The sequence below is a fragment of the Bos indicus x Bos taurus genome, chromosome 16 (genome assembly GCF_003369695.1).
Source record: "Bos indicus x Bos taurus breed Angus x Brahman F1 hybrid chromosome 16, Bos_hybrid_MaternalHap_v2.0, whole genome shotgun sequence".
NCBI lineage: Eukaryota > Metazoa > Chordata > Mammalia > Artiodactyla > Bovidae > Bos > Bos indicus x Bos taurus.
Genome location: NC_040091.1, coordinates 12,042,168 through 12,181,786, shown reverse-complemented (window position 1 = coordinate 12,181,786; position 139,619 = coordinate 12,042,168). Strand labels below are relative to the sequence as shown.

Genomic DNA, 139,619 nt, shown 5'->3' with positions numbered 1-139,619 from the left:
TTCTCTGGCCCATTTTTTTATTGGGTCATTTATTTCTCTGGTATTGAGTTACATGAGCTGCCTGCATATTGTGGAGATTAATTCTTTGCCAGTTGCTTCATTTGCTATTATTTTCTCCCATTCTGAAGGCTGTCTTTTCATCTTACTTATAGTTTCCTTCACTGTGCTAAAGCTTTTAAGTTTAATTAGGTCCCATTTGTTTATTTTTTCCTTTTATTTCAATTACTCTGGGAGGTGAATCATAGAGGATTTTACTGTGATTTACATGTGTTTTGCCTATGTTTTCCTCTAGGAGTTTTATAGTTTCTGGTCTTACATTTAGATCTTTAATCCATTTTGAGTTTATTTTTGTGTATGGTGTTAGAAAAGAGAAAATGGATTAAAGATTTACTGAGCATGGCCCCGCCCATCAGAACAAGACCCAGTTTCCCCCTCAGTCAGTCTCTCCCATCAGGAGAAGGGGATCCTGAAGGGGATAAGCCTCTTATCCTTCTCCAAGAGAGGGCAGACCGACTGAAAACCATAATCACAGAAAACTAATCAAATTAATCACATGGACTACAGCCTTGTCTAACTCAATGAAACTATGAGCCATGCCATGTAGGGCGACCCAAGACGGATGGGTATTGCTGGAGAGTTCTGACAAAATGTGGTGCACTGGAGAAGGGAATGGCAAAAAACTTCAGCATTCTTGCCTTGAGAACCCCATGAACAGTATGAAAAGGCAAAAAGATAGGACACTGAAAGATGAACTCCCCGGGTCAGTAGGTGCCCAATATGCTACTGGAGATCACTGGGGAAATAACTCAAGAAAGAATGAAGAGACGGAGCCAAAGAAAAACAACACACAGCTGTGAATGTGACTGGTGATGGAAGTAAAGTCTGATGCTGTAAGGAGCAATCTTGCATAGGAACTTGGAATATTAGGTCCATTAATCAAGATAAATTTGAAGTGGTCAAACAGATGGCAAGTGTGAACACTGACATTTTAGGAATCAGCAAGCTAAAATGGAGTGGAATGGGTGAATTTAACTCAGATGACCATTATATCTACTACTGTGGGCAAGAATCCCTTAGAAGAAATGCTTTAGCCATCATAGTCAATAAAAGAGTCCAAAATGCAGTACTTGGGTGCAATCTAGAAAATGGCAGAATGATCTCTGTTCGTTTCCAAGGAAAACCATTCAAATCACAGTAATCCAAGTCTATGCCCCAATGAGTAACTCTGAAGAAGCTGAAGTTGAATGGTTCTAAGACCTTTCAGAACTAACACCCAAAAAAGATGTCCTTTTCATTATAGGGGACTGGAATGGAAAAGTCGGAAGTCAAGAGACACCTGGAATAACAGGCAAATTTGGCCTTGGAATACGGAATGAAGCAGGGCAAAGACTAATAGAGTTTTGCCAAGAGAACACACTGGTCATAGCAAACACCTTCTTCCAACAACACAAGAGAAGGCTTTACACATGGACATCACCAGATAGTCAATACCCAAATCAGGTTGATTATATTCTTGCAGCCAAAGATGGAGAAGCTCTATACATTCAGCAAAATCAAGACTGGGAGCTGACTGTGGCTCAGATCATGAACTCCTTATTGCCAAATTCAGACTTAAATTGAAGAAAGTAGGGAAAACCACTAGACCATTCAGGTATGACCTAAATCAAATCCCTTACAATTATGCAGTGGAAGTGACAAATAGATTCAAGGGATTAGATCTCATAGACAGAGTGCCTGAAGAACTATGGATGGAGGTTCATGAAATTTTGCAGGAGGCAGTAATCAAGAACATCCCCAAGAAAAAGAAATGCAAAATGGCAAAATGGTTGTCTGAGGAGGCCTTACAAATAGCTGTGAAAAGAAGAGAAGTAAAAGGCAAAAGAAAAAGGAAAGGTATACCTATTTGAATGCAGAGTTCCAAAAAATAGCAAGGAGAGTTAAGAAAGCCTTCTTCAGTGATCAATGCAAAAAAATAGAGGAAGACAATAGAATGGGAAAGATCAGAGATCTCTTCAAGAAAATTAGAGATACCAAGAGAACATTTCATGCAAAGATGGGTACAATAAAGGACAGAAACAGTATGGACCTAACAGAAACAGAAGATATTAAGAAGAGGTAGCAAGAATACACAGAAGATCTATTCAAAAAAGATCTTCACAACCCAGATGATCATGATAGTATGATCACCTAGAGCCAGACATCTTGGAATGCGAGGTCAAGTGGGCCTTAGGAAACATCAGTATGAACAAAGCTAGTGGAAGTGATGGAATTGCAGGTGAGTTATTTCAAATCCTATAAGATGCTGTGAAAGTGCTACACTCAATATGCCAGCAAGTTTGGAAAACTCAGCAATGGCCACAGGACTGGAAAAGGTCACTTTTCATTCCAATCCCAAAGAAAGGCAATGCCAAAGAATGCTCAAACTACCAAACAACTGCACTCATCTCACATGCTAGCAAAGTAATGCTCAAAATTCTCCAAGCCAGGCTTTAACAGTACGTGAACTGTGAACTTCCAGATGTTCAAATGGATTTAGAAAAGGCAGATGAACCAGAGATCAAATTGTCAACATTGGTTGGATGATCGAAAAAGCAAGAGAGTTCCAGAAAAACATCAACTTCTGCTTTGTTGACTATGCCAAAGCTTTGATTGTGTGGATCACCACAAACTGTAAAAAATTCTGAAAGAGGTGGGAATACCAGACCACCTGACCTGCTTCCTGAGAAATCTGTATGCAGGTCAAGAAGCAATAATTAGAACTGAACATGGAACAACAGACTGGCTCCAAATTGGGAAAGGAGTACATCAAGGCTGTATATTGTCACCCTGTTTATTTAACTTATATGCAGAGTACATCATGAGAAATGCTGGGCTGGAGGAAGCACAAGCTGGAATCAAGATTGCCGGGAGAAATATCAATAGCCTCAGATATGCAGATGACACCACAGTTATGGCAGAAAGTGAAGAAGGACCAAAGAGCATCTTAATGAATGTGAAGAGGAGAGTGAAAAAGTTGGCTTAAAACTCAACATTCAGAAAACTAAGATCATGGCATCCAGTCCCATCATTTCATGGCAAATAAATGGGGAAACAATGGAAACAATATGATACCTTATTTTTTGGAGCTCCAAAATCACAGCAGATGGTGACTGCAGCTATAAAATTAAAAGATGCTTGCTTCTGGGAAGAAAAGCTATGACCAAACTAGATGTCATATTAAAAAGCAGAGACATTACTTTGCCAACAAAGGTGCATGTACTCAAAGCTATGGTTTTACCAGTAGTCATATATGGATGTGAGAGTTGGACTATAAAGCAAGCTGAGTGCCAAAGAACTGATGCTTTTGAACTGTGGAGTTGGAGAAGACTCTTGAGAGTCCCTTGGATTTCAAGGAGATAAAACCAGTCCATCCTAAAGGAAATCAGTCCTGAATATTCATTGGAAGGACTGATGCTGAAACTGAAGGTCCAATACGTTGGCCACCTGATGCGAAGAATTGACTCATTTGAAAAGACCCTGATGCTGGGAAAGGTTGACGGCAGGAGATGGGGATGACAGAGGATAAGATGGTTAAATGGCATCACTGATGCAATGGATATGAGTTTGAGTAAGCTCCGGGAGTTGGTGATGGACAGGGAGGCCTGTCATGCTCCAATCCAAGGCGTCACAAGAGTTGGACACGACTGAGTGACTGTCACCCTGTTTATTTAACTTATATGCAGAGAATATCATGAGAAACACTGGACTGAAAGAAACACAAGCTGGAATCAAGATTGCCAGGAGAAATCTCAATAACCTCAGATATGCAGATGACACCACCCTTATGGCAGAAAGTGAAGAGGAACTAAAAAGCCTTTTGATGAAAGTGAAAGAGGAGAGTGAAAAAGTTGGCTTAAAGCTCAACATTCAGAAAACGAAGATCATGGCATCCGGTCCCATCACTTCATGGCAAATAGATGGGGAAACAGTGGAAACAGTGTCAGACTTTATTTTTCTGGGCTCCAAAATCACTGCAGATGGTGACTGCAGCCATGAAATTAAAAGACGCTTACTCCTTGGAAGGAAAGTTATGACCAACCTAGATAGCATATTCAAAAGCAGAGACATTACTTTGCCAACAAAGGTTCATCTAGTCAAGGCTATGGTTTTTTCTGTGGTCATGTATGGATGTGAGAGTTGGACTGTGAAGAAGGCTGAGCGCTGAAGAATTGATGCTTTTGAACTGGTGTTGGAGAAGACTCTTGAGAGTCCCTTGGACTGCAAGGAGATCAGCCCTGGGATTTCTGTGGAAGGAATGATGCTGAAGCTGAAACTCCAGTACTTTGGCCACCTCATGCGAAGAGTTGACTCATTGGAAAAGACTCTGATGCTGGGAGGGATTGGGGGCAAGAGGAGAAGGGGACGACAGAGGATGAGATGGCTGGATGGTATCACCGGCTCGATGGACGTGAGTCTCAGTGAACTCCAGGAGTTGGTGATGGACAGGGAGGCCTGGTGTGCTGCGATTCATGGGGTCGCAAAGAGTCGGACACGACTGAGTGACTGATCTGATCTGATCTGAGTGACTGAACTGAGTTGAACTCTGAGTAGCTGCAGAAGTGGTGTTTTAGAGGCAAAATTGTGGTGTCTACAATGGCACAAGAAGAAACATGCAAGCTGTTTATTTACTTGAAAGCTGTGGCTATAAGAGGGGATGGCCAGTATAGGTAGAGCAAGGATACATTGTTAAATACAACCTGTGAGTATGCCTGCTAAGTAGCTTCAGTCGTGTCTGACTCTTTGCAGCCATGTGGATCATAGCTCTGTCAGATTCCTCTGCCCATGAGATTGTCCAGGCAAGAATCCTGGAGTGAGTTCCCATGCCTTCCTTCAGAGGATCTTCCCAACCCAGGGATTGAACCCACATCTCTTACGTTTCCTGCATTGGCAGGTGGGATCTTTACCACTTGAGCCAACTGGGAAGCTCCAAACACAGTTTTAGGCATTCTATAATTTTTTTCATGATTCAACGTGTTATTCATTAAAAGAATTAACATAACTTTCAATGTTTTTTCAAACTTGTTTTTTATATTTTAATTGTCAATTAAAGCTCACACATTGTGTTTACATTAAAAGCAGCGTTTTCCCTTTCCAGCATTGAAAATCACTAAGATCAGTAAATGAGATCTCGTTGAAAGAACCTTAAGGGAGTTTCTCTAGAGTGGGTCCAGCTTGTGGACCTTAGCCATCTAGGAACCTTTGAAAATTCTTCCTCCAAAACTCTTCCTTTAAATAGAATGTGATCATGAGTCCTTAAGGATTAGCTATTGTATTGTTGTTGTTTCTTTAGGGCTGTTGTAAAAAAAATGACCACAAACTTAAAACAACAGAAATCTATTCTTTCACAGTTCTGGAATCCAAAGTCCAAAATGTGGCAGGGCTGTGTTCCTTCTAGAGGCAACTATAGAGGAGAATCCATTTCCTTCCTTTTCCACGTCTGGTGGCTCCAAGTGTTCCTTGACTTGTAGCCACATCCCTTCAATCTCTGCTCTGTTTTCATATCCCCTTTTCATCTGTTAGCCTCTTACAGATGGGGTCCAGCGGGATAATCCTGGATGATTTCACCTCTAGGCCCTTCACTAATTACCTCTGCAGACTCAGTTTTCTACATAAGGTAGCATTCCCAGGTTTCAGGGGTTTGACCTCCACATAGTGAGTGAAGGACCATTTTGCAGTCTACTGCACATAACACAGCCTACAGAAATCCTGATATTTTGTGAAAGTCCTGTGTGTTTTGTTAAAATCCTGTGGATTTCACATTATATTCATTTTCTAGGTTTGTTTTACTGTATTACTTCATCTTTTATTATGTCAGCCTCTGTTCTAGACATAGGATACAAAAAGGTATCCCTCATAATTAGGAACTAATAAGAAATAACACTATCTTTTCCACAATTTTTATATAATTTTTATTAGAGTACAGTTGATTTACAATGTTGTGTTATTTTCAGGTGTAGCAAAGTGAATCACTTTTATGTATGTATGTAGTATGTATGTCTGTGTATATATGAAAAGGCAAAATGATAGGATACTGAAAAAGGAACTCTCCAGGTCAGTAGGTGCCCAGTATGCTACTGGAGATCAGTGGAGAAATAACTCCAGAAAGAATGAAGGGATGGAGCCAAAGCAAAAACAATACCCAGTTGTGGATGTGACTGGTAATAGAAGCAAGGTCTGATGCTGTAAAGAGCAATATTGCATAGGAACCTGGAATGTCAGGTCCATGAATCAAGGCAAATTGGAAGTGGTCAAACAAGAGATGGCAAGAGTGAACATCAACATTCTAGGAATCAGCAAACTAAAATGGACGGGAATGGGTGAATTTAACTCAGATGACCATTATATCTACTACTGCGGGCAGAAATCCTTCAGAAGAAATGGAGTAGCCATCATGGTCAACAAAAGAGTCCGAAATGCAGTACTTGGATGCACTCTCAAAAACGACAGAATGATCTCTGTTTGTTTCCAAGGAAAACCATTCAATATCACAGTAATCCAAGTCTACGCCCCAACCAGTAATGCTGAAGAAGCTGAAGTTGAACGGTTCTATGAAGACCTACAAGACCTTTTAGAACTAACACCCAAAAAAGATGTCCTTTTCATTATAGGGGAATGGAATGGAAAAGTAGGAAGTCAAGAAACTTGCCTGGAGTAACAGGCAAATTTGGCCTTGGAATACGGAATGAAGCAGGGCAAAGACTAATAGAGTTTTGCCAAGAAAATGCACTGGTCATAACAAACACCCTCTTCCAACAACACAAGAGAAGGCTTTACACATGGACATCACCAGATAGTCAATACCCAAATCAGGTTGATTATATTCTTGCAGCCAAAGATGGAGAAGCTCTATACACTCAACAAAACCAAGACCAGGAGCTGACTGTGGCTCAGATCATGAACTCGTTATTGCCAATTCAGATTTAAATTGAAGAAAGTAGGGAAAACCACTAGACCATTCAGGTATGACCTAAATCAAATCCCTTATGATTATACAGTGGAAGTGAGAAATAGATTTAAGGGCCTGGATCTGACAGTGCCTGATGAACTATGGACTGAGGTTCATGACCTTGTACAGGAGACAGGGATCAAGACCATCCCCATGGGAAAGAAATGCAAACAAGCAAAATAGCTGTCTGGGGAGGCCTTACAAATTAGCTGTGAAAAGAAGAGAAGCAAAAAGCAAAGGAGAAAAGGAAAGACATAAGCATCTGAATGCAGAGTTCCAAAGAATAGCAAGAAGAGATAAGAAAGCCTTCCTTAGCAATCAATGCAAAGAAATAGAGGAAAACAACAGAATGGGAAAGACTAGAGATCTCTTCAAGAAAATTAGAGATACCAAGGGAACATTTCATGCAAAGATGGGCTCGATAAAGGGCAGAAATGGTATGGACCTAACAGAAGCAGAAGATATCAAGAAGAGGTGGCAAGAATACACAGAAGAACTGTATGAAAAAGATCTTCATGACCCAGATAATCACGATGATGTGATCACTCACCTAGAGCCAGACATCCTGGAATGTGAAGTCAAGTGGGCCTTAGAAAGCATCACTATGAACAAAGCTAGTGGAGGTGATGGAATTACAGTTGAGCTATTTCAAGTCCTGAAAGATGATGCTGTGAGGGTGCTGCACTCAATATGCCAGCAAATTTGGAAAACTCAGCAGTGGCCACGGGACTGGAAAAGGTCAGTTTTCATTCCAATCCCAAAGAAAGGCAATGCCAAAGAATGCTCAAACTACCACACGATTGCACTCATCTCACACGCTAGTAAAGTAATGCTCAAAATTCTCCAAGCCAGGCTTCAGCAATACGTGAACCGTGAACTTCCTGATGTTCAAGCTGATTTTAGAAAAGGCAGAGGAACCAGAGATCAAATTGCCAACATCTGCTGGATCATGGAAAAAGCAAGAGAGTTCCAAAAAAACATCTATTTCTGCTTTATTGACTATGCCAAAGCCTTTGACTGTGTGGATCACAATAAACTGTGGAAAATTCTTCAAGAGATGGGAATACCAGACCACCTGACCTGCCTCTTGAGAAATTTGTATGCAGGTCAGGAAGCAACAGTTAGAACTGGACATGGAACAACAGACTGGTTCCAAATAGGAAAAGGAGTACCTCAAGGCTGTATATTGTCACCCTGCTTATTTAACTTATATGCAGAGTACATCATGAGAAATGCTGGACTGGAAGAAGCACAAGCTGGAATCAAGATTGCTGGGAGAAATATCAATAACCTCAGATATGCAGATGACACCACCCTTATGGCAGAAAGTGAATAGGAACTCAAAAGCCTCTTGATGAAAGTGAAAGAGGAGAGTGAAAAAGTTGGCTTAAAGCTCAACATTCAGAAAACGAAGATCATGGCATCCGGTCCCACCACTTCATGGGAAATAGATGGGGAAACAGTAAAAACAGTGTCAGACTTTATTTTTCTGGGCTCCAAAATCACTGCAGATGGTGACTGCAGCCATGAAATTAAAAGACGCTTACTCCTTGGAAGGAAAGTTATGACCAACCTAGACAGCATATTCAAAAGCAGAGACATTACTTTGCCAACAAAGGTTCGTCTAGTCAAGGCTATAGTTTTTCCCGTGGTCATGTATGGATGTGAGAATTGGACTGTGAAGAAGGCTGAGCGCTGAAGAATTGATGCTTTTGAACTGTGGTGTTGGAGAAGACTCTTGAGAGTCCCTTGGACTGCAAGGAGATCAGCCCTGGGATTTCTGTGGAAGGAATGATGCTGAAGCTGAAACTCCAGTACTTTGGCCACCTCATGCGAAGAGTTGACTCATTGGAAAAGACTCTGATGCTGGGAGGGATTGGGGGCAAGAGGAGAAGGGGACGACAGAGGATGAGATGGCTGGATGGCATCACGGGCTCGATGGACGTGAGTCTGAGTGAACTCCAGGAGTTGGTGATGGACAGGGAGGCCTGGCGTGCTGCGATTCATGGGGTCGAAAAGAGTCGGACACGACTGAGCGACTGAACTGAACTGAATTGTGTGTGTATTTATATATATGGGCTTCCCCATGACTCAGCGGGTAAAGAATCTGCTAGCAATGCAGGAGACACAGGGTTCAATCCCTGGGTTGGGAAGATCCCATGGAGGAGGAAATGACAACCCATTTCAGTATTCTTAGCCAAAAAATTCCATGGACGGAGGAAAGGCTACAGTTCAAAGGGTTGCAAAGAGTTGCACATAAGTGAGCAACTAAGTGTGCACACACACATACACATGCATATATATATTCTTTTTTTTTTTTTTAGATTCTTTTCTGATATAGGCCATTACAGATTACTGTGAAAGTGTTAGCTGCTCAGTCATGTCCGACTACTCTTTGCCACCCCATGGAGTGTAGCCCGCCAGGCTCTTCTGTCCATGGGATTCTCCAGGCAAGTCAACTGGAGTGGGTTGCCATGCCCTTCTCTAGGGGATCTTCCCAACCCAGGGATTGAACCCAGGTCCCCTGCATTGCAGGCTGATTCTTCACTATCAGAGCCACCAGGGAATTGACATATATACACTATTATATTTCATGTATAGTAGTGTGTATATGTTAACCCCAATCTCCCAGTTTATCCTTCCCCTCCTTTATCTCCTGGTAACCATAATTTTGTTTTCTACATCTGTAACTCTACTTCTGTTGGTAAATAAGCTCATTTGTACCTTTTATTTTTAGATTCCACATATAATTGATATGATATTTGTCTTTCTGTATCTGACTTATTTCACTCAATATGACAATCTCTATGTTCATCCATGTTGCTATGGATGGCATTATTTTGTTCTTTTTTATGGTTGAGTAACATTCCATTGTATACATGTACTATATCTTCTTTATCCATTCCTCTGCTGATGGACATTTAGGTTGGTTCCGTGTCCTGGCAATTGTAAAGTGCTGCAGAGAACACTGGGGTGCATGTATCTTTTTGAATTCTGGTTTTCTTCACGTATATGCCCAGGAGTGGGGTTGCTAAGTCACATAGTAGCTCTATTTTTAGTTTTTTTTATAGAACCAGCATACTGTTCTCCATAGTGGTTGTACCAATTTAAATTCCCACTAATAGTGTAGTATCGTTCCCTTTTCTTCATACTCTCCCAAGCATATATTGTTTGTAGGTTTTTAATGCTGGTTGTACTGACCAGTGTGAGACAATACCTCATTGTAGTTTTGATTAGCATTTCTCCAATAATTAGTGCTGTTGATGTTTTCATGTACTCTTTGGTCACTTGTACATCTTCTTTGGAGTAATGTCTATGTAGGCCGTCTGCCTAGTTTTGATGGGTTGTTTGTTTCTTTTTTTATATTGAGCTGCACGAGCTACTTGTATACTTTGGAAATTAATGCCTTGTTGGTTGCTTCATCTGCAAATGTTTCCTCCCATTCTGAGGGTTGTCTGCTTGTTTTATTCATGGTTTCTTTTCCTTTGCTGTACAAAAACTTTTAAGTTTAATTAGATCCCATTTGTTTTTTGTTGTTTTTATTTTCATTCAATAAATTTTTGAACATTGTAAAGTTCAGTGTAAACTTCATCGTTTACAAAGATGTGTCGTATTTTTACTTTGACATCGCTGTTAAAAACACCCCCATCTGAAAAGGCAAAAACAAACTTATATGTGCCCATCCACTGTCTCATTCTGAACAATGTCTCCCCCTTGTGTTTTCCTCCCAAATAGACTCCAACTCTAAATTAAAAGCACATTAGTTTAAAACTTGGAGAAGACAATGGCAACCCACTCCAGTACTCTTGCCTGGAAAATCCCATGGACGGAGGAGCCTGGTGGGCTGCAGTCCATGGGGTCGCTAAGAGTCAGACATGACTGAGTGACTTCACTTTCACTTTTCACTTTCATGCATTGGAGAAGGAAATGGCAACCCACTCCAGTGTTCTTGCCTGGAGAATCCCAGGGACAGGGGAACCTGGTGGGCTTCTGTCTATGGGGTCGCACAGAGTCGGACACCACTGAAGCGACTTAGCAGCAGCAGCAGTTTAAAACTATGCCTGAAATTCATTACAAGCTTTTTGGCATTACAGAGTTTCTCATTCAACAAGTACAAAAATCACAACACATTATTTCACAGGAAAGCTTGATAAGGACTCCGGTTTTTCAAACAGCAGCCAGTTTTCCAATGCTCTGACATCAACTGGGTGTTCTGCAATTCTATTTAATTCTGACACTAACTACCCAGAATTGACACAGACCCCAAAGATCAAGGGCTCAGTCCTACAACACTGCCTCCACTTCAAACACGAGCCACTAATGGGGTGTCCAGGCTGCCCACACTTTTGCCTAGCCAGTAACTTACAAGTTACTATGACCTCACCTCAGGTTCAATAATTGACAAAACAAACAAAACTCAGGAGAGCACTGTATTTACAATTACAGTTTTATTATGTAGGATAAAATCCAAGAACAGGGAAATGGAAGCAATGCTTGGGGTGCAACTGGGAGGAGGTTGGGTTCCAAAGTCCAGCAACTTCTCCAGGAGCAGCACCCTCCCAGCAAATCACCCTGTTCACCAACCTGGAAGGTCCCTGAAACCTTGTTACTCCAGAGTTGTATTAAAATCCCATTGGGTGGGTGACGATGATTGGACCACTGACTTGGTGGTACTTGAAACAGTCCCTTCCTTTGAAATGTGTGTTTGGGGAAAGGCAGGAGGCATTGAAAGTCCATCTTTTAGGCAGAGCTAGTGCTTCCCTTCGGAGAAAGCAATGGCACCCCACTCCAGTACTCTTGCCTGAAAAATCCCATGAATGGAGGAGCCTGGTGGGCTGCAGTCCATGGGGTCGCTAAGAGTCGGACACGACTGAGCGACTTCACTTTCACTTTTCACTTTCATACATTGGAGAAAAAAATGCAACCCACTCCAGTGTTCTTGCCTGGAGAATCCCAGGGACGGGGGAGCCTGGTGGGCTTCTGTCTATGGGGTCACACAGAGTCGGACACGACTGAAGCGACTTAGCAGCAGCAGCAGCAGCAGTGCTTCCCTTGAAACTAAATATGGAGCCATCAAGAATAACTTCACAGGGTCTTCCCTGGTGGTTCAGGGTTTAAGAATTCTCCTATCACTGCAAGGGACACGGGTTCAATCTGGGAAGATCTCAGGGCTGGGAAGATCCCACTTGCTGCAAGGCAACTAAGTCCGTGTGCCACAACTACTGAGCCCATGAGCTGCAACTCCTGAAGCCCATGTGTCTTAGAGCCCGTGCTCGGCAACAGGAAAAGCCACGGCCTGCGCATCGCAACGAAGAGTAGCCCCTGCTCACTGCAACGAGGGAAAGCCCGAGTAGCATTGAAGACCCAGCACGGCCAAAAATAAATGAATAAAAAAAAAAAAAACAACTTCATTAACATAAACTCAGTTATGAGAGAAAGAGACTTGTTATGGATAACAAGACACTTCAATCACTCAGGAAATTGAAGAGTTTTAGGAGCTCTGTGCTGGGAACCAAACCAGAAGCAAAACTCAAATATATATTTTTTTATTACACCACAAGGACCTATCTGATCTTTTTGTAGAAACCCAGGGTAAGCCATAATGAATGGGCATGTCAAATGTTATTTCAGTTCTTATACTCAAAAGGCATATAGCTAAGGTTCCTAATTCAAGAATGAAATGAATAAGAAAATATCTTTTGATAGGTAGATTAGAATATCAGCCAGCATAGCAAGAAGGGAAAGGATTATGTCAAAAGTTACTCAGAATCTGTAAGTGTCAAACTGAGAGATATCTAAATGCTTTAGCCTGGAGAACAGGGGACAGAAAAAAAGATAGGGAGTATTTTATACCCATATGGAAGACTTGGAATTCCCCAACCAAGTATGACCTGGACATACTTAAGAAGGAAATGAAAGATAAATCGTGAATTAAGGGAACTTTTTAAAAAGTAGCTCTACTACTTTAATTCACTGAAGATTTAGCATCCAGTAGGCTCTAATGAAGAATTTCCTAGGTGGTGCTAGTGGTAAAGAACCCATCTATCAATGTAGGAGGCATGAGACACAGGTTTGATTCCTGGTTCAGGAAGATCGCCTGGAAGAGGCCATGGGAACCCATTCCAGGATTCTTGCCTGGAGAATTCCATGGACAAAGGAGCCTGGCAGGCTACAGTCCATGGGGTCATAAAGAGTCGGACACAACTGAGCAACACACACACACACACACACACACACGCTCTAATGAAAATATTTATTTAGCTTTTATTTTTTGTCAAGCACTTCTTAACTTCTGTGTCATTTCTACATTCCTAATATGTGTGTTCTTAAGTCTCTGGTCAACAGACTTGGAAGGACAAGACCAGAAAATATTATGTTTTGAAGTGTGAGCAAATTGTTTTTTTAAATCTTGGGTGAACACACAGATACAGAGAACAAACTATTGCTTACCAGGGGGGAGAGGGAAGAGAGGAGGAGCAAGATAGGTGTTAGGGATTAAGAGGTACAAACCAATATGCATAGATAAGCTACAGAGAGAAGGAAATGGCAACCAACTCCAGTATTCTTGCCTGGAAAGTCTCATGGTAGGACCATGGTAGGCTACAGTCCATGGGGTTGCAGAGTCAGACATGACTGAGCAACTTCACTTTCACTTTAAGGATATGTTGTACAGCACAGAGAATAGGACCAATATTTTATAATAACTATACATGGAGTACAACCTTTAAAAGTTGTGAATCACTATATTGCATACCTGAAACTTCTATAATATTATAAATCAGCCATACCTCACATTAAAAAAAGATCTTGAGTAGTCTTTAAGCCTTGCACTAGACAAATTAATAACTCAGAGTGCCATCTGGTGTTGAACAAACAGCATTTGTGATAAATGTTTCCTAACCTTTGCATTGGAGAAGGAAATGTAAACCCACTCCAGTATTCTTGCCTAGAGAATCCTGTGGACATAGGAGCCTGATGGGCTGCCGTCAGTAGGATCACACAGAGTCAGACATGACTGAAGTGACTTAGCATGGATGCGTGCATTGGAGAAGGAGATGGCAACCCACTCCAGTATTCTTGCCTGGAGAATCCCAGGGACAGAGGAGCCTGGTGGGCTGCCATCTATGGGGTCGCACAGAGTTGGACACGACTGAAGCGACTTAGCAGCAGCAGCAGCAACCTTTGCGTGCCAAAGTTTTATCTCTTCTCTCTGTCTCCATGGAGGTCAATATTGCTTTGTGCTGTCCTATCTGTTTTTTTAAGAGGAGGCTGGACTTGTTACAGAACTCAGGTTCAGCTGTTTGCTGCTCAAAAGCCAATAATCCGAGGGCAAGTGCCAATAGAAAAGAAAGGTGATTTAACCAGAAAAGTTGACAATCTGGACTCAAATCCAGAGACCAATCCCAAAGATCCTGCTCAACCATGATGATTTTTAAAGGGAAAATTGGGGTGAAGGGAAGAATCTCGGTGAATCATGGAGGCAGGTGGTTGGGTTCTGCATCATTGTCCCTTGTAAGCAGACAGCAGACTGGCTGATTCTTTCTTCAGATGTTATCTTACCTGAAGGATCTGCCTGCAGGTCCTTAGGAGGTCTTTGGGGAGAAAGAGTTCATTCTCCAATTATTTAATTCTTACTTCTTACTTCTTTTTATCTAGGAAAAAAACTGACAGATTAGACAAGGCATGGTGTGCATTTAGGAGAGCATAAGTCTGGAGTTAGGCTATATTGGTTCTTTCAAGGTCAGAGGGGACAGAAATGGGTAAACAGGAAAGGGGCAGAAGTTCAGTTCAGTTCAGTCACTCAGTCGTGTCTGACTCTTTGCGACCCCGTGAACCACAGCACGCCAGGCCTCCCTATCCATCACCATCTCCCAGAGTCCACCCAAATCCATGTCCATTAACTCGGTGATGCCATCCAACCATCTCATCCTCTGTCGTCCCCTTCTCCTCCTGCCCTCAATATTTCCCAGCATCAGGATCTTTTCAAATGAGTCAGCTCTTTGCATCAGGTGGCCAATGTACTGGAGTTTCATCTTCAACATCAGTCCTACCAATGAACACCCAGGACTGATCTCCTTTAGGATGGACTGGTTGGATCTCCTTGCAGTCCAAGAGACTCTCAAGAGTCTTCTCCAACACCATGGTTCAAAAGCATCAATTCTTCAGCACTAAGCTTTCTTTATAATCCAACTCTCACAGCTATACATGACCACTGGAAAAACCATAGCCTTGACTAGACAGACCTTTGTTGACAAAGTAATGTCTCTACTTTTCAATATGCTGTCTTTGGTTGGTCAGAAGAGCTGCTTTCAATGCCCCATTGTCAGACATCATTTCGTTTCTGTGGGACTGGGGGCCAAGGTTTATCTTTTGTAACTTTCTCATGCTGACATAGGGCGCCATCTCCTTTGAGGGGAAGATGTCAACACAGGTCTGTAGCATCTCTTTGCTGACAATTTTATCTGCCCCCTTACGTATATGGGCAGAGCAGGTTACAATTATTTTGATGCCCACAAAGATATAGATTACTATGAGCAATCATGTTAATCCCATGCTCTTGAGGCCAGTTCTTAGAGTCTCAACAACCATAGATTCAGTACTGTTCAGGTTGGAATAGCTATGTCATGTCCTCTGGTGGCAGTTACAGTATCTGTAAAACAACTCAGCGATGTGCATCAGACACTGAGTCTCTGACTGTATTGTCCTAATCGTCTACTGCTCGAGAATGCTACTCTGTGATTTTGGGAAGCCTGGGAAGCTTCAGCTTTTCTACAAGCAAGAGATGGCACAGTTCTGGGTGGAGAGGTGCGGAGAGGAATTCCCCGTGATCCACTGGTTAAGACTCCATTTCCATTGCAAGGGGTGTGAGATCTGTCTCTGGTTGGAGAACTAAGATCTAATATCCTGCATGGCACAGCCAAGGAAATATTAAAATGATAGTAATAATAAAAAAAAAAGTGGCAAGGGACATAGAGGGACTTCAGTAACCCATTTCATTTTCCTTGAATTTTATCTTTTATCCTTTCCGAAAATCCACACAAGACAATGTAGGCAGAATTATGAAGGGAAAAAGTTTTCTGAAAAGAGAGGTGAGGCTATAGTAGCAAAAAAAAAAAAAAAAAAAAGGACATTAATGGGAGTGAGGGACTGAGAACTTATACAGATTCTTAGATTTGTAAGAGGAAGATATTGTTATCTTTCAAGGGACCAAATTCTCATTGAATGGTCATGGAGGTAGCAGAAGTCAGATTAGAAGTGACTGGCAAAGGGATTGATTGTGAAGCTGTGTATGAAGCAGGCCCAGGTGGTCTGGACAGCTGAAGTGAAGGAAGGAGAAAAAAAGGTAAAGGGGCAGGTCCAAGGCACACAGAGAACCTCTCAGCAATGCTCCAGGTCTGAGCTAGAAGGAAAGGACCTGGAGCCTAGAGAAGACCACTGCTGTCTTCACTCCATCCTCCTACTAGGTAACAAAGATCAAAATGCCGGACCCTCTCCCAGGTGAAAAGGAGGTTTTCAGCGCGATGAAGAGGGAAAATAACTCACACTTAATGATAATGTCAGATGCTGCATTTGAGTGATTCCAATATAGAAACTCACTTGGCAAACAACAGCTTACTTGGAAAATCCAGTTGACCCTTGAACAATGCTGGGGTTAAGGGCACTGGACAGTCAGAAATCCCCACGTGTAATTCCTAGTTGGTCTTCTGTATCCTCGATTTCTCTATATTTAAGGTTCTGGATCTGGGAGTCCAACCTACCTCAGATTGTGCAGGACTATAGTATCTACTGTAGAAAAAAAAATCCATGTACGAGTGGACACATTAATTCCAAATCTGTTGTTCAAGGATCAAGTGTACTTGACATGTTTTTTCATTGACTATTCTTAGCCACTCTATGAAACAGGTTTGTTCTTACCTCCATTTTACATATAAAAAACCCAAAGCACCACAAGGTTAAGTAACTTGTCTAGAGTTACGCAGCTGATAGATTGGGTTTTTAATCCAAGTAGTCCGAAACCAAACCCCAGGATGAAATATTTCTATCTCTAATCAGTAATGAAAACAGGAAGGGCAAGTAACAGGACCAAGGCTATACTTACTGCTGACAGAATTGAAATTTGATCTCAGGTTTCTCTAATTCAAATCTCACCAATGTTCCAGTATGCTATGAGGATCAAGCACAGAAAAAAAGGCCCACTAAACTGTTTGCTGTAAAGTGTAAATCTTACTGGGCACCTGAGGCGGGCCCAGCTAGGCCAACAGTAGTGAGAGAAGTCAGTCCGGCCCTCTGTCTGTTCACAAAGAGAAAAGTTGTCCTTGCCGTCTAGGGTCTGGGTCCACACCAACAGCGAGGCCTTGATGCTCTCCTGCTAAATACAGAGAATTTTACAGAGCACTAACTTCAAATGAGATCACTCTGTGACCACGATGGATCAAGACAAAACAAGATCACTCAGGAATCAGATCTGAGCACACATCAAAAATGAGCACTATTGGGGCTCCTTTGCCAGTTACAGCTTAGGTCTCACTTCATTCCTCTCGCCTTCGAGATAAGACCAGATCTGGACCTTGACTGTTCCCATATAGCCTTTGAGTGAAGAATGGTTTTTAACATTTTTTAAAGGTAAAAAAATAAAAATAAAAACAGAGAATAATATGTGAAAGAGACCATAGGTAACCTACAAAGCCTAAAATGTTTTTTCCATCTGGCCATTTACAGAAAAAGTTTATCAACCATAGCGTTGGAGAAAATTAAGATATCCAGTCATAAGCTGAGAAAAGCTCCACATCCATAAATACTTCCCCAAATTACCTAAGTCAGGCCCCAAAGCCTACAGTAATCCTAACATCCTGTTACGGAGATACTGTACAGATACACATAATGTGTAGTCTTTCTTAGAGCAGTCAGTATGCCCAACTTCCTTTGACTAATAAATGTGTCAAGAACAACAGCCAGCAAACTCAAGCCAAATCCTCTCTGTGGCCTTTTTTTTCCTATGACTTGAAAGCTATGAGTGATTTTTTGTAAATCAAAGGATTGTTTCAAATCAAACAAAATGAGGAGAATATGTAACAGAGACTATATATGTCTCACAAATGCTAAAATATCTCTTATTCGACCCTTCAAGAAAAATTTGCCAACTCCTGGTCAAGAACTGTGAAGGGTCTGAGATTTTACTGTACTTACAAGCTGCCAAGCTAATTTGCATCAGTTTCATAGATGATGACAAAAGACACAAGATTCCTGGATCAGTGAAGAAGGACTTTATTACTGGAAGCAGTAGCTAGATTGTCAGCATGTTTACACTGGTTTCCTGAGCCCCAGTTCTAACAGGGAGATGTGGAGGGCCAGATGACACCAGTATATTCAGGGTGTTGCTTTACAGAAAAAGAATCCAGGGCTAAGCAGCGTCCAGCACTTTTCAAGCAACAGCAAAGGTTATAACAGTTAAACCAGTCTCTCGCTTGCCACCTGAACAGAAGTGAGGTTGCAGTTACCATGACATTTAGTTGCCTCTATTACTTTACACAGAAACTATTTACAATCAGAAGATGGGTGAGCCTTGCAGTCTGGCAGTCTCAGAAAGAACACACAGGGGCACCCAGGTCCCTTGATGGACTGCCTCTCCCCTACAGTGGGCTCCTGGTGGTCACTCTTTGAAGGTCATTGACAGAAGTGAAATTTCCACCAAGACTGAGTTCAGATCTTCATGGCTACAAACAGGACCCACAACTTGCTAGGCTGGACAGCTGAAATCTTTTCCATAGTCTCCTGATTAAAGCCCTCATTCCTGGAATGGGGTGGAGAAGGCAATGGCACCCCACTCCAGTACTCTTGCTGGAGAATACTAGGGACAGAGGAGCCTAGTGGGCTGCCGTCTATGGGGTCGCATAGAGTTGGACACGACTGAAGCGACTTAGCAGCAGCAGCAGCAGCAGCAATATTTTGTTGAGGGCCTTCGTGTTGGGTTTTACTTTCTTTTCCTTGGAATAAAGTGTCAGGGATCCTTCTGTTATTTGATCAGAAGAGTATCTGTTATCAGATATCTGTTATCTGAACTGCTCCTTAGTGAAATTGTTTTCTAGCTTTCTAACATTTTTTTCCCTGAGGCCTGTCTGCTTCTTTTGTTGTCTATTAGAAGGAAAGTCTATGGGAAGAGGATAGGCAGAGATCTCATAAGTCTATGCTTGAGCTGGTCCTGGGCTGATGAGCGCAGTCTCCTCGGACCAGTGTCTCTGAACCAACTTTGCCTCAAGTCTCTGTTTTAAAATTATATGAAGACTTTCTCCTGAGTATTGTCTTTGTGTCCCTGATTCCTTTAATTCCACCTACTTCAAAGCAAGAGGTTTGTCCAACTTGTGTTTGGTGATGCTGAGCCTTTGGCCAACTTCCAGAGATGCAGCATTACACAAGCATATCTTTGGGGAACACTGCAGTTCTCGTGGGTTCCTTGCAATCAAAAACTGCCACTTCCATGTCCCAAACCTTCTTCCTTCATGTTTCACACCACAACATTAACTTGTACGCTTAGCTTTCTAACTGGCATAGTTAGGAATATCTAGTCCAGATAAACAGTCAAAATATTAAAAAAAAAGTTGTCACACTCTTAGCGTTTATTTTGTGAACCCTGAGAAGTGTTTATACTGAATAGCCCTAGTTATATACTGAATAGCCCTAGTTATATACTTATAAGAATACAAAGCTTAACTTAATTCCAAAAGAAAAGAAGACGTTATGGTATGTATTTTACATTTTAATTTACTATATAAAAATAATGTCAACACAGTGTTTTGTTTTATACAGGACTAGGGTTAAACTTCTCATAATTTAAATTTCTTAAATTTGCAAAGTTGGTTTTATGAGTTAAATGAATTATCATTGTTTCTACAACATGGTTAAAATTATATTCATACATGTGTGCATATATAAATACATATATAAAAATAAAATATATGTTATTATATTTAACTAAAAGAAATGGTAATAACAGATATCTTTTTCAATAGTTAAATTCTTAGAATGCTACAAATAATGAGGAATTAATGTGTTAGCTAAAAATCATAAATTCCAGATCCTTAACTAACTTTAACATGTGAGACACAGAATTAAATTAACTAATAACTAATGTTTTGATGCCTGGACAATTTCTAAGTAAAAAGCAGGATGAAAAACCACTGGTTCCGTTCAGTTTAGTTCAGTTCAGTCACTCAGTCATGTCCGACTCTTTGCGACCCCATGAACTGCAGCCCACCAGGCCTCTCTGTCCATCACCATCTCTTGGAGTTCACTCAAACTCATGTCCATCCAGTCGGTAATGCCATCTAGCCATCTCATCCTCTGTCGTCCCCTTCTCCTCCTGCCCCCAATCCCTCCCAGCATCAGAGTCTTTTCCAATGAGTCAACTCTTCACATGAGGTGGCCAAAGTACTGGAGTTTCAGCTTTAGCATCATTCCTTTCAAAGAACACCCAGGGCTAATCTCCTTTAGAATGGACTGGTTGGATCTCCTTGCAGTCCAAGGGACTCTCAAGAGTCTTCTCCAACACCACAGTTCAAAAGCATCCATTCTTCGGTGCTCAGCTTTCTTCACAGTCCAACTCTCACATCCATACATGACCACAGGAAAAACCATAGCCTTGACTAGACAGACCTTTGTTGGCAAAGTAATGTCTCTGCTTTTGAATATGCTATCTAGGTTGGACATAACTTTCCTTCCAAGGAGTAAGTGTCTTTTAATTTCATGGCTGCAGTCACCATCTGTAGTGATTTTGGAGCCCCCCAAAATAAAGTCTGACACTGTTTCCACTGTTTCCCCATCTATTTGCCATGAAGTGATGGGACCAGATGCCATGATCTTCGTTTTCTGAATGTTGAGCTTTAAGCCAACTTTTTCACTCTCCTCTTTCATCAAGAGGCTCTTTAATTCTTCATCACTTTCTGCCATAAGGGTGGTGTCATCTGCATATCTGAGGTTATTGATATTTCTCCCAGCAATCTTGATTCCAGCTTGTGCTTCTTCTAGCCCAGCGTTTCTCATGATGTACTCTGCATAGAAGTTAAATAAGCAGGGTGACAATATACAGCCTTGATGTACTCCTTTTCCTATTTGGAACCAGTCTGTTGTTCCATGTTCAGTTCTAACTGCTGCTTCCTAACTTGCATACAGGTTTTTCAAGAGGCAGGTCAGGTGGTATGGTATTCCCATCTCTTTCAGAATTTTCCACAGTTTATTGTGATCCACACAGTCAAAGGCTTTGGCATAGTCAATAAAGCAGAAATAAATGTTTTTCTGGAACTCTCTTGCTTTTTAGATGATCCAGTGGATGTTGGCAATTTGATCTCTGGTTCCTCTGCCTTTTCTAAAACCAGCTTGAACATCTGGAAGTTCATGGTTCACGTATTGCTGAAGCCTGGCTTGGAGAATTTTGAGCATTACTTTACTAGCGTGTGAGATGAGTGCGGTAGTTTGAGCATTCTTTGGCATTGCCTTTCTTTGGGATTGGAATGAAAACTGACCTTTTCCAGTCCTGTGGCCACTGCTGAGTTTTCCAAATTTGCTGGAATACTAAACATAATTTTTGTTTACTCCTATATTTAGGAAAGGAAATGGATTAACAAAATACACATATGTCTCTGGGTGGTATGTATGCTTATTTTTACTACCTCCAAATTATTAAAATGATATAAAAATGCACATTCACGGAGAAAAAAATTAGTGAGAGAATTACTGGTTTCCTGTCCTCCAATATACTCTTTTTAAAAATTATTGTTTAAATTTTGGCTGTGCTAAGTCTTTGTTTCGGTGCATGGGCTTATTTCTCTAGTTGCAGCTTACAGGGACTTTAGTTGCTGTGCATTGGCTTAGTTGCCCCATGGCATGTCAGATCTTAGTTCTCTCACTAGGGATCAAACCCAAGTCCTCCGTATTGCAAGGCAGATTCTTAACCACTGGGAAACCAGGGAAGTCCTGCTGGGCTTTATTCTACTGCTGCTGCTAAGTCGCTTCAGTCGTGTCTGACTCTGTGCAACCCCATAGACGGCAGCCCACCTGGCTCCACCGTCCCTGGGATTCTCCAGGCAAGAACACTGGAGTGGGTTGCCATTTCCTTCTCCAATGCATGAAAGTGAAAAGTGAAAGTGAAGTCGCTCAGTCCGGTCCGACTCTTAGCGACCCCATGGACTACAGCCTACCAGGCTCCTCCATCCATGGGATTTTCCAGGCAAGAGTACTGGAGTGGGTTGCCATTGCCTTCTCCGTTAGTAGACTTCAAATTGAGGATTGTTAGGAATTCTTTAGAAGATGATAATGACTGGAGAAAATGAGCAGCTTTCATTCTAAGACCAAGAAACAAGGCTAATTTCTCAATATTTTTCTATTTGTTGTTGTTCAGTTGCTAACTCAGGTCTGACTTTGTCACCCCATGGACTGCAGCATGTCACGCTTCCCCCTCCTTTACTATCTCCCGGAGTTTTCTCAAATTCATGTCTATTGAGTCAGAGATGCTATCTAACCATCTCATCCTCTGCCATTCCTTTCTCCTTTTGCCTTCAATCTTTCCCAGCATCAGGATCTTTTCTGATATGTCAGCTCTTCGAATCAGGTGGCCAAAGTACTGGAGGTTCAGTTCAACATCAGTCCTTCCAACGAATATTCAGAGTTGACTTCCTTTAGGATTGTCTTCTTTGATCTCCTTGCAGTCCAAAAGGACTCTCAGAAAAGGCTTCTCCAGCACCACAATTTGAAAGCATTAGTTCTTTGGTGCTCAGCCTTCTTTATGGTCCAACTCTCACATCTGTACATGACTACTGGAAAAATTAATTTTCTAATTTTTCAGCTCTACAACTGATCTTGCCTTTTATTGTATTTTGACAGCAACATTACTGAACCAACATTAGTGGGGCAGTTTTAAGGGATTTAAAAACTAAATGATCTACAATTTTCAGCCCCTTGACTGTTAAAGGCAATAGATTATTAATGCTATATCTTACTACATTAAATATCATTACTCTCAAGGTGTAGAGAAATGGTACCCCCTCCTATACTGTTGGTGGTAATATAAATTGGTGCAGCCACTATGGAGAACAGTTTGGAGGTTCCTTAAAAAAGGTAAAACTAGAACTACCACATGATCCAGCAATCCTACCCCTGGACATATGTATGGATAAAACTCCAATTGGAAAAGATACATGCACCTCAATATTCATAGCGGCACTATTTACAATAGTAAAGACATGGAAGCAACCTGAATGAATGAATGGATAAAGAAGACGTAGTATGCAATGGAATACTACTCAGCCAAAGAAATAATGAAATAATGTCATTTGCAGCAATATAGATGGAGCTAGACATGATCACACTAAGTGAAGTCAAAGACAAATAGTATGACATCACTTATATGTGGAATCTAAATTATGATACGAATGGACTTATTTACAAAACAGAAACAGGCTCACAGACAGAGAACAAACATGGTTATCAAAGGGGAAAGAAGGAGGGATAAATTAAGAGTTTGGGATCAGCAGATACAAACTACTGTACATGAAACAGATAAATAACAAGGGCTTACTGTATAGCCTAGGAAACTACATTCAATATCTTGTAAGAAACTTTAATGGAATAGGAAAAAAAAGAATCATTACCCTTCAAAAAAAAAAAAAAAAAACCACATAATTTACCCCCAAAGAGAAACTGCTTTTGCTTATTGCTATAAAACTGAATGTTTGTGTCCTCCTCAAATTCATAAGTTGAAATTCTTTTTTTTTTTCTTCTATAAGTTGAAATTCTAATTCCAGAGTGATAGTACTAAGAGTGAGACCTTTGTGGGGGTGACTAAGACCTTACTCAAAAAAGACCTCAGAGACCACTCTTCTTCCCACCAGATGAGGATGCAATGTGAAGACTCAGGTGTTTCTCTGAGAGTGGAGAGAGTGTGGGCTCTCACCAGACACTGAGTCTACGGGTGCCTTCATCCTGGACTTCCTAGCCTTCAGAATTATCAGGAATAAATCTGTCTATAGGACACCTGCTGCTGCTGCTGCTGCGTTGCTTCAGTCGTGTCTGACTCTGTGCGACTCCATAGATGGCAGCCCACCAGGCTCCCCTGTCCCTGGGATTCACCTAGTATAGGTCATTCTCTTGTAGCAGCCTTAATGGACCAAGTCACTGTTTGTGTGGGAAGTAAATTTCAGTATCTTCTGAGGAGACTCTAATTGACTCTCCTAATGTATCATAGGACTTCCCTGGTGGCTCAGACGGTAAAGTGTCTGTTTACAATGCGGGAGACCCGGGTTCTATCCCTGGGTTGGGAAAATCCCCTGGAGAAGGAAATGGCAATCCACTCCAGGACTATTGCCTTGAAAATCCAATGCACAGAAGAGCCTGGTAGGCTACAGTCCATGGGGTCGCAAAGAGTCGTATCATAAAACCCTGACTTCCTCGAATTCCTCTGTGGTGAGATAGTCAAGTAGTACTGGATGTTCTGATACAAGTATAAATAGAGTAGATAGTACTGGGGATAAATAAAAAGGTTCTTTTTAACGTGTTTGTGGTGAAGTTTAGGAAAATACTATTGTAACAGGAAAATCTACAGAATAGTCAAAATTTCTCAAATTCAGCTGCAAAATGGCTGAAGAGTGAATACAGAAAAGTGAACCACATTCTTCTACAGATCTCTCTGCAGTGCACATAAGGAAAATTGCTTTCTTTCAAATCAGGTAAAATAATTTGGTTATGTCAATCACAAAGTTGACTTTTCCCCTTTTCTTCTATAGTAAGATACTTTTTTTAAATGGCCCATGGGGTATGTTTAAGGTAGACATGCCACAGTAAACTGAGTTTATACCAATAAATTGAGCTTGTGTTCTCAACTCTCCTATTAGCATCTCGTTAGACAGCTATTAAACTGTAGCCCCTTGAGGCTGGCCAGGAGAAGGGGGCAAGATGGAAAAAGCCACCATCTAAGGAACGGAGAGGGGGAAGATCCAATATTTATGATTTTTTGATTTGCGTGATGCTTTTACCTTCCATGTTCTCCATTAACCAATTGATTCTGTGAGAAGGTGTGTAACTTGACTGAGGTCAAAAGGCAGCTAACAAACACCAGTGCCCCGGCATTGATCTAGGCGAGTCCACTAAAAACACAAAATAAAAAATAACCCCCAAAGCAACACCTTCCCCCAAACAGCTTTCCCTTCTATAGGGGTTTATCAAGAGGCCATTTGATAGGTGGGTACGACCTCGTCGGGACGGCAACCTTGGCTCGGCAAACCTCTCACCAGGCTGCAGCCTGGTTAAAGCAGAGACCACACTGCACTGGCCAGGGGCCAACACTGCGGGGCCGTCCGGGAGCACTCAGTGCGCTCTCTGAGGACTGACTCCCAGACCCCGGGCGCAGGTGCGCGCGCACCTGTCGCCTGCCGCGTGCGCGCTGCGCGTGGGGGCGGGGTCGGGGGCGGGGAGGAGGATGAGGTACGTGCTCCCGCGCGTGCGTCGGTCAGAGCTACCCCGTACGTGCGCCGTACGTGGGCGCTGCGTCCCCGCGTCCTGTGAGTTGCGGGCCGGGAGTCGGCCCCGCGCACCAAGTGGGAGTCTGGGCGGGGCGTTTCCCGGGCGGGCGCGGCGCCCCCTGGCGGCGGGCGGCGGCGGCGCGCGCGGTCAGGCGTTCTCCGCGGGCAGCCCGCGGCGGGGCCTTGCCTCCTAGCGCGGGGTCCTCGGCGGCCTGGGTGGCTCCTTCCCCCGCTGCTGTCGTAGGCGCGGACGGCTGCCAGTGCGGCTGCAGTTGGCTCGCGGCGGCGGCGGCGGCGGCGGCGGCGGCCGAGGCAGAGGGGCGGGGGGTGGGGGGGTTGAGGCGACAGGCGAAGGGGGCGGCGGGCGCGGCGGCGGCGGCGGGGCCCGGGGCCGGCGGCGGCGAGGGGGGCGAAGATGGCGGACGTGCTCAGCGTCCTGCGACAGTACAACATCCAGAAGAAGGAGATTGTGGTGAAAGGGGACGAAGTGATCTTCGGCGAGTTCTCCTGGCCCAAGAACGTGAAGACCAACTATGTGGTTTGGGGGTGAGTCTGCTGCGGCGGGGGGCAGGGCTGGGTGCCGCCGGGTTCCCCCCTCTCTCTCTCCGAACCCCTCCCCCCCGCTCCCCTTGGGGGTGGAGGAAAACGGGTGCTCCGGGGAAAAGTTTTCCCGGGAGCAGAAGTTGCAGCTCGTCTGTGAGGAGGAGCGGCGTCCGGAGGGGTCCCTCCTCCGCGGCTCCGTATGGAGGTTTCTGCCTCTGTGTGGAGGTCTCTGTCCCTGTGTGTTGGAGAGCCGGCCGGGTGCATAGGTGCATATAAAGGAGCGCCCCGCCGGGTCCTAGGGCTGCTCTTTTTGTCCTTTAGTTGTTGTTGTTTTTTAAATTTCTCTCTGAGGCTGTTCTGCGTTGGTCTCTGCTGGCCCTTGGCAGCTCCTGGTCGGTTCCGTCTCCTTTCGCGATTCCGTCAAGCAGAAAGAGAAGGGAACCCACTCCATCAGGTTAGGACGGGAAAGAGATTTCGGCGACCTGGGACAAGTCGTCGGAATCTGTTGGAGTTGAAGGCAGGGGTCTTCCTCAGGGAGAAAGTTCCTGCATTGAAATGAAGTCAACTTTGCCGTTCTAAATGGGAAACGGGTAGAGTGTGCGACTGGGGGAAATGTGTGTGAAGAGAGTGTTTCTGGGAATGTTGATTCCGGTGGGGGTTGCCCGAGTTTAAGTCCTTAAGGAAGACACCTGAAGGGAGGTCTGTGGGTAACCTACATGGGAAAAGTATCTGAAAAAAATAGATATATGCATATGTACTTCAAAAGAAAAAAAGGTCTGATCATCGTGAGGGGCTTTTTGAGTGAACCGTCTCTCAGTGGCGTTTCATTTGGATAGCTAGAACCCTAGACGGAAACTTCCATACTTGCTTTGCTTGATTGAATGGGAGCAGTGGACTTTAGGAAGAGTTGATGAAAAGCTAGGGGAAGTTTAGTTCCTTGGTTTTTATTTACTTTTTTGGCATCTTGGGCTGCTTATGGTTTAATTAGCTTTGTGCAGATGGCTAAAATCATTCTGAGTTTTCTGTTTTTTTTTCCTTTCAAAAGGAACTTGCACAGGCAGATTTACATTTTAAAAACAAATTAACAGCTTATGTGAAGAAAAGTTTATTTGATTTGAGGAGGAACAAGCTGGAAAAGGTTAGGAGTTCTCTGCCCCACACATTGTGTAGGAGCTCAGCGCTGATTGGATTTTTGACTGATTGGTTTTTCTTGAAAAAATGGTTGAGTATTCACAGTGTGAGGGTGTTCAGTCCGAGAACTGGAAAATATTTTGAAAACCTGGGTCGGTGCCTCAAAGGAGGTTACCTCAGTCAGAGTGGAAGAGATGACACATAAGTTGATACGAATCGAATTCCAGTTCCTAAAGAGAGCAATCACTTCTAACTGGGAAAGTTTTCATAGAAGTGTGTTTGACCTATGGACATGCTAGGTTTTTCTTGAATAAATGAATGAACAAATGTTAAGGAATGGATAGGAATTCTGAGGACGAAGTAGTGGGCTGGGTCTTCGCAGCTGAGGGAACTGCGTGCTTAAAGACCTGAGAGCTGGAAAGGAAATGTTTTGATAGCTGAGTGAAGCCAGTAGTAAGAAAAGTGTGCTTAGAACAGTAGATTGCAAACCTTTGCAGCAGTGAATCACACCAATACATGTATTTTCATTGAGTGTTATTCTCTGTGTATAGGGAAATGCACACATATGCATGACCTTAATATTTACCCTTACTGAATGCAGTGCATTGTTTTTTTTTAATGTATCATGAAGAGATACAACTTGTTAATCATGTATTATCTACTTCATAGTACAGTGATAAGTGATATGTGGTTTGAAGTATATTGATTTGGAGAAAAAGTGGAAATAGAGGCTAGAAAAATAAGTTTGAGACTGATTATATTGAGCCATATTCAGATGGATTTAAACAATACGTTGATATTTCTAGATGGGGAGAATGTAATAGGACAGTGGGATTGGACAGTAACATTTGTTGAGCAAGTAGTATTATGTATTTGCATGAAAGGGCTTGCACTCCTGGACGACTGTTTTATCACAGGTAGAATTAGTTTTGGTTTTACATCACTGATTTAATTTGAGAGAAGTCATAAGAATCATAAGAATCTCTGAATTTAATTGTAGTGTTAAAGAATGTTGGTAAGGGTGTTTTCTCAGCAGAATCTTACTTAGAAAACATGGTAAGTTTCTTGCAAGTTTAGCCTAAGTGACTAGTGTGCTTCTTTTAATCAGTTTGTTTCTCTTAAGGATCCTTCCTAACTGATTAGGTTTCTCTATTAACAAAGCCCAGAAGCTAATTTGGACCAAATTCTAAAAAGTCTGTAGTAATAAAGTTTGAATAGTACTTTCCTTACCTCTTGCTTTTTGTCATTGTTTGCATTTGTATTTCTTTTGCCCAAATGCCATTTTCACTTATTAGATTTCATACTCTTAAGAATATTTTTCTTTGGATAGCACCGTGTGTGTAGATAATATTGTATGATTAAGCCCAAGGAGTTGTATTAGAATTGTGAGTAACAATCTTGTCTTAATCATTTCAGGACTGGGAAGGAAGGCCAACCTAGAGAGTACTACACATTGGATTCGATCTTATTTCTACTTAATAATGTGCACCTATCGCATCCTGTCTATGTCCGACGTGCAGCTGTAAGTAGAATTCATTTAGAGACTTGTTTTGAATTTGATAGTTGATCCTATTTGGCGATAACTTCCCTCATGAGTTTCAGATCAAAAGAATGAAAGGTTTATCTGTAATAAAGTCTCCTGGAGGGTCAAAGTTAGATCAATTTATGTGGATTTTTTTTAATTTGTGATTTTTTTTTTTTAATTTGTGAGTTGTGAGTAATGTTTATATTAGTAGGAGTTTCAGAGCTGTTTTTTAGGGATGTTTTAAAAATTGTGTAAGCCTGTGGGAAGACTCAGATATTCAGAACTCTAGTTTCAGTTCAGTTCAGTTGCTCAGTCTTGTCTGACTTTGCGATCCCATGGATTGCAGCACGCCAGGCTTCCCTGTCCATCACCAACTCCTGGAGCCTACTCAAACTCATGTCCATTGTATCAGTGATGCTATCCAACCATCATCCCCTTCTCCTCCCACCTTCAATCTTGCCCAGCATCAGGGTCTTTTCCAATGAGTCGGTTCTTCACATCAGGTGACCAAAGTACTGAAGTTTTAGCTTCAGCATCAGTCCTTCCAATGAATATTCAGGACTGATCTCCTTTAGGGTGGACTGGTTGGATTTCCTTATAGTCCAAGGGACTCTCAAGAGTCTTCTCCAGCACCACAGTGCAAAAGCATCAATTCTTCGGCGCTCAGCTTTCTTTATAGTCCAACTCTCACATCTGTACATGACTACTGGAAAAACCATAGCTTTGAGTAGATGGACCTTTGTTGGCAAAGTAATGTCTCTGCTTTTTAATATGCTGTCTAGGTTCTTCCAGGGAGCAAGCGTCTTTTTATTTCATGGCTGCAGTCACCATCTGCAGTGATTTTGGAGCTCTAGTTTAATCTCAAAGAAAAAAGGATTTTTTGGCATCAAAAAGAGTCAGGTTTAGTAGACAGCTTTTTTCCCTTCCTTTTTTTTTTTCCCCCCTTTTTTCAGGGATTGTAGTTCCCTGACCTGGGATCAGACCCATACCCCCTGTAGTGGAAGTGTAGAGTCTCTACCACTGGACTGCTGGGAAGTTCCAGTAGACAGCTTTTTAAAATGAATTTTTTAATCAACAATCTTTTTTCATTGTTGATAAATTTATTTGTTTTCAGATGATTGAAAGGTGCCTGCTTTCTGCCTCAGAGTGCTTGAACACAGCTTCTTTGAACAAGAAATATATGTTTAGTGTCAAGTGTGTATTGAAAAATGCACTATGTGGGGTGAAAGTATTTGTGACTTGGGAAATTGTGGTATAAAATAGCAGCGTCTTGCTCTATAAAGCTCTGTTAACTCAGGTCTTTAAAAATGAAATCAGGCACTGATTAGAAAGTTTTGTTGAATAGGTCCATTCATTTTGAGGTAATAAAGATAGTCCAGACTCTTTGTTTAGGTTTACATTATGTCTCTGGGGAATGACTGTAGCACATAACTGATGCCATAACTGTTACTGTGGTCCTTAGGATCTTTGGTCCCATAAGGTTTAACTATCATTTCTCTTGAATATTTGCTAGATTGAAAGGGTAGAATTTGGAAAGTCTAGGGTTCTACAAAATTTTTAACTCCTTTGTTGCTCTTTCCTTTGAGCAGACCTTCTGAAACAACTTTTTCTGACTCATAGCCCCTGTTTTCTGTTGGTGATAACATACATAATCCATTAGTGACTAAATGGTCAAGTGTATTATCAAACTTAGATACAGTAATTTAAAGAAAATTAATTCAAATCTTTTAACTTAATGGTAGTCCATGTAGACTAGTTTTTAAAAACAAGCCCCAAAAAACCTGTGCGCTCTTACTTGTTTATACTCATAAGCAGAAATTTAAATTTAACCTAACTTTTAAAAAACAAATTAATTTCAAGTGATTAAATATTGTTTATCTCGTGTCATTAGGGTGTATGTGCAGAATATTTGGTGCAGTAAAATATGGTCAGTATTTAGTATAAGGTAATTAGCCAAAATATTAAGGGTGCTTACTCATTGTTGCCTAAATAAAGTAACAGAGTTTCTAACTGTATAATTCTGTAACCAGCTTTTCCCTGTACTCTGCTATTGCTTGCTTACATTATGAAAACTGTGGAGAAAACTGTGGTAATGACAGAATTCATTGGATTTATCACCAAGGATGACTTGGTGCCTAAAGTATACAGTTTTATTTGTTTTGCTCACCTCTTTACAAATTGCTAATATAAGAGAACAAAGGAAAACTACTCATTTATCACAATAGACACATTTTCCAAATTTAATTTTTTACTCTTTGTCTCCTGCTTACAAATTTATGCACACTCAACAGTAGAGAAAAGAGATATGTAATGTAGAAAGTAAACAGCTGTCATTAACATTTTACTGTATAGTCTCCTAAATTTTTTCCCATTCCTAAACAACACATACCTGTTTTTTAGTCATTTTCTTTTTTTCTTTATTGAAGTATAGTCAGCATTCAATAGTAGTTTCAGGTGTACAGCATAGTGACTCTGCATTTATATACATTGTGACTTGATCACCACATTAAGTCTAAGTAGTAACCGACTGTCATCATACAACATCTTTACAGTATTATTGATGATAGTCCTCATGCTATACATTACATTCCCATGACTGACTTCATAATTGGATTGATTGTTTTTTTGATGTTGAGTTGTGTGAGTTATTCTATTTTGGAGGCTAATCCCTTACTGAATATATTGTTTGCAAATATCTTCTCCCATTCAGTAGGTTGCCTTTTCATTTTGTTGATGGTTTCCTTCATGATGCAAAAGCTTTTTTGTTTGATGTAGTCCATTTGTTTATTTTTTTATTTTGTTGCCCTTGCCTGAGGAGGCAGATCCAGAAAAATACTGCTTAGATTCATATCAAAGAACACACTGCCTGTTTTTTCTCCTGGAGTTTTATTGTTGTATTTAATCCATTTTGAGTTTATTTTTGTATATGTTATAAGAAAGTGGCCCAGTTTGATTCTTGTTCCTGTAATAGTCCAGTTTTCCAAACACCATTTCTTGAAAAGCCTGTCTTTTCCCTAGTGTATATTGTTGGGACATGTACTTATTGTTAATTATGAAAATTTAGTTGAAGTGCTAATTTAGTTTATTTGAAAGAGTTCAGGTACCATATTTTGAGGAGGTATGGTTAGGGTGTGAGAAACAAAAGCACTCTGGAAACCCTAAATAAAATGAGCAGTCTATGGGACTAAATCCAAAACATCATGAGTAGAATTAATAAATACTTAGAATAATCCAAGGGAAAAAATAATAATATAATTGGTATTTTGAAGAGGGTTAGGATTATTGTTTCATTTCTAATGGTTATCTTTTGTATATGTTACTGGAACTGAGAATAAAGTTACCAAAAATCAATATGCTTAAAAATTTTCAAGATTTTATTAGATTTGTTCAGTCTGGTTATTTTCTGGAAATATGATTCTAATATATGTTGCCAAGATAAGTTGGAATAAAATTCAGATGTTAAAAGTTGTTTAACTTTACTAAAGCTTCTTATAATTGTTATTGATTTGATAATCTATTTTAAAATTTTGGCTCTAGACCGAAAATATTCCAGTGGTTAGAAGACCTGACCGAAAAGATCTACTTGGATATCTCAATGGTGAAGCATGTGAGTAATTTTTAAGTTGGTCTCATTCTTAAACAGGAGTTGGTTTCCACTCCCTGTAAAATAAGAATCAGTGGGAAGAGATTATGAATTCTCATTATAAACTTCCCCTACCTGCAACTCTGTCCACGTGCTGCTTTCTCTTTCCTGTTACCGTGTATGCACTTTACTCCTAGGACCAGCTAGCCCTTCCCTGCATGTGAAGTCCATTGCCTTTTGCACTCTCAGAGACTTTTCCTTTGTAAATGGTTGCTTCTCTCTTGCATCATCAGTTCTCTTCTGAATCATTCCATTTAGGATGTACACAGTAATATCTCTCATTAACAACTTTTTTTAAACTCCCTCCTTCCTATTTGCTGGGCTTCCCAGGTGGCGCTAGTGGTAAATAACCTGCCTGCCAATTCAGGAGACATAAGATGCAGGTTCTATCTCTGGGTAGGAAAGATCCCTTGAGGAGGAAATGGAAACCCACTCCAGTATTCTTGCCTGGAGAATCCCATGGACAGAGGAGCCTGGCAATACAGTCCATGGGGTCGCAAAAAGTGGGACACAACTTAACAGACTTAGAATGCACACGCTTCCTGTTCTCTACTGCTCCATTTTTCTTCTCCTTTTTATTACAAAATTCTTAGTGAGAGTTGTGTGGTATCACTGCTTCCTCTTTACCTCTGATTCTCTCTTGAGTCTGCTCTAGTCTAACTTTCTTCCTCACTGTCTCACTCACATCACTCTTATAAGGTCAATGCTGACGCATGATTGGCAGATCCTTTGGTCTCTGCTTTTCACAGCTAACCTGACCTCAGTAGCATTTGATACTGTTGACTGCTTACTCCCCTTTGGAAAGCTTTTCTTGACTTGGCATCTGGGGCCACAGACTCTTGAGGTTCTCTTTCTACTCATTGTCCACCTCACTTTTTTTCTTGATTCCTTATCTCCAACATTGACGTTTTACTGAGCTTCACATTTATAAATTCACTGTCAGCATCTTCTCTTGGGTATTGAACAGGTGTCTGAAATGTAACATATCCTAAATAGAGTGCCGACTCCCTCTTTCCCTTCTCGCCACAGACAATGAAAGAGCAGGTCTGGTCTCCCAGTGTTTCCATCTCAGCAAATGGTCCCCCATTCATGTAGTGGCTTAGGCTGCAAACCCTGGAGAAATCTTTGATTCCTCTTCTCTCATAGCTCACATCCTTTCCACCAGCAAATCCTTTCTTTATCTTTGAAAGTATGACGGCTTCTTAGCATTGTATAACCACCCTGATCCACCTTCTTCCTTAGACCATTGCACAGCCCTCTTGAAGGTCCTTGCTGTTCGTTTCCTACCGTGTAGTCTCTACTCACCACTTAGAGGGACCTGTTTTTGAAGAGCATCTGAACTTGATTGTGTCACTCACCTGCTCAAGGCCATCCTGTACCTTCCCATCACACTTGGAATACAGCTCATCCTCCTTCCCTGACCTGCACAGTCATGCTCTGCTCATCTCTGTGACCTCATCAGCTCTCAGTCTCCCTGGTTCTTGTAGCTTTTCTGACTTTAGATCCTATGCACTTGCTATTCCCTCTGTGTTAATTTTGTTTCACATTGTCACATGGCTCACTACTCGCCACCCGATTCAGAGCTGTGCTCTAATGTTGATCCCTCGTGAATTAATACGTACGTTTATATTTTTATTTATGTTGTCATACACTTCTACATACCTACCTTGTAATATGTTGGGAATATGTTCTTTATAGTTGATTTCAGTCACATTGTAAGTTAAATGGTCAAAAATAGTTTGTCCTCTTACATACTTTTTATTACAGATCAATCTTTTATAATAAAATGCTTTTACAAACTTGCTTTAAAACTTAGTTTTTTAAGAGACGTAATCCTATATTAAGTAAGAAATGTAACAGATATTGAGTATTTCCCTTGCATAAATTTCTGATCTTACATATTCAAATATTTGTCTTTTCACATATCTTTTTAAATCTTCAGCAACATCAGCCAGTATAGACAGAAGTGCCCCTCTAGAAATAGGTCTGCAGAGATCTACTCAAGGTATGTCTTGTTTCATGTTTATACTGAACTCTCAAACACCTGTCCCCAAACTGTACATTTATTTCTTTTTTTCTTACAGTCAAACGAGCTGCAGATGAAGTTTTGGCAGAAGCAAAAAAACCACGAATTGAGGTAATGGAACTTTATTTTTAAAGTGATTCTTTTTTTTTAAATGGAGATTGAAATTGTGTAGTAGTAAGAATTCTTTGCTCATTGTAGTCCTAAGAGCTTTTTTTCTTGAAAAGTGGTTATATTTGCAATTGATTAATAAGTAGCTTGAGCTCTTATATTCTATAAGATCTCTCACATACTGGCTGCATGATGGACAAATTACTTTATTTTCTTTGCCTTTATATCCTTGTTGATGGAAGTGTTGGACTAGATGAGTAGTCAGAGCCTTTTCTATAAAGGGCCAGACAAGCCCTCCTTCAGGCTTTTGGGGCCTTGTCTTCATCCAGTTCCTCCCCTCTGCACTGTAGGCAGAGCGGTGCATGAATGACGAGGCGAGGCTGTACTCCAAAAAAACTTCATAAAACGGGCAATGGGGCAGATTTGGCCTTTGTGTTGTGGTTCACTTTCCCTTGGAATAAGGTGGTGTGGGAGTTTGCTCCCCTCTGAAGAGCTGTGAACAGTTACTTTTTCCTATGTTAACTTGTCAGGTTAGATGATTTGGTAGTATTTTATAGTCAGCAAGTGGAATATTACTGTTGGTAAACAAGGACAGTTTATGTTGAGTAGAACCCTTTAGGAAATGCAGCTAATGTTGAAAAGATGATTTATTAACTAGGTCAGTTGTCTTAAAACTTTACAAAGTTTTAAAATGTTAGGAATTTAAATTGTATAATTACAGTACTGTTTATTTAAGTTTATAACAAGCCTCAGATCAGTTACATATAAACATTCTGAAAATGGAAGATAATGCATTAGAGGCTTGCTTAAAATCTGAGAAATGACTAAATCGGCTATAAATAAATGACCAGTATAGGAATAACACTTGTAATCACTGGTAGGGTTAACATTACTAGAAACTGTAAGTCTTTTCATTTGATACTTGTGTAACAATCCAATAGTTGTACCTTTTGCCTGCTTCATGAATAGCAAAGCATCCACAGTTAGAAAAGGATAAGGAAAGTAACTCTTAGGGGCAAGGTTGGTTGGTAAATACATACAGTAGAATCACTGACAAAATTTCATGCCAAGATTATGTAATTTTGCTTCAGTGTACTCTGAGACTTGTTTTTTCAGATAATGATAGAGATAATTAGCTCATTGTTGTTATTCTGCGCCAGGTGATACTCTATGTACTTGATGTACTTTGTTAACTCCTGTAATCCTCACCATCACCTCCTGAAGTCGGCAGTACCACATATGTCATCTGTGAGCTCACAGGCTCAGAGAGCAGTGACTTGCTGGGGAGCACATAACCAGGATTAGAGCCCAGGCAGTCTGGCTCCTGGCTGCTCCCCTCTGCAGGGTACAGATTTTGTGGCAGCAAAACTGAAATTTTCCACAACTCTTTGTGTGTAAAAGGAGGTTGTAACACATTGTGTACAAAATAAGTGAATTTAAATTCTTCATTTATTGGGGAAAAACTGAAATTCATGGTTTAATTATTTGAAAGAGTTGAATATCTCAGAATTGCAGATTTGCTAGGATTCTGATAACTTTAAAAATCAACAAGAAATAGCATAATAAAATTCTTTCCAGAGTATTTGTAGAGTTAAATTGAATTACATAAATAGCCATATTACACACCGAGAGTTTTCAGTTCAAATATCTGTTGAGGGCCTGCTAGGCACTTTGCCAGCAGAGAGAAACCTTGGGATCTGGTTGAAACCTAGGCTGCAGTTGTCTTTAAAATCAGTCTCTTAAGGAACTTGAGTAATATGTGTTAAACTTTTATTTTAGATGTAATTTAACACATTTGTTGAGATATTAGTCTTTGCATTCACCCCGGCAACATGGCAGTTTTAAGTTTAACATGGTTAGAACGCAGTTAGAGCACGACGTTTCTCTGGGTTTGTAGAATCTACTGATGGATTTTATACAATTTCATATTTGTTAGCCATAGACACTGACTCTGGTTCTCAGTTTTCTCATTTGTTGAATGTAGGCATTGAACTAGATCAGAGTTACTAAGTTTTGTTTTTTAAGTAACCACTTTTCAGACTTAACTTTTACCTGAGATTCTAATACCTAAATAAGGTAGAAGCTGAGTTGCAAAGGTTGAAGTCAGGTATGAAATGGCTCATGGGCACTTTGTAGGAAGCGCATGGCGTTCTGAAGAAGATCCTTTGAAAAACATTCAGCTTTCACTTCTGGTGTTGTTCTGTGCTAAAAGGTTCAGGACCTGGGGCAATATACGAAAACCATCTGGATCCAAGATGAAAGTTTTGACTGTGGTTAAGGCTCCTCATCAGTTCAGTTCAGTCGCTCAGTCGTGTCTGACTCTTGGCGACCCCATGGACTGCAGCACACTAGGCCTCCCTGTCCTTCACCATCTCCCAGAGCTTGCTCAAACTCATATCCGTTGAGTGGGTGATGCCATCCAACCATCTCATCCACTATCATCCCCACTATCATCCCCTCCTTCTACCTTCAGTCTTTCCAAGCATCAGGGTCTTTTCCAAGGAGTCAGTTCTTCGCATCAGGTGGCCAAAGTATTGGGGTTTCAGCTTCAGCATCAGTCCTTCCAGTGAACATTTAGGACTAATAAAATGTTACTTTTCTGAGGAGAAGGAATTTTTTGTTGTATATTGTCTTTCTGAGTAAGAGTAGCTATGCTATATTATAAAAAAGCCTTAATCATAGGAAAAACTTACTAAAGTTTATTTGTAAGCTTTCAGTTCTAATCTTAGGTGCTCCAGCATACATTTGTTACTGTTTTTATGTAAAGTTCAGTTCAGTTGCTTAAGTCGTGTCTGACTGCGACCCCCTGGATTGCAACACGCCAGGCCTCCCTGTCCATCACCAACTCCCGGAGTTTACTGAGACTCGTGTCCATCGAGTTGGTGATGCCATCCAACCATCTCATCTTCTGTCGTCCCCTTCTCCTCCTGCCTTCAATCTTTCCGCATATCAAGGTCTTATCCAATGAGTCAGTTCTTTATGTAACTAAAAGTATTATAAAATTGACCCAAGGCCAGTGATGCCTGGGACTTTATAGGTGGGACCTTTGGCAAAAGTTACGTGCAGTGTTTATGGTTTTTTTGTTGTTTTAAAAGTTAAGTAAAATTTTAAAATATTTACTGACTTATTTTCAGGATGAAGAGTGTGTACGCCTTGATAAAGAGAGATTGGCTGCTCGTTTGGAGGGTCACAAAGAAGGGATTGTACAGACTGAACAGATCAGGTAAGAATTTCTTTGATAGAAAATAGGCAATTTAGGCAGTATATATAAGTGTATGTGGAAACAGGGGTATTAACATGCTGTCTACATATATGACATTCTTCAGTGTGTGTCTCCCTGCCCTCAGTTCGAAAGAAGATGCTCGAGCATTTTTTATGATGGAGGATTGGAAGCCATTGTGCTGCTTAGGCTTTCTGGAAGTTTCTTGATTCTGATACCATATTGATCTTTTAAAAAATTATTCCATATCCAAGCCACTCATTTGTCATGAAATCTCTTATTGGTTTATAGCAGTGATCAGCAGACTTTTCTGGTAAAGTACCATATGTTAAATATTTACATTTATTGAGATTATTAACATGCTTAATTCTAGGTCAATAATTCGCTGCTGTTTTCTGTTTGTCTCTTTGTTCTTTTCAAAATTTTGTTCCCTAAAGCGCAAGTTAACTTGATTTTGGATTAAATGAATATATGCTATGATTCTGTTCTGTCCTCTGTTGGCTGAGTAGTGTGTGCTGCTGTTCTCTCCGAGTGGCTGCTGGGGGTCGTTGTGTGTGGCGTGTGGCATCACAGTCTGCCTGCAGGGTCTGCCACCTTGTGTGCAGGGCAGGAACCTCAGCACGAGGCGCTTCCTGTTCTCTCTTGGCGTTTGTGCTGCTGTTGTCATACGTTTTACTCATAAACGTGTTCCAAACACCACAGTGCATTGTTCTTACTCTTGTTTAAGCATCTAGGGAAAATTGTGTGTACTATTTCCATGCCTCCTCTTCCCTGTTGTAGACTTATGTACCCGTTTTTTTCCTCTTTGGCCTGGCTGACTTACTTTTTTTTTTTAACTTAACGTTCTTTTAACATTTCTTTCTGTTTAGGACGCTGGTGTTTCTTTCAACGTTTTTATTTTGGAAAAAATCCCCCTCCCCCCCGCTTTTTAAAAAATTTTCATTGGATGTGGAATTCCAGACTACCTCTTTTTAAAGTGTGATATACCACTGTCTCCTTGATTGCATTGTTTCTGGTTAAAAATCTGCTGTTACCCCTTTTTCTTTTTTTGGTGGCAGCTTGTGGCTTGTGGGATCTTTGTTCCCTGATCAGAGATTGAACCTGGGGTCCTTGGCAGTGAAAGCATGGAGTCCTGACCACTGAACCACCAGGGAATTCTCTTTTGTGTCTTTTAATGTGGCTTTTTTCCTTTGACTACTTAAAAAGTTTTCTGTATTGCAGGTTTGGAACTATTTAATTATCACATAACTTTGGAGAGTGTTGTTCATGTTTCTTGTGCTTGAGTTTTTGAGGGGATTTTTGGGTTCATAATTTTCAGTGAATTTAGAAAAGCTTTTATACCGCTTCCTCAATTTTTTTTTCCCCCTTTCTCCCCTCTTTCTGACCTAATTACTCGTACTCATAATTGTTCAACAGCTCGCTTATGTTCTTTTCTTTTTTTGGATTGATTCTTTTTTCTGTTCATTTTGGATAGTTTCTGTAGTTTTGTATGTAGTTCTCTCATTTTTTCTTATATAATTATATTCGTATTATATTGGTAGTCTCGAACATTGTATTTTTTACCTTTACAAGTTAAATATACAGCCCATGTCTCTCTGTTGAATGTGTGGAATAGTTATATTATTTTGGTGCCTTTGCCAGTCCTGCAGTTTTTTCCAGTTTAGATTTCTCCTCGTTCTGGCTCACATGTTCCTGCTCCTTTATATGCCTGTACTGTTTGGATACCAGACATTGTGCATCTTACATTGTTGAGTGCTGGATGTTTTTGTGTTTTTCTAAATTTTCTTTTTTGTTTTGTTTTGGGACATAGTTACTCCTTTGAAACAGTTTGTTCCTTTTGAGTCTTGATTTTTTAATTTAAAGAATTGTTGTTTGAACAGTGTTTAGTTAGGGTGTAAGAATTGTTGTTTGAACAGTGTGTAGTTACTGCCCACCATTGTTGAGACAGGACCATTTTGACCATTACGCCATCTAACGCCCCATAAATATGAGGTTTTCAGTCTGGCTGGTCGGACTAGGTTCTGCTCTTCCTCCTGTGTGGGTGCTGGACTCCGTTCCCTCTAGGTGGTTCTGTTCCTCGCTTTAGTTTCCAACTACTTATGGACTAATCAGTAATCTGCCAGAGTACTCGAGGGGTCCTGTGCAACTCTCTCTTCTCAGGCACTCTGGCCTGTGAGTTCGTGTACTCTTTGATCTTGCTGGAATCCCAGCTCTATTTTCCCAAATCAGGATATACGGTAAGTTTTGCCTGAGTTCTCCCCCCTGTGCTGTGTTGGGAACTTACAAGGGTGTAAATTGCAACCTCCATAGGGCTTACTTACTCAGTTTTCATGTGTGAGAGATCACTGTCTTTCATTACTTGATAGAAGATATTGAGTAAACTGTTGTTTCATATATTTTGACTGTTTCAAGGTAGGATGATTAACCAATCCCTGTTACTTCATCCTGGCTAGAAGTAAAACTCCAGAGCTTGTCCAGTGCACGTTTTGATTATAGTTTAGAAAAGTGTTTGAATTTGGCTCAAGGTATGCTGGTATGCTTTCGATTTTAAGGGAAAGTTGCATAGTATTATATAAAATGAATCAAATGCTGATACATATTGAGCATCTGCTATAAAGTACTTTCATACCTAATGGAAATAAAATAGCATACTACATAATACTACCATGTTTAAACCTGCAGGAATTCCTGTCTTTTCCCCACATGTTGTTTAAACGTATTTCAAGATTGTCATCTTGTGATTAGAGTAATAATTTTATCAACTGCTGTTAAGGTATCCAAACTCTTTTTCTTGTTTTTATGTTGTAAGAAATGACACTAAGCTTATCATTTTAATGAAATCTATACTTTCATTGTTAAGTCTGTTTTTTTATTACTTCTGAAAGCATAGTTTCTGTTTGCTATTTCAGTGCTTTTTGAAAATGAAGTAAAAGAAAGAAAATGAGAACTTCAAAGTATCGTTTTATGTTCCAGACTTTAAAAGGGGTGTATGTTTATGTGGCACATAAATGTCTCTGTCAGCTGTAAAATTGATATGTTGTGTATTATAACATAGATTTGAAACCTTGAAATAAATTTCAAGGAAAACTTTGGATTCTTTACAGAATGAAATTCCTCCCCCCCACCACCCCGCCTTTCAAGGTGTTGTGTGCACATGCTTATGGGGGGGGGGGGTGTGTGTGTGTTTGTGTGTATGTATGTATGTGTGTGTATTTGCATACAGGATGGGGAGGGTTAGCAAACAAAAGTCTCATATAAAAGGCTTTTTTGTGGAGGGAGAGCAGAGAAAGTTTTATTACAGGGCCACATAAGAAGGACAGGTGGCTTGTGCTCAGAAAACCCAAACTGATGGGTTTCAGCAAAGTATTTTTAAAGACAGTGAGGGAGCGGTGTCCCAGGGTATGTGATTGGCTTGTGCAGAATTCTCTGATTGGTTGATGGTGATCAATCTAAAAGGCTATATTAATGAATTATTTGGGTAGGGGAAGATATTTTTAAAAATGTGAAAAATAATTGTGCATCGTTCCTCCTAAAAATTACTAATTTGCTTATAGGGTAGTATTTTTATGTGGACTCTTAGATGGTTATAAGTTATCAAGTGTGTCAGTTTTATGTATATGAAGGAAATGTTAATGTATATGTATATGGAGGAAATTGCCACTTAAAGTATTATTACCAGGAAGTTATAAATGTAACAAAATATTTTATAGTGTGCTCAAGAGATCCTTGCTGTGAATATTAAAAAAGACGTTGCTTTCAGGTCTTTGTCTGAAGCTATGTCAGTGGAAAAAATTGCCGCAATCAAAGCCAAAATTATGGCTAAGAAAAGATCTACCATTAAGACTGACTTAGATGATGATATAACTGCCTTAAAACAGAGGAGTTTTGTGGACGCTGAAGTAGATGTGACCCGAGATATTGTCAGCAGAGAAAGAGTGTGGCGGACGCGAACAACTATTTTACAGAGCACAGGAAAGGTAATTAAAATATTCCACTTCTTGTTTGTTAGTGTCTGTGTGTATTTCAACTACGGTTGATTTTAAAGTTGGTTAAAATTTCCTGTGAGGAGGAATTTTTTGTATCTAAGAGAGCAGTAATCATTTAGCTTTCTAACTGACCTGTTTACCATTCCATGCTAGTGTATGATTGGTGGTTGGTCATCAGATAAGCTGATGAAAAAGTCTGAGTCAAAGTGCGAGTCCCTTTCTTTCCACCTTATTTATAAATCCAAAGAGATTTACAATTTTGGTGAGATTTTTTGCTTAAACCCAGTGAACAGGGAATATTGATGGTGAGCTCTCTGGTCATTAATACCAATATTAATTTTTTTCTTCACAAAGTAGAGGACTTAATGAAAATGGCCCAACAAACATTTATTTGTTTATTTGATACATTCTCTTCTGTTGGGTGGTTGTGGCAGTGTTTGCTGGTTCCTCATTAATGGAGTTGTTTTGTTTTTGGCTGCAGAATGGTGGGTTTTCTTCATTTCCTTTCCCCCTTTTTCCTGCCTCCTCTCTCCTGTCTTCTTCTCTCGTTTCCTATTCATGATTATAAATAACTGCATTAAAAAACATCCTTGTACATACACCTTCATGCATTTATTACTACATAGCAGAGGGATTAATGCCTAGAAGCCAAATGCTGGTTAAAGGAGACATGTACTTTAAATTTTGAAAGATAAGTTCAAAGATACTGGATATTTAGTGTCTTAATATATCTCCAAAAAGGTTGAGTCAGTTCTGTTTCACTTACCTATTTTCACCTCTCTTTTCCTCCCACACATCTGAATTTTCTCTTAAATGTTAATTGTTCACTGAGACACAGTTCACAGTGATGATTTGGTGAGAAGATTTTTTAGAAATGGTGAGATTACTGTTGAAAGTGAACTTCATCATTGGTCTAGGCAGACTCATTTTGTTTGCACATTGTTTTTGGATTCTGGCCCTAAGTTCACTGTGCCATTTTAGTAGAATAGCTACTACAAGGAATAATATATGAAGGGAAGAGTTTTTTCTCTTGTACTTTGACTTGTTTTGTAGAGTAGTTGATGTCAAGATTAAGAATCATTCTCCAGAGCTTAGAATTATGAAGAAATCTGAAAACATGAGTAAACCTTAAGTTTGTATTTAATTTATCTGTTGATGAAAGATAGTGAAAGTCGCTCAGTCGTGTCCAACTCTTTTCGACCCCGTGGACTGAATAGTCCGTGGAGTTCTCCAGGCCAGAATACTAGAGTGGGTAGCTTTTTCCCTTCTCCAGCGGATCTTCCTGACCCAGGAATCAAACCCATGGTCTCCTGCACTGCAGGCGGATTCTTTAGCAACTGAGCTATGAGGGAGCTGTCGTAGATCTGTTGATACTCATTTTTAATGCCTAGGGTGGCTAATAGTTAAGTATTACTACTTATATTGTTCTTCCAGTGTTCATTGTAATTTTTGAAATGAATAACTTCTTTGAGCTCTAGGTGGCAGGATTGTACCACCATTTCACAACTAGAATTTAGCATTGTTGGCACCAATGTGTAATTTAAAAATAAGTTAGCATTAGAAGAACTGTTTTGTAGCTAGGTTTGCTTCTGTGAGTATTAACATTTTAAAAATCAAAATGACGATTTTGACTGGTAGTCCCTCTGTATACTGTTTTCATCTGACAAACTCTTAAAAAAAACAAACAAAAAACTTTTAGGTGCTTATTGCCCTGAATGGCCCTATGATTTTAAACAGATCTTCATTATTACCACATAGCAGGGTTTTCTTATTGGCTGAGTTTCTTGAGCAAAAGCTATTTTTTCAAAATTCCATTGCAAGCACCTTACAAAAAAGCAGTCTAATTTTATGATACTGTTTAAGATATACTTTTAAATTTACACACACTAATATATAGTCATTGTTGAAAAATTGATAAAAGAGATCACTAAAAGGAAGGTATAATAATCACTTGTAATTTTATCACATAAAAATAGCAACATTTTAATTAAGTTTTTTCTGGAGTTTGAGTCTCTCATGAAATGCTTTATTTTTAAAATAGTGAAATTTGCTTTTCATGTTTTTAGCTATTTTCTTAATAGGATTAAGACTTTGATTTGCATTTGTCACTGTGTTGACATTTGCACTTCTGGTGCAAAAGCAGTGGTTAGTTAACTGCTAGTATCTTGGTGTGAATTAAAGCATTGGCACCAATCTTTGCTAGTGGCAATTTTGTCCACTAATAATGGCCTTGATGAAATTAAAAAATTCACTAATTTTATTAAATCTTAACCTTTAAGTATATTCTTACCAGTATTTTCTGTGATGAAATCAGAACACCAAAATATGATGATTGTCTCCATGAAAAGCACATGTGCATTTGGCATTTTTTGGAAAATGAGGGAGGAAAGGCTGTGGGTTCAAGAAATAAAATTGACAGTATTTTTTGGTCAATTAAAAGAAAGTTAGAATTTGGGAGGTTCCTTTTTGCTACTGAGACCATAGAGTTTCCTAAATTTAACATAGTGTCACACTTGCTTGTCATTAACATTTTGGAAAATAGTTTTTCATAAAAACAAGTTATTTTTACTTGGAATACCTTTTCCCCTCATTTTTGAAGGAATTAATATTTTAAAAATAGCGCAAATCTCTAATTTGATAAATATTATAACCTGTATAAACCAAGTCTCTTTGGGGTGTGCCATGATTTTTAAGAGTAAGTGGTTGTGAGATGTGTGTTTGTTGTCCTAAAGAATTATAGGAACTAGTAAGTGCTGTTACTGTGGCAGTGGTTAACATTATGTTTCAGGCTGTCTCTCCTCTCCTATCCATGTTTATTTGTGTGACATTTATGTGACATCCTCCAGCAGGCACGTGGGGGCACTGACTTGGGGTGCCTTGGTCCTGGCCTTCACAAAGGTTATATTCTTCAACAGGAGACAGAATGTTGCTTAAAATGATGAGTGATGAACAGGCAGAATTAGAAGAGCCCCAAGGGAACTGAGGGAGAGTCTCAGGTGAAAGAAGAGTATTTCATGAAGGAGTGGTCAGATTTGCCAGCTTTGTTCAATGTTGCTAAGGTTGTTCATGTAAAAGTTGTTATGTTTTTAAAAATCTTTCCAACTTACACAGCTTTGAAAAGTGCATGTTGACTCCTAACAGTATCTCAAACTTTCAACATCTATAAAGTATAGTAGTCTGAAATTAGCATTGGAGTTTATCAAGAAGAAGCTTTAATAGTTGATTTCTTTCAGAAGAAATAATTTCTTCTACAACTAAGAAGCTCCCTTGACAGTAGATCTGCTATAGTTTTGTTTTTAAATGTTACCTTGTTTTCTGCTTACATTTTTTGAATAAATGGAGAATATCAATGAATTTATAGCTAGTTATGTACTTTAAGTAAAATGAAAATAAGTGAATAACATTGGGTTTATAATAAGTGGTCTTTGGATGAATTTCCTAGTAGTAGTTGATTTTTACTTTTGTGCGTATAGTAATCATGCCTCATTATGATGTAGTAAGGGAAGAATTAATAGAGAAAACTGAATCTGAAATTGTTTATTGAGTATTTAATTTTAAGTGGACTCAATAATCGAAATCCATTTCTGTTTCAGAATTTTTCCAAGAATATTTTTGCAATTCTTCAGTCAGTAAAGGCCAGAGAAGAAGGGCGTGCACCCGAACAGCGACCGGCCCCAAATGCAGCGCCTGTTGTAAGAACATTTTGTTGCTTCTATAGTAGTTTTATTAAAAGTGATTATTCAGTGTTGTCATATTGAAAACATCTTTAAGTATTTATTTGCTTATTTATTTTAGAATTGAGACATACAAAATTATATTTTTTCAAGTATACAGCGCAGTGATTTGACATTTATATGTATTGCAAATTGATCAGAACCAGAAGTCTAGTATCCATCTGTTACCATACAGAGTTATTGCAATATTATTATTTATTGACTGTATTCCCCATGCTGTATTTTGTATCCTTGTGACTTAATTATTTTATAATTGGAAGTTTGTACCTCTTAATCCCTTTTATTTGTTTTGTTCCAACTCCTCCCAACCCCTGTAATGACCACACGTTTGTTCTACATCTTTCTGTGAGTGTGTTTCTGTTCTGTTTGGTTTGTTGATTTGTTTTCTTTTTTTAGATTCCACATATAAATGAAATCTATGAAGCCAGTTTCATAAGATTCAGCAAAGGAAAAATAACATGCAAATAAAACCTTTTTCATTTTATAATTTCTAAAAGTATGTCAAAATTTGGTAGAGTACTAATACAGTCTTTGCAAGAGTAAGTAGGTTTATTTGTTCATGAAATTCTTGGTGTTTAACCTTTTCAAGGTAGTGAATTTTTGCTGGTATTTAGATAAACACTTCAGGTGACTTGCTGGCCAGGTTTTTTTTTTTTTTTAATTGGAGGATAATTGCTTTGCAATGTTGTGGTTTTTGCCATATATCGGCATGAGTCAACCACAGGTGCGCATTTTTAAGTGCCTCTTACTTGTCAGGCAGTGTGCCGACAGAGATACAAGACGTATAAGAGTGAAAAGCTTCCTTTGCACTTACGGTCTAGTGGGACATACAGATAAATAAAAAAGGCAGGGATAGGTGCTGTTATTGCAAAACAGAGTGTTTATAATTATGAATTGGTGGACTTGTTGAATAGCAACTGGTAGGAAACTTACATCAACTCCTAAAACAGTTCAACTGTTAACTTTGTGACTAAATATTCTCTGTATTCTCATAATCATTAAACTACTTGAAAATTTTAATGTTTGGCATTTGACTGTGGAAGTATATACCTAGTGACAGTCTTGAATGAATATGTTTTATTTGGAGTAATAATTGTGGTAGCATCCTATTGTAACAAAATGAAAAATATTTCAGTCTTTATAAATACCATGAATTTCCCAAGCAATTTTGGGAATATTCTTTAAATACACTTTTTTAGTTTATCACAGACTTTTATAGAAAGTATTTGTGAGTTAATTAGATGTTAGATTGGCACGTTTTTCTGAGTGTTTTAAAAAAACAGCTTTGTTAACTTCAGCTTTGCACTGTACATTGATAAATGGGTTTATTGTCATTATTTTATTTATTTAATATAAGGATTAATAATTTGGGGAATAATTCAGTTAATAGACTCCAACATGCCAGTTGAATATAAGGTTTGAATTAAAAGTTTATTTTTTGGGTTAAAGAAAAATAGTTTATGATTGGAGTGAGTTTATTTTTAAAGAAATTGAATCGTAATGAAATTATTAAGTGCACCCATTTTATTTCTGCAGTTTCTGAGAATTTTGTTTTTCGCCTCGGTGCACATTTACTTGGTGTTCTTTACCTCCTCCCTAGTTGAGATGGTTTTCTAGCAGTAAACAGTATCTTGAAAATCAGCTTCAGACGATTCCCCAGTTTTGTCTACTCCTTGTTTTGGTTTTATTGGCCAAGGTATTAAGAGGAAAGCTTAGAAAACAATAGCTTTATTGTGGTTTTTATTATAAGTATTAAGTAACAGTTTAGACAATATTGACATATAACTTATGATGTTCTTCTGCAGGATCCCACATTGCGTACCAAACAGCCTATCCCGGCTGCTTACAACAGATATGACCAGGAACGATTCAAAGGAAAAGAAGGTGAGTTACTTGATCTTTCTCTTCCCCTTGCTGTGGTTGTGCTGAACCTGAGAGGCAGTGCGACCTCATGTGTGGGAGCAGGAGTTGGCTAACTTCTGCAGGCCAAGTCTGTGCCACCACATGTTTTTCTGAATTATGTTTTGTTGGAAAACAGCCGCGCTCATTCATTTTTGTATTACCCCTGTCTCCTCTAGCACTGTGACAGCAGTGTTGAATTTTGACAGAGATCATGTGGCCTACAAAGTCTAAAAATACTGTCTGGCATTTTACAGAAAAGTTTTGATGTTCCTTTAACAGTAGTCTGTCTCAGTTTCCTTCTGTGTGTCATTACGATACTAATAGTATTAATAGTAATCCCTTTGGGTTATTGTGGGGATTAAACTAGTTAATAAAGTCCCCAGAATAGTGACTGGTGTATATAATAAGCTACCTATAAATAATTGCTATTGTTAGCCTTAATTCTATTTCTCAGAAGTTTATTTTAAGGTAGAAACTCTACATATCAAATCATATTTCCCCAGTTATAAATGTGTGCGTTGAGGACTTGGGCACACAGACTGGAGTAGCCACGTGAGGACTGGCTTTGTGATGGCTCCAAGGCTCATTCAGCAGTGAGCCGTTTCCACATCAGCAAGGTGCTTAGTGAGGGTGGGACTAATGTCAGTGTAACTTTTCTTGGGCTCTTCATTTATCTCATTCATGAAAAAATGAGACAGAAGCAACTGTAAAAGGGTAGCATTTATGATTTCTTTCTTGCATAATCTGAAATCCCCATAAGTTTATTAAAGAACTTGTTGCCTTGATGCAGTGAATTTTGTGTGCTTGTTCCATTGGCTGGATAAAGGTAGGTACTGAATGGCATAGAAAGACGGTTGCTGCTGCTGCGTCACTTCAGTTGTGTCCGACTCTGTGCAGCCCAATAGAGGGCAGCCCACCAGGCTTCCCCGTCCTTGGGATTCTCCAGGCAAGAACACTGGAGTGGGTTGCCATTTCCTTCTCCAATGCATGAAAGTGAAAAGTGAAGTGAAGTCGCTCAGTCGTATCCGACTCTAGCGACCCCATGGACTGCAGCCTACCAGGCTCCTCCGTCCATGGGATTCTCCAGGCAAAAGTACTGGAGTGGGGTGCCATTGCCTTCTCCGAGAAAGATGGTAGTTTGTCCTTTTATCCAGTTTTTCTCTTGGAATGATTTTTGTCAAGTAGGGGTTGGCAGCTTACAGCCCATAGACCAAATCTGAACCTCCTGGGGTAGAATCAGGCTATACTCATTTGAATACTTATGTTGTTCATCCTGCCTTTGCACTCCAAATGCAGAATTCAGGAGTTGTGACAGAGACTGTATGGTTTGCAGTGTGTAAAATATTTACCTCTCTGACCTGTTACAGAAAGGTATACTGAGACTCTGTCCTGGAGTGCCTGTCGATATTTAGTGTTGCTTTTCTACGAATTACATAGCAGGTACTGGTGATTGTTACTTTGGAACACAGATTTTTATGTTAAAGAGTTCATATTAGGACTAAATAACTTGGGGATTATAAAATATTTTATTCAGTTTCACTTTTTGTATTTCCAACCAGCTATATGACTTGAACACAGTTGTAGAGACAGTCCTAACCAGCTTCTGTACTTTGGGCCCATTGGTGTGTGTTGTTTGCATCTTTGAGCCTGGTATTCCTTTGAAAGTTTTCATCTTCACAAGTATGTAAGTTAACTGTATGTCTAGTAGATTCAAGGCTTTGTTATTCTAGTGAGCTATCAGATATAATGTAGATTATTACTTTAGATTTGCTATTTATCATAAAATATATAAAATCTAATGGTAACCTCACTTTCTTTATAGAAACGGAAGGTTTCAAAATTGACACGATGGGCACCTACCATGGGATGACTCTCAAGTCTGTGACGGTAAGTCACTCTGACTCCAGAGGTTGTTATGTTCCAGTCATTTTATGTGAGTAGCAGATGTTGAAGGAAATCTGTGTTCTCTAGTAGTTTCTATTTCAGGCATTTATCTTTAATGGCCAGTTGTGCTGACAGAGCTGAGGGGTATTATTTGATTCATGGGTGTCTTTTTTTTTTTTTTTTTTAAGCTGAGTATGTTTAAATGAAAGTTGTTTTGATTAACTTGCAAGTAGATTGGATGCTACCTGGTTGGAGATTTTAAAGTTAGTGATGAGATAAGAGGTTACATTTGGGAGAGTTCTTTGCCATAGTATCTCATGTCCTTAAAATGTAATGTTTTACGTTCTGAAAAGACAGATTGTAGTAGTTCATGTCATGCTACGAATTGCATACTTGACACAACCGAATACTTAATGTCTGTGATTGTAAGCCTTTGGCTCACTTTTAGCAAATTTGTCTTTTTTATTTTTTAACCTCCTAAAGATGATTATTTCTAGATGATCTGACCAAGCCCTATTTTTTTTTTAGAAAAAATAAGTTTCAGTTGTACAGTGTTGTAATTTAACATCTGTGTACGCTACTGAGCGATCACCACAAGTCTGCCATACAGCTGACCCCCTCACCCATGTCTCTTAGCTCCCAACTACCTATATTTCTGGTCACTACTTATGGTTAATGCAGTAATCTTTGTATCAGTGAGTTTTTCTTGAGTGTTTCCATTTGTTGTGGGGTTTATTTTTTTTTTCGGTTTCTGCATATGAATGAAATCACATGGTATTTGTCTTTATCTCTGTTTTGGTAATACACTGATTTTTAAATTGTCATCAGATTTGATTTTATATTATTAAAACTGTATGAGGACTCCTTATTCATTCAACAAGTGCTTATTGAGTACTTGTGTCAGACATTGTTCTGGTTGCTAGGGTTGTTGCTGTGACTAAACCAGATAGGACTCTTTAGACAGAGGAGTCAGAGAGGCCTCTCTGAGAAGGTGACAGCTGAGGAGAGGCTTGGTGAAGAGCGTTGTGTAAAAGACATGCAGGCGTCAGGACTAAGGCCCCACACGCCACGGTGTCCGGGCCAGGTCACTGGAGTAGAGTGGGTGAGGGGAATGTGATAAAAGACTAGGTAAACCGTTTTATGAGATCTGCTTAGTTCTTCCTGACTTTAAAAGGTAACTCACAGCTGTAAGATTTAACTTAAATTCTTAAAGATTTATTTATTGATGTTTATTTGGGGGCAGAACTTGCCTATTGGCCAGTTCTATAGTGAACTATAGAACTGATGCTATTATGTAGCCATCAAAGTAAGGTTTTTGTGGTTATTTTTGTCACTGTTGGTTTTACTTTTGTCTCATCTGAAATGCTGTGAAATAGATTTCATAATTGAACTTCTATGCGAGTAGTAAAATGTGTGATAGTTTTTAATAGATGCTTTTTACAGAACCGTTTTTCTAAAATCCAGGGACAGCTTCTTAATTAAACAGGGTGAGAATGATGAGGCTGTGCTTCCTTATCAGAGTCTTTGTTCCTAAATATACTTGTAAGAGGCAAATTTAAACAGTTCTGTGGTGTGTGATTTTACAGGACCAATCACAGAAACACATTGTGTAGGAATACAGCAGAAAGACTAAACATGGTTAAATTGTTAGTACTTTTAATGTTTTAATGCCCGGTTTGAATCTCTGTCCTGCTCGTGACCTGAGTCATTTTAGCGTTGTTAGAGAATAATACACTGAGAACTTTGAATCTAAAAGCTTTGAAATTTTAAATGAACCTCTGACTCATCCTTTCAATGTAATTTTTTTCTCCCTTTTTTTTTTTCAATTATTACCTGTTTGTGAGCTTGTGAGTTTCACCAGCTTCTCTGCCTTATTCTCCAATTAAGAAAGTTTCTCTTGTGAGATCCACACAAACATACAAAGCTATTAAGAGTATGTTAAAGGCTTTGTTGTACAGATATGACTTCCTTACTAATTTATGTGCAGTTTATTTTTGCTACCCTTGTTCTTCAGGGTTTTGAAATGCCTCGTTGATATACATAGTTATTAAGGTTAGTTTCAGTCTACATTAGGATTGATCTGCATATCTTTTAAGTTGAAGACGCTCGAGTTCTCTTAGATTTTAGACTAAACTAGTAAGTTGACTTATGCAGACTAGAAAATTTTTGTACAAATGAGTTCTCTACATGTATTATACAGAAGGAATATGTGGGTTTTTTTTTCTGCATCTTTTTTGGCTGCCCTGTGGTGCTTGAAGGATCTTAATTCCCTGACTAGGGATTGAATTCATGCCCCCGGAAGTAGAAGCACGGAGCCCTAATCACTGGACCACTGGGGAATTTCCAAGGATATGTGTTTTGATAATACTTCGTAAGAATCATAATTGAAATCTATAGAAATAAAGGCCTAGGCAGTGTATTTTGTAATGTTTCATGAAGATGATGATTTATTGAAGTTTATTATAGAAACAGAAGCCCAGGCATCTCTAAAGTCACAAGTTTGTGTAGCTGGGCCTCTGGTTAGATTTTGAATCGTGCCAAGAAATGCAGGGTCACAGGACCTTTATGTTGAAGAATAGCTGGGGGCTTTCCTGGTTGGGAGACTTCCTTCCACATGTGTCACTTGGGTTCTCTAATGTTTAAGAAATACTGGATTAAACATATTTTGTGGTACAGGAATGTTGTCATTTTAAAATTATAAATATCTTAACTGAAAGACAGAGTGTGAACTCTTTCCTGGGCTGTTTACCCCCCAGGTTGGCCCCTTTCTCCCTCCTGTTGAGAATGCTGCAGAGAACCAGAGTTGCATGGCATCAATTTAATTGACGTGATCTTAGGAGTCATGGTTTGGGAGTAGGAACAGTTCACTATGGAGGACATCAGAGTATATTTTCATGTATTTCTTTAATGAAAGGGGCGTTTTTAGACTGAAAAAATGCCATTAGAACATGCTTTTCTTTGTATAGTAAATAAGAGCTGGTGATGAAGACCTTTTTTTGTTGGGTAGTAGCAAACCTGTGGTTCCACTGGAGAGGGAATAAGAAGATGTGGAAATCCTTCATCACGAACCACTTTATTTTAACCTCCCAATCTAGCTTGTTTATGTGAAAGGGCTACATGTTCTAGCCCCTGTTCTTACTGAATATCATTGACTCCTTTTGCTGTTTTTATTTTTGAGGAAACCTTTTGCAGTCTGAAATCATACAGATCAAAAGCTTTCATTTCAGGTTGTTATTTGAAGCCACTCCAACACTCATCATAGTTCTTATGATCTCTTTTTTTGGGAAACCATTTTCCCGATAGTAAACTGGGGTGGGTTTCCCATATCTGTGCGAGAGGTTTAATACTAGCACCATCAATTTTCACTTTTCAGAAGGATCCAGAATCTCAGTTTTCACAAAGTTACACTGTCAGTTAGCTTGCTCATCTGGGATTGAATTGTCACGGGAGTGCTAGTACCAGGACTGCTGTGGAAGTGGGTTCAGAGCCCAGGCCAGTGGGAGATGGGGATAGCTGATCAAGACTTGTCATGTGGGACCCGCCTCCCTCTACTCTCCCTTCAGCAGATGTTTGCTGGGTGCCTGTTGTGTGCTAGGCTAGGTGCTGGCACATCACTGGTGAGCACAACCAGACATGCATGTGGACTATTTTTAAATGGACTGTTGGAGAGGCACATGGCTCTTGTGCAGTTATGACTGTGCCAGGTGTGTGCAAACCCATTGTGCCATAAAACCTAAAATTGGAGGATTTCTATGGGAGTTAGAACACTTCACTGAGTGGGTAGCTCTTGAAGTAAGGTCCAGAGTTTGAGTAGGAGCTGACATAAAGATTGCAGAAGAACACATTTTTACAGCGAGGGATCAGAAGGCAGGAAGGAGCAATGCCCGGGGGGAAGGATGTGTCACTTTGAAAGACTGGAAAGAAGAAGGGTTACTGTGTGGGTTTGAAGGGTGCCTCTGGGAAAGGAACTTTCCAGAGCTAGGTGCAGCTTGCCTGTCTGTGCTTGCCAGGGCCTCTTAGTGCATTTCTGGGGTCCTTCACTGTGGCCCCACATGAATTTTATTTTTATTCATCAACACTTAAAAGATCAGAGTCTGTCACATAAACAGTTTGCATTTCCAGCCCCTTGAGAAGCCTCTGGGCCCACAGTCCACCGTGACAGCCCCATGTCCACCTGAGCAGTTTACTTTCTCTACCTGCTGTGTGTTCTCCGGGTTGCTCCAAGCTTCACTACTCTGGTCTTTTATGCCACCTTCTTCACTTCTGTACACCACTTAGGTTCTATTGGCCTTTGAGTTTGAAATCCCTGCTCTAAATAAAGGCAGTACTGGCTTGCTAAAGAGAAGTCAGTCAGTTGGAAACACAAATTTAAAGCTTTGAAGTCAGTCCTGGCTTTGATTCTCAGCTCGTCTATTCATTCCGCCACTAAGTTGAGAAGGTTATGTAACCTTTTTGCCAGAGGTTTTGTTTTTATAATAAGGATAGTAGAATTTACATCATAGTATTATTAATGAGTGAGTAAAGTGCCTAGCACAGAAAGGACTCAATAGATAAATGATGGCTACTTTTATTATGAACTTATAATTTTATGTATAATCTCAGTTTGTTGTATGTGTAAATGTAGGCAACTCTACTTTCAGTGATGAACTTAATATTACATGTTTAATGATACAATTTTCATTCAAAGCTATGAAGACTAGTTTATTTAAATATTATGAGAACCCTTTTCTTCTCCAGTAACTGGAATGTTTTTTACTGTAGCCGTGTGTTTTTATGAGCTCTTTATTCTTTGAGATAAAATCACTACAAAGATGTTATCATATTGAGTGTGTGACAGCTTAGCTCGTTAGGCTTTTCCATTTACCTGCTAGGGCTCATATATAGAAAGAGGCTTAATTTACTTAGATTTAAACTATTTATTTTGATCCAAAAAGTATATAAAGTGTTGAGATTTTAATATATGGTCACATAATTGTAAGTAAGAATATTACTTTTATAATTTTCTGTATTCTGTATTTAGATTGGCATGTTTTTGCTTGAGAACATTACCCTTGAAATAATTTTCAGAACTTGTTGACTCTGTTGATGTTTTGGGAGATGGGAGGGGCACTCTCTCCTTTGTCAGCCTGAGCAACATAAAGGTGTACCCCTAAACAAAACAGAGCATTGTATGTTTTCTGTCAGTCACTCGTTATATGTCTTAAGCTTTTGAAAGTCAATTGTATATCTTTGATTTACCTGTTACATGAAGTAAATACTTAACTTTTAACATATTAATATTTTGTACATAGTTTATTTTTTATTATACCTGCATTTTCATAGACTTTTCTAAGATTTCACCACTAAGTTGAATGTTTTCTTTGTACTCTTAGCTTCACTTGTATCCCTCTTATAGTAGTTTTCCCCAAGTGATTTTTCCATACTGGTTTTTAAAAATTCTTTTATAATGTGCTTATTGTAGATTTGGGACATACTGTTAATATAAGGGAGACTGAGGAGAGCACCTTGTTTTGATTTCTTTGCCTCTTTGTTGCAACAGATTAGGTATTGATTTTTTCATCTGAAAAATGGGATTATGATAACCTCCTTTGAGGTCTTGAGGGTTTTAAATGTGCACAGATGTACCTAGTTTAGCATTGTTCTTTCAGTGCTGTTTGTAGCACTGAATTAATTGTAGTTATTGCAGGAATATTTATATTATAGGTATTTTATAAACTTTCTACACTGAATAATGCAGTGCCCCCAACTCCCTTTTTTTTAAGTTTTATTTTATTTTATTTTTTAACTTTACAATATTGTATTGGTTTTACTATACATCAACATGAATCCACCACGGGCGTACACGTGTTCCCCATCCTGAACCCTCCTCCCTTCTTCCTCCCCGTACCATCCCTCTGGGTCGTCCCAGTGCACCAGCCCTAAGCATCCAGTATCGTGCATCGAACCTGGTATACCAACTCCCTTTTTTAAATTAGTTGGGCACTATGTAGAGTGAACACTTCTTTGGGTGGGTATTCATGTCCTAACACTGATACCTTCTTATAGGTATTAAAATCTCATTTTACCTTAATACTTTGTTAACAGAATCAGCATTTTGATGCTGATATACTTAGAAAAAACAAATAATAGTACAGATCATGTTAATAAGTGTCAGGGAATTTTAATGCTTATAAAGTAAAAGGTATTTTCATGATATTGCTCTTCTATACTGTTGCTTTCAGTTTATGTATCTTGTTAAGATTACTGAAAATCCATTACACAGAGGATAGTACTTTTGGTGTAAGCTGAGATGGTTAAATGCCATTAATGTAGCTTTTCATTTCATTCGAACCCGGGTCTCCTGCATTGTAGGGAGATACTTTTCCGTCTGAGCCACCAGGGAAGTGGCTTCCCTGGTGGCTCAGAGGTTAAAGCGTCTGCCTCCAATACAGGAGACTTCGGTTCAATCCCTGGGTTGGGAATATCCCCTGGAGAAGGAAATGGTAACCCACTCCAGTATTCTTGCCTGCAGAATCCCATGGACGGAGAATCCTGGTAGGCTACAGTCGATGGGGTTGCAAAGAGTCAGACACGACTGAGTGACTTCACTTTCACTTTCACTAATAACTAGTAATCGGGCATTTAGATATTCTCTTGATGGGTACTTTTCTGTTAGGTTGTTGTTGGCTGAGTTTTTGTTTGCTGTATCAATTTCTAGGTCTTCATAAATTGATTTAAATCTTCAGTGAATTTCCAATCTTTTATATAAATCTTACATTCAAGTTTTATTTTCCAAGCGTCTTAGTATGTTTTCTCTTAAAACTCATTGGATTGTTAATTCATCCCTCACTGTCCCCTCTGTCCCACACTCTGACAAACTCATTGGGTCTTTAATTCTAAGTTTTGGTTTCGTTTCCAGGTCATTTTCTTGATGGATTTTTCTTTTAGTGTTGTTCTTCTGGTCTTTCCTGCTTCTCATCTTCCTCTGTGAGTGACTGTTCCCATGTTTATTTTAAATCAGATCAGATCAGTCACTCAGTCGTGTCCGACTCTTTGCGACCCCATGAATCGCAGCACGCCAGGCCTCCCTGTCCATCACCAACTCCCGCAGTTCACTGAGACTCACGTCCATCGAGTCAGGGATGCCATCCAGCCATCTCATCCTCTGTCATCCCCTTCTCCTCTTGCCCCAATCCCTCCCAGCATCAGAGTCTTTTCCAATGAGTCAACTCTTCGCATGAGGTGGCCAAAGTACTGGAGTTTGAGCTTTAGCATCATTCCTTCAGCTTTAGCATCAGTCCTTCCAAAGAAATCCCAGGGCTGATCTCCTTCAGAATGGACTGGTTTGATTTCCTTGCAATCCAAGGGACTCTCAAGAGTCTTCTCCAACACCACAGTTCAAAAGCATCAATTCTTCGGCGCTCAGCCTTCTTCACAGTCCAACTCTCACATCCATACATGACCACAGGAAAAACCATAGCCTTGACTAGATGAACCTTTGTTAGCAAAGTAATGTCTCTGCTTTTGAATATACTATCTAGGTTGGTCATAACTTTCCTTCCAAGGAGTAAGCGTCTTCTAATTTCATGGCTGCAGTCACCATCTGTGGTGATTTTGGAGCCCAGAAAAATAAAGTCTGACACTGTTTCCACTGTTTCCCCATGAAGTGATGGGACCGGATGCCATGATCTTTGTTTTCTGGATGTTGAGCTTTAAGCCAACTTTTTCACTCTCCACTTTCACTTTCATCAAGAGGCTTTTGAGTTCCTCTTCACTTTCTGCCATAAGGGTGGTGTCATCTGCATATCTGAGGCTATTGATATTTCTCCCGGCAATCTTGATTCCAGCTTCTGTTTCTTCCAGTCCAGCGTTTCTCATGATGTACTCTGCATAGAAGTTAAATAAGCAGGGTGATAATATACAGCCTTGACGTACTCCTTTTCCTATTTGGAACCAGTCTGTTGTCCCATGTTCAGTTCTAACTGCTGCTTCCTGACCTGCATACAAATTTCTCAAGAGGCAGGTCAGGTGGTCTGGTATTCCCAGAGTATCAATAGCCTCAGATATGCAGATGACACCACCCTTATGGCAGAAAGTGAAGAGGAACTCAAAAGCCTCTTGATGAAAGTGAAAGTGGAGAGTGAAAAAGTTGGCTTAAAGCTCAGCATTTAGAAAACTAAGATCATGGCATCTGGTCCTATCACTTCATGGGAAATAGATGGGGAAACAGTGGAAACGGTGTCAGACTTTATTTTTCTGGGCTCTAAAATCACTGCAGATGGTGACTGCAGCCATGAAATTAAAAGACGCTTACTCCTTGGAAGGAAAGTTATGACCAACCTAGATAGTATATTCAAAAGCAGAGACATTACTTTGCCAACAAAGATTGGTCTAGTCAAGGCTATGGTTTTTCCTGTGATCATGTACGGATGTGAGAGTTGGACTGTGAAGAAGGCTGAGCACTGAAGAATTGATGCTTTTGAACTGTGGTGTTGGAGAAGACTCTTGAGAGTCCCTTAGACTGCAAGGAGATCCAACCAGTCCATTCTGAAGGAGATCAGCCCTGGGATTTCTTTGAAGGGAATGATGCTGAAGCTGAAACTCTAGTACTTTGGCCACCTCATGTGAAGAATTGACTCATTGGAAAAGACTCTGATGCTGGGAGGGATTGGGGGCAGGAGGAGAAGGAGATGACAGAGGATGAGATGGCTGGTTGGCATCACTGACTCGATGGATATGAGTCTGAGTGAACTCCGGGAGTTTGTGATGGACAAGGAGGCCTGGCATGCTGTGATTCATGGGGTTGCAAAGAGTTGGACATGACTGAACGCCTGAACTGAACTGAGAATTTAAATTATGCAAGTCTTTGACTTTTCAGAAGAATTTTAACTTTAATTATGCAAAAAAATTTTAGTTTTCCTTATAAATCCCCACAGCCGCAAATTCAGTTTCTAATATGATTAGACTATTATAATTTACCCTAAAAGGCAATACAGAATGGTTCGTTGTATCCTTAGGAATTGTTGGCTTTTAACAGAGAGAGCTACATTTTAATAACAGTCATTCTGATGGTAAATTTGTGGATACATTATAATTCATCAATAACTTTAGTTTATGTTATCACATCTGCCCCTTTCTCCAAGTTCCTTTAACAGGAAAAGTAAATGTTAAAAGTTTAACTATTTAAATACATTGATTTAGGGAACATTTTTTCTTTATCTGGATTAAATGTAATAGATATAATTGATTTAATACCTTGTAATAAATTGATAGATACCAGTTTTGGGGAGATCTATGACATGCATTTGGGGGCTTCCCTGGTGGCTCAGATGGTAAAGAGTCTGCCTGCAGTGTGGGAGACCCAGGTTTGATCCCTGGGTTGGGAAGATCCTTTGGAGAAGGAAATGGCTACCCTCTCCAGTATTCTTGTCTAGAGAATTCCATGTACAGTGTAGCCTGATGGGCCACATTCCATAGGGTCGTAATTACTTGGACACGATTGAGTGACTTTGTGGCACACATTTGACTTATTTCTAAACTTCCTGAGTCCTCAGTAGTTTTGAAAAGTTCATATAATTTTTTTTAGAAGCACTCATCATCAGCACAAAGGTCATAGGATAGTAGATTTTACAAAAATGTGCTTCCCCATGTAACTTCCCCATGTAACACATGGTAGTGTTACACTTAAAATTTACATTGGAACCCTCTTTGTAGATTACTGAAGACCAGTCCCTGGTCATACAATCTGGTTGTGAGTACCTGAAGAATTTCCACCACTGTCTTTGTAGTAACAGATCAAAGCATAAATAACTGCTGGGGATGAGCCGCAGTGCAGAAGGTTATTCTCCCTGGCAGAGTTCACGCGTGTGGATCCCAGGTTGCCTTAAAAGGTGGCCTTTCCTTAGCAGTTTGCCGTGGCCCAGAGCAAGGCTGAGAAACTGGGTAATGTTAATGTTTCATTGTCAAGCTTGTGAAACTAACATTTCAAATGCTGAGTTATCAGTTTCCAGTGAGAAATGTAATGGCCAAGGACAGCAGGCACTCAGTTCTTCTCTCCCTCAGAGAAACTTCTTGGAAATCAGAAATAGTATTTGTGTTTCCCAGTAAAGTCAGACCAAGTGCAAAGGCCAGGAGACCTTTAGTAGTGACTGAATCCCTCCCCACTGACCCCCCCCCCCAAACCTCCTTTTTTCTTCATTATGAAAAATTTCAGATGTACATATAATTAAGGAAAGTAATATATGATTTTTTAATCTGTCCATCACACAGATTCTATGATTGTTTTTTAATCACTTTTACTTCAACTGTTCACCTCTCCCCCTTCTCATGAACTTCTGCTGCTAAGTCGCTTCAGTTGTGTCCGACTCTGTGCGACCCCATAGATGGCAGCCCACCAGGCTTCCCTGTCCCTGGGATTCTCCAGGCAAGAGTACTGGAGTGGGGTGCCATTTCCTTCTCCAGTGCATGAAAGTGAAAAGTGAAAGTGAAGTTGCTCAGTCGTGTCCGACTCTGAGCAACCCCGTGGACTGCAGCCCACCAGGCGCCTCCGTCCATGGGATTTTCCAAGCAAGAGTACTGGAGTGGGGTGCCGTCGCCTTCCCCAAAACCCAGACAGACATTTTGTTCCTATGTACTTTGCACTTCTTAGAAAAATGCTCTTTTTTAACCTCGCATTATTACATACAACAAAATAAATAGTAATGGTTGATATTCTCTAATATCCAGTTCATTTTCCAGCTTATTTGATTTTCCTGAAAAATCTTTTTGTAGTTTGTTTATTGGAAGTAGGATCCAAAGAACCACTGGTAGTTACAGGAGTTGCATTTAGTTGATAGGAATCCTACATTTCTTTCATTCAGGGTTAGAAATTCATGATTTTTTTTTTTTGGTGCTGTGGACCCATTTAGTAGACTAATGAATCTTTTGAGTCCTCTCTCTATCATGTTTTTAATGCATAAAATACATAAGATAACACAGAAAGCCAATTGTATTAAAATAAGTTATCAAAATTAAAAAAAATACAAATTTATGCACATGGTACTTTGTGCTGCTTTTACTAATGCATTATATAACAAGATGTAGGGACAAAACTAATAAATGCCAGAATTTTAAAGTACTACTATATACAGTGTTTGAATATATCTGTAACAGTTGTGATATGAAAATATTCAGTTCTGTTGGTGACAAAGCCACAACCATTGTTAATAGTACTGTGGTTTGTTGGCTACATCATGAGAGAAGGCAGTGTCAATTTCTGTCAGATATTGGTGAAAATTAAATTATGGATTTTTTTCCCATCTAAATTAGGGACTCTGAATTCTATCCACAACGCCCTATTCTAAACATATTAAGAAAGAGCCTGGCTGTAGGTCTGCCTCACTGGCTCGTTTCTGGTTTTTCTACAGGCTTATCTCAACCTTCATGGCCTTTGTCTTTTTAGTTCTGTTTGCCTGGCTCATTTTTCCTGTTGCTCTTCATAAGACTGCCTCCTCAGAATTCAGATCTCAGTTTAATGGTCACTTTACCAGGAAACCCTCCCAGTTTTTTTCTGCTAGTAATTTTACGTATTTGTGTACATGGATGATTTTCTTTGCCTATGAGGGTCTGAAGTCAGGAAACACATCTTTTTTGCTCTCTACCACATCCCCAGTGCTGAGCACAGAGTAGTGGTCACATGGGTGTTGCTTGAAAAGTATTTATTGAATGAATGAATCTTAAGCTCTTATTATCCATATATTTCTAGTTACTTCCCATCCTTTCATATGCCTGTAGACTGGTAGTTAAATTTATTATCATTATTGTCAGTATTTTGTGCTGTATAGGCCATCAGGCCGCTTGACGGTCCTCTGTACAATTTCCAGTGGCTTTTCACTGTGTTATCCTTGATGAATCAGGTTGTCATACAGCGTCTTCCCTCCTTGCCCTCAGTGCCCTGGCCAGCATCTTAGGCCTTGCCACTCATTTCCGTTCCCTCACCTCCAATAGCCGCATGTCTTGAAGGTCTGTGGACTTTGCTTGCTAACATCTCTGCAGTTCTTACTTGCACACCACCACCGTCCTTCCTGGTCCAGCTACTTTTGTTTCTTCCCTGGATTGTGCAGTGGTCTCTGAATTGGTCTTCTCGTGTCACTCAAACATCTCTTCAGGATGCCTCACACTAAGAGAGGAGCTGTTAGGCATGTGCTAGACTCAATTTTTTCTGTTTTCCAAATACTGCTGTATCTCCAGTTGCTTTGCATTTCTCTTACGGATAAAAGCCATAATAATACTCTGTGCTACAAGTCTTCATGTGATTTTACCTGTTTTTACCTTTTTGTCAACGGCTCATACCAATCTTCCTCTTTATTTTTGTGCCTTGGTTTACTCCAGCCTGCGGATTCCTCTTATTGGAATTGTTCGCTCTTTGCCTGATTAGTTATCTCTTATATGTTAACATAAACATTTCCTCAGAGAAGGCTGTTCTGACTCTAGGCAACACAGATTGGGTCCTTCTGTTATGCTTGCAAAGCACTGTGTTTCTGACCTTTGTGACAGATAACATAGTTATCTTTTCCAGTTGTTTCTGTGAAGATCTGATTCATGACTTTCTCTATCAAAGGAGTATTACTGCAACAACTTAATGATTGTTTTTGCTTATCATTGTATCTACAGCTCATGTATTAATGCCTAGGCTCTCAGTAAATATTTATCGAGTGGACCTTTGGAAGTTTCTTCAACACTAAGGAGGAGTTGACTCAGGAAATTTCTATTGAGCTAGTGTTAGAGTTCTGGAATTTAGCATGGTAAACTGGTCTGTTTGGGAAATGATGTTTCATCGGCATTGAGTTTCTGTTGAGGAAAGTTAACACTTCTTGATCTTCAGCATCATGGTTGCTGCTTAGAAATGCACTGTGATATGAGGGACCTTCATTTTTGTAGAAATGATTATAGTAATTATTTTAAGAATACTTGTGCTTTCTTTTTGTCAACATATATTTATCTTTATGTTGCTTTACTTGCAATGTGGATGAGCCCGTATCCAAACCAGTGGTTGACTCATCACTGTAGAGAAAAATTGATTTTGACATCTTAAAAATAAGTTTCCTTTCAAGTCAGATGAGAATGCTGCAAACCAAAAAGGTGAGGATGTTTTATGGAGTCAGGTTGCAGTTCAGTGTTTATAATCTAGGATTTTTAGGTTTGTTTATTGCAGCAGTGGGCTTCCCTGGTGGCTCAGTTGGTAAAGAATCTGCGAGCAGTGCGGGAACCCTGGGTTCGATCCCTGGGTTGGGAAGATCCCGTGGAGAAGGGAACGGCTACCTACTCTAGTATTCTGGCCTAGAGAATTCCATGGACTGTGTAGTCCATGGGCTTGGAAAGAGTCAGACACAACTCAGTGACTTTCACTTTCACTTTTTCATTGTGGCAATAAACAGCATCCCCATTGCTTTAATGAATAGCTTTGTGGTTTTGAAAGTACTGTTTTGACTGCAGTACGAGAAGCAGTTTGGGTGACTGTGAAGAAACCAGTTGTTAAGGTATTGCTCACTTGAACTACTGGAGGTGTGAGGTGAAGAGAAGTGGGTGGATTTCACCAGGAATCCAGGTCTTGGGGATAGATTGATACGGGTGATAATAAGAGGAGGCAGTGGCAAAGATGACTATGGAGGCGAGGGTGACTCTTCATATTTTTATGTGACCACTGACTGGATATAACCATTCATTGTGATAGGATCTTTGATTTTAAAAGTTCTTAAATTTGGAGATGAGAGAAGATAACTGGATTTAAATATTACTGTTAAATGTTTGTACTTAAAGATGCCCAAAACATACAAATACTTTAATTTGGAGTTATACTTATGAACTTTGGTTAAGAAATTGCATTTTATTTTTGTAAGAATTAACTTTAGTTGTCTTTTTTGGCCCAGTTATTAGCTTTTTCTTTTCTAAATCTGCCAGGAAGAACATTGTAACTTTTTTCTTTTAAACCTTACCCAGAGATGAGAAGATCTCTGATAAAGGAATAGTTTTAAACAGGAAGTGCAAAATGCATTGCAGGCTTCTCCCTGCATTCATTTCTAAGCTCACAGCATTTTACAGTGCTGGGGGGCTCAGGCAGCTATGCTGGTGGTCACTCCCCTGCTGGTGGTTACGTGGGAGACAGTGGGCTCGCCCCCCACTGGTATGACTAGAAACACAGCTCCCAAGCTAGTTTCCCTCATTGCTCTTCAGTAATAAGATATCGACAGCACCCTGCTCTTGGGAGTTTCATGTCATATGCACAAAAACTACTTTGTTGCTCTTGTGGGGCTTGGCCATGAATGTGGACTCTGAAGAACTCTTAAAATTTTCACCCTATTTTCTTTAACAGAGAAGTTGTTCTTGGACCCCTTTGCGCTCCTGACTTGTTCAGATGGTGAAGCGCACAGAGGGTATGGTCTTATGGAGCATTCTAGGGTCATCACAGAACCGAGGAACAATTTGATTACTGCAGCATTTGCTACCTGTGGGTTTTCTCTCACATAGGATTCTTTGGTTATGAGCAAAAATCGACTTTAGCTAACTGAAGCCAGAAAAACAAAAAGTATCAGAATACTATGAGTGAGTTCATAAAATGATAGAACCAAGTGGTAGAAGGGACGGAAACCATAGCAGCTCTGGGGATGTAGAGAGCAAGAATCAGTGGGTAATCTCTGCAGGTACTGAGCCCAAATGAACCAGCCCCAGCCGTTTTGTGTATGTGGCTGCACCTCAGTATGCGTGTATGTGTGTATTTCCTTCAGAATTCACATGGCCGTGAGAGAGGGTCTCTGGTTGTCTTAGCCAGTGCCAGGCAGGGTGTCTGGATTGAAAGTTTTCCTGGAACTTTCTTATTGGAGGACGGAGTAGCTTCCCAAAGGACATCTGCAGGTATGTTTGAAAAGTTCTCGTTGCCGGTAGAGACTAATACTGATTCTGGTTCTTGTTATATTCAAAGATATGTTTTGAGTAGCCTTTTAGATATGATAGTGATACAGACAACCCTTATTAATTTTATTATATTGTGTAAATTAGTGTCTTTTAAACATTTAATTAAGACTTACACAGATATGAATTTAAGATTTGGCATATAATGTTATAGCTTTCTGTTGTTTAACATTTATTTTTTATGATGCTTCTGGTTTGTTTTCTCCTTTGCTTTTTTTGTTTTTCGCTTCTCTTATTTTCACAGCTATTTGTAAGGCCTCCGCAGACAGCCATTTTGCTTTTTTGCATTTCTTTTTCTTGAGGGTGGTCTTGCTCCCTGTCTCCTGTACAATGTCATGAACCTCCGTCCATCATTCATCAGGCACTCTATCAGATCTAGTCCCTTAAATCTATTTCTCACTTCCACTGTGTAGTCATAAGGGATTTGGTTTAGGTCATACCTGAATGGTCTAGTGGTTTTCCCCACTTTCTTCAATTTAAGTCTGAATTTGGCAATAAGGAGCTCATGATCTGAGCCACAGTCTGCTCCTGGTCTTGTTTTTGCTGACTATATAGAGCTTCTCCATCTTTGGCTGCAAAGAATATAATCAGTCTGATTTCGGTGTTGGCCATCTGGTGATGTCCATGTATAGAGTCTTCTCTTGTGTTGTTGGAGAAGGGTATTTGCTATGACCAGTGCATTCTCTTGGCAGAACTCTGTGAGCCTTTGCCCTTCTTCATTCTGTACTCCAAGGTCAAATTTGCCTGTTACCCTAGGTGTTTCTTGACTTCCTACTTTTGCATTCCAGTCCCCTATAATGAAAAGGACATCTTTTTTGGGTGTTAGTTCTAGAAGGTTTTGTAGATCTTCAAAGAACTGTTCAACTTCAGCTTCTTCAGAGTTACTGGTCAGGGCACAGACTTGGATTACTGTGATATTGAATGGTTTTCCTTGGAAACGAACAGAGATCATTCTGTTGTTTTTGAGATTGCATCCAAGTACTGCATTTTGGACTCTCTTGTTGACCATGATGGCCACTCCATTTCTTCTAAGGGATTGCTGCCCACAATAGTAGATATAGTAGTCATCTGACTTAAATTCTCCCATTCCACTCCATCTTAGTTGGCTGATTCCTAGAATTTTGATGTTCAGTCTTGCCATCTCCTGTTTGACCACTTCCAATTTGCCTTGATTCATTGACCTAACATTCCAGGTTCCTGTGCAATATTGCTCTTTACAGCGTCAAACCTTGCTTCTATCACCAGTCACATCCACAACTGTGTGTTGTTTTTGCTTTGGCTCTATCCCTTCATTTTTTCTGGAGTTACTTCTCCACTGATCTCCAGTAGCATGTTGGGCACCTACCGACCTGGGAAGTTCCTCTTTCAGTATCCTATCTTTCTGCCTTTTCATACTGTTCATGGGGTTCTCAAGGCAAGAATCTGAAGTGGTTTGCCATTCCCTTCTCCAGTGGACCACATTCTGTCAGACCTCTCTACAATGACCCGTTCGTCTTGGGTGGCCCCACAAGGCATGGCTTAGCTTCATTGAGTTAGACAAGGTTGTGGTCCATGTGATCAGATTGGCTAGTTGTCTGCAAAAAACAAAGGAGAAAAGGAAAGATACACTGATTTGAATGGAGAGTTCCAAAGAATAGCAAGGAGAGAGAAGAAAGCCTTCCTCAGTGATCAATGCAAAGAAATAGAGGAAAACAATAGAATGGGAAAGACTAGAGATCTCTTCAAGAAAATGAGGGATACCAAGGGAACATTTCATGCAAAGATGAGCTCAATAAAGGACAGAAATGGTATGGACCTAACAGAAGCAGAAGATATTAAGAAGAGGTGGCAAGAATACACAGAACTATACAAAAAGATCTTCACAACCCAGATAATCATGAAGGTGTGATCACTCACACTCGCCTAGAGCTGGACATCCTGGAATGTGAAGTCAGGTGGGCCTTAGGAAGCATCACTATGAACAAAGCTAGTGGAGGTGATGGAATTCCAGTTGAGCTATTTCAAATCCTAAAAGATGATGCTGTGAAAGTGCTGCACTCAATATGTCAGCAAATCTGGAAAACAGCAGTGGCCACAGGACTGGAAAAGGTCAGTATTCATTCTTATCCCAAAGAAAGACAACTCCAAAGAATACTCATACTACTGCACACTTGCACTCATCTCACATGCTAGTAAAATAATGCTCAAAATTCTCCAAGCCAGGCTTCAGCAATATGTGAACCGTGAACTTTGAGATGTTCAAGCTGGTTTTAGAAAAGGCAGAGGAACCAGAGATCAAGTTGCCAACATCCGCTGGATCATCGAAAAAGCAAGAGAGTTCCAGAAAAACATCTTCTCTGCTTTATTAACTATGCCAAAGCCTTTGACTGTGTGGATCACAATAAACTGTGGAAAATTCTGAAAGAGATGGGACTACCAGACCACCTGACCTGCCTCTTGAGAAACCTGTATACAGATCAGGAAGCAACAGTCAGAACTGGACATGGAATAACAGACTGGTTCCAAATAGGAAAAAGAGTACGCCAAGGCTGTATATTGTCACCCTGCTTATTTAACTTATATGCAGAGTACATAATGAGAAACGCTGGGCTAGAAGAAGCACAAGCTGGAATCAAGATTGCCAGGAGAAATATCAATAACCTCAGATATGCAGATGACACCACCCTTATGGCAGAAAGTGATGAAGAATTAAAGAGCCTCTTGATGAAAGTGAAAGAGGAGAGTGAAAAAGTTGGCTTAAAGCTCAGCATTTAGAAAACGAAGATCATGGCATCTGGTCCCATCACTTCATGGCAAATAGATGGGGAAACAGTGGAAACAGTGGCTGACTTTATTTTTCTGGGCTCCAAAATCACTGTAGATGGTGATTACAGCCATGAAATTAAAAGACACTTACTCCTTGGAAGGAAAGTTATAACCAACATAGACAGCATATTGAAAAGCAGAGACATTACTTTGCCAATAAAGATCCATCTAGTCAAGACTATGGTTTTTCCAGTGGTCATGTATGGATGTGAGAGTTGGACTATAATGAAAGCTGAGCACTGAAGAATTGATGCTTTTGAACTGTGGTGTTGGAGAAGACTCTTGAGAGTCTCTTGGACTACAAGGAGATCCAACCAGTCCATCCTAAAGGAGATCATTCCTGGATGTTCATTGGAAGGACTGATGCTAAATCTGAGACTCCAGTACTTTGCTACCTCCTAAAGGAGATCATTCCTGGGTGTTCATTGGAAGGACTGATGCTAAAGCTGAGACTCTAGTACTTTGCCACCTGATGTGAAGAGCTGACTCATTTGAAAAGACCCTAATGTTGGGAAGGATTGAGGGCAAAAGGAGAAGAGGACAATAGAGGATGAGATGGTTGGATGGCATCACCAACTCAATGGACATGGGTTTGGGTGAACTCTGGGAGTTGGTGATGGACAGGGAGGTCTGGTGTGCTGTGGTCCGTGGGGTCGCAAAGAGTCGGACACGACTGAGCGACTGAACTGAAGTGTACTGGTTTGTTTTCCTTTTTCAGTGTTCAGGACACTGTCTCAGGTGAAATTCATGTTGAGAGTCTGGAGGGTTCATTTGGAAGTTGAATTAAATTAGATTAGTGACAGGATGGAGGCAGTTGCTTTCTCTCTGGTCATTCTTCAGTTTGGATATTTGCTAGTTAGAGGGAGGAGAAACACTTCCTGCAAATACAGAAATGGTTTTCTTCCTTCTCTGGCAAATCAGATCTTGAAAGTAGTAAGGCTTATAGTTACCTTGCACTTGGGGGAGGGTGTGTGTGTGTGCGCTGACGGAGTAGGCAGCAGCAGGTTTCTTGCCAAAACTTGTGACGTCCCTTGTTAGTATTTGGTGTATTAATACATTATCCGTCTTATGAGAGTCATGTTAAGTGATACACTGATACTTTGTGAGGTATGTTAGGATGTATGTAAGGTAGAGACTTTTTGGCTCCTTAAATCTGTGTTAATAGTCAAATGTTGTCAAACCATTAAAAACTGAATCTAACCTGAATCAGTTGGATAAAATGAGTGTTACCAGCTCATGACAAAACTGTAGGTGACTAACCAGTAGAGTGAGAAAATACGGTGCTGCTTTTGTCTACCAACAGTAATCAAATTATACTTCAAAAGAAGCACCTTTTGTATAATTTCTGTGTCACCTGCCTGTTTGTTTACAGATGGGTCTCAGTGCCCAAAGGAATAAGAGATAAGCAGTAATTTGTAGCTTGTCTAAGTTTCTGACCCCCAGACATCAATAACTGAAAAGAAGAAAAAATGACTGAGGGACCAGCTTTCTCTCCTTCCCCGTCTCTGTATTTGTGCTTTACTCCCCTTTCTGTATTTGCGCTTTACTTGACATCAGGTGTCCCGCCAGTGTGGGAAAATGGTTGTGCAGCCTGAGCGCCTCACAGAAGGTGACGGAGGAGCGCAGACTACGAGAGAGGACAGGTCGTTTTGCTTAGCTCTTAGACTCTAGCAGGAATCATACATGCAGAGTGTAGCAGAAGAGCATAATGGTGAAGAATCTGAGCTGGAACCCTGCTGCTTTACTGTGTGTGTGATCTCAGATATTTAACCTCTTGCAGTCTTTCCTGTCCTTTAGTGTTACTTTGAAGGATTATATACGATCGTGTGTGTACAGTCCTTTAACACACTACCAGGCACACAGTGTGTGCTCAGTCAGGAAATAGTTCCTGCTGCTTTGCTGGCACTATTTTTATAGGGGTTTGGGAATAGATTTTAATAAGATTCCAATTGACTTTATGTGATAATACTGTATATTCAGAGGTGAGAACTTTAAATTATTTAGTTGAATTAGAATTTCACCACCTATAATTTTAATCAAACTAGTGTGGATAGTGAAACTTTTGGTATTTTTATCTTACATAATATCTCTTGACACTTTGAGCATAAAGATTACATAGTTTTTCCTATAATTTTTTCTTTGACCAGACATAAGTGCAGTCATTAAAATTATATTTTCATGTATAATAAAAATTACATGGTACTTGGCCTAATGAATATTTGGTGAGATGTTTAAATAAGTATTGTATTTTTAAAATCATAATATGAACATGAAAGTCATCTTGCTGAAGAAATCTGCTTGTATATTCAGAATGGAAGATCAAAAATAAATTAATGATAGAATATTTATTTTAAAATAAGGATTTTCAGCAGTACTAAAGCACCTTATTATTGGATTCAGTGCTCTTTGAGAACTTGGAGTGTCATCAGATTCCCATAAGTTTTCAAGATAGTGTTATCAGGGATATAGAAATGATTTTAAGTTAACACCTGAGATAGGAATTTATCATCTGTTAAGAATTCTGTTTTTCATTAGTTATCTTTTTAAACTTGAATTTTTCTGGAAGGAAAACACTAGCTTTTAAAGATACTGCACTGTAGTAATAATTTGTATGAATAGTGTTTGGATTCTGTTTGAGTGTGTATACCTGTGCATGCACACATGTGCACATACACTTTTAAAAAAGAATTAATAGAATTCTCTATACTGAGGGAAGGGTTCCTTTTACTTTTCATCACACTAATTTGGTATTATCCTCCTATGTGTGAACTTTGTCTAGTAATTTTGGTACTTAGTAATTTTAGTCTTTTTATGACCAAACAGAATAAAGTAAGTGAAAAACAGACCTTACCAAGAGGTGGGGTAATACAGCTCAGCATTCAGAATTATTCTGTGTAGAACAGAACATTTAGATGACTGAATTAAAAATGGGAGATAAGCTGAGTGTCAGTAGAATTCAGCACATTAAATTTTAAGTACTGAAACATTCTCTGTGATTCTGAACTTTAATAGATGTTTCAGTGGATAACTCTTCAGAATAGAATCAAGGATAAAAATGATTGATGTTAGAATTAGCATAAGTAACATCCTTACTGAATCAAGATGGATAGATTTATATACTGGTATGCAATAAAAGCATTGTTTTAAAATTAATGGGTTAGTATTTCTTGATTTTAAAATTTGTAATGGAACCAACAAAATTTCTGTGAAATATTCGGACCATAACACTCAGTGAAGGTTTTTTGTTTACCCTTTTTATTAAAAACTTGGTAAAAGTGCATTGTATACATTGTTCATCCTAGAATCAAGTGTTCATCAAACATTTGTAGTTTTTCCCCCATCCCTCCCCGAAAGTGTTTAATCGGTGGAACAGGATATTTGTCACCCACCAAATTAAAAACTGCAGGCAGTTTGTAAACTTGGCACTCAGAGAACGAAGTAGGTGCCATAAAGTGATGAAGTATCGGCACGTGTACACTTGCTGTCAGGAAATAAACTTCCTATATGTTGTGGTTTGGCAGACATGCATCTTAAAATGTATTAAATGAAACTGCTGCTGCACTCTTTATCCTTTATCTGTTTTCAGCAGTGCATCCTGTTTGTGCCTGTAAGTAACCAGCAGTTGCTTCAGTTAGAGGAGAATGATAGATTTTTTTCAGATATGCTTGAAGTTAAGTGGTGATGCTCCTTGAGAGTGGAGTAACTAGCTGATTGAGGAAATCAGTGAAATACTAGCTTGGCCCTGAACACCAATGAGAAAACAAATTTTCTGTTTTGAACATTTAATTTTTTTTTTTTTTATAAAAACTTGAGCCTGAGACACATTGATTTTTCACATTTTATCACATCATGTCAAAATAATTTCCCCCAATAAATGTGAGTACTGATAAAAGAAAATTAACATCTCAGTTGTTTTTAAAAAGTGAATACTTAGATGAGAGCTTCATTGCTGAAACCTCTGAACTTTATGTTTATGGAATATCTCAATTAAATCTTATTGCATGGAATATGGTTTTTAGAACCCTAGAATAGGTCAGAAAATTTGTCCTTTGCACAATTATAAAGTTTACTTAAAATTGACAGTAATGTTTTATTTACATATATTGAAATGGAAAACTAAATCTAAAATGAAGAGTCTTTTGACCATCTCCATTTCTTAAATTAAAATTTACTTGGAAAACATGCAGATACATCCTCTTGGCCCCTAACATAAGATTCGAACCACTGATGTATGCATGCCTGTTATTGCGTGTTAATACACAGAATCCCCCATGTGGATTTTTTAGGTAGATTTTTTAATAGGTTGTTTTGGGATACTTTTTTGTTATATATAATGTATTTTTAAGAATTACCTTCTTCAGAAATTAAAAAATATATTTTTGGATTCCTTTATATGATGAGTTTTAACTAAAACTTGTCCTATGGATGTAATCATAATCATTTTAACTACACATGCTTTTAGCAATATTTTACAGGTTGCATGTTTTGGGGGGAAAAAAATGTTGTCTTTTCTAATGTAGTTTACGGTGGCGATATCTGCCTGCCTTTTCTTTTGCTGCATTGGCACAAGCATTGTGCTTATTTTGTTGTAAATGGTTCCAGTATTTTATCAGTTCACTAGGCTGGAACTGATGAGAGGTAATTAGGTGGCTGTATTTACAGCTTGAGTAAGAAACTCGCCAGTGATTGAACACAAACTCATTGGGAGGGGGCACAGGATCAATTCTCAACTTGGCAAGACAGATCCCCACATATACATCTTCCAAGTGCAAACGACGGATACTTAAAGAAACTTTAAATATCTTCTCTGCCAGATCTCCAGAAAAAACATAACCAGTCCCAGAGCAGAAGACAGGATAGCGTTCACTAGGGTAGAGGTCTGGTGGCATGTACCACTTGCTGTCTTTGTTTCGATTGGGTGCATATCCCCTCATTAGGTAACCAGTAAAATAGTTATGTCTAGGAGGCAGGTCTGGCTTCAATAACTTATGTATTAAATACTCTGTATTGACAAACATGTCACTGTCAGTTTTCATTACATAAGGAATACGCGGACAGTATGTTGCAACCCAGTTCATGCCCATGAGTGTTTTAATGGTCAGATTATAGTATGTATCTAAGTATTCCTGTTGGATAATATCATGGTACTGTCTGCTTTCTTCCAATATTGCACGTTGAAGGTAGCCACTTGACTTAATACTTACGCCTAAAAGAAAAATCCGTGTGATTTGAATACCAGGTGCTAGACTCTCATTGCCCCAAGTTTGCCGAATAGCTCGTCTAGCTTCTATTTGTCCAGGTTCCGCAGCGATTAGTAGTATTAAAAAGGGGCTTTTCTCCTGGCACTTTTCGGGTTCGTTGATAATGTATTTGAAATGGTAAGCATTTGGGTGTCCAGTACCTTTCTCGTTGTAAATGCTTCCGTTGGCACCGAGCGTGTTCTCCAGCCCTGTGACTCCTTGCAGTGACAGATCCGTGTTGTTGGGGTCAGTTGCTGTTTGAGGCCTCAGGGTCTGAGGGACAGTTTCTTTCCAAATGTTCCGAAGAGAGCTGTGGTTTGTCTCACTTTTTGTAGAACGAAATCCACGGAAAGTGTATGTCACAGGGTTTTCTTTGAATCCAGCTCTGCCTGGCAGCCAGTCATGATGATTGAAAAACAAAAACATAGCAAAAAGAAACACGAGAGAAAGTACACCAATAAGATGGGTCCGAAACAGAGACCTCTTGGCATTCCAGCTCATCTTTGCGAAGCAGCAGTGTCTCCTTCTCCACTGAAGCATGTTGTAAATACCCAGTAATGGATGAGAGATCCTGGTGGCTGGGGAACGTGTCCTTCTCCTGAATCAGTACTGTTCTTTGGTAGTCATTTTCTAATTCGGTCACGTCGTCTCCCTCGCAGTCATTCTATAAAGATGAATCATAAAAGTTTACAAAAATGCTAAATACCACAGAACTGCTTTAAAGAGACTAATAAAATTAGGGCAGATGGGAATTTTTAAGCTGTGAAAATATGATCGCCCAGGAACAAAGTTTATAATTTGTCTTCCCTTGGCAACCTAATGTCCTGAGAACAGGATTAATTTCTTTAAAAATATACCTTTGGAGTGCAGTGAGCACTTTTAAGATAGGTGATGGATTTTTCTTCCACTTATTTCATCATCTCCGTAGCTCTGGTCATTTATTCTTTTGACTAAAGTTAAAGACTGAAAGTTGTGTGCATGGAGGAGAGAGAAACGCTGCTGGATTCCTGAGAGAGGCCGTGTAAAAAGGCCTAAGAGCAGATGGAAAATGTATTGGCATTAATTAAAATTGATTTGACATACCATTGGTGGTATGGTGCACAGTCAGCGGCCTTTTTTGTAAAATGGTCATGTGTCAGTTGTGGGACAGACGGTGCAAGGTTGATTATGGCAGAGTTCTGTTAGTCACAGTACACTGCCTGGCATGTTTCCATTGGCCCCTACTGTGTGGAGAAAGTCAATGAGAAGATGCACCTGTCAAAATTAATTTTCAGGGTTCAGTAACTTCAGTGCAAGATTTTAAGACAGTAATAAATGATGAACATTTGCAAATACCCTTTTCTTATTTTAACCTTCCACTTTAAATGTGAGGCATTCAGATCACTGTCTTTACTTAGATTTAAGATTGATTTTTAAAATACAGCAACTAATTATCTGTGGCCTTCACAGAGTACTATCATGTACTTCAGTTGAATCTCCATATTAGAATTAGCAAAGAACTGCTTTGAACAGTCTTCCGAGTTTTTCAAAATACAGACATTAGGTACTGTTATATCCTCAGTTTAAAATTTTAAATTTCACAGAATGCATTTTAAAAGATTTTTGAGTTATGCTGTGTTCTAAATTTGCATGTGGAGAATTTATTACATTTGTAGGACTTGCATGACACTTAGACTTGCTTGACACTTAGAGCCCTACATTTAGAAGACAAAAATTATGGGCTGTCAATATAGGAGATTCATGATGCCACATATTAAGAACCGGTCTTCGAAGTTTCTCAGTGCATAGCACAAATTTGTTCATGTTTTTTCAGTTCTTAGTTTTTCTGGATCAAGGTGTGGGGGTAGAGGATAGGTGAGCTATAGCTTGAATTCTATTACAAGAGAATAAAAACTTTTTGAAATGGGGACTGATGTTTAATTTTAACTTTTTCAACTTTTTATCGTGAAAATTATTTAAGGAAAACTGGTCAATTAAAAATTTATTGTAAGCATTTGTTTATTAGAAATTTTATATAAATATGTGTGTGAAAATGTTTAGCTTGTGATACTGAGAAGTTTATGGTTAATACCAAATATACTTTGATATGAAATTTAATTATTTGGGGGAAATAATGACATTTACATGGAAGTCCTCATAAAATTGAATAACTAGAATAACATTCACTTATATAATATGAAGTATTTAGAAAATATTGGTTGAAAGTATTAGACACATGTATGAATGAAAGTACTACTATTCTAGTAACAGCCACTAGGAGGAGCAAGTAGGTGGGAATTTGAACGGACTTCTGAAGTATAATAGTATAGGCACCATCTTTTGATAATTTCTAGTATATGAAATGGACTTTTACAAGTTATCGTTTTTCTCAGAAATAAGAAATTATTTAATCATCTTGTGAGATAGGAGCAATGTTTTTTTTTTTTTAAGTTTTCAGGTTTTAGAAACATAGAATCTAGTTATTTATTTATTAGAATTTATTCACTTGAATTTTAATTTCACATTACTCTGATGAAGACCAAGACTTCACTGTACCAGTAAAACAGTTCTGTTGTGAACTCTGTTGTGAAAATAATAGAGCTGAGTGTTCTAATTTAGAAACTCACTTTTTTTCTTATAGTTGGCCATTCTGCTGAGATGAGAAAACTAAGCTTTTATTTTCAAATGAAATATTAGATAAATAATAATAACTCTTCCTCTACCCCATAAAGAGGCCAATAGCTTCGAGGGTTATGAATGTAAATTTAAAAGAAACAAAACTTGCTTTTAATGTTTATTTGATAATCTATTTTAAACATTCCAAAACTAAATTAAATGTATCAGCTTTCTGTTGATAGAGAATGCTTGAAATCTGGTTGAAGTCTAATCATTTAGATCTTTCAAGAGTGTAAATTTGATGGTTTAAGAAGCAATAAATAGAAGTTCAGATATTTGAATGAATAAAGGACTGAAAAATGAATGCAGGTAAATATATTAGTAAATTGTATTTTTATGAAAATATGCCTGAAGTGATGTTTCTAAAGTATTTCAGTGTTACAGAAAAGAGCCAATTATTATATATTGTAATCTGGCATAGTACCCGTAGTTTATGGTCCTGTGTGATTTTGTAGCAATATGTGATGGAGATGCATCTTAATTTAAATTCATGATATTTGTATGTTTGTAAATATTAAGCTGCTCAAACTTGAAATATATATATATACCCGTTTGAAAACTCTCTCGTTGGTAAATGTAGTACATATGTCTAACCTTTAAAAATTCTTTATTAAAAGTTTTTCAGGTATTTATCATAATTGTTTTGTTAAAAAGAAAGTACAATTAAAGTAACTATTCTTCCTGCTATTAAATGATAAAATCCTTTTCCAGTTACTGCCTGTTGTACATTAATTCTTAAGAAGTGGTAATAAAACTAGAAAGTTGAAATATTTTGATATTCTAAATAGTCTTTGCACTTTTACATTTTCAGAGTAGCAGTAGCTTTGATTTATATTATATGGGTTTTTATGATAATATTGTTAAGTTGTTCATGTGTATTTACATCTTATGGGTTGACGCTCACGGAGAGGATGTTACTGTAAAATGTTGTTCCCTTTCTCTCTCTCTCTCACACACAGGCATGCACTGATTTTATTATCTGGCTTTTAAAAGTGTTGATGTTTTTAGTCTGTTGGAACAGTTCTAGAGTTTAGGGGTGCTTGAATAAAAACTCTGCACTCCTATTTTGAAATAGCTAGCTAATAAAAATGTTTAATGGGTGACTTTAACATTGAGAGATAAAGGCTCTAAAAGAGACTTGAGGTTTTTTTGTTTATTTAATACTGTCTGATTTCATTCTTTAATGGACTAAATGCTGTGAGTGAGAGTTGATGTTGAACTGTAATAATAATAGGCCTGATAGACTTGTTTAATCTTAATTTTAGAATAGAATGCTTACATATGTCTTTAAAATGTTTGCCTTTTGTGATTATTAAATAATGAGTTGTGCTGTGAAGTTGAGCAAAAATCAGAATCTTAGAGGACCTGTAAAAAATTTTAGAAATACATGAGTTCCTGAGCCATGAGCTGCTATTCTGGGATTGTTACTAAAATAGTAGATTTCATTTTTGCCCTGCACACACATACTGTGCCAATAGTTCACTATTACATATTTATATAGCCTGGCATAGTGGCTACATTTAAGTTGAATTTTTTGACCTTGTATTGCTGTTACATGGATATTTTTATATCAGAGTATTTTCATATTGTGTTTTTGAGTTTCACTTTAAAAATGATCACCCAAACCAATCTTATATTTTGATCATTTAGAATCAGTCTGTTGCCTAAAGTCAAGTCTTGCTTTTAGCAATAGGGGTAATAGTAGCAAATATTTATATTTCTTTGTTTGAAGTTGTATTCGTGGACATGTAAATCTCCTGTGGTAGTGTGCTGTGCATAAACACACACTGCCTTCTGTGATCCTGTACAAATGCTTTCCTTTTAGTATCTTACAGTTCAGTGGTACTTAAAATTTGTTGATGGTCTTCAGAGGTTGTGTTCGTTACTTTTATTTAGGGAGATGGACGTAGGAGGGAAGATTTTGTTACTAAAACCTGCTCTATATTAAGATTTTGCTTTAAAAGGACTGAAAAAGCTCTTAATATTAGGATCATTTTTTTATACCATTTAGTGTAATTTTACTGCATTGACTCCTTTGATAGCCATTTTAAGGAGAGCCCTTTAATTTACTGGATAAGGATTCAACTTGACCTAATTTGATAGAGGATTACTGTGTTTTCTTTAGCGGGTTTCAGATTTTTTTTTTTTAAGTTTCATTTTTCAGAGAAGCCTTTAAGCACAGCTTGTTACTATTTGCCTTTTCTGTAATCCATAATTACTGCGAGCTACATATTTACTTGAATAAAGCAGTGACAGCTTGTCTTCTAAACAGTGACAAATTTTAAAATCATATATTTAGAAACCCTCTCACAGTTTCAAGGACAGTGAAATGTATGAACTTGTTTATTAGAGATTAGTGCCTCCTGGGCTATCAAAAGGTAACAGACATTTAAATGAGTATCACACACAAGATATCGACATACCTTCCTTGGTCAGGCCATTTATGTGGCGAGGATTATGCCCACTGAAGATACTTTTGGCACGCCATCGCTCCAGCAAAAAGACGCTATCGAACACACACACCTCCCCCAACAGTCTGCCTCCTGCGATTGCTTATCACATGTCCAAAGTGTCCATCTGTCTGCTTGTCTTCGAGTACCCTTCCTTGTTCATATGGGTGCTAATCTTCTGAGGTCTTTCCTTTCATTTTCTCTTTAACAAAAGAGCTGTGGTGGTTTCGTTCTGTTTGGAGCACTGTTGACTCTTCTGACAGTTGATGCATTGAAGCTTTTTACATCTGCTGTCTTCCTGGCCGGACAATGCAGTGCTCTATTCTCTTTTCAGTATCCATATTTCTAGTAAGAACCCTGAGCTGCAATGTAAAGCAGCCAGAGCTAGAATGGAGTGCTTCGATGGTATTGGAAAGGAGCAGGATTTAACTCTCTCGTCGTTGCCTGGCAGCTGCAGGAAGGACTGAGCCGTTTCACTGGGGTTTTAGTCTGTAATATGAAATCCACGGTTCCTCAGCTGCTGCACAGGCAGGCAGCAGTTTAAATGTGGGCTTGACAGATGCTCTCTCTGACAGAGCAGAATTTAACGTCACTGCTTGGCTGAATCCCACGTGATTGTTTGCATTCATTTTGCTTAAAAACCCAAGGTAGGGAGAAGCTTAGAGATTTTGCTTCTTTGTGTTAAATTATACGTAGTCAATGTAAGTGTAGTGATAAGTGAATAATACAACAATGGAAGGATTATGAAATGAATGGTTATTTTATTTTTTTCAGCTTATCCCCCCTCCCCTTTTTTTTAACTTTACGTTCAAGCACAAATTTTCTAAATGTTTTCGGTGTTAGATGTTGGTTTTCATGTTACCTGCATGATTTTACCGGGCACAAGCTATATAGCGTTAGTGTGTAACTTGGTGTAATTTAACCCTTTCATTGCACTCCTTCCCTTGAATTTTTTTTTCCCCTCAAATTGTTCTAACTTTAGTTTTACTAATATCTAGTTACAACCCATAGACCATTTTTAATGAGTAACTTAGACACCTCTCCATTATTTTCTGGAGTTTATATAAATCAGCTGCCATGAATTATTGTACTGACACATGATTTGATACAGCCACTTCTTTTTTTACATGCAGTTTCTAGTGTTCTTGAAGGCAGCAAAACTTTATTTTTAATGTCATCATTTATTTTTTATTTTTCTTTAAAATTACTTGTATGGTGGAATTCAACAAAATAATGTAATAGATAAAACATAGTTAAACAGGATCTTCTTGGGTAGTGAGATCATAGTAATCATATTTATTTGTCCTAATATTTCAGGATGGTTTAGTAACTTGCCATCAAGCAAAGTTTTCCGTAAACACTAGATACTCACTCTGAAATATTTCTTTGTATGTTTAGTCTGTTGGGCACCTTGCTGCTTTTTTTCTACAAGTACTGGGGCATTGTCCTTTATTAAAATAACTTGAGTTATCAGTTTTCCTCAGATTTTAGGGACATTAACTCATAGAAATTTACCATTTTGAAACTTAAGCTATATGTTTGTGGTCATATATTTTTGGTCCCACCTATTTTCCCTACTAATGTATGTTGTTTCAAATACAGATTTATGTTGCTTCCAATATTTTTAATTTTTTGTTTTTGTTATATTTTTTAGTACAAATGATGAATTGTGTTTTGTAGTTTTAGGAATCCTAAGACTTCTTTTTTTAAGGGGTGTATGTGATTTTCCTGGAAATGTTAGTTGGAACATTAAGAGTTTTATAGATGGGAAACCTAAGGCCTGGAGCTTTGGCTTTTCCTGGTAAAGTGTGAAGGATAGAACTAAAACCCAGGTTTCTTGGCATTTAGTCCCTGAGTCCACACATATTACATGTTCACCACTCTGTTTTTAATTAAACTTAGGTGGCAGAGTGATGGTTAAGCTTAAATATAAATATAAATATAAGCTTTAAATAAGCTTAAAATGACTTATTTTATAGAAGTATAAGTAGATCTTACGAGGTCACTATTGATCAATAATTCCTGACATAGGATTTGACTGTGCTAGTAGCAGCAGTGACTCAATTCATGTTGCATGCCAAGCCTGCTTGAGCTGTTATATAAATGACTTTTTTTCCGATAAGGTTTTATTATTGTAATACCCATTTTAAAGATGAAGAACCAGTGTTTAGAGTTATAAAACAATTATCCCAAATATCAGATGATTCGTGATAAGAAAGAGTCCAGCTGGGAATTAAAGCAAAAGTAAGTTGTTCTCAACCATTATGCTGCATGGCCCTGCTGGAGAACTGTGGGAATTTTTTTCCTGTTACTAGTACAGCATGGGGCTTCCCTGGTGGCTCAGTGGTAAATAATCTGCCTACTAATTCAGGAGGTGTGGGTTCAGTCTCTGGGCTGGAAAAATCCCCTGGAGAAGGAAATCGCAACTCACTCCAGTATTCTTGCCTGGGAAATCCCATGGACAGAGGAGCCTGATGGACTACAGTCCATGGGGTCTCAAGGAGTCAGATGTGACTGAGCACACCAGCACAGCATACCCAGAGATCATTCATAGGATTTTAAATGGATGTTTGTATTTTTGTTTTATTTACTTGATCAATAGATAGGTATCTGATCAACTGCTGTGTGCCAGCGTTTGCAATTTGGCACACCTTAATAAATGATACAAAAATGGTTTAGATGCATCCTTGCCCTTTCTCCAGGAAGGATAAAGCAGTTATTTTTGGCTGTTTTTTTGATTGCCCCACTGAATTTCTTATGGATCTTGACTATTAAGAGAACTCCGTAGATAAGCTGCTGCTTAGTGGTCCCTGTAGTGTTAGGTGGAGCCCTTGAATTCCCAGTAGACTATTGTCTCAACTGTGCTTGCAGAGGAGCAAGTGTTCATATAGCAAAGGAGACTCCTGAAAGCTCATGAAAGGATACCTGTGTGCCGAATCAGAATTTACTTTGAACTTTCAGGTACAACTGCATTCTGTTTCTTATGTTTAAGTTAAGCTAGCTTAGGAACTTTACAGAAAAACAGCAGTCATGAGATAAAAGTTCCTTCAGTGACTTTTTCTAGCAACCTGCATGTTTCCAGCCAAGAGAAGCTGTAAAAATCTTATGACAAGCAAGCTTGTAGAATCTCTTCCTTCAGTCTGGTTTCTTTTAAAATCTGAATTCTGTGGTTAAACTTTCTCACTAAATGTGACAGATTTCTTTATCAGACTCAGCAGACTGGCAGCTATTTTGTTAAGTTTTATAGTTATAAATGTCTTGTAATTTTTACTTGCATAGGTCTGCTTTTTAATTTTATAGCACATCCCTGGTGGGAAAATAGGTGAATATTACTATATGCATCATGGCCAGAATTATCCAGGTTCATATTAGGGTTTCCCCGTGCATGTCTAGAATATCCCTTAAGGAGCCAGAATTTAAAGACAGAATTTGCTGTGCCTCCTAACTCTTTAAGTCTTAAATCGGTACAGAAATAATAATAATTTTTTTATTCATATTGTTAATAGTTTTTGAGTGATTATCACATGATCAGTCAGGTATAGATTGGTTCAGTATGTAAAAGGAAAGGTAAGTGATTTCATGGAATTATACTACGTGTCTATATAAATTCAACTTAGTAAAAAGAATGCTGGAGAAAGGAATGTGGAGATAGCACTTCAACCAGGGCGGGTGATGAGCAAACAGCCTTGGGAGACATGAATCAGTTTTCCCTTCATTGGTCTCCATTCCTGTTTATGCTTTAGTCTGGCTAGTAGGCCCCTGAATGCAAGCCATTTATTTCACCTGAAAAACTAGCTATCTTTTTCCACTCCTGGAGAAAAATCTTAATGTTGTGGAGCAGATGTAATTTCCAACGTAATACACTGAAAAATTCCATTTGAACCAGTTAGTTAGGTAACACCTTCAGTTTTATTGAGATAATCAGCAGTTTTGCATGGCAGTGTTTACTTGGAGTTTATCTAGAGACTGCTTTGACTTAAAATCAAATGACATCTTTTTCATTACATAAAAAGATTTGGACAGATGGCATATTTTTGACTATTTAATAGTAGTAGTTTTCCTTTTTGAAAAAAAAATGGTTGTGTTTATTAAGAATTTGGTATTTTCCTTTGACTTTTATTGATGTTTTACAAAGCAGTTTTACTTTTCTTTGAACTCACAGAGCAGGAATTAGCTGGTTGCAAATTAGCAATCTCAGAATGACCACAAGTGTCAGTGTTTGCCTGCCTTACTATTTTGCCTTCAGTTTTCATAAGCTTATGCTCCAGTTACTCATAATGTTTAAGAATTTCTTTTGACTTGAAAGCGGAACTAAATTTAAATGTCTCTTTGACATTTGTCTATTTTAATTCACACAAAATATTAAATGATCCTAAGAGAAAAAGTAAAGCATCTAAAATCAGCAGTAATGTGGAAAGTACTGTAATAATAAAGGCATATCTCAGAGATATTTGGGGTTCAATTCCAGGCTACTGTAGTAAGTGTTACAGGAATTTTTTGTTTACCAGTGCATAGAAAAGTTATGTTCTCAGTACATTTTGTGCAATAATAGCATTATGTCTAAAAAACAATGTACATATTTTAATTAAAAAATGCTAACCGTGATCTGACAACATAAGGTTGCCATAAACCTTCGAACTTTTTTTTTTTTTTTTTAAAGTGCAGTATATGCAGTGCAGTTAAACAAAGTATGCCTTTTTGCTTGTATATGCTTTGGTTTCTCAGTAGCACAGCTCTTTCTTTTCAGCATAAATCAACTAGAATCTTTCAATTGTTTTTTTGGCACACACAGAATAATCTTAGAGGTTAGAGCTGGGGTTATCAGTGAGGTTGGTATTGAGCTTGATACTGCTTTCCTAGGACATGTTCTAGAAGTTTACGAGGGAAGGTGTTCTGGGCTGACAAAAAAAATGAAGAGCATTTAGTATATGTGGCCAGGGAATGTAGTGTGTTGGGACAGTTTTTGAAAACAACAAAGACTAGTCCTGTGTGCTGCAGGACTTCCAAATGTCCGTGTGTGTGTGTGTGTGTGTGTGTGTGTGTGAGAGAGAGAGAGAGAGAGAGAGAGAGTCAGTCCCCAGTCTCTGGGATCTAATGCTTGATGGTCGGGGGTGGAGCTGACGTAATTAATGACAGAAAGTCCGCAACAAAGGTAATGTGCTTGAATCATCCTTCACACCCCATCTCCTTGGGTCTATGGAAAAATTGTCTTCCGTGAAACCAGTCCCTGCTGCCAAAAGGTTGGGGCCACTGTGTTAGACCATTTTTATTATTAAACGAACCTAAAACATAATTGGAATACACTCGGAGAAGGCAGTGGCACCCCACTCCAGCACTCTTGCCTGGAAAATCCCATGGATGGAGGAGCCTGGTGGGCCACAGTCCATGGGGTCGCTAAGAGTCAGACAAGACTCAGTGACTTCACTTTCACTTTTCACTTTCATGCGTTGGAGAAGGAAATGGCAACCCACTCCAGTGTTCTTGCCTGGAGAATCCCAGGGACAGGGGAGCCTGGTGGGCTGCCGTGTATGGGGTCACACACAGTTGGACACGACTGATGTGACTTAGCAGCAGCAGCATGTTGCCTGTGCATTTCATTTTAAATGGTTAGAGGGGTCAGTGTAAAATATTCTTAAAGGGGATGTGTTGAGTTTGATAGAGTTGCGAAGCCTACTAGGTCCTCACCTTTAAATTGTTTCAGGCATCTTACTGGCCCGTAGCTGTAATTCTTTGATTCCCAAAATAATCAAATTAATATAATTCCAAACATGTAACCTTTGATAGAGAGAGCTGGGCAACAGAGTATTGTTTATCCACATGAAACAAAAGAAGAGCCAATTTACAAGCTATAGAGCAAAATTATAAGCTGTATAGGTTTGAAGAAACCCACGTTGAATTGTCTTCAAATGTAATCATTTAATTGGACCCTTCAGGTTGTACTGTAATGGCATTGTTCCTAGTGAAAAAGTATTACTTACATTAGAATAATGGAATTTCAGAGTAGAATTGGACCTTTGAGGTCATCTAAAAATCTAGTTTCCTCATTTTACAGGCAAGGTAACTAAGACCCTGAGAGGTTGAGATTTTTCTCAAAGGTTTGCTCTTAATGTAGCAAAGCCACATTAAGGTAGAACCTAGAGCTTGAGACTTGCAAGTCAAGTGTTTTTTTGCATTGATTTACTCTGTCTTGAGTTACATTAGTGTATTTGTTTTTAGTCCATGGACCCATGAGATTCACAAATGATCCTGTGGACCTTCTACATTACCTGTGTCCCTCTTCCACTATAAAAACAATTCTGCTGACTTTAAGTGAGAAAGAAAACTTTTATTAAATCTCAGTGAGAAAGAATTGTTCATTATGGACTTCGATGTTAAAGATCGGAACACACACTTTGGTTTGTTTCCAGTTGCGATGCTCTAATTGGCATTTTATCTAAATTATTTATTTGTAGATTAAGGAACTACATTCATGTGGATGTAATTTTTTAATCTCCAGATAAATAATTTTTAAAAACCTGACGTTTTCCCAGTATGATAGAATGCCTCTTTAAAAGAGTTTTGCATTATATCTCACTCTCTTTTGAAAATTTTTATTGCTGTATTTGGGTTCTCCAGAGAAAGAATCAATAGGGTAGATAGATTGATTGTGAGGAATTGGCACATGTGGTTAGGAAGACTGAAAAGTTCCAGGATTTGCTCTCGGCAAGCTGGTGACCCAGGGAAGCTGATGGGCTAGTGCAGCTCTTGTCTGAGCCTGAAGGACTGAGAACTGGAGGATGCATGGTGTAAGCGCTCCAGTCTGCGTCCAGGGCAGGAGAACCCCTGGTGTGCCCCCTCGACGCAGCCAGGCAGAGGGGAACGCTCCTCTGTTCTGCCTCTGTGTTGTCTTCAGTTCTTCAGTGGATTGGACGAGGCCCGTCTGCAGTGGGAGGGCAATCTGCCTTACTCAGTCTACAGATTCAAACATTCATCTCACCCGGACGCATCCTCATAGACATGTCCAGAATAATGTTTTAGCCAAATGCCAGGGATATTAATTCCTTATCAAATCTTTTCTCCCATTCTTTGGATTGACTTCTCTGTTGTTAGTGTCCTTTGATGCATGAAAGCTTTTAATTTTGATCAAGTCAGGTTTATCTGCTTTTCTTTTGTTTTCCTGTACCTTTTAGTACTACTTTCACATTCACATATTCGTGAAACTAATGTCAAATCTAATGTCATGAAGCTTTTACTCTGATTTTTTATCTGTAGGTTTTTAAATTTGTTTTAAAGTTCTATCTCCTAAATTTAGGTTTCTGACCCATTTTGAGTTATTAATAATTTTTGTAGATGATGTAAGGTAGTGGTCCAGCTTCATTCTTTTGCATGTGCATATCCAGTTTTCCTAGCACTGTTTGTTGAAGACTATCCTTTCCCATTGCATGGTCTTAGCTCCTGTGTCAAAAATCAGTTTGCCATGTACGTGAAAGTTTATTTCTGGGCTATCTTATTCTGTTAGTCTGTGGATCTGCCTTCATTCCCTGCTACAGTATTTTGATTACTCTATCTACAAGTTTTAAAATCTGAAAGTTTTAGTCCTCCAACTTTGTTCTTTTTCAGAATTAGTTTGGCTCTTTGGGGCTGCTTGAAATTCCACATCAGTTCTAGGATAAGTTTTTCTTTCTGCAAAAACACCTTTGGGATTTTGAAAGGGATTACATTGCATCTATAGATTGCATTGGGTAATTTTGAAATCTTAATGCTATTAATCTTAGCAGTCCACGAACATAGATGTCTTTCCATTTGTTTATGGCTTTAATTTCTTTCAGCATCAGTCTGAAGTTTTCAGTGGACAGTTTTTTTTTTTAATTTCTTGATTAAATTTATTCTTGAGTATTTGATTTTTAAATGCTATTCCAAATGGAATTGTTTTCTTAATTTCTTTTTTAAATTACTGATTGGTAGTATCTAGAGATGCTGTGGATGTTTGTGTGTTGATTTTGTATCCTGCAATTTTGCAGAGATAGTTGTGTAGACTACAGTATAGTATGAAGATAACTTTTATATGCACTGGGAAACCAAAAAAGTTTGTGTGGCGCACTTGATTGAGATACTAGCTTTATTGCAGTTGTATGGAGCCAAACTGGCAGTATCTGTGAGGTGTGCCTATATAGACACACCGTACTGGGTTTTAGAAATGTGTCAACTGTTTTCTGTGTTAGCAAACATTGTATATGTATACTCCAGGTTATGACTAGTCTAAAAAAACAAAAAATAAGTTGTACTTAAAATTTGTGTCAAGTTTTTTGCTCCTGAAACCTTTAATGCTTTTCAGCTTCTTTGTGATTTGCTCAGAGTTGCAGTTCCCTTTTTGTACCTAGTTTTTCTGAAATGATTTTCTTAAAGACTCATTCTGGAACTTAAAAAATTCAGCTGCTTAAGAAAAAAATCCTAATATTTGTGAGTTCTGAATATCAAATACAGATTTCATGGGAATAAGTTACTTTTTAAAAAAACAAAACATGCAGCTGTACAATTAATATTGATTTACTTTTTAAAAATGTTACTTTTTGTCTCATAAATACAGCAAAGAGGTAGATTATCAACTCCTAGAATCTCTGTGTGTGTGTGTGTACATATATATAGTCCATATGTTTTTTCATTAAGAAATTTCAGTGTCTTATTAATTTTTATATAAACAGCATTTTTCAGAATTAAATACAGTATATTTTTCACACTGATACTTGTTACAAATATCTTTTCTTACAATATTTTATATTATGGTGTTATTTTCTACTTAAACAGTGGCAGATACCAGTGTTCTTTCTCCCAATACCTAGACTCTCTTCACTTGCTAAAAGAAAGCAAGGAGGGATTGTAAACAGTTACCTTGTTTGGTTGTGTTATGTTTTGCAGATAAGGATTCTGTCACTTTCCCCCATCCCTTTTTGCCAGTTACTTCTTTTCCAGAATGCCTAAAGTCTTGGTGAAATTATAATGATTCTGACTTTTTAAAAGAAAGCAGGTTTTCCTCTCCAGTTAGCACAACTCGTCAGCTCTTGCAGTTGTTTTGTGCTGATACTTTTCTTCTCTCAGCTGAGGAGCATTTTTCCCCTAGTCCAAATATCTTTAAGAAGACAGAGTTGTCAGTCTGCTCCATATTACTGCCAATTATTATTTCTTCATTTTGTTTCTTTTATTCTTTGTTTTCCTTCTATTTCAGTTTCTTAACATATGCCAGATAGACCTCTGTGTAGCCTTTGAAAAGCTATTTTACCTCTCTTTTCTTCATCTTTAAAGGGTGCTAGAGTTAGGTTATATGGTTTCTGAGGTCCTTTATGTAGTGACTTATACAAAATAATGCAGATCAGAGTAATATGAGCTTTTAGCTGCTCTTGTATTGGTTATGGAGACCTAGAAATGGCTGTGAACTAACCATATGATTAGCAGAGGTCTTTGCTGTTTTCATTTCAAGGAGCTCACAGCCTACTGAAGTGGCATGGCTATATATGTGTGTGCGTTTGAACTTATTTGTGTTTACTTACCCAAAATTAAGCAAAGTTGTACTATAGTGACTGACAACTCAAAATTTTCAGTGAATTTGAGAAGACAAAATTAGATAAAACTCTCCTGGTTGTAGTTAACAGATTCTGCTCTAGTAAGTAAGACAAAAAAGTGTGTGGGTTGCATAGAATGAGATGAGGGATTTTGGTGACTCTTGGAATCAAGAAGATTCCAAGGATTAGTGGGAGAAGAGGTCTTACAGGCCACTGGAACTAGATAGGTATTAAGAGGGATATTATATTCCATGTCTCTTCTTGCATGCTGGTAACTTCTTTACATCATTCTGCAGATGGGTTTTCTCCATGAGTCATGAGACACGATTATCTGTAATTTTAGACTTAACTCCTTATAGGCTTATGACTAGCTGACTCCCATTTATTAAACACAGAGAACTCTCTGTAGACTGAGCCCAGGACTAGCCAGCCTTCTAGTCATATGTAGACAGAAGGAGGTCTGCCTATGTGCGTGCTCATTGTTCTTCCTGTCTCATTTTCTTCATTTTTCTTCCTTTTCTGTGTACTTAAACTGACCCATTTTACATGTGTGTGCTGTGCTTTGTCGCTCAGTTGTGTCCAAACTCTTTGTGACCCCATGGACTGTAGCCTGCCAGGCTCCTCTGTCCCTGGGGGTTCTCCAGGCAAGAATACTAGAGTGGGTTGTCATGCCCTCTTCCAGGGGATCTTCCCAACCCAGGGATCGAACCCAGGTCTCCCACACTCCAGGCAGATTCTTTACCATCTGAGCACCAGGGAAGTCCCAGTATTCACATGTAAGAATTCAAAAGGAATACGGTTAAGACTTAATCTTGTTATTATATAATATCTAGTTGATTCCTCCTTATAAAAGAAGATGGGAGAGAAAGCTAAAATCTCTTTGGTTAATTTCTATTTAGTGATTATCCTTTGGCTTCTGGTTTTTAGAAGTCTAAAACTGAGTTCAGTATGACCAACATTTGTAGAGCATCTGTTGTGTCCTGGGTACTAGATTTACAAAGATGAGTAAAAGCAGTTGTGTCCTCTAACATGAACTTAGAGAAAAATATAGGTCAGACAATTTCAGTGCATTAAAGGAAGTTAAATGTTGAAAATGGTCTCCACCTTAATAGTGACTCACTTCCTTTACATTTAAAATTTTACTTGAATATAATTTGCTTGTAGTATAATGACCATATCATTAGTAAGCTTGACAAATTTTTACAAAGTTAACACATTCATGGAACCAGCATCCAAAGTGACTCAGTCTCAACGACACCAGTGTATATAACTAAATGCATAATAGTGAAAATATTGGAAAAGGATGTACTGCTGTCCTCAAGTGCTTTTTTCCCCCAAAGAGTTTTTGCTAGTTGCCTCTGCTGCTGCTGCTTTTTTTTTTTTAATTTAGCTTTTTAGGTTTTTTGAGGGGGAAGGTATGCATGAGGCGTTTGGTATCTTAGTTCACCGCCCAGGGATGGAACCTGTGTGCCTTGCATTGGAAGCAGAGTCTTAACCACAGGACTGCCAGGGGAGTCCTCTTTTTTAACCCTTTTTTAAAAAAGCCTTTAAACTGAATGCCAGGAATCCTATTGTATTCCAAGTGAAATGCATTCTCTGTACATTTTACCATCGTAAAATCTCAGATTCTGAAGAAAATGTAATATGATTAAAGTGAACATTGTTTAGCAGGACTTCTTTAGAAATGTTTCTGTGGTTGTAGTAGTGATTTTTCTTATTATGGATATGTGTAATTTTCCTGATACTTACCGAATTTTCTTCACTTAAGTACAGCTAGAATAAAATCTTCATGAGTTACTAGCTGTTTTGAAATTTATACTTGTAGCTTTCTATAAAGAAAAATATTTTAATGAAAATTTAGTGTGAGTATGATTGAAACTATTGCAGTAAAGCTAGACAACTTTGAAGTCTGTTAAGCACTTCAGAGGTGTCTGTTCTTGAGTATATAATTGATGTACTTCAATCCTTAGCATATTTCCTTATATAGATTATGTGCTTTGTAATTACTTGAGATTTGTTATTCAGCTTTTAAGAAATTTTCAACCACTCTTAAATGTAACAAATCTCATGTTTGTAAATGGATTATTTTCCCTGAATATTTAAAGATGTTTAACTTGAAATATTTGTGTTTTTTAAAGATTCACTCAAAGTAACACTGTTTACATCTTTCTAATGTGAGATTATGTATCACTTATTAATTTTGAGATTCTTTAAGGGGAAAAAGATTGACTTGATTTTAAAACTGGTAATGACATTTCTGAGAATATTAAAATTGTCAGCAATTAAGTAAATCATTGAATATTCGAAAAATCTTACATACTTACAGTAACTAATGAATAGTAACAATTTAAGTATATTTTCGACTAAAGATTTCTCTTACCAACTCACAACCAGTAACATAAAAGGTAAGGTGCTTGTTTGTTTTAACTCATAGCATGTTCCATGACTGAGGGAGAGACAGACATTAATTTTTTTTTGCAGTAATTAAACAAAAGTGTTTATTGTGCAAAGGAATTTTAACACATCCATTTTTATTCTTTTAAAGGAAGGTGCATCAGCCCGGAAGACGCAGACTCCTGCAGCACAACCTGTACCAAGGCCAGGTAAAAATAGAAAAATTTTAGTTTTTTTCTATTATCACAACTGAAATTTTTGATACTATGTACTGCTTCAAAAGAATTAAATTTTACTTAAAATACTTCAAAACTAGTATCATAAGAATATTTACTTGAGTAAATAGGTATAGTTGAGTTACAGAAAATTTTTAAGAAAATATTTTTAACATTTTAGGAAAATGTTTTAAAAAGCTTTTTATTACATACCCATTCTCTCATCAGTTTTGTTTGAGTTCCGTGATAGTATGGTGGATGTGATTTTTGTCTTTTCCTATGGAAACATAGAACCATAATTTTAATAGATTGATAAGCAGTTTGATGTTTAGGATTTCAGATATCTGTATTATTGAGCATATTAGGTTCTATAACTTAAAAATATATATATTAATAAACAAGGCTAATATTAATATTATTTTTTTAATTTAATCCTTAAATTTTTTTGGTTACACTTCACAGCCTGTGGGATGTTAGTTCCCTGACCAGGGATTGAACCTAGCCCCTTAGCAGTAAGAGCACAGAGTCCTAACCACTGGACCACCAGGGAATTCCCAGAAGTTATTTTAAAAATGTTTTCTTTCCTTTTCCTGGTACCTAAAAGGATTGATCTTTATAAATGCATATAGATACAGACACTATATTCATTTTCAGTGTTTTAGGTTTGATTTACTGTTCATTTGTTCATTTTATTTTCATTTGTTCATTTTATTTTAGTGTTTAGCATAGTCTAGTATCAGTGCTGTTAAAAGTGGCTATTAAGAAAATGGTATTAATTGAAAAGGCCCAGTCAGGAATTTAACTGGTTGATCTTCCTTTTCAATTCGTTAGTGTCAGTAGTACAGATTTGCATATTTTTATTCATAGTATGTTCACACATAGGCTAATTCTAAAATTATATGATTATAAGTGTTCAGATTTTTGGAAGCACATTAAAAGCATGATGTTAAGAGGGGTTATATTGGGATAGTGTTGTAGGCTCTTTGACTGTGTCTTGGATCCACCTGGATCTTGACATGACCAGTATTTTTTTTCTTTCTTTTAATGACATTGGGTTGGTTTGAAATCTTTGTTAAATTTGGAGCACACTGGATGTAATTTATATCAGATGACAGAACTATGGGACTGTTTTTCAGTAGACAAGACCATGCCAAAAGCTGTTATGCGAGTACAAGGAAGAACAATTAAATCAGTTAAATATTATTTGAATGCCTTCCATGTGCTCAGTGCCAGAAACAAGAAGGAGCTAAAGGAGCTCCTTAGAGGAAGGAAGAAAAAGTCAGGGAAATAGGAATGGGCAGGCTGACATGGACCCCAGGAATGCAGCCTGGAATATTATAGAGACAGTGGAATGATTGATGTAGAATTCTTCGTTTTCCCTTGGACGGGGAAGGGTGGTTAGTCTAAGGAAGATCACATGAGAAATTCAGAAATGGTATAAAAAGGAACAAGTCACCACCCGAGGATTCTAGCTCTGTACTGTGCTGTGTATGAATAATTGTCTCCATTTCACATTTGCTCAAAATCACATGGCAAACAAAGGAAAGGGGTCGGGGTGGCACTAACACCCGCATAAACCAGCTTGTGTGCGTGTGCCATGGAATAGAGGGACAGGGAGGGGGCTGGGTCCTCCCAGCCAGTGTGTGATCTTGGAGACGGTCACGTGTGAAGCAGGGAGCTGTGGGTCCTTTCACCTCCTAATCTGTCGTTCTTTCTCAGATCTGCCAAGGTGCACTGGTGATTAAAATGACTGAAATAAATCTTCGAGAATATCTCATAATATAACAGATATTCTGATGTCCATCAATGTGAGGTCTCATTTCACTCGCTGATTGACCCCCATAGATCCACAGTCCCTACCTATCATTCCAGAAGCAAAGATTATAAGTTTTAATACTCACTAGTCAATAAGACTGACTTGAGTGGGTGTTAGCAGTTTGTCATCTTTGTCTTGATTCGTGTATTTTTGTTTTGCAGATTGTTAAAAATGTATTTGCTTTTTGGGTGCTACCCAGTTTTGAAGGGATATTTTGTAATATAGGGTAGGTTCATCTGGATTATCTTTTTAAAATGGAAAAAAAACCCACAATATTTCTGGTCGTGTCACATATTATACATGAGACAGCATAGATCTATATACTGTTGTTTGTTAGGTAGAGTTTGAATTATTAGGAAATAGGGACTGAACCATCTATCCTTTTTGCCTTCAGTGAAGGGACTCAGGGATGATGTTCCATTTTTGTTCACTGTTTCTTTCTTCTTTATTTTTTCACCAAATACTTTGCACTAGTTTTACCAGGCAAGTCCCTGGGTAAATGTAGTATTTTAAAGTGTTTACAATCATTCCTAATTTCTAAACATTCATTTAGGGAATGTAACTAACAAGAGACACATGTTTTCCAGTGAATTAAGAAGCACAAGCGTTTGATAAGCTCCGTAGTGGAATTTAATGTCATTTCCTTTTTTAGCCAGATTAAATCTCCTGCACACATCCCTGCTCTTGCTGCCTCTTGCATAAGTGACAACACATAAGTCACTTCTCTGGCTTTCATTCGTTACTTCTGTCTTGCAGATATGCTGATGTGGGCAGGTGACTACCCATAACCCTGTAGCTCTAGTTTATCTGCTGTCTTAAGATCTGCACGTGAGATTGAGAGGGGATTAGCCCTTTGTATATTTTAAACACATTTCTTATGCTCTTCAGTCATCCACTTCAGAATGTAGGTGGATTGCCTCATTCCATAGTTTTAAATCAATGTGCTGATGGTTTTCAAATTTGTGTCTCCAGTTCTTCTTACCTCTGGTGTCTTTTATTAACTGTTTAACATTTGGATGTGCCATAGGTATCTTAAAACTGGCTTAAAACCTTTTTTCTTTGATATTTTCCCCACAAGGTCTTCACATTCTTCTGCTTCTTCACAAGTAAATGACACCACTATCAACTCTGTTTCTTAAGTCCAAAACAAGTTAGTCTTTATTCCTCATATTTGTTTATTCTTCTCATCTAATGTGCCAGTGAGTTTTGTTAAATTTACCTTTTCTGTATTCCATATTTATCTATTTTCTCTTTATCTCCACTGCCACAATTCAAGTCTGAGCTACCATCATTTCTCTAGACTAGTGCATCTTGAAGTATTAGTCCCTGACCTGTTTATTTCTGGTCCTTAACAAGATACAGATAGGAGTTGAGAGTACAATACTGTTAACAGCATCCAGGTGCATGGCCAGGGTTCTAGCTGTTCATTTTTATTGCATGTTATTCAGTCGACCTTGGAAAGTTTACCGAGAACCCTTGCCTTAATTAACCACATTTAATTTGGGCGGCACCACTGTAGAATATTGGTGATCATCCTGAGCTTGCTGCTTACACAGTTGTCCCCGCGCCCTCCTTTTTTTTTGTTTTGGTTGTCTCCCTTTTACCTCTTAACTAAAATTACTATTTTTCCCTTACAGAAAGTGTAATATGAAAATCAAATTATGTCACTTTCTGGCTTAAAAGTTACAGGGTTTTCTAACAGAATTTAAATACAAGCTTAACATGACCTAGCAGGCCCTTCATGAATTGGCTCCTACATATATTTTTAACCTCCTGTCCTGCACCCTTCCTTTTGCCTGTCTACACATTTGCAGTTCCATAAGCACGACAGTTTCTTCCTGCCTTTGGCATTGGCCCACATTCCTACCTCTTATCTAGACTGTTCTTTCACTTGTTCTTTGCAAGTTTGCTCCTTTTTATCCTTCAAATCTCAGCTGAAATGCCATTTCCTTTGAGAGGCTTTTTCTAAGCATTCTGTCTAAAGGACACTTTAATATCAGTGTACATTCATTTTGTTCCTTAATATTGTGTATTCAAATTTGTTTTTATGTGTTTATTTGTCTGTTTTGTTATCGTCTGGTTCCCCTCCTTTACTTGAACGGTCTTTGAGGGCAGGGATTATTTTTGTTTTATTTATCATTATAAAAATAAAAACCTAGCAGAGTGCCCTGTACGTAGGCTCTGAATACTTAAGGAGAGAATATAATTCTATTTGGAAGCAAGTACAGCAACAGTAATTGCCTGTTCTCAGCTTGTCAGTGGTCAGTTATGGTGTTTGCTGAAGGCATTGGTTGTGGCGGTTCTGCTGCAGTACATTTAGCATCGGCCATGGCTGTGAGGTTCGGTAAATAGTAAATATGCCCAGGATCTGGAGAAGAACTTAACTTGCTTTGTTGTTCTTATGAGTCTTACAACAGAATCAAGATGTAGAAATTATTGTCTCTGTTTTATGACTGAGGACAGCTGACGCTGAGTGGCATTCATCTCAGTGTGCTGGGGGGGTCATTGTCTAGAAAGTGGCAGAATGGAGACAGAATCAAGCTCCGACTCCAGGCTATTGCTTTTCCTTCATGCTCCTCATGGACTCAGCATTATTCCACTCTTTGCTCCTCCTGCCTTTAGATCAAGCTCATCCTTAGCATGTTCATCACTGTGTCCCTGCCTTGGTCCTTAATTATAGTTATTTATTTATTTATTTTTTGCTAAACATCTAAAGTTTATTTTTAACATGTGAGCTTTTATATTTCATCTTTTTCTAACTCTCTTCTCAGCTTTGATTTTAATGAATCTTTCTTTATATTCCTGAGTCCATTATGGGCTTCCTTAGTATATCTGATATTTCAGTCAAAGATTGCTTTGTTCTCCTTACTTGTTCTCCTAGCTACTCCTGTCTCCAGTTTGTACATCTGTCTGTCCATCCCACCTTTCCTTTATCTCTCTGTCAAATTCCACGTGTTTATTGAGATTGTATTATATTGCAGATGATAATGTCTTGCTCTACATGTTGATGTATCCATGAGTCCTGTTTCTAAAAATAATTTAAGAAAGTTTTAGTATCTGTTTCTCAGCAAAAAGAAAGATGACAACACTTTGATAAATATACATGTGAACTTGTGTTTGTATTTTATCTTTCTTTGCTTTCTGTGGCTACAAGATCATACTTCTGGACTCCATAATGTTTTATCATAATCAAATAGCTATACAAAGGAGAACAAAGTACTAGTTAAAATGTAGCATTTTACTGCTTTTGAAATAGAACATATTCCAAAGATGTGTGTACTTTGCTTTAAAAGTGGTATGTCGAAGAACTGATGTTGAATTAGAATTTTAAACTGTTGACTTTTTATTTTTTGTGATTTAAAAAATTAATTCTAGCACAGCACATGGCACATAGAAGGCAGTCAGTAAAAATTTATTGTATGAATAAATACTGAAAATTGAACATGCAGCACTTTCTATCCTAAAATATGTTCATCTTGAACTAGACTGATGTTACCATTATTATGCCAACAAATGTTTTTATTTATTATAAAGTCCATTGTATATATAAATAATAAAGAGAAATGAATATTCATGTTTTTATAATATACAAAATTATTGATAATATGGGCAGTTCCAGAAAAAAGACCTTCACATGACTCATTGCTAATAAAATAAAAACAAAAAATTTTGAAAAGAGAGATAAAGATAAATATTTTAGGTCTTAGTTACTGGGGTAGCATCTTTGTTTTTCCTCCACAGAGGTTAATTACATTTCCCTTTCCCAGCCCTTCTCCCAGTCCTATATCCTCTTGTAGTACTCTGTGTTTTTATATTTATCACAGAGTAATCAGTTAATTCAGAAATTATTTATTTGCCTCCTTTTCTGGACCCTAACGTCTATGAATGTAGATTCTCAGTGCCTAGCAATGCTATATATCCACTTTGTTTATAACTACTGATTGTTGAACTGCTGAGGCACTATAGTGATTTTCTGAAGCAGAGAAATAGCTTCATATTATTTAAGAAACTTGCAGTACATTAAAAAAAATTTTAATGAGTCATGTAAATACAAATATTTTTGGCCTTATTTGCTTTGTAAGTTTGAAAAGAAGAATGTGATTTTTATAACACTCAAATACTTGGATTTTTTTTTTTTTCTTACAGTTTCTCAAGCCAGACCTCCCCCAAATCAGAAGAAAGGTAAAGTTGTGCATGTGACTCTAAACTTGCTTTAAAAAGTAAGCTCTTGCTTAACAACCAGGACTGATGGCCTTCTCATGCAGTTGTAGCAGATGTTTGTGTTTGGTGTCCATTCTGAGTGGTTAGTGCTCAAGCTGTCCTGATCATTAACTAGTCTGAATATCACTGCTGCTTAAAGTAGCTTTTAGCTCAAAAGAGTGAAAAATATAAATTTGCAGGCTTTTACTTTTTAATTATGAAAGTAACTATAATTCCTTTAAATAACCTATTTGATACCTTGAAAATTCTGTCTTTATAGGATCTCGAACACCCATTATCATAATTCCTGCAGCTACCACCTCGTTAATAACCATGCTTAATGCAAAGGACCTTCTCCAGGACCTGAAGTAAGTAATTTGCTAAACTGTTCTTTTTGTAGGACATGGAGCTTTTGTTGAGAATTACTAGTTACTGATTCAGTATTTCTTATTTTGAGAAAACAAACATTGAATTTCAGTGCTATTGTCTGCAAAGATAGTCTAAAATATAATTTTCAAAAACAGAATATATTCTTTTATATCTGAATCCTTTAGGGAAAACTATAGAAACTCTGACTAAAGTCTTAATGAAAAGGTTATCATTTAATTTTTAACATGAATTGTTTTGCTTTGGCTAGAGAGCTTGAAGGGGTTGTAAAACAAATTCAGGTTGTCTTCTCCTCATTTCCAAGTTCCAGGAAAGAACCAGAAAAGTAAAATGTACTTTAGATTAATTGATGTATATACCCTAGAGGGAGGAGGGGGGACCATAGTTGGTGTTTGTTTTTTTTTTTTAAATTATATGACATTTTTATTTTAGGCTGCAAAAACAAAAATGAGCAAACAAACAAACAACCAAAAACTTGAAATAGGCTTGTCAGATGATGTAAATTCATCCTTTCCAGGGAAGCAGAAGGTAGATCAGTACAGGTTATCCTCAAGGCCACAGACATCCTGCTTCACTGCTGCTTGCACTCTGCTGGATTTTGATCCTTTTTGGGTTATAGTCTGGATCATTTTCCTCATCTCCTCCTTCTTCCCCTTCCTCATCCGCTTCTTCACCTTCTTCATTGTTATCATCGTCATCATTTTCAATAGCTTCTCCAGTAAAGTATAACACTGATTTTGGGATTATATGCTCACGTAAAAAGTGACCAATTTCAAAGTCTGCAGCGAGGATAGTTTCAGAATCATCATCCAGATCTCCACTCTCAGGAACTTCAGGAGGGGCTAAAGAAAGAGTCATTAGAAACTGTTTTGGTCACAGTATGAACTGTCCCACGTCCCTTGTGTTTCTGCTTCCTCTTAATCATTTTCAGAGTGACATTCTTCCCTTTTTTCCAATCTATCTGGGACCCTATACAACCCACAATTTCCGGTCCATCAAAAGAAAAGGGATCAGAATCATTTGGTTCTGACCTCATCCTATATGTCTTTGTCAACACTTCATTTGTGAAATATTCATTGGGTTCAAAGTGAAATTCTAAGACAAAACTCATAGGTTGACCAGCATCTGAGAACTTCACTTTAATGTCTTTCAAGTGCTTCAGAATAGGTTCTTCATGTTCCTGAACCATATCACTGAGCAAGTCAACATTCTTAAAAATGGTCAACCAAAACAGGAATTCCCTTGGGATCTTCTTTTTCTTCATCCTTTTTCTCATCTTCAATCTTGGCCTTTTCTTTTAGCTCCTCTGAAATTTCATCTTCCTCATCTGGTTTCCATTCACATTCTTCTTATGTAGGTTCATAAATGGCATTAATGGTCTCAAATTGCTTATCAAACAGAGGCTGATAAAGAACAGCATACTTTCTTTCAAGATTATGAACTTCCTCATAGAATTTGGCTTCTATCTGTGCACATTTAACTTGAAGGTTTTTGAGAGCATTCACTCGTCTTTTAACTACCCTCGGCAAGCTTTCAATATATCCTGTTGGTGTTTCTACCAGACCATCAAGTCTTTCTTGAAGGGCTGCAAGAATCTGAGGATTTTGCATCATCTGAACAGTCAGCTCACACGCTTTGATTTTTCTTTCTTCACCAGTTTCTTCTTCTACTTCTTCAACATCATCCAAATCTTGATCAAGTTCAGACTGTTCTTTGTTGTTGATATCTGCCGTGTTGTACAAATGCCAAATATCGGTGGCTAGCACGGGGAGCCAGGCAGCCCGAGCTGTGCAGGCAGTGACTCAGGGTGGCGGGAGGAGCAAGAGGTGGTGCCGTGAGCAGATGGTGCTAGAAAGGGGACCATAGTTTGTTAACCTAGACGTTAATTAGTAAAAATTGGTTGAAGAAGCAAAGAGGAAACCTATATCCTGTATTAAAATTTCCAGATGCTTAACTTTCTCAGTAAAATAAAGATGACAGTTCTTAAAGAAACAAAAACAACCTTCAAAAAGAAAATCATGCTGCTTCTAGATAACTTACAACTTAAAAATGAGTAGCAAAATAAGTTGTAATACTTACTGACTCTAGGTTTTAATAGATGCACAATTGAATTTTAAGTGCCAATGACTTAAATAGCTGTATAAAATCCTATGTAACTGGCACATGCAAGTGTATCTTTGGTATTTTTTCTTTAATACTTACGAGTGAAATTTTCAATGACCTTTTTTCCAGTAACAATATGGAAAGAAGGAATTTTTAGGTTTTATTTCCTCATATTTTGTTAGGCTTTTTTTTTGTGGAGTTTAATATTGAGACAGTGCTGTGGATTACTAAATAATCTACAGTTCCTCAAGTACTCTGCAGCTGGGCAAATATGAAACATAATTGTTTTTGCCCATCTCTTGAAATAGATTTGATAATAGTTAAAATATTATAATAAAAGTAGTAATTAGTACATAGAAGTCACAAAGTAAATTTTAGTATCTTTTTCCTTAGCCTTCCTACCAAGAAAGCAAAGAATTTTAACAGACTACCTTCTTTGGATAGATCATGCCTAATTTTTCTTCTGAGTTTAAAACACTCCCTTCATTGTTTAACACCTCATTGCAACTGACATCTCCCCTACAGCTTGAGTCAGCTTGAGGCTTTGCTATGTAATTAATGCATAATTGAAACCTCCTCCACACAATTATAGTACTGGCTGTATCCCATAGCTCATGTTGGCATAGATTCTGTTTGGTTTCATGTAAACTGAGGATTCTTCAGTTTTCTAGCCCTTCAGTAAGTAAATGAAATGAGGCAAAATAAATCCTGCCCTCACCTTTAACATTCTAAGTAACAAAATCAAGGTTCTATTATGGAAGTATTAAGTGCTTTGACATTTATAAACATGATCTTGAGAGAAGTTTCACTGGGCCCGTGAGCTTATTTAAAATAAACTGGTTGAATGGTGCTTGTGATTCTGGCTATGACGGTCCTCGCATAGGGTAGAGTTCCAGCGGGGAAAGATTACATAGAGGGCGTGCTCCAGAGATAGACCGAGAGTTCCCCTTGCATCAGTAGAACACTGTTCAGCACATGCATATGGGGGACTACTTAAGGCCTGGGAAAGAGCAGGCAGGAGAGCAGTCTGAAGCTCACAATGGACCATGAATGCTTCATGTACCCAGCTGCCAGAGCAGTGCAGAATGCTTCAACCACTTTGGAAAACTGTATAGGAATTGATTTATTACATTGAAGATGTCATTGCACCATCTTTATAATAGCTTACTTTTTTTATGATCAGAGGTCAGCTGTGATAATCAGTACTTGGAAGGATATCTGCTTAATCTTGTTAAAGGTCATTGTAAATTTGTTTATCTGCTATACCTAGGTGTAGATTTCTTACATATCCCTCCTTGGGATTCATCAGAATTGAATCTGTGGATTTGTTTTTCATCCGTTCACAAAGTCTTGTTTCTTAGCACTTTGACATTATCTCTTTGTTTCCCCTTCTTCCCTTTTTGTTTCTCTCTTCTTTCTGGGACTTAAATGAGACGTACTATAGACTTTCTCATTTCATCATATATGTCTGTTATACAGCTCTGCTTTCCTTCTGTTTCTCTGTCACCTGCATTCTTGATCATTTCTGAAGATTTAACTTCTAGTTGTCTGTTCCTTTGGCTATCTCCTAGTGTGATGTTGTCTGTTCATTTCATTTTAAAATTCAGATGTCTTATTGTTTCTATTTTAGAGGTTCTGTTTAGTTCTTTTTCAAATCTTTGGTGCTCCTTCGCTCCCCATTGCCTTTTTTTCAATAATTTCTTTTTCCCTCTACATACTTGCAGGCTTGTTTCACAAGTTTGGTCTTTGATGGCTGCATCATTGGAAGTCCTTACTAATCGCTTTCTTTTATCTGTTGTTTCATTCATGATACCTTGTTTCCTTGTGATTTAGGGGTTTTTCTTTTGTCTTTTAACTGTTCATTTAGTGGTTTTCTTTGTTTTCATTTTGTGATTTCTGTTTGTTCTCCTTGGAATTTTTTCTTGTAGAAATTCTTTGAGTTCCAGAACGAAGATTTGCTTCCCCGCCTCGCCCCCAAAAGAGGTTTTATTTCCTTTGGTCCACAGTTGGTATTTCACATTATTTCTTGGTCCCAGGGCTCCTGGGAAGGGGCTGATCCCTGTGGGGGCCTCTGGGTGGGGGTCCCTGTGCAGTACTTGGTCGGGCAGTGAGGGGAGCGGGGGCCGGCTTTGTCTCAAGCACTCAGAACTCCACTGTCCTGCCTGGGCCTCAGTGTCCCCACTAGGCCCCTGGGAGGGGCCAGGATTGGTGGTCTGAGGGTCCTCGGGAAATCGATGAGACCTAAAATATTTTGGGACTATGGTCTGACCTTCTGTCAGCATCACTGCCACCCCTGCCGCCCTCCCCCCCAACCCCAACACACACACACACTCCCCTGAACAAAGTATTTTCGTTTGACTAAAACTGCCTGAAACTTCTGTGGGTCCAGAAACCACAGACTGATTGGCAGGAAAAAGAGAAGTGGGGTAGGTATAACCGGAAGCTACTCAGGGCCAGTTCCCCTCCCTGCCTGGGTTTCTTTTTCTCCCTGACCTAACAGCTTGGCCCAAAGTCTGCTGGGAAACCTGATGCCTGGAGCTGCCCTGGTGGGGACCCCCACCCCACATGCATCTGGCTATGGCCTTTCTCCCTTTCCCCCAGACTCTTAACTGGTAGCACTCTGACATAAAATAAGACAAAAAACAGGAAAACCCAGATAGGGCAATGATGTGGGAAGACAACCCACACGGGTGTCTCAGGAGCCCTCCTCCTCCTGTAGTAGAGGGGGCACTCTGAGGGTGCCACTGGGCCCTGAGGGCAGTACTTGGGGTCGTATATCTGCCAGCCCAGGCCAAAGACCTAACCACTCTGGTTGGCACCCTGCGTGTAGCCCATCTGTAGGGACATGGAGGAATTGTCACATTTGTCTGTCCCCAGCTTTGTGTTGTAAATGTGCCACCGGGTCCCTGGAGCTGTCGTGCCCACCTGGCTGTCACACTTATTTGTGCCCAACTGGAGGCTGATGGTCAAGTGGTCCATGGGGGGCAGGATATGGTTTTTGGGGTCATACAGATGCCATCTGGTGCCAGAAGTGGTCATGTCCGACTGGCTGGCACATTTGTTAGTGCCCAACAGGAACCCAATGACGCACTGGCCCATCTTCACGGTGGCATCATCAGAGTCTCGCCCCTACTTCTCCAAGTATTTGATGCCAGTGTCCACGCCGCTCTGCATCCCCTTTGTCTTGGCCTTCCTGGCCAGGGCAAGAAAGAGACACCTGCACCTGCGTCAAGTTCCCACTTTCAAACAAGTCGTTAGCCTCCAACAGGTCAGCGGGGTTCATGCTGTAGCTGACCATGGCCTTGATGAAGTTGGAGAGGTTTTCTAGCTGGTGCCACTTCTGCATGGAGCGGTTGGTCTTAGGGGTTGAGCCCAGCTGCAGTTTATTCATGCATGTGCACAGGATGGTCCCGTCCTTCAGACCCTTCTGGAAGTCCGGGTTGATGGAGAGGCCGGTCAGTCCTCAATCTGGCTTTAGAGCTCCACCTCCTCCAGGGTCGTTTTTGGACTGGAGTTGGTTCTTGACCTTGGCAGAGAGCCTGCGGGAGGGCCCCTTGTTGAAGTGCGTGGAGCTCATGGCTGGCGGGCGAAGATTTGCTTTTGCGTTTGATAAGCACCTGGTGGCATACGCAATCCAACATCGATAGCTTCACGTTAAATTCTCAGTTTGAGGTTTTTTTTAACACCAGATATTATTGCTTGTTTTTTTCCCACACAAATTTCAACTTCTTTTATTTAGAAGAAAGGAAAACTGTATTTTTAATCTGGGAAATACTGATAAAATTGTTCATTTTTCAAAATGATATATAGACTTAAAATCTGGAACTTGTCTAATGATATCTCATTTGCATTTTATATTATACTAAGGAAATTATTTTAGAGATTTGTTACTTGTTTAAACACTGGTGACTTTAATCATATTATCCATACTCCTTCATAGTCATAGAATGTTAAGTGGAATAAATAAATAATGGTAGAGTCGGTGGATGTCAGAATATTTCTCCAGATTGCAGATATCCATCCAGGCAATTGTGCAGTTCTGGTTGTTTTTGTTAGATAATTTTTTGTGTTAAGTATTAAAAATCAACTCAAAGTAGCTTTATTGTAAAAAATAATTGGCTCAACATAACTGAAAAGTCCTGGCTTCTGACACAGTTGAATTCAGTGCTAAATGAAATAAGCAGGAGTTGGTGCCTCTATCTCTTAGGCAGGTTCTCCTTCTTCAGGGGCAAAGATGACGTATCAGAAACTCCAAGTTACCAGTCACCACAAAGAGACAGTGCTCATTTCCCAGTAATTCCAGCAAAAATCCTGGGATTAAATCCTGTTTGCCTGGCTTGTACAGTGTAACAGGTGTATTTCTGAACCAACCACTGTGGTCAGGGTTGTTAATTTTTGCTTTAAATCCAAATGAGGTCCAGTTTACAATTCTGAGATTTGATTTTTCTTTCAGTTGTCAGGGTGTTGGTTAGGGCTGAGACGAGGTTAGGAAAACGGGTGGGCAGTAGGTTTATTTCTCGTTTACATTATACTGAACTCCCAGAGTCCTAACTTTATGAAGGAAGTAATTTCTGTTAGATTCTCTACCTTGAGCAGAATATGGGATTTGTTTCTTCTTCCAAGAGTCTAGTGAAATAAGAGACAAAACTTAAGTTTAATTAGTTTGCCACTGCCTTCCATGGGTTGAAGTCTGCAGTGTTATCCTGACCTTTTTGAGTTCCATTCTTTACTCAGTTCTCTGGCCCAAGGATTCTTTACTTCTTGCTAGCTAGCAAGAGAAGGAAATGGCAACCCACTCCAGTATTCTTGCCTGGAGAATCCCAGGGACAGGAGAACCTGGTGGGCTGCTGTCTGTGGGGTCCCACAGAGTCGGACACGACTGAAGCGACTTAACAGCAGCAGCAGCGAGCTCAGAGATGCCTTTAGAATGTTCTTTATAATTTATTCCACATTGAAAAACTTTCTGACAGTTTCTTTTAAAGTTAAACATATCCTGCGATCCAACAGTTCCACTCATAGGTATTTATGTAAGAGAATGAAGTGAAAACATACGTCTGTAAAAAGGCTTATACCAGAGTGTTTATAGTAGCTTTATTTGTAATAACCCCAATTTTGGAACCACCCAAATATACCACAGGAGAATGTATAAACAGATTGTGTCAGAGTCATACAATAGAATTTTGCTCAACAGTAAAAAAGAATGAACTACCAGTCTGCCCCTCAGCATGGATGAATGTCAGAAATGTTAAATTGAATGAAAGAAGCCAGGCATGGAAGAGTACATTCTTGTGTGATTCCATATATAGAATTCCTAGAAGTCACCTGTGATGATGGAAAGCAGAGTTATGTGGTTGCCTGTCAGGGAAGAAGTGTAGGGATTACTGAAGTGTGCAGGAGGAAATTTCTCTGGTCTGTTGCACATGTTCTGTATCTTGGTGGGCATGGTGGTTACCTTGTGGAAAGGGGTATTTGGTGACACTCCTTGATGGATTGAATCACCTATCTCTATCTAGCCACATCAGCTCCATTTCAAGTGATCTTTGATTTATAGTAAAATTTCCCTTTTATTAGCATTTGAGAAATCAAGGATTAGTGTGGTTGTGTATGGAACCATGGGGATGCTAAGTGTCACAGCAACACAAACAAATTGCGTCTGAATGTGAGATTCACACACACCGACCTCTCACGTAAGTGAGCTTGACTTCTGTTTGGCGAGCTTGACTTCTGTTTGGCGTGTAAAGGAAAGACCCATATTCTGTACATGCAGAGTGAGTTTATTTTTAAAATAATGTTTTTGGTTTAAAACTATCATTTTAAAAGTAATTTCACAGTACAGTTTCTTTCTCATTTAAGATTGTTGTAGAATCATTTTGTCTCCTATTTTTTAAAAGATTTGTTCCATCAGATGAAAAGAAGAAACAAGGCTGCCAACGAGAAAATGAAACTCTAATTCAGAGAAGAAAAGACCAGATGCAACCGGGGGGCACTGCCATTAGTGTCACAGTTCCTTACAGAGTAGTCGACCAGCCCCTTAAACTAATGCCTCAGGACTGGTAAGTTAATTGATGCTTTTATGTAGTCCTTCATTTTTTGTGTAATTAACAAATACCAAATTTTATCATGAATTCGAGATATTGAATTCTATCCTTGAAACCTGTGTTAGTATCTAATTTAGTCATCAATAATGTTAACATTCTGCTGCTGCTAAGTCGCTTCAGTCATGTCCGACTCTGTGTGACCCCATAGACGGCAGCCCACCAGGCTCCCCTGTCCCTGGGATTCTCCAGGCAAGAACACTGGAGTGGGTTGCCATTTCCTTCTCCAATGCATGAAAGTGAAAAGTGAAAGTGAAGTCTCTCAGTTGTGTCCAACTCTTTGCGACCCCATGGACTGCAGTCTACCAGGCTCCTCCATCCATGGGATTTTCCAGGCAAGAGTACTGGAATGGGGTGCCATCGCCTTCTCCGGTTAACATTCTAGTATTAAGTAAATATAATTTGGATTTACTATATAAGAAGAAGCATTGATGCTTTTGAACTGTGGTGTTGGAGAAGACTCTTGAGAGTCCCTTGGACTGCAAGGAGATCCAACCACTCCATTCTAAAGGAGATTGGTCATGGGTGTTCTTTGGAAGGAATGTGCTAAAGCTGAAACTCCAGTACTTTGGCCACCTCATGCGAAGAGTTGACTCATTGGAAAAGACTCTGATGCTGAGAGGGATTGGGGGCAGGAGGAGAAGGGACAACAGAGGGTGAGATGGCTGGATGGCATCACTGACTCAATGGACGTGACTCTGAGTGAACTCCGGGAGTTGGTGATGGACAGGGAGGCCTGGTGTGCTGCAATTCATGGGGTCGCAAAGAGTCAAACACGACTGAGTGACTGAACTGAAGAAGAAGCATAAACTTGTGGAAAACAGTAAAAAGTCTTTCCACTTGTCCACTTATTCTGGATCAGCTTTTGGAACAAAACAAGTAGACTGATGTTTTAGAGGGCCTATATTTTAGATTTTTGATTTGGAGAATTCAAATTTTCCTTGGTAAAGAAATGGTAAGTGAAAGCATTGTTACTTTTATAGTGAGGGGATAATTTAATGAAAATAATAGCATCATCATCCCAGTTCAGCTCTTTTATTGAATTAAAATATCCTTTAATAAAATATTGAGCTATTTATAATATAAAGTGCCTATATATTCAGATACATGAATTACCTTAAATTATTTCATTAATCTAAGCCAGAATAAAAATACACAGTCTGAGTGTGCATTTCTCTGATACTAAGAGTGTAACACATTGACTCATTAGCTGAAATTTACCTTTGACATACTCATTAGTCTTCAGATATTAGAAAATCAAGCCAATGAGAATACTAGTATGTTAAAGATTTTAGTGAAGAATTAAGGGCTCTCATATTAGAATTCTGTCCTAGTACCTAACAGAGATACTTTGAGTTACAAATGAAGTGTAAGATGAGAATTTCAGGTGTGTTTAAAACTTGTAATAAGTAGAAAGTTATGTCATTTGTATGTTTGCACATATTTGCAGGAAACGGTCATGCAGTGTGTGCAAGTGCCGTCATTGTGCATTGTACTGCTATTGTATATTGGCTTGGGCCCTGGCCATCAGTGTCATAACCTAGGGAAAGTATTTTCCTTACCTTTCTTCTTCTCTTCTCTGTTAATTGTCCTTTTGGGAATTCACTGGGAGTAGTATTTTTATTATCCTGCTTCCCTGCTGACCCTGTGAGACACAGAAGGATCTGGGTGACCTCTGTCTGACAAATTCCCTTTTGTTTAGCAGGCACCTTTGTCCTTCAACTAGTGTGTGCTGCAAGTTACGTCATAAAATTGAGAGGCCATTTAATAGTGTGCTCCATTCCCAAAGATGGTTTAGGCAGTGTGGAGCATACATCCTATGAAATTTTTAATTTAAGATTTAATTTTAACCGTAAGAAATTTTGAGCTGTTAAGAATTTTAAGCTGTGGTTTTTCACAGTAACTATGTTGTTGTAGGTCTTTAACTTGAAGGTAACCTTGGCTTAATATTCCCTTGGATGCGTAAAGTCTCCATCTAACGCAGTGATTATCACAGTATGGTCTGTGGTCCTCTGGGCATTCCCAGGGCCCTTTAAGGGAGTCATGAGGTCAAAACTGTTTTCCAGTATAACAGTGAGTTGGCTGTTGTCATGATTTATCAGTCCCCGTATAGGACGGTAGCATGACTGGTGCACAAGGTCAGTCATTGGTTCCTCCCTCTCTCTCTCCACACCCTCCTCTTCTCCACGCTCTTCCTCCCACCCCACGTCCTGCCTCCTGCTCTCCAGCATACTCTGCTGTTCTGTAAAATAGGGGTAATAGATTACCTCACAGGATTATTTTGAAGTTTAAATGTATAGACATGAATAGGTTGTGTAGACCAGCACTGGAACATTGTGAATGCTTGTAGTAAATCTTACAATGTTGGTTATTACTGTTAATGTTATGATTTTGCTTCCACTTCTTTAGTTGTAGGCTTAAACTGTTTATGGTAGTTGTTTTTATTGTAATTTCTCAAGTTAATTAATACTTTGTAAACTAATGAAATGTAGGGCCCAGAAAGAGATTTGTGCTTTTTTAGGAACAGGAAGTTAAATGTCTGGGAAAAACAAGTTGCTTTAGCATGCACGTGTGCACACACACACACACACACACACACAAAGTAGAGAATTCAGAGTGAGTGAAATAGTTGTAAAACAATCGAAAAAGTTTAAAAGTTTAGGTGATTTCTGTACTCAGATTATTTTCCAGATAATCAGAAGAACTCAAAATAAGGTGTTGGAGCTTTAGTGAATAGTGAATTCAAAATACTGAACTATTGTAATTTATGCTATTTTTAATTAAAGTGAAACATTTAAGATGTGTTTGAATTTTAAATGATTTTATTTTAAAACCAACTTTTTCAATTAACAGATACACTATTGTTCCCTATTACATTTAGAAAAATAGGCCCACTAATATAGATCAGGCAGAGATAAAATTCTGAAAGGATCTCATGTAAGGACTGTGCATGTAATTATGTTTAAATGACTTAGGTGTTAAAAACAACGCATGGGGAGTATAGCAGTCGTTAACGTTCTCTACTGCTGTAACATAAAGAGAATGGTGGACATGCAGCACTGTGGTTTCCCTCACAGACATGTGGACAGGAGACTCCACTGCAGGAGTGATGGTGAGACTCTTTCCCTAAGGGTTGTAGTAACTGAGAATGCCTGAGCTACTCAGTTTCCACTCTTCCCTTTCCTCTTCTCTGCTAACAGGGACCGGGTCGTAGCAGTTTTTGTGCAGGGTCCTGCTTGGCAGTTCAAAGGTTGGCCGTGGCTTTTGCCTGATGGATCACCAGTTGACATATTTGCTAAAAGTAAGATTCTCTTTGTTTTTACTGCCTATCTAATGTAGAAATGTTTTATTATTTAAAAATAAATTTAACAAATGCTTTATTATTTAAGAGAAAGAGCCATCTATGGCTCTGTACATGTGGTGTGTATATCAAAGGATTCTTATTAAGTACCATATATTTTTACTTTTAAACACCTGTGAAATATTTTAAAAGTCTTCTTTGGAGTATTAATATTTTCTGTGTATTTATATCTAAAAGTGAATTATTGCCTATGTTTCAACATTAATAATTACTTTGTAGGTTGCTTAGAAATCATTAATCTTGTTGCATGTACATACAGCTAGTCTTTAAATAGGCTGACTTTTGCTGAACTAACAATGCCACTTGACTGTTGGCTGCTGTTCCCGCTGTCTGAAATGGTTGCAGCAGAAGTGGCCCTTTTCTGTTTGTTCAGATCTCAGCCAATTACTCTCTCCTTTAGGGAACCCCCTCCTCTGACCGTCCTGGAAGTAGCCTTTACTTTCTACTGGTGATCTCATGGTAACATTCGTTGCTTGACTTGACCTCATGTTTATATCTGTATTGTAAGTCCTCCGTGGCTGTAATGCTAGTTCCAGGATGTGAGCAGCGTGGTCTGACTCATTGAGTCTCGTGTCATCAGCACAGAAAAGAGCATGGCACTGGGAAGCATTTTGTAGACACCTATTATTAAATATGTAAATTTCATGTATCATATCTTTTGTGGGTCATATTTTGGCATTATTAATACACCAAAAGTAGAAGAATTAAAGTCTGACTGAATAGCAATTCCATGAACTGTAGCCTGTCAGGCTTCTCTGTCTGTCTATGGAATTCTTCAGGCAAGAGTACTGGAGTAGGTTGCCAATTTCTTCTCCAGGGGGTCTTCCTGACACAGGGATTGAACCTGAGTCTCCTGCGTTGTAGGCAGATTCTTTACCATTTGAGCCACCAGGGAAGCCCTTTTATTCGTAGGGATATTCAAATTATTATTTAATTTGAGTACCCAGTGAAGTTAGTATCAGTAATAAAATCATGTTTTAAAAAGTGTCCTCATGAAACAAGTTTGTTTGTTAGAAATAACATCTTTAGTTATTTTGAATGTAGATTGTGCTACTGTGAAATCCAGCTGTTTGTTGTTTTAAATAAAGCAGTTTAGTTTTTGTCAGTGGTGCCACCATTCTTTTAGGCCGAAAACTGCCCAAGCTTGAAAGCTTTTAATCATCATTCTCCTACCTTCATTCAGTTTTTAAAATGAATGCTAATATGACGATAGTTTTTTTTTTTGTTATTTCCAAAACCTGAGTAATGCACAGATTTGATAAATAGAAGTCAAAGATACAGAGAGAGTGGGAATTTTAATGAAAGCAAAATGTCACTGAACACTAATTTTGTTGTGTTTTACCTACTTGCTTGCCTTGTTGACTGGTACTGTAATAAACAGTGATTAGAATGTCTTGAAGATAAAAATACTCTCCAAATTTCATTAAGAACATAACTTTTAATTGTGGTTTTGTTCAGATCATTAGTCTTCAAAAACTTAGATAAGGACTTAGAGAATTTTTTTTTAAGTTAACAATTATGATTTTCTTCCATGAATTACTCTTTCTCTTAAACCTTCCTTCTTTACTTAACCAGCATTTAAAATGAAAGTACTCTTGCCCTTCCATCTAAACACATGGGAAAAAACCCTTTCCTCTTCCCTCACCTTTTCTTCTGGCTTCCTCTTTCCCTCCACAGCCAAGCCTTTGAAACAGTTGTCTCGCTTTCTGTTTGATCACAAGCAGCTGTGGTGGTACTCTGCTCACCTGCTGAACCGCTCCCACAGGGATCCAGATAGTGGCTACTTTTGGTCTCCTTATAATATTACTCTTGATCCATTTCCTCTTCTTAAAATGTTCTTTTCTGAGGGCTTGTTAAATTTATTCAGACTCTAGCTATTTTTCCTCTGGCTTTCAGTGACATCAGTGACATTTTTGTGTTCCTGCTTCTCTCCTGCTTTAATTATAGACACTCGAGGAGATCTGGTGGCTTCCCGTCACCATCTCTGTCCTTAGTTTTAAGTTATGTCTCTGGCTGATGTATGGGCCTCTCTGTCTCACCGATGACCAGGTGGCTCCCTGTGAAGTCCCATTGGTGCATTGGACTCTGCCTCTTCCGAGAGGAATCTGTTGTCTTACATTCTCCATCCTCCCCAGACTGTTCTTTTCCTCAGTTTTTTTAATAATTTGCATAAGCCAGAAATTTAGAAATATGTCATCTCCAGCTTTTAGCTGGTCTGCTTGCTGTAAATTAACTCTTGACTGTTATAGCTTCTCACCTTTCCCCCAGTCTACATGGAAAATGATAATATCTGTATAGCATAGGGATAAACTGAGGGTACTTGGTGAAAAAATGTATTTTCTTTGTGCTGCATAATAAAATACAGAGGTTTAGAGAAGATCTTAAATATTAAACTCTATAAAATTGCCAAATAAAATCTTTTCAAAATTATGAGAAATTTGAGCTTGATACTGATTTTTAAAAATACTGTTTTTTAGGCTTCAAGTCCAAGATTTTTAAGTGACAATTTCTTCAAATTTTTTGGTTATCATTGAGAAAATTTTCTGATTTAATAATCTTCTCTATTCTGTCCCTTTGTCATTTTCCGTGCCATCATCTACCAAAATGCTATATGAGAGCACCTTTTCTGTTTTTTTGTTTCTGCAAAAAATGTATTGACAACAGTCATGCAGTTTGCAGAAAATGAACAACAACAAATTTTGTAAAGTTTTGCTTTAGTACTCCCAGATAACTGTCTATATATAAAAGAATCTTATTTTTTCTATTTTGGGTGAGGCTTAAAAACTATGTCTTTTTCTGAATAAGAAAGATAAGTTTGCTTGCCACCATTGCTTCATGCTAATAAGATACTTTGTGTGATGAAAGAAACTGTTTCCTCATTTTGTGACATAAACTTTTTGAACTCTGATATTCAGTTTTAATTTAAAAATTGTGTATTCTGTAAATAATACACAAAATGTAAAAAATAAATGCTATGTAAACTAAATCTACTGAAATTAGTAAAGGGGATTATTGGCCCTTGTGACTTTAAATAAGTCATTTAAAAAATTATAACTCATGTATTTTTAAGAATGATTTGAAACAAATAATGAGAAGATCAGAAAAGAGAAACGTGTAATAAGCAGAGAATACTGAATAGTGACTTCATTTGATTTAAAAATTTAAAGAAACAAATATTTTTTCCATATATAATAAGTATTTTGAAAATGGCTTTTCTGAATCCATAACATACAGTCCCTTTAATGAATTGGTTTAAATTGATTAATTTGAATTAAATTCAAAATAAATAATATACTCAGTGAGGAGACCTTTATGTATAAAAGCAAATACTTTAGCAATAATGTTTATGTGTTTTTTGGGCCACTGGAGGGTCACAAATGGTTTATTTTGTATTTTAATCAAGAATTAGACCTTGATTACTTGTTAACATCAAAAGCCAGTAAGCCTGCAAATGATATGGAACAAGCAGTCTATAAAGAGCTATTAAAAACAATTAACAGTCAATCATTTTTCTCTTTAGAAACTCCTAATACTAGAGATCATAATGGTGATAGTAATGTTTATATCTTGAATGTTGGAAGAGAAAGCAAAAAATGGAAAGAAAAGCAAAACGTCCTCCATGTGCACAAGTAAAACTAACACTCCACTGATGATAAACTGATTGCAGATACAGTGATAAACTGCCGAGGATGGTCCAGCCAGATAGATGATCAAAGAGGAAGATTCAGAGTCAGTGTTTTGTGGTCACCTGTCAACCTTGGCAGCATACATTTGTTGGGAAGTTTTGTCCTGGAGTCTCTTATCTCCCTAGAGATAGCTTTTGAAAGTGAAAATAATTTCACCTTTTTGGTTCAAACTACCCAGTGGTTTATTATCACATTTGAAATAAATTTCAGAATTTTTTTTTTTTTTTTTTTTTTACCATGGCTGAGTAGAATCTACACGTAGGACATTGCCTACAGAGAGTTGTTCTTGGGTAGGGCATTCTGAGCTTGCTTCTGCCCGAAATCCTGTTTTTCAGGATCTTTGCTAGACTCTTTTTATATCAAGTAAATATCTATTTCTAGGTCACCTTCTCTAGAGAGCTTCCAGTTCTTCTTCTTTTTCATCATTTCTTACCATGTCCCATCATTTCTTACCGTGTCCCACTTGCTAATTACCTCTTGAATCTTTCCTGTCATATGTGTATCTTCTCCCCAGTAGAGCAGATCTGTCTCTCTCTCCTCTACGTTTTATACCGTATCATTCAGTTCAGTCGCTGAGTTGTGTCCGACTCTTTGCGACCCCATGAATCGCAGCACGCCAGGCCTCCCTGTCCATCACCAACTCCCGGAGTTCACCCAGACTCACGTTCATCAAGTCAGTGATGCCATCCAGCCATCTCATCCTCTGTCGTCCCCTTTTCCTCCTGCCCCCAATCCCTCCCAGCATTAGAGTCTTTTCCAATGAGTCAGCTCTTCGCACGAGGTGGCCAAAGTACTGGAGTTTCAGCTTTAGCATCATTCCTTCCAAAGAAATCCCAGGGCTGATCTCCTTCAGAATGGACTGGTTGGATCTCCTTGCAGTCCAAGGAACTCTCAAGAGTCTTCTCCAACACCACAGTTCAAAAGCATCAATTCTTCGGCGCTGAGCCTTCTTCACAGTCCAACTCTCACATCCAACATGACCACAGGAAAAACCATAGCCTTGACTAGATGGACCTTTGTTGGCAGAGTAATGTCTCTGCTTCTCAATGTGCTATCTAGGTTGGTCATAACTTTCCTTCCAAGGAGTAAGTGTCTTTTAATCTCTTGGCTGCAGTCACCGTATCATTGGTCTCTGCTAAACACTTTGCAGAGTGGGTCGTCATGTCTTAGGCAACCATGCAAGCTCCTTAATGTGACTTTTAGGACCAACATTGCTCTGAACCTCTGTGGTCTTCATCCATTTCCTGTGTTACTTTGCATGATGCAACTTTGTTAAATTTCTTTAGTTTCTAAACTAAACCAGTTTCTCTTTGAACATGCTCTTGAATCTTTCCTGTCATATGTGTATCTTCTTCTCCCCAGTAGAGCAGAGCTCGCTCTCTCTTCTCTAGGTTTTATACTGTATCAGTGGTCTCTGCTGCGATTCATGGGGTCGCAAAGAGTAGGACATGACTGAGCGACTGAACTGAACTGAAACACTTTGCAGAGTGGGTCGTCATGTCTCTTAGGCAACCATGCAAGCTCCTTAATGTGACCTTTAGGACGAACATTGCTCTGAACCTCTGTGGTCTTCATCCATTTCCTGTGTTACTTTGCATGATACAACTTTGTTAAATTTCTTTAGTTTCTAAACTAAACCAGTTTCTGTTTGAACGTGCTCTTCTGTTAACTGGGTCACTTTTGTTCTGTGTTTGCCTAATTCTTATGCCACCCTACCTATCCAAGCCTTTTCTGAATCCCGTAATCTGGGTAAACTACTCTCTGGTGTTTCTGTGATATTCTACTACCTTTATCATGCTTTATGTGAGTAGGCATTTTCTTATTATCCTTCACTGGATCATACACATTTTATTTTATTTCATTCTTCATTGCAGTCCCCAGTGGCTGACGTGTATAAGCCTCAGTAAATTTTTGTTGAATTAAATGCTTTGGGAGATACTATAGTGCTTAGCCTCTATTTTAGAGATCACTTAGGTTGTAATGAAGCTTTTTCAGTAGAAGAAAGGTTGAACTTTTTTTTTTTTTTCTAAGTTTTTTTGGTTACTGTCTGTGGTTGGTTTTTTATTCCTTTATAAAATATTTTTATAATGTTGATTACAGTTTGAATAAAGAACATTATTTCTCCTACTTCTAGTTAAAGCCTTCCATCTCAAATATGATGAAGTTCGTCTGGACCCAAATGTTCAAAAATGGGACGTAACAGTATTAGAACTCAGCTATCACAAACGTCATCTGGACAGACCAGTTTTCTTACGATTCTGGGAAACATTGGATAGGTAATCATGATCCTAAAATGCACTTACTTCTGCTTTACTGCAGTAGTTTTCCTGTCTCTCAGTTGTATTTTAGGTTCCTTAAAGTTGTGAACCATATCCCGCAGCTCCCCTTTCAAACATTGCTTAATTTGATGTTGATCTAAAATAGGTAATTAGCAAAGTATCTTTGTTGTATTGACTTTGGAAACAAAGGGAGAAAGGGCTTAAAGCTTAGTAGAGAGAATACTAAAGCTGAGTTCAAAGACTCAGATTTGGTCTTGTTTTTGTGATTTGGCTCTAATGAACCCTGTGACTTTTCTGAACCTTGTTTTCTGTCTATCCAAGGAACTGGCTTTAAGCAGTCCCTTCATTTTTTGACAGGACCTTTCGAAAGGTTTCTGACTCGAGGTATGGGTACCTGGTAGCTTGTGAAAGGAATTTGGTTTTTGAATTTATCCTGATTACTAGTATAAATTGGTTTTTTCTAAAGCCCTTTACAATAATATCAGTTTTATAATTGGAAAGTAAGGACAGCATATGATCACAGTACCACTGAACCTGTTCTCATTTGAGGTACTTTCTAAAGCCTGTAACTTTCTTGGTCTCTCTCCAAATATTATGTGTTTCCTCAGAGTCAGAGATGATTGAGATAACCCAGTGGTTGTAATTGATAATATATTAAAGAGAATCATTTATTATCCTAGCCAGAAGCCCTTACATTGTAGAAATTAATAAGATGAATGGTTTTTCTGGCTTACTTCAGAAATCTTCATATTCCCAAAGGTTACAGTATCTACTTTTTAGAAAGCAAAACATCCTGTTCCACTGTTGATTTTAAGCTTTAAAAATACCAATACTTATTTTTACATGTAGTATTCTAAAAATTCTAAAATTCCTATAATCATTATGACCTATTATAATATTTTTCAGGTACATGGTAAAGCACAAATCCCACTTGAGATTCTGAGTTACTTGTTTTCTTGCTTTTCTGGAAATCTGAATTAAGATGATAACACCGCGGATATACCATGATACACCATGCTCAAAAGACTGGGACTGAAGCTTTATGAATTTATCAAGAACTTAAAAATGAAGAAGGTCACGGATCGATCTTTTATAAAACCTTATTTGATGATTTATGCTTCAAAGGGATGATGCCTGTCATCCATATAAGCAAACTTTTTGGCTTACAACTATTTTTTTAATATTAGTCTTCTAGTCTGTAATGGAAATTGTATATTTTGATAGAAGTTTTTTCTCCATTGGTTACATTAGCATCACTTAAAATTTGTTTCTCTAGAAAATAAATACAGGTTACAAATGTGTGTATATGTAGAGGTTATAAGGCTCTCTAAGCCATCTTGCTTCTGATTTTTCATTGCTCTTTAATTCCTTTTATTGAAAATACTATGTTATGAATGGTATTAAATTTTAGTCTCTGAAACTTCAAAAACCAAGCAAAGGGATGTGACTTTTGAATGAATCAAAATGTCAGCCTGTATGTGTACTATACTTTCTCTTTATTTAAAAAGGAATAATGAAAAATCAAGAACAGTTCTTCAGCTTTGGTTGAACTGTTCAGTTTTTCAAGACTTCTTTACTTATAATGAATACATTTAATGAATGTACATTCTTCTCACTGACTTTGGTAATTTTAAAACTTAGAGTGATATATTTCTATCTGTGATATCTTTCCACTTGAAAAATCTCAAAACACAAGATTAAAAACCTAATAGGCTATAATATTTTTATTTTGGGAGCCAGAATATGATTCGGGGGAAAGAAATGTGTAAGTCCTTCTGCAGTGTAACTTTATCTTTTCTCTTAAGTCCACCTTCAATTCTTCCTTTATATGGTATAGGATTTTGCGTCTTCTATTTCTAGGCATGTTCTTATCTTCCATTATCTTTAATATTGATAACTCTCCCAGACACCAAAGAACATATTTGCTTAATTAAGTGTCTGAACAGAAACAAGATGAAAACACTGGTATTTTTATGTGTGTATTCAATATCGTATAAAATATAAAACCTATATTTTAACTTAGTAAAATATTTTACTACTTCTGTACTTTAGACAGAGTGTTGCCTCCAAGGTACAATGAATGAACATTTTTCTTGAGTCTTGATCCATCTTTTATTCCTTAAAAAGCAACTTGGACCCTTTACTCCCCTAAAGAGTTTTTACCACTAGAATTGTTGCTGATCATTCATCTTATGCCATTCCGGTCCTCCCCCTCCCCCGACATTTAGCTCCTTTCTGGGTTAAGCTGACATTACCTAGCCTCATTTTGAAACTTAATGCTGTCATAAAAATGAGAAGCACTTATTATTTATTTTTTAAGTAACCACAAAAGTCCATGTCAGTAATGAATAGGAAAAGTATTTATTCATATGAAATTTACTAGGTTCTTCAGGAAAAAAGCGGTCAGCATTTTAAATTATTAGGATTTAGGATATGTATAAGATTTGAACAGATTGTGCCCCGCCCCCCACTTCTTACCTTCTCTGCATCCTTTCTTCTTGAAAATTCAAATTTGTTCACATTAGAATTTCTCAGTATATAAATTGTTTTCAAAATAAATTATGTATTGTATGAACTTTCTCCATGATGAAATAGTCAAGGACTAGAATCTGTAATATTTTAATGTAAGATTACTTGTTAAGACTACTACAAGTGGACATGAACTACCTTTCTATAAAGATTTTTAGTATTTATACTTATGTATGAAATTTACTTTTACAGAGTGTGGTTATAACTCAGAACATCTACTTTCAATAGGGTTTATTTTTCTATCTTGAATTGCCTTACTTGTATTCAAAGGCTCTGGAAATCATTAGGAAAAGTACAAATATGCTATTTCATGTATCTTAAACTCGGGTAGACCCTTAATACATACTTAATTTCTTTTCCTTTTTTAAAAATTCATTCCTTTGTCTAGGTCCATGGAATTCATTTTATAGCCATTAGTTCTAAGGGAAAAAAAAAAAGACCAAGCTTCTGGCCAATCACTCTTCCTCTGTCATGACTCCAGGTCCTGTAGCAGTGCCTGTCACAGTGCCTTGCGCATAGTAGGCATTCAGGAAACGTTCTGTGCATGAATGAGTGATGGAGTTTCAGTATAACTGGTTTATTACAAAGCATTGACTTTACTTGATCTTGGAGCTTAAAAATATAGAATTACAGTGAATGAAGACTCCTATGCACATATTTTGATGGAAATGAAATACACATTAGTAAGCTTGATTTATCCACAAGTAACTGGAGACACCCGTGTCTTGTCCCACCAGTAAAATAAAGCTCCTTTTCTTCATTCATAGGGTACCTTTCTGAGTCGGGCAACAATCAGAAGCTTGTGGGTTTCCATCAGCAGCTCTCAACTCTGACTGTATACTAGAATCACTTGGGGGCCTTTAAAACATTCCATTACCTGAATCCTGTTTCTGATTTTATTTGTCTGGGATGAGACCCGTTCATCAGTATTTTTAAAAAGTCCTTCAGGTAATTTTATGTTCAAAAAGGATTGAAAATCACTGGTTAAATATGAAAACAATTAAATATTGTGTCGTCTCCTCCTTTTTTTGTTTTTGTTTTTTTCTTTTGTGGCCACCTTTTGCACTAGACCATCCCCATTATTGGTGGTATTGGCCTATGAGTTCCACATGACAAATTCAAGTCTTATTTATTTAATGTAGGAATATTTTGTTTAATATTTAAATAATGTTTAATATATTTCCTTATAAACTAGTCTTATACTTTATGATTTGTTTCCCATGTATCCATCCTTTACTAACTTTTTCTTTCAACAGCAGTGTGACAACAGTCCAAAAGAAATAACTGATTCATAGAGGAAAATTTCATAATTTTTAAGGTAGAAGGAAGTAAAGTATTAATTTCTTATCTGCCATGCAGAATTAGACAAATAGAGTTTGCTTATGAAAGGAAAGAGGCATACTTTTTAATTGGTCTACACAGAAAAGTAAAAGTAAATTATTCATTTAAATAAGATTCATTATCTAATGAACATTGAAGGAAATATTTTTCCTAAATAAAAAATATTGTGACTCCTAATAAAATTAAAGTGATGACATTGTTCTTTTTTTGGGAGGTGGGGAGGGGGGTATTTAGTTGCCGTATTTCTTATTACATAGCAATTCTATTTTATTGGTATTAATAATAGAAGCTGTAATGATAAGGGTATACATATGTACATGGCCAGGAATAAATTGCCACTCTTCCAGATAACTGTTCTATGAGTCTTACTAGTTTATAAATTAGTTTATGAAATTTTTTAAGACCAGTGGTATATTTTATAATATTACAAATGCATTCTTTACAAAAGCTGGTCAAAATTAAAAGAACCATGAAAAATAATCACATTAACCTTAATATTATATGACTGAGCTTTTATTATTCAGTTGGATTTGATGTGAAATGGACTGCTCTAACCATGGTATATTAACTTGAGAAATAAAAAGGGGAGAAATGACTGAATTTGACTTAAGAATTGGATTAGAAATTTTGAAATGCCACGTGCTGTGTGTTCTGGCCAGCTCGAAGCCACTTTGCCAGCTCATTGCCGACTGAAGACCCCAGCATGGTTTCTACATTAACATGTTGGAATAATAAGTAAGAGAAGAAATTTCAATGTATAATAGATGTATAAAGAATTACATTTAGTAAATGGATAATAGGTGATAACACTTCCAGGTTATTGGTCTGTTTGTTTTTTTTATGTATTATTTTAGGTAGTGTTTATAAGAATATCTTGGGAGTTATAAATGTGTGCCATTTAAGTGAGTAAAGTTAATGAAATAAAACTAGTTTTATTGCCGAAGTTCAAAAAGTGGGGTGATACTATGTCAAATTTTAGTAAATGACCTACCTCTCAGAATATTGCCACTGAATTCCATTTCTATCCACTTTAAAGTTACTAAAAGCTATTTAACCTCCATGTTTGATTATAGTGCTTCATATGTAATGCAGTTGATGTACATGGTATAGGCAGTATCAGTGATTATTTATCAATTTTTTTATTTCTTAAGCAAAATGGTTCTTGAATAGAGTTTAAGTCGAAACCTGATAAAGTGTTCTACTTCATTCTGATTTAATTTCACTTGATTTTAAGTCTCAGGTTTAATTGTGAATAAAACATTTTGTAGTACTTTAATATTACCCCCCCCCCCGCAAATATGCATGCACGCACGTGCGCACACACACACTCTCTCTCTCTCTCTCTCTCTCTCTCTCTCTCTCTTCTCTTTCTTTCCCCGCCCCCCCACCCCAACCAAGAAGACAGAAAAATTACATTCAATCAAGAAGACACTGTAGTTTGGGGTAGGATATAGATGATGAAAGTCTTTATGTAAAATGATTCATGAGACTTTTTTTTAAGCATACTATTCCTCTGCTTGGGAAATAAATGCAATATAAGTTTCCACTTTGAAAACTAAGTACATTTATAGTCACCTTTTCTGTTAATAAGTTACATAATACAGCGACTCATAGTTCTTCATAAAGATAATAAACTATGTGCCTGGCTGAACTTACAGCTTGGTTATGGTCAAGTTTTCTATATCCTTGTTGTAATAGAATTAAGAGTGTATCTTGATAAAATTACATTGTCTTTACAGTTTGAGCATCCCAACTTTTAGTTTCAAAAAAACTCTACTCCCACATAATCAAATCATTAGCAGCAGCATCATATCGGTGGGGCCAGTAATAATGTGTGGATCTTCTGCAGCAGAATGTCTTTAATGAAGAGTTTAATGGGCCATATTCAAACTTAATTTCCATCCAATTCATAAGTGCCCACTAAATATGTATTTTATTCTGCTCCCTGTTCCTTTAACCTCTGCTCTTGGATGAGCTTTCACCTAACTAAAATAAATGTAGCATGAGTTGTAAATGTTGAATTTGTTTTAGGGCTCAGAGGTGCTAGTATATAAGTAACAGCACATTGCCAAATAAGCTTTTTTTTTTTCTCATTTTCTAAAACACTTTCCTTTTATATTTAATTGTATAATGATCAGCATTTATGGTTGGTTAGAAGACTTTCCCTGTCAGTTTTCTTAAATGACCACAGAAAAACAGTAAAAATTAGCCCTGGAGAAGGCTGTGCTGTTGAGCCTGTCTCATAATTATTTGTAGATCCTTTGGCATAGAATTACTTACAGTTTATAATTCACCCTCATCTAGAGAATGTTGATTTATATCATGAAACTGATTTGAATAGGGCTGAGACCATAAGAAGACATCTGAGAGATTCTGTTTATCACATTTGGATATTTTATTGGGCTTCATTTGCCAAAAAAATCTTAAGTGGAGGTTCATTGGGTCATACAGCATTCACTGTGAAAAAATATGGTAATGTATATTCACAGAACTGCAGTCATGGAGTTTACAGTGTTAAAGATGTAAGTGTGGTAATAGCATTGATTTTTTTTCTTTTTTAAACTTGTTAAATAACATGAACATGTTTCTCTTTAAAATGGAGTAATGTGATCAAGTCAGTGTATTTGTAATGGTTGGGGGAGATCAGAGGAACTTGTTCGTGGCTCATTAGTTATTTTAGCCCAGCTGGGCATTACTAATGTTTATGGTGGTTTTGATTTTAAAGAGTTTGCATTCTTAGTTATGCATTTTTATTCCATAATGCACCGCTGAGCACAGAAAGGAAGTATAAGAGAGTTACTGATGATGAAATAAATTGAGGAGCATTAATGTAGTTTAAAGCAAGTTGATGTAGGAATTTGAGGAGAAAAATTATAAGGGAACTCCACCCCATGGAGAAGTGCAGTAGGATTTGGGCAGCAACATATCCTGCTTGGGTTTTGGTGATACAGTGACTAAGCAGAACTGTGGTGTGATCCTGCCCCCCTGCCCCCAGCATTTAGCTGCAGGTGGTGGTGGTCAGTCAGTCGTGTCTGACCCTGCAACCCCATGGACTGTAGCACCCCAGGCTCCTCTGTCCATGGAATTCTCCAGGCAAGAATACTGGAGTGGAGAGCCATTTCCTTCTCCAGCGGATCTTCCTGACCCAGGAATCGAACCTGCATCTCCCATGTCTCCTGCATTGGCAGGCGGGTAATTTACCACCGAGCCACCAGGGAATCCCAGCATGTGTTCACTTTTATAAAAGGTGACTTTTGCAGCTTCCCCAGCTTAAACTTTTTTTCTCCAGTTAGGACTTAAGCTTCATTAACCAAATTTTGGCCCAACCTGGTGTATAGAACCTGAATCCAGCGCTAACTGATGGGTTATCTCCATGTCACCAGGGTCTGACCCTTCCCGGACAGGTATTCTATGTATGGTCCTCACCTGATCCCATCCTTTCTTCTTCCTGTCCAGGGTTCTGTTGGCTTTTGCACTCCTGACATTCCCTGACCCTGAGTCAGCTTACCACAAAAAATTAGCCCCAAAAGCCAACCCCTCAGGGAAAAACAAATGAAAAGTGTCCTTCTCTGTTTCACAGAGAAAGGCATCTCTCACTCCCGGGTTAAAATTCAGCAACAGAGTACAACTAAGAACATTTTCTTTTTTCCACAAGAAATGAAATTTTTAAAAAATGTGTAGCCCCTGAGTGCTTTCGTAAGACTGTAAGGTTTATGATCCTGTCACCATTTAGCCAAAAGCAACTTTCTAAAAGACTTAGGCATTTGGTAGAGTGTGATTATAAATGTGTTTCAGCTCTCACCAAGGACATTTAGATTATGTAAACTTCCCTGGATTCACTGTGAGAGAATCTCACATGAATATGAAAGACAACCAATTAGAAATCACCCCACTGTGTAACCTCTGCCAAGCCACTCAACCTCTCAACACATCTTTGCTACATGGTGATGGTAATAGCAACATTATAAAGTGGTTATGAAAATTATGTGTGTAAACAGGATATTTATAGATTTAGTGTTTGGCTGTATTAGACAATTTTTTTTACCCCTGAGCCACCGAGGAAGCCAATAGAGAGGATAGGTTTAGTTGCTCAGTCGTGTACAACTCTGGCCCCAGAATGTACCCCGCCAGGCTCCTCTGTCCATGCGACTTCCCAGGCACAAATACTGGAGTGGGTTGCCATTTCGTTCTCCAGGGTTAGAGGGAATAGGGAGAGAAAAAAAGTATTGGGTGGTGAATAAAAATATAAAACCACTAAGTCCTCATCTTTCACGAAGAAAGTCAATTGATAATGTCTTAAATTGAAAAATCAAGAGCTATGACTTTGAACAAGTTGTTTAGAAATAGAGTTTTGACCTGGGTTCCTCAGAATGCAGACCCTGAGGCAAAGGCAGACAAGCTGCTCCTTTATTAGGGGCAGAGAAGGATAAATGGGGAAATGAGGGCACTAATGAAAGGTGGTTGCTAAGGTGTAAAACAGATCAGCCTCTCTCGTCAAGCACAACCACTGGTTCACTCTCACGAGAACATCAGTGAGAGGCCATATAAATGGCCATGACTGGAGACAGCCCATTCTGGTGGGAATCCAGGAAAGAAGGTTTCCCTGGAGGTTCAGTGGTAAAGAATCCTCCTGCCAATGCAGGAGACTTGGGTTCAATCCCTGGATCGGGAAGATCCCCTGGAGGAGGAAATGGCGACGTACTCCAATATTCTTGCCTGGAGAATCCCATGGACAGAGGACCCTGGTGGGCTACAGTCGATGGGGTTGCAGAAGAGTCAGACACAACTTAGCAACTAAACAATAACAGAGGGAAGAAGACAATCACCAGCTTCCATATCTCACTGGTCAAAGGTTCACTTCACATTAAGTTAAGCAAACATAGTCACCAAGTGTGCCAGCTGATACGTCAGTGCCAATAGGGAAGTCTTCATGTGAGGTAAGAGGTGTAGGAGGTAGACTGGGCGTGAGAGCCTGTTTGTACACGACTCAGGGAGGTGACGTAGGGCCCCAGAGCTGGTTCCTGCAGAGATGACGGAAGCTAGTAGTCAAACTCTGGAGGCAAGTCAGGTTGTCTGGCTCTGAAGTTGCACTTAGGGGTGTTTGATAAAAAGGGTAATATTTTTTTAAAAACAACTAAAAGAACAAAATGGAATTTGATTTCCTATGGAAAAAGGAAAAAAAAAATTTCCTATGAGAAGAGGCAATCAGGAGTAATAAAAATTAGGACAAGATTCTTGAAATGTAATTCTAGGTTTTTGATTGATGTGCATGTATTATGCAATGTAATCCCTATCAAAATACCAATGGCATTTTTTTTTTAAAGATCTAGAACAAGAAAGGTTAAAATTTGTATGGAAGCACAAAAGACTCCAAATAGCCAAAGCAATCTTGAGAAGGAAAAATAAAGCAGGAGGAATCAGACTCCCTGACTTCCGACTATACTAGAAGGCTACCAGAAAAACAAAGACGTAGATCAATGGAATAGGATAGAAGACCCATAATAGACCCAGACACCTATGGTCAATTAATCTATGATGAAGGCAAGAACATGCAATGGAGCAAACACAGACTCTTCAACAAGTAGTACTGGGAAAACTGGACAGCTACATGTGAAAGAATGAAATAGAACATTTTCAAAGTTGCTTGGGGAGGGGGGTCTTTTGTGTTTTTATAACAAACTAAAATTTTTTTGTTCTAATTCTGTGAAAAATGTCATTGGTTATTTGAGAAATGCAAATCAAAACTACAATGTGGTATCACCTCACACCAGTTAAAAGGCCATCATCAAAAAATCTACAAACAATAAATTCTGGAGAGGATGTGGAGAAAAGGGAACCCTCTTACACTGTTGGTAGGAATGTAAATTGATAAAGCCACTATGGAGAACAGTATTGAGGTTCCTTAAAAAAAAATTGAAAATAGAGTTATATGACCCAGGAACCCCACTCCCAGAGAAAACTATAATTCTAAAAGATATGTGCTCCCTAATGTTCATTGCAGCACTATGCAATAGCCAGGACATGGAAGCAATCTATATGCCCACCAACATGAGCAGATAAGATGTGGTACAATGGAATATTACTTGGCCATAAAAAAGAACAAATTGTGTCCTTTGCAGAGATGTGGATGACCTAGAGACCGTCATACAGGGGGAAGCCAAAAGAGAAAAAAAAAATAATGCATATATGTGGAATCTAGAAAAATGGTACAGGTGAGCCCATCTGTAAAACAGAAATAGAGACACAGATGTAGAGAATATTCATATGGATGCCAAGGGGGAAGGGGATGAACTGGGAGATTGGGATTGACATGTATACACTACTGTGTTTAAAATCGATAACTAATGAAGACCTACTTATAGCTCAGGGAACTCTGTGGTGACCTAATTGGGAAGGAAATCCAAAAAAGGGAATATATGTATATGTGTGGATGATCCGTTTTGCTGTACAGCAGAAACTGATACAGCAGTATGAAGCAATAATACCTTTTTTTTTCCTTAAAAAAAAGCTATTTTGTAAGAATTTGTCTTCTGAAGAAAAGGAATAATGGAAAACCCTTGTGTCCCTATCAGGGTCTGCCACTCTTCTCAGACATATATGTAGTTATCAATAACTTTTTGAAGATAATCCTTTGATTTTAGTGTTGAAAAAGAATTGGGAGTTAGAGAATAAAAACAGGACAGAAGTAGTATCTCTGCAATGCAGCCTTGGAAAAGATTAACAAGTCAAAAACAAGGACCATGGAGCTGAAGTTGAATTTATCTATTTGTGTGTTCTGGGGACAGAACCAGGTCAGAACGTCCTGCTGGGATTTATCTGTCCAGGAATGGAAGTTCCCTGGGTAAGACTAAAAGCATTTAAAGCAGGGTATAGAATAGCAATGGTTGGAGAAGCCCCTCAGGTTTGACCCTTAATTAAGCCAAGCTAATTACATTAATAAAAGATTATCCAAAGCTATTCCTGTCAAAAGCATTCAAATTACCCTGCACTTCTGGCTGCAATTACACTGGGAAGTGGAAGCTAACAAGACTAAGGGGAGTGACCCAAATCATATGACATTAGAGCTCGGAAGGAAGGCAGAACTCAAAGTCACCCAGTGAAGAGGAGTGGATTTGAGGATGAGGAACATTAGTGGCTTTCACAGCGCACAAAGGCACACACTTTTACTTAAATTGAATGCACTCAGATTCGGTTAAGTGGGGTGTCATGATGAAATCCAAAGCTTTTAAAATGTTACCTAAATTTTTTGGATGAAAATTCTTTGAAAAGTTATTTATAGCAGTATCACATATATGAAAAATGAAACTTAAAAAACACACCGACTCAATGGACATGAACTTGAGCAAACTCTAGGAGATAGGGAAGGATAGGGAAACCTGGCACGCTACAGTTCATGGGGTTGCAGAGTCAGACACGACTGAGCGACTGAACACACACACAAAATACTTGAGACTATCCTCTTTCACTTAATTATTTGAATTCAAAACCACATACTTTTTGAAATGAAAACATAGTAATAATATGAACTGTAATCTGGTTCCATTTTTACTCATTCATGGATAATACCTAGCACAGTTCTAGGTAACAAAGACACTACCGTGAATAATGCACAGATATGGTTCCTGGTCCCTAGAATATAATGGAGTCTTTATGGAGTTTATATTCTAATGAGGAAGATGGAGAAAATGAGAAGCCCCTGACCATAAATACACAAATATGTAAAGTATATCATAAATGCGAACTAGAAACAAGTAGCTAAGAGAGAGAAGCACTGAGGGGATGAGTTTAAATAAAATTATTAGGGGAGGCAACTCTGAGAAGATGACATTAAAGCTCAGACCTAATAGTGAGAAGTTATCATGCAGAGAGTGGAGAGAAGCCCTCTCCTGCCAAGATGGAAGCAGTGTATACACTCTGAGGAGGAAGAGAGCTAGACTTGTTCAAAGATCTAAGAGAAGACAACTGTGACTGGAGCCTGGCAAACAAAGAGGAGAGAAGGAAGGATGAACTGGGGAAGAGGAAAATGAGGGCAGAAGATGTCTGGTGTCTTGGCAACCTCAATGTGATCGGTGTCCCTCACTGTAGCTAGGGTCAGGGAATAGTATGGGAGAGCCAGCATCAAGACTCCTGCCAGGATGAGTAGGAGAGAAAGCCAGCAGGGAAACAGACACTCACATCTCTGTCTCTCTCACATTCAGCTAAGAAGGGGATATTGGTGAGGGGGATATTTGAGATTTCTGTCCCAAAGGCAGGAAACATCAGAGCATCTTTGTGTTCTGATAGGCTTGTGAATGGTCCAGGGAGAGAGAGTTATGGTTGAGAAGCAAGGATGGGGCCCAAGAGACAAGTGAAAGAATATGAAGAGAGACAAAGATAGGAAAAAATCGGACATAAGTCAAGGTGTGGAATTACTGGTAGAAGCTTCAAGAACACTGTTCCCTGTCACCCTCACCTCCTCCCTACCTCAGAATTTCCGAGCTACACCATCACACTCATTTACACTTTGACTCTCAAATTTCTTTCTGGCTTCAAACCATTGACACATCCCATCTGCTTTAAAATCTCTAAGAATTCCGTGTAAATAATCGTTTACTTTCCTATGCACAGCCAAGTCAATACAGGATTTTTTGGTTTGTTTTGTTAACACAGTTGTCCTACAGTTTTGTTTATACAACATAATGTGATAAGCAAAACATTTTAGGACAAAGGATAAATTAAAGGTGGCCCCCCAAAGTGGCAAGATCCAGAATCACCATATAGAGTTTTCCATACGTTCTTCCTCAGTATCTTTTTTATTATATCACCAGCATCTTCAGACTCATTTCCATCCATGCCACTTCCACTTTTCATATCTGCATGGCATTCAAATTCTTTCTCGGATATAATATCTGCAGTGTTTTGTAGAATGTGTCCCTTCTTTGAAAGTGTGTGTATTTATATATTCCTATATCCCCTCATTTACTTCCCATTACCAAATTAAGAAAGAAATAATAGATGTACCAAAAAGCATATGCTATGCTTGTCCAACTGGATAGATAGATCATTTTCAAATATGGTAGCAAACACTGCTTTAGTTTAAAAGAGTTTTTAACTTTTCAAATCCAAATGCACTGAGTTATTTTAAACTCTGCCACCATCAGTCAGTCGCTTCGTGTGGAAGAACATGTAACTTAGATAAAGCTAAAGAGGCTGGAACAATCACCACAAATCACCAGTGAGAAGGCTGCTCGCAGTTGTGACACAGACAGAAAGGCAGCGCCACCCCCCCCAAAACACCCATGAAGAAGTTGATGCGGTGTTAGAGCCAATATCTCATTGTTGTTCAGATCATCTGTCATCCCACCGGACCACACAAGTAGGAGTCAAGAGGAAATTCATCTTTTATATTGACATCACACATGTCTTTTTTTTTTTTTTTTTTTAAAGAGGCATTGGTAAATTTCACTTGATATCAAAATCTGAAAGAAGTAGTGAGAAAGTTTAAAATGAAGTTTCAAATCTCTCTAAAAGGATGAAAATTATCTAACATAGGGGGCATTTCTAGTCTTCTGTAGAAGAAAAGCATTTCTCCTGTAGCATGAATTTTAGGTAATTTTATTCGTGCAGTGCTTGTCTATGTTCACAAATCCACATAGCAGGCTAATTTAAATAACCTAAAACTTTCCCCAGTGCCATTAAACTCAAAGTGGCATTCTATTACATACCCACCAGGATGGCTAAAATTAAAAATCAAGATAATAAATGGTGGTGAGAATATAGAACAACATGAATTCTTTTATGTTGTTGACAGGAGTATAAACTGGTAAGCTGGTAAATACACATTTGGAAAACTATGAGAAAATAACTGCTAAAGCTAGTGGAATGCCAGAAAATGGTGAGCAGCTGACTTTCAGGAGAACACTGGACGGGACTGGGAAAGGGGGTGTGGATTCTAGTACTGCCTATGACGCAAATGCTCCCCTGAGAGCCAATTTCAAGCTACTAATGTGACATCACTGAAGAGGAACTTTCTGAACATCTTACCTTTGACTGGAGCCAAATATATATCTTCTCCACAATCCTAAGTATTTCCTCCTAATTAGAACCCCCAAAGTGATGTATATGTATATATGTATAATGTTCACCAAAAGCTGCATACAAGAATATTTATAGCAACAAAATCTATAAAAATTGGAAACGGGCAACAACCCAATTTTCTTTCTCGCCTCAAGCAGCCACTCATCTCAACTAGTCCAAAGTAGGCAGAAGTATTTGTCTATTATTCACTACAATACCTTCTACCTCGTAGACAGTCGATAGTAAGTATTCACTATATAGCTGTTGACTGAAAGAATAGATTAACTGATGAATCAACAGCAGATGTCTTTTTTGCCCCAGAAAAAGAATCAATATTTCCTTCTTGGATGTTCTCAATCCAATCTGGATTAGAGATGAAGAAAGAACCCTTTGGAATATTCTTGTGCTTCAAAAGAGTTTATGAATCTGAAAGTATTTTAGGAAGAAATGTACTGATCACATCTGCTTCCTTAACCATTCAGTCTGTACATGCCAGTGCTCATTTGCTTCCTATTTTAGCCCTATCGGGACAAGTTAAGGAGCCACCGGAAAGAAAAATGCAGTGTACCATCTCACTCTGGCAAATGTACTCATTTGACAGAAAAAGTTGTTTCAAATTGTAATCACTAAAGACATGGACAAACTTAGACAGCATATTAAAAAGCAGAGCCATAAGGTCCGTATAGTTAAAGCTAAAGCTATGGCTTCTCCAAGAATCATATACCAACTTGAGAGTTGGACCATAAAGAAGACTGAGCACCAAAGAACTGATGCTTTCAAACTGTGGTGCTGGAGAGAATTCTTGAGAGTCCCTTGGACTGCAAGGAGATCAAATCAGTCAATCCTAAAGGAAGCTAACCCTGAATATTTGTTGGAAGAACTGATGCTGAATCTGAAGCTCTAATATTTTGGCCACCTGATGTGAAGAGTTGACTCATTGGGAAAGACCCTGGTGCTAGGAGAGATGGAAGGCAGGAGGCGAAGAAAACGACAGAGGATGAGATAGTTAGATAGCATGACTGATTCAATGGACATGAGTTTGAGCAAACTCTGGGAGACAGTAGAGGACAGAGGACCCTGGCATGCTGCAGTCCATGGGGTCACAAAAGAGTCAGCTGCAACTTGGGCAACAAGAAAAGACATTGACTCCCACACATGGGAGACTGTGTTAATCTAAGACATAATTTTTGAACCTGCATTAAACTTTTTAGGAGATATGCTTAGAGTCCTTTCTCCCCCATGGGATTTCAATGGAGAAATCTTAGAATCCTTGCCTTCAGCACAGCTTTTAAAAAGCAATTCTTGTTGCTATTCCTGGGGAAACAGATCTGTAAAATCTTTAATAATTTTCCAAGATATGAAGTGAGCAATCCTTTCAGGACATCAAAAATACTGTTCATCTGTACGGTCTCCTGTGTCCCAAAATCTGTGTTCTCTTTCTTATTTTCTAGTCTGGGGTTGAAATAATTCATTAAAATGGAAATCAATCACCAATAATGTAAACCAAACCAGAAGGAGATTTTTCAGTGTTTCTCTAAGCCAAATGTTTAGATCTGCCTTATTCAAAATCACTTATATTTGAAATTGTTTAAAATCTCATTTGATTTATTAATCCCCAGAAGTATATAAATGATATATAATTATTCTACCAAGTTACAGAGGCTGATGTATACGATTTTATGGCACCTAATTGGGGGGCCACCAGAAGGATTCCTATTTATAACAACAACAAGGATTCCTATTTATAACAACAACAACATCAAACTGTATTTCTTTTAAGAAAAAAACTATAAAGTGGAGTTTTATTTTTAACACACAAAGAGGATCCTTCTTTATAGCAAATATAGATGGAGATGGACTGGGAGTAGGGAAGGAAATGGTGCAGACCTGAGAAATGAAAATGTGCAACAAAATGATCTGGAAACCTTATAGACTTAGCCTGGTAGGGGTCTGTCTGTTTTAGAGAGAATTAGTGGAAGAGCAAGAAAGATGTTGATGCCTTTGATCAATGAGAAACCCTGGAGAGGCAAGACTTAGAGTTCAGGGTTAAAAAGAGATTAAAAGCAAAACGCTTAGAGGAGATGGGGTGGCAGAGAGAGCCAGAAATTCTCTACATAAGGGAGCCAGCGAGCACAGGACCACAATCAATCTCTAATTTCTCACACTTTGTTCAGCTCTTTGTTCAAACCACTGATACCATATTATTTCACAGCATCTGTGCCAGCTTTAACTACGAAATATTTAAAAAACTGTCCCTGAAAGGATGCAATTTCCCTTCAATATCATAATTAAATAAATGTAGTTAAAAGGAAGCTCTTATAACAAGCTTAGAAACGAGATCATTTCTTTCCTCAAGAGGTGGCCTTCTTTTAGGGTCCAGATGGCAATGTTGACCCTTATTAACACAAATTGTACAGGAGGCAGTGATCAAGACCGTCCCCAAGAAAAAGCAAGGCTAAGTGATTGTCTGACAAGGCCTTACAAATAGCTGAGAAAAGAAGAGAAGCTAAAGGCAAAGGAGAAAAGGAAAGATATACCCATTTGAATGCAGAGTTCCAAAGAATAGCAAGGAGAGATAAGAAAGCCTTCCTTAGCAATCAATACAAAGAGAGAGAGGAAAACTATGGAATGGGAAAGACTAGAGATCTCTTCAAGAAAATTAGAGATACCAAGGGAACATTTCATGCAAAGATAGTCACAATAAAAACCAGAAATGGTATGAACCTAATGGAAGCAGAAGATATTAAGAAGAGGTGGCAAGAATACACAGAGGAACTATACAAAAAAAGATCTTCATGACCCAGATATCCATGATGGTGTGATCACTCATCTAGAGCCAGACATCCTGGAATGTGAAGTCAAGTGGGCCTTAGGAAGGATCACTACGAACAAAGCTAGTGGAGGTGATGGAATTCCAGTTGAGCTATTTCAAATCCTGAAAGATGATGCTGTGAAAGTGCTGCACTCAATATGCCAGCAAATTTGGAAAACTCAGCAGTGGCCATAGGACTGGAAAAGGTCACTTTTCATTCTAACCCCAAAGAAAGGCAATGCTAAAGAATGCTCAAACTACTGCACAATTGCATTCATCTCACATGCTAGCAAAGTAATGCTCAACATTCTTCAAGCCAGCCTTCAACAGTACATGAACTGTGAACTCCCTGATGTTCAAGATGGATTTCGAAAAGGCAGAGGAACCAGAGATCAAATTGCCAACATGTGCTGGATCACTGAAAAAGCAAGAGAGTTCTGGAAAAACATTTACTTTTGCTTTATTGACTATGCCAAAGTCTTTGACTGTGTGGATCACAACAAACTGTGGAAAATTCTTTAAGAGATGGGAATACCAGACCATCTGACCTGCCTCCTGAGAAATCTGTATGCAGGTCAGGAAGCAACAGTTAGAGCTGGACATGGAACAACAGACTGGTTCCAAATAGCGAAAGGAGTACGTCAAGGCTGTATATTGTCACCCTGCTTATTTTACTTATATGCAGAGTACATCATGAGAAACACTGGAGTGGAAGACACACAAGCTGGAATCAAGATTACTGGGAGAAATATCAATAACCTCACTCAGATGACACCACCCTTATGGCAGAAAGTGAAGAAGAACTAAAGAGCCTCTTGATGAAAGTGAAAAAAGAGAGTAAAAAGTTGGCTTAAAGCTCAACATTCAGAAAACGAAGATCATGGCATCCGGTCCCATCACTTCAAGGCAAATAGATGGGGAAACAATGGAAACGATGACAGACTTTATTTTTTTGGGCTCCAAAATCACTGCAGATGGTGACTGCAGCCATGAAATTAAAAGACACTTGCTCCTTGGAAGAAAACTATGACCAACCTAGACATATTGAAAAGCAGAGACGTTACTTTACCCACAAAGGTCTGTCTAGTCAAGGCTATGGTTTTTCCAGTAGTCATGTATGGATGTGAAAGTTGGACTATAAAGAAAGCTGAGCACCGAAGAGTTGGTACTTTTGAACTGTGGTGTTGGAGAAGACTCTTGAGAGTCCCTTGGATTGCAAGATATCCAACCAGTCCATCCTAAAGGAAATCAGTCCTGAATATTCATTGGAAGGAACGATGCTGAAGCTGAAGCTCCAATACTTTGAGCACCTGACTCATTGGAAAAGATCCTGATGCTGGGAAAGATTGAAGGCTGGAGGAGAAGGGAACAACAGAGGATGAGATGGTTGGATGGCATCACCAACACAATGGACGTGAGTTTGAGTAAGCTCTGGGAGTTGGTGATGGACAGGGAAGCCTGGCGTGCTGCAGTCCATGGGGTCACAAAGAGTTGGACATGACAGCGACTGAACTGAACTGTGCCTATCACCTAAACTGTGCCATGTAGTTTATCCAAGCAAATCAATGACTGTTAGCAGTCCAGAATTACACAGAAGTGTCTTCCCTGATAAAATAAAACTTCTCAGAAAAGATTAATCTGACCCTCTCTTAACACTGAGATCTGACGTAGCTGTCTAACTGCTGCTGCTGCTGCTGCTGCTAAGTCACTTCAGTCGTGTCCGACTCTGTGCGACCCCATAGACAGCAGCCCACTAGGCTCCTCTGTCCCTGGGATTCTCCAGGCAAGAATACTGGAATGGGTTGCCATTTCCTTCTCCAATGCATGAAAGTGAAAAGTGAAAGTGAAGTCTAACTGCTGCATATATGTAAAAATACAGTTTTTGTACCAAATATGTGTTGGAGGCAACCAAATTAAATCTATTACCCTAATTTCAGTTGCTTTGGGGTAACTGAATGTCACTTACACCATAGGGTAGTCCAGTATAGATAAAAATTAATTTAAATAAAAGAATTCAATTAAATCAAACATGAAAAAAAATTATCTTTAAAGTAAGAGTCATACAGTTCTCTTTTTTAAAAAATTTTAACAATGGTCACTGTTCTGTGATATATATACACATTAAATCTTTGCATCTTAAACTGATACAGTGCTCTATGTCATTATATCTTAATAAAAATGGAAGAAAAAATAAAATAATTTAAAAAAATTTAAAAGCACATCTTGGTTGGATAATAACCATGCTTAAAATTATTCCTTACACAATCAGGCTGAGACACTGTATAGAAAGAACCACTTTCTATACAATGAAGACAGCTACACCATCAGTAACATAAAATTCTGACAAAATCAAACCAGATGCAAAGAATGGCAATTATAGTAAAAGTTCTTACCGCAGTATCCATGAGTACACAAAGGTGGGACTGATGTAAATTTTAATAACTTTTCCATAATGTAAAATGTGTTCAGAAAATGACAAGAAACAAACTCTAGGTTCAAGTTCCATGATGTGAAGTATCACATCAACATGCTACCTAGAGAAGCTGCGTAGGAACAGGCTAGGGAGGCAGACTCTGGAGGTGGGCTCCGATTCCCGTCTCACCTGTGCAGCCGCTGGCCCTGTCCGTGGTTCATGACACCTGCCTGTCCTCCTGTGGGCCCCAAGACGGTACACAGATGCCCCAGGGTCACAGGTCCAGTCATTCAATTGTTCTCTGAATGGACCCCAGTATAGAGCCAGGTTCTCCACACTGCAGAACCAGAAAGGGGTCTTGATCAATGAACCCAGCAGTTTCTCAGGAACAGCACAAAAGAGAGAGATCATAGGTCACTTAGAGTGCCAGTCCTTAAAAGCAACCCCGTGAAGTAAACATTGCTATGTTCATTGTTCACATGAGGGAACTAAGATTGGGATGTCTGACTCTCCCATGGCAACAAAGCGCCTGAATGGTAGAGCAGCTCTTCAAGCCCTAGCCTGGACTCCCCAGGACTGCCATGCAGGAACCGTCCCCATAAATGCCCTTCTTCCAAAAGAAAGACATATGTATAAGGATATCCATATTTTTATAATCTAGCCCAGCGTTTCACGAGCGTGGTCTGGGAATCCCTGGGGGTGTTCAAGACCTTTTCAGGGAGACCATGAGATCAAAACTATGTTCATAATAATGAGAAAACATTATTTGTCTTCTTACTCTCACTCCGCTATGAGCCCACAGTGAAGTTCACCAGAGGCTGCCTGACCTGTGATGTCACAACAGATTGAACGCAGAAGCAGATATAAGAATACACATGTCTTCTATTAAGCCAGACATTAAAGACACTTGCAAAAAAATAAAAACAATACTACTCTTCTCACTAAAGTTAATTTTTACGTTTTAGAAAATAAGACTTTTTTTTTTTGGCTGTGCCATGCAGCTTGTGGGATTTTAGCTCCCCGACCAGGAACTAAAACAGGAACTCAGCAATAAGAGCACAAGTCTTAACCGCTGGACCACCAGGGAATTCCCAAGATTATTTTTCATTAAGACATTATTTATGTTAACATGTAATGGGGATTGCTATTTCTAAACAAATCATCCATATATTAATTATTTTTCAGTTTTAAGTTTGAATACACTAAGTATCTCTAGATATATATACTCATAGAGAAAAGCTTTTTCAGAGCCTCAATAATTTTCTTGTAGTCCAAGAATATGTCTAAAAAATAATTACACTCCATTTACAATAATTTTTAAGAGTCTAGAGATGAGTCAGTTCAGTTCAGTTCACTTCAGTCCCTCAGTTGAGTCCGACTCGTTGCGACCCCATGAATCGCAGCATGCCAGGCCTCCCTGTCCATCACCAGCTCCCGGAGTTCACTCAGATTCACGCCCATCGAGTCAGTGATGCCATCCAGCCATCTCATCCTCTGTCGTCCCCTTCTCCTCCTGCCCCGAATCCCTCCCAGCATCAGAGTCTTTTCCAGTGAGTCAACTCTTCGCATGAGGTGGCCAAAGTACTGGAGTTTCAGCTTTAGCATCATTCCTTCCAAAGAAATCCCAGGGCTGCTCTCCTTCAGAATGGACTGGTTGGATCTCCTTGCAGTCCAAGGGACTCTCAAGAGTCTTCTCCAACACCACAGTTCAAAAGCATCAATTCTTCAGCACTCAGCTTTCTTCACAGTCCAACTCTCACATCCAAACATGACCACTGGAAAAACTATAGCCTTGACTAGATGGACATTTGTTGGCAAAGTAATGTCTCTGCTTTTGAATATGCTATCTAGGTTGGTCATAACTTTTCTTCCAAGGAGTAAGGGTCTTTTAATTTCATGGCTGCAGTCACCATCTGCAGTGATTTTGGAGCCCCAAAAAACAAAGTCTGACACTGTTTCCACTGTTTCCCCATCTATTTCCCATGAAGTGGCAGGACCAGATGCCATGATCTTAGTTTTCTGTATGTTGAGCTTTAAGCCAACTTTTTCACTCTCCACTTTCACCTTCATCAAGAGGCTTTTGAGTTCCTCCTCACTTTCTGCCATAAGGGTGGTGTCATCTGCATATCTGAGGTTATTGATGTTTCTCCTGACAATCTTGATTCCAGCTTGTGCTTCTTCCAGTCCAGCGTTTCTCATGATGTACTCTGCATATAAGTTAAATAAGCAGGGTGATAATATACAGCCTTGACGTACTCCTTTTCCTATTTGAAACCAGTCTGTTGTTCCATGTCCAGTTCTAACTGTTGCTTCCTGACCTGCATACAAGTTTCTCAAGAGACAGGTCAGGTGGTCTGGTATTCCCATCTCTTTCAGAATTTTCCACAGTTTATTGTGACCCACACAGTCAAACGCTTTGGCATAGTCAATAAAGCAGAAATAGATATTTTTCTGGAACTCTCTTGCTTTTTCCATGATCCAGCGGATGTTGGCAATTTGATCTCTGGTTCCTCTGCCTTTTCTAAAACTAGCTTGAACATCTGGAAGTTTACGGTTTACGTATTGCTGAAGCCTGGCTTGGAGAATTTCGAGCATTACTTTACTAGTGTGTGAGATGAGTGCAATTGTGCAGTAGTTTGAGCATTCTTTGGCATTGCCTTTCTTTGGGATTGGGATGAAAACTGACCTTTTCCAGTCCTGGGGCCACTGCTGAGTTTTCCAAATTTGCTGGCATATTGAGTGCAGCACTTTCACAGCATCATCTTTCAGGAACTGGAATAGCTCAACTGGAATTCCATCACCTCCACTAGCTTTGTTCGTAGTGATGCTTTCTAAGGCCCACTTGACTTCATATTCTAGAATGTCTGGCTCTAGGTGAGTGATCACACCATCGTGATTATCTGGGTCGTGAAGATCTTTTTTGTACAGTTCTTATGTGTATTCTTGCCACCTCTTCTTAATATCTTCTGCTTCTGTTAGGTCCATACCATTTCTTTCCTTTATCGAGCCCGTCTTTGCATGAAATGTTCCCTTGGTATCTCTAATTTTCTTGAAGAGATCTCTAGTCTTTTCCATTCTGTTGTCTAGAGATACCCTAAGAATAAAAATTTTGAGATCTGAAGAACATGCTGCTGTCAGCACCAGAGCATAGAGAGAGAAAACAAGATAATATAAACACTGTTTTTGCTTGTTTTTAATTTTTTAATATAAATTTATTTATTTTAATTAGACGTTAATTACTTTACAATATTGTATTGGTTTTGCCATACATCAACATGAAACCGCTACGGGTATACACATGTTCCCCATCCTGAACCCCCCTCCCTCCTCCCCCGCGTACCATCCCTCTGGGTCATCCCAGTGCACCAGTCCCAAGCATCCAGTATCATGCATCGAACCTGGACTGGCAACTCTTTTCATATATAATATTATAAATGTTTCAATGCCATTCTCCCAAAACATCCCACCCTCGCCCTCTCCCACAGAGTCCAAAAGACTGTTCTATACATCTGTGTCTCTTTTGCTGTTTCGCATACATGGTTATCATTACCATCTTTCTAAATTCCATATATATGCGTTAGTATACTGTATTGGTGTTTTTCTTTCTGGCTTACTTCACTCTGTATAATAGGCTCCAGTTTCATCCACCTCATTAGAACTGATTCAAATGAATTCGTTTTAATGGCTGAGTAATACTCCATTGTGTAATGTACCACAGCTTTCTTATCCATTCATCTGCTGATGGACATCTAGATTGCTTCCATGTCCTGGCTATTATAAACAGTGCTGTGAAGAACATTGGGGTACACGTGTCTCTTTCAATTCTGGTTTCCTCTGTATGTATGCCCAGCAGTGGGATTGCTGGGTCATAAGGCAGTTCCATTTCCAGTTTTTAAAGGAATCTACACACTGTTCTCCATAGTGGCTTACTAGTTTGTATTCCCACCAACAGTGTAGGAGGGTTCCCTTTTCTCCACACCCTCTCCAGTATTTATTGCTTGGAGGCTTTTGGATCACAGCCATTCTGACTGGCGTGAAATGGTACCTCATTGTGGTTTTGATTTGCATTTCTCTGATAATGAGTGAAATGCAAATAAAAATCAGATCAGTGGAGAAATAACTCCAGAAAGAATGAAGGGATGGAGCCAAAGCAAAAAGAATACCCAGCTGTGGATGTGACTGGTGATAGAAGCAAGATCCGATGCTGTAAAAAGCAATATTGCATAGGAACCTGGAATGTCAGGTCCATGAATCAAGGCAAATTGGAAGTGGTCAAACAAGAGATGGCAAGTGTGAATGTTGACATTCTAGGAATCAGCGAACTGAAATGAACTGGAATGGGTGAATTTAACTCAGACGACCATTATATCTACTACTGCGGGCAGGAATCCCTCAGAAGAAATGGAGTGGCCATCATGGTCAACAAAAGAGTCCAAAATGCAGTACTTGGATGCAATCTCAAAAACGACAGAATGATCTCTGTTTGTTTCCAAGGAAAACCATTCAATATCACAGTAATCCAAGTCTATGCCCCAACCAGTAATGCTGAAGAAGCTGAAGTTGAACAGTTCTATGAAAACCTACAAGACAGGTTAGAACTAACACCCAAAAAAGATGTCCTTTTCATTATAGGGGACTGGAATACAAAAGTAGGAAGTCAAGAAACACCTGGAGTAACAGGCAAATTTGGCCTTGGAATACGGAATGAAGCAGGGCAAAGACTAATAGCGTTTTGCCAAGAAAATGCACTGGTCATAGCAAACACCCTCTTCCAAAAACACAAGAGAAGACTCTATACATGGACATCACCAGATGGTCAACACCAAAATCAGATTGATTATATTCTTTGCAGCCAAAGATGGAGAAGCTCTGTACAGTCAGCAAAAACAAGACCAGGAGCGGACTGTGGCTCAGAACATTAACTCCTTATTGCCAAATTCAGACTTAAATTGAAGAAAGTAGGGGAAAACACTAGACCATTCAGGTATGACCTAAATCAAATCCCTTATGATTATACAGTGGAAGTGAGAAATAGATTTAAGGGCCTAGATCTGATAGATAGAGTGCCTGATGAACTATGGAATGAGGTTCGTGACCTTGTACAGGAGACAGGGATCAAGACCATCCCCATGGAAAAGAAATGCAAAAAAGCAAAATGGCTGTCAGAGGAGGCCTTACAAATAGCTGTGAAAAGAAGAGAAGCGAAAAGCAAAGGAAAAAAGGAAAGATATAAACATCTGAATGCAGAATTCCAAAGAATAGCAAGAAGGGATAAGAAAGCCTTCTTCAGCGATCAGTGCAAAGAACAGAGGAAAACAACAGAATGGGAAAGACTAGGGATCTCTTCAAGAAAATCAGGGATACCAAAGGAAAATTTCATGCAAAGATGGCCTCGATAAAGGACAGAAACGGTATGGACCTAACAGAAGCAGAAGATATTAAGAAGAGGTGGCAAGAATACACATAAGAACTGTACAAAAAAGATCTTCACGACCCAGATAATCACGATGGTGTGATCACTGACCTAGAGCCAAACATTCTGGAATGTGAAGTCAAGCGGGCCTTAGAAAGCATCACTACGAACAAAGCTAGTGGAGGTGATGGTATTCCAGTTGAGCTATTCCAATTCCTGAAAGATGATGCTGTGAAAGTGCTGCACTCAGTATGCCAGCAAATTTGGAAAACTCAGCAGTGGCCACAGGACTGGAAAAGGTCAGTTTTCATCCCAATCCTGAAGAAAGGCAATGCCAAAGAATGCTCAAACTACCACACAATTGCACTCATCTCACACGCTAGTAAAGTAATGCTCAAAATTCTCCAAGCCAGGCTTCAGCAATATGTGAACCGTGAACTTTGAGATGTTCAAGTTGGTTTTAGAAAAGGCAGAGGAACCAGAGATCAAATTGCCAACATTCGCTGGATCATGGAAAAAGCAAGAGAGTTCCAGAAAAACATCTATTTCTGCTTTATTGACTATGCCAAAGCGTTTGACTGTGTGGATCACAATAAAATGTGGAAAATTCTGAAAGAGATGGGAATACCAGACCACCTGACCTGTCTCTTGAGAAACTTGTATGCAGGTCAGGAAGCAACAGTTAGAACTGGACATGGAACAACAGACTGGTTTCAAATAGGAAAAGGAGTACGTCAAGGCTGTATATTGTCACCCTGCTTATTTAACTTATATGCAGAGTACAACATGAGAAACGCTGGACTGGAAGAAGCACAGCTGGAATCAAGATTGTCAGGAGAAACATCAATAACCTCAGATATGCAGATGACACCACCCTTATGGCAGAAAGTGAGGAGGAACTCAAAAGCCTCGTGATGAAAGTGAAAGTGGAGAGTGAAAAAGTTGGCTTAAAGCTCAACATCCAGAAAACGAAGATCATGGCATCCGGTCCCATCACTTCATGGGAAATAGATGGGGAAACAGTGGAAACAGTGTCAGACTTTATTTTTCTGGGCTCCAAAATCACTGCAGATGGTGACTGCAGCCATGAAATTAAAAGACGCTTACTCCTTGGAAGGAAAGTTGTGACCAACTTAGATAGCATATTCAAAAGCAGAGACATTACTTTGCCAACAAAGGTTCATCTAGTCAAGGCTATGGTTTTTCCTGTGGTCATGTTTGGATGTGAGAGTTGGACTGTGAAGAAAGCTGAGCGCCGAAGAATTGATGCTTTTGAACTGTGGTGTTGGAGAAGACTCTTGAGAGTCCCTTGGACTGCAAGGAGATCCAACCAGTCCATTCTGAAGGAGAGCAGCCCTGGGATTTCTTTGGAAGGAATGATGCTAAAGCTGAAACTCCAGTACTTTGGCCACCTCATGCAAAGAGTTGACTCATTGGAAAAGACTCTGATGCTGGGAGGGATTGGGGGCAAGAAGAGAAGTGGACGACAGAGGATGAGATGGCTGGATGGCATCACTGACTCGATGGATGTGAGTCTGAGTGAACTCCAGGTGTTGGTGATGGACAGGGAGGCCTGGCGTGCTGCGATTCATGAGGTCGCAAAGAATCAGACACGACTGAGCGACTGATCTGATCTGATCTGATCTGACAATGAGTGATGTTGAGCATCTTTTCATGTGTTTGTTAGCCATCTGTATATCTTCTTTGGAGAAATT

The 139,619-nt window shown here is 38.7% G+C and overlaps 2 protein-coding genes, 1 long non-coding RNA gene and 1 pseudogene across 3 annotated transcripts; 1 reads left to right on the top strand and 3 right to left on the bottom strand.

Annotated features, from left to right (window-relative positions):
- The first annotated feature begins 25,873 nt into the window (after window positions 1–25,873).
- On the top strand, window positions 25,874–117,810 carry CDC73 (cell division cycle 73). The gene is made up of 17 exons (XM_027564411.1): window positions 25,874–26,037; window positions 28,582–28,687; window positions 32,228–32,297; window positions 34,276–34,338; window positions 34,418–34,470; window positions 37,602–37,690; window positions 41,448–41,664; window positions 45,267–45,365; window positions 47,213–47,291; window positions 49,132–49,196; window positions 89,350–89,407; window positions 95,376–95,411; window positions 95,710–95,797; window positions 103,811–103,972; window positions 107,215–107,315; window positions 113,196–113,337; window positions 114,247–117,810. Exons 1-17 carry the CDS (start codon window positions 25,907–25,909, stop codon window positions 114,281–114,283), a joined length of 1,596 nt encoding a protein of 531 aa, XP_027420212.1. The 5' UTR covers window positions 25,874–25,906; the 3' UTR covers window positions 114,284–117,810.
- B3GALT2 (beta-1,3-galactosyltransferase 2) lies at window positions 70,156–77,846 on the bottom strand. Its single transcript, XM_027564412.1, has 2 exons — window positions 77,242–77,846; window positions 70,156–72,827 (listed from the first exon to the last, which is right to left on the bottom strand). Exon 2 carries the CDS (start codon window positions 72,701–72,703, stop codon window positions 71,435–71,437), a length of 1,269 nt encoding a protein of 422 aa, XP_027420213.1. The 5' UTR covers window positions 72,704–72,827; window positions 77,242–77,846; the 3' UTR covers window positions 70,156–71,434.
- Window positions 96,225–97,455, bottom strand: LOC113906380. Its single transcript, XR_003514863.1, has 2 exons — window positions 96,848–97,455; window positions 96,225–96,646 (listed from the first exon to the last, which is right to left on the bottom strand). It is a non-coding gene; the product is annotated as an uncharacterized LOC113906380 (long non-coding RNA).
- On the bottom strand, window positions 100,413–102,107 carry LOC113907016 (annotated as a pseudogene).
- Window positions 117,811–139,619: the final 21,809 nt, after the last annotated feature.

Coding starts and splice junctions, on each gene's coding strand:
- CDC73 (XM_027564411.1), top strand. CDS start 25,907: ATGGCGGACGTGCTCAGCGTCCTGCGACAGTACAACATCCAGAAGAAG. Junction 45,366..47,212: donor CCCCAAATGCAGCGCCTGTT/GTAAGAACATTT, acceptor GTTCTTCTGCAG/GATCCCACATTGCGTACCAA. Junction 47,292..49,131: donor ACGATTCAAAGGAAAAGAAG/GTGAGTTACTTG, acceptor CTTTCTTTATAG/AAACGGAAGGTTTCAAAATT.
- B3GALT2 (XM_027564412.1), bottom strand. CDS start 72,703: ATGCTTCAGTGGAGAAGGAGACACTGCTGCTTCGCAAAGATGAGCTGG.